The sequence below is a fragment of the Rhinolophus ferrumequinum genome, chromosome 4 (genome assembly GCF_004115265.2).
Source record: "Rhinolophus ferrumequinum isolate MPI-CBG mRhiFer1 chromosome 4, mRhiFer1_v1.p, whole genome shotgun sequence".
Lineage (NCBI taxonomy): Eukaryota > Metazoa > Chordata > Mammalia > Chiroptera > Rhinolophidae > Rhinolophus > Rhinolophus ferrumequinum.
The window spans coordinates 5,439,203-5,583,381 of NC_046287.1; the positions used below are offsets into that span (position 1 = coordinate 5,439,203).

General features: G+C 44.7%; 3 protein-coding genes across 3 annotated transcripts; 1 reads left to right on the forward strand and 2 right to left on the reverse strand.

Moving 5' to 3' along the window:
• Window positions 1-18,152: 18,152 nt before the first annotated feature.
• ERICH6B (glutamate rich 6B) lies at window positions 18,153-58,645 on the forward strand. Its single transcript, XM_033104834.1, has 13 exons — window positions 18,153-18,378; window positions 23,254-23,299; window positions 25,318-25,502; window positions 33,511-33,578; window positions 37,232-37,368; window positions 39,655-39,728; window positions 43,380-43,531; window positions 48,847-48,932; window positions 49,098-49,256; window positions 54,282-54,507; window positions 56,793-56,972; window positions 58,173-58,285; window positions 58,420-58,645. The coding sequence occupies exons 1-13, from the start codon at window positions 18,153-18,155 to the stop codon at window positions 58,643-58,645; spliced, it is 1,878 nt and encodes a 625-aa protein (XP_032960725.1).
• A 7,516-nt stretch (window positions 58,646-66,161) lies between these two features.
• COG3 (component of oligomeric golgi complex 3) lies at window positions 66,162-120,074 on the reverse strand. The gene is made up of 23 exons (XM_033104445.1): window positions 119,758-120,074; window positions 111,780-111,926; window positions 110,095-110,156; window positions 108,897-109,062; window positions 108,211-108,285; window positions 106,905-106,997; window positions 106,180-106,305; window positions 104,765-104,845; window positions 104,158-104,201; window positions 103,311-103,437; window positions 102,624-102,715; window positions 101,387-101,526; window positions 99,973-100,133; window positions 95,894-95,999; window positions 93,202-93,326; window positions 90,645-90,734; window positions 85,797-85,917; window positions 83,055-83,143; window positions 82,818-82,952; window positions 77,834-77,909; window positions 73,351-73,478; window positions 72,436-72,534; window positions 66,162-68,012 (listed from the first exon to the last, which is right to left on the reverse strand). Exons 1-23 carry the CDS (start codon window positions 119,926-119,928, stop codon window positions 67,983-67,985), a joined length of 2,484 nt encoding a protein of 827 aa, XP_032960336.1. The 5' UTR covers window positions 119,929-120,074; the 3' UTR covers window positions 66,162-67,982.
• A 7,406-nt stretch (window positions 120,075-127,480) lies between these two features.
• SLC25A30 (solute carrier family 25 member 30) lies at window positions 127,481-143,999 on the reverse strand. The gene is given in 9 exon segments (XM_033104688.1): window positions 127,481-129,996; window positions 130,925-131,005; window positions 133,540-133,678; window positions 135,523-135,647; window positions 136,475-136,672; window positions 138,340-138,425; window positions 139,316-139,410; window positions 142,473-142,620; window positions 143,877-143,999. Coding segments are annotated over 9 exon segments (984 nt in total). The 5' UTR covers window positions 143,947-143,999; the 3' UTR covers window positions 127,481-129,954.
• Between the last annotated feature and the right edge of the window lie 180 nt (window positions 144,000-144,179).

Sequence of the window (144,179 nt, forward strand, 5' to 3'; positions counted from 1 at the left end):
TTCAAATTCCTGGTAGTAGAACCAAAAAGTAAATTACAATGAATAACACCAGTCGTATTCCTTGCCTAAGGAAATAAACTTTGACACAAATATTGCTTTTCCTCCTGATACTGATTCTCATAGAATTTAATCATTCATTCAATACATATTTACTGAAGACCTACTACCTGGTTATTTTCAGTTTCCCTGAAAATAAGACCTACCCGGACCATCAACTCTAATATATCTTTTGGAACAAAAATTAATATAAGACCCAGTATTATATTATAGTAAAATATATTGTATTATATTATATTATATTATAAGACCCGGTCTTATATTACAGTAAAATAAGACCGGGTCTTACATTAACTTTTGCTCCAAAAGACACATTAGAGCTGATGGTCCGGCCAGGTCTTATTTTTGGGGAAACACGGTATATTCCAGGCAGTGTGCTAGGCAGTGGAATACACAAGTGAACAAAACAGAGCAGAGAAACCTCAGTCCCTGCCCTCAGGGAGCTGACATTGCATTACGGCGAGACAGATGACACATAAAATATATAGTGGGTCGGAGAATGCTAGTGTGATGGAGAAAAATGCAACTGGAACAGAGAGCTCAGAGAGGGCTCTGGTCTGCAGTTTTAATAGGGTGGCTGGGAAACCCGTCACGAGGTGACATTTTTGAGGAGACGTGTGACGGGGAGAAGGAGTAGTCATGTGCTTACCTGAGGAAGAATCTTCCCCACAGAGGCCCTGAGCTGGGGACGCATGAGACCGGTGTGGCTCACATGACGTGCCTCAGGAAGAGACGACGAAGACATCGGGTCAGAGATGGAAAGGGAGACACAGAAAGTGGATATCTTGAATTTTTTCCTTCCTCTAAGACAAAAAATCATGGGAAAATTTTGCCCATGACAATGAGAAGTGTCATGACCTGACCTGTTTGAAAGGATCATTCTGGATGCTGTGTCAGGCACAGGTGTAGGGGAACAAAACATAGAAGGAGAGAGGCCAGTGACAAAGCTTGTGAAGTTTTCCAGACAAGAGAAGGCGGTGAGAAATGACCAGACTCTGGATGTGTGTTCAAGGTAGAGGCCACAGGATTTGATGACAGGTTACACGTGAGGTGAGACAGAAAGAAAGTGGTCAGGATGGTTCTGAGGTGCCTGGCTAACCAGTGGACTGCTGTTTACCGAGATTACAAAGACCCAGAGGGGAACAGACGGTGGGGGTGAGGGGCGGTTGCTTTGGGCCAGGTAAAATGGGATACGCCTACAGGACACCCAGGTAGAAATGGGTGTCAGGTGAAGCAGGTGGTCAGAGGCGCCTGGGGCTCTCGGGAGTCCTTACACAAAGACATGGAATGGTAAGTGGACAAGGTCTTTAACAGTTATTTTTGCCAAAAGTCCACAAACATTTGTTTTGTGACCATTTTATATCCGTCTGCAATAACAGTCAAGGGCCTCTCCTCTGCAGTCGTAGCTGAGTGCAGGCACTTCCGGAAGCATCCAGGTTGGCGCAGTAATTGTTCTGGAAGATGCTGCCTCTGGAAACCTAGGACATGGAGAGAGCTGGCGGCAGCTGGAGGGATGGCGGCTCGCACGGCCAGAGCTCTGCCTGTCGCTCTCTTAGCTGTGATTTCAGCGTTGGCAAGCGTGAGCTCCTCGTACTTATTCTCTGGGGTAGATGGTCCGATCTCAGAGTTGACATTTGGCTATGAAAAGCCAAAGAACTTGACAAATTCTCACCCAGATCAAGGCCCATGTCACCTCTACTTGGAGGCAGGTCACCGGGATATCTGAGAGACTTTCCAGAATTTTTCTTTAAAAGGAGCTGTGAATTTCCTCAAACGGCAGCCACATCCCAAGCGGAGACCTCAGAAGGACAAGCTGGTGCTCAGCAAGTTTGCAATTATCCAAGTTCAGGTGTAATGTTTTCCTGGCAAAAGGGTGGGTCTCCCGTAGTGGCTTACACAGACGATACAAGTTAATCCTTTCCCCAGACCAATAGCAAAAATGCCTATTTTTCCTCCAGGCCATATCAATCTGGAGGGGGAAAAAAAGTGCAACTCTCAGAAATGTAGCACAACGATCAACATACACACCAGCAATGTAAACAGGGAAACTTATATCAGTTGAGTTTGCCTCTGAAAGTGTAAAAATCATAAATTTTTAAAAATCCTTGAAACCCGGAACTTTGTCTTCTTCAGTCATATCCTCAGCACTTAACAGAACAATACTAGCACGTAGGAACCATTCAACAAAATACTGACAAAGGAATGAATCAAACATAAAAAACAAAACAAAAAAAACCCACGAGCGCCATCTTGTGGATGGTCTGACCATGACCCATCCAAGACGCCAGTCACCAGGCTGGGGAATGGACACTAAAATTTCCGTGGGCCAGAGCTTAGGGGCCATGGACTGTTGGGAGCGGTGGGCTAGGAAACTTGTCTTGAAGCTGTGTTTGCAAACAAAGTACACTCGTGACTTAGATCCAGGTGAGGTTGATGGAGGTTACAGGGGGCCACAAAAGTTCGTCCAAGCGAGCCCTTGGCACTGCCTGAGTAAAACTGACAGGTGTAAATCTCAGAAGCAGTCTTTGACCAGTCCCAGGGAGCAAGAATTGTTGTAATAACCTAGCCTCAAAATCTTCCTTTGCGTTTCAAGAGGTCCTTGGGACCAAAGAGCTCTTGGGGCACCTGGGAGCATATTCCATCTTCCTGTGGCTCCGACAGTCCTCCCCACCCAGTGATACTGATATAAATTTGGCCTCTTCTGCTTTTCTCCAACCTCCACACTGGGGGAAGGAGGGAGAGGCAGTTATCAGGTCACTGACCACTTGCTTATCTCCTATGACACAACCAAGCAGAGATGGAACCACCAAGATCCACCAAGTTCTCGTGTCCCGTGCCTCTCCCACTGGAGTTCCATTTTCTGTCATTCCCACTCCCTTCCCAAGCACCTAGCACAGGCCACTGAGAGACTGTATGAAGACACCCAGAATACACACTCCTGCTATGCATGGGGCACTCACGTTTCTTCAGGTTTTGTGGGTACCTGGAGTTTACACAGTCTGGTGGATTCTCTTCGAGAAAAATTTTTTAAAAAATTATAAATACAAAGTTAGGTGGAAAAGTGCATATTGAGAATGGGAAAAGAAATCACAAAAATCTGCTGGCACCTCGGAGATCCAGGTCCTTTCCTTCTCTCTGTGACAACTGGCCAGAAATGCTTACACAGAAATGGACTGTGGCCTGGCGTCCTTGCCCGCCCTGAGCCGTCTGCCGCAGGCCTGCAAGTCCACCCAGAACACTCGGAGCGAGTGAATCTCGTTGGCTTCTTCCAGCCTCCATCCCAGATCAGATCCTTGCACCTGGACTCAGGGCAGCTCCTTTCAACCCACCCTACTCCCAGCAGTACTTAGAGCAAAGGGGTCATCCCCCCAGGCTGTTTTGGGGTCTCTGTCCCAGGCCAGCCCAAGAGAGTCACCTCAGGGTGCCTCAAAGGAATGCCACCCCACCAGCCCACCCTGCAGCTCAGGCCTGAGGAGCAGGCAGGCCTGTGGCACCATCTCAGCAGCCACCCACAAGCTCCGCACCAGGCCCAGGACTGGGGGGCTGGGAGAGGGGAGGAAGCTGACGCTGCATGATTTTATAGTTGGAAAAACAAAGCCATAAAAATTACATACCATTAAGTAAATAATAAAACTCCAGCCAGTCACTGGTGCCCGGGGCCCAGCATGGATTGGCAGTGTGGCCTGCCTCGTGCCGGCCGTCTCCGAATACTAACCGTCTACCCTCCACAGTACCCTCCAGGGAACACCTGAACACAGGTAGCCATGACGCGACAATGAGAAAACTTTCCGGCCAGACGCTGACGCTTGGCGCACGCATTTTCCCCACGAGGAGAAAGGCTGAGAAAAGAAAGCCGAGGGCAGGTGCAGAAGCTTGGAACCTTCGATGGGCGCCGGGCTGTGGAGGGGGAGGATGCCGTTGCCATGGTAACCGGGAGCCGAAACAGACGGGGCGCCCAGGACAGTGCGCTGGATCCGGCGGCGGTCTGGCTGGGGTAAGGCTTTCGTCATTAGCCGCCTGTGCTCAAGGAGCTCGTCTCACCCTCCTCCAAACCCCCGCCAGGCAGGAGGGGGCGGACAGCGGCGTCCAGGGTCTGGGAAACAAAGAAGCGTCAACAAGCAGCCTTCTCTGTTTCTCTCTCCCTTTTTCTGCCCCTCCCTCCGCTGACCTTCCTGCTTTATGCTGTGACCCCGCCTCTACCTTTTATAAAGGGTGGTGTCGGGTTGCACCTTTCACTCCAGAGAGCCGGGGGCCTTGAGTTTCAGTGAAAACTGGGTGTGGACAGCAGCCAGTGTTTCAGCCTGCACAGACCAGTCAACTGAGCAGGAGGAAAAATTGCCCACCTCCAAAATTCCAGCCTGGCACACAAACCAGCCCCTGCATCCTGAGCAAATCACAGTTTCCCCCTCACCTTAAAATGGGAGAGAAATAGATGCCCTCGCCTTCCCAGGAGATGGTGAGAAGTGGCCCCTACTGGTGCTCCCCAGGTGTTCTGTGATGGCTCAAGGTCACCCTCCTGGCAAGTTCAAACCTGAATACATTCGAAATTCTATTCATAAAAAAAACCTTAGGAAAGTATGTTTTCATGAGCGCACTGGGGTGTCTATACTGCTAGAAACTGCACACAGACTGGTCTAAGGGAAGTCAGCAGAGCTACGACCTCAGGGTCTCCACCTGGCATTCGCTCTGTGGATCGCAGTCAGCATGGGCGAGGCACCGGGGAACTCGCCAGACAGAACAGGCCACCAACTTCCCCAAGACGGAAGGAAGGCAGCTGCCTTCGGCCAAGAGTCCTGCCAGTCAGTTAGAAACAGCTGCCACGAATGATGACAGCACAAGGAGAAGGCCTTGTGTTTGCAGGATACCCGGATCCTTTACAGAACGGAGACCCCTCCCCCCCCCCCAGCGACACCCCGGGGTCCTGTGGCCCACCCCACTCTCCTCATCACCTGCATCGTTGCTGTCCAAGCGCTCAACTCATCTCTCGGCTGACCCTCCACAGCAGGAGGGGAAGTTAAGTGGATGGAGGGCCTGCAACGTTCCAACCAGAAACTTGATTTGCAGTCAGTCTCCTGGGTGCTTTTTCGTGCTATGGATCCTCCATTCATTCCACAAACTTCTGCTGAAGTCACGGTGCGGCAGACAGGTAAACGACCACGACCAGCGGATGAGAAAGCTGCGGGAAAACGAGGACACACTCTTTCTGGAAGAGCCTGCATGTCCTCACAGAGGGGGTGACTTTGAGTTGTCTTTTAAAGAATTAACAGACTTGATTTAAAGTGATAAGGAAATCCAAAAGCAACGCTGGGCCCCAAAAAAGAGCTGGCAAAATGTATACTGCATTCTCCAGAAAATAAAACAGGAATATGTTGGAGCCGAGAAGCAAGAGGAGATGGGGACGCGGGCCAGGATGCCCAGGCAGTAGGACCGCTCTGTCCAGGCTCTGAGAGGCCAGCAGTGCCCGTCTGACGAGAGCTAATCCAGGACCGGCCCCAAAGCCTCTTTCTAAACTGACTCTTCATGTTGAGTAATGAGAAAGTGTTAACACATCCTTCCGGGCACATCAAGGGCTGACAGGAATGATTTGAGTCCCACGGGTAGAGTTTTGAATAACTCCAGCTGGTCTGTCTGGAACCAAATTCCTCTCTAGCCTCCTATTGGAAGGAACATATACAACTATCGACCGAAGCCTGAGGCTGAGACGGCCCATCACTGCTGATGTGATTGGGGCTGAGGACGTGTGAAGCACGGCCGCGGCAGCCATTCCTCGCCCTCATGGTCCTCAGCCAACAATTGCCTCCACTAGTCCTCACCCCAGTACCTGCTGGTCTCCTCCTAGGTCTCAAAGCTTTACCTGGCCTCTTCACTTTTGGGTTGTGTAACTCAAAATTTTAGTCTAGAAAGGTTTGCCTGTGTTCACCCTGTCCTACCAAAAATAGTTTAATAACAGGGTTTACTCCAAACATCTGTGCCCCTTTACATGGATGTCTTAGCCTATTAGGAGGAAGGGATGCTTAGGCCTGCCTTCAGCTCCAAATCATGGAAGGTCCCCAGCCTGTTTTCACCAGTGCTTGGGATCACCTGCAGCTCTGTATTGGGTTCCAGCTCTGAGCCACGCTTTTGGAGCTGAGCTATGTGTGTGGTTGGTTGGCATCCAGCCATGACCACGCACTCACTGCCTCGGGAGCCTGACCACGCCTGACCACGTTCACGGACACACTCTCTAAGGAAGTAAGCACTACCAGTGCTCCTCACCTAGGTCTTAATTTTCTGATCTCCTGGCAACAGATATGGCTCAGCAGCCCTAACCAAATCAGTCTGTGCAACTGGCTTTCTGGAAGGTTTCAGGGATTCCAGGAAGCACAGAGGAGAGACTCAGGGACAGCTCTCAGCTGGCCCCTGGCTCTGGCCCAGAAACCACTAATTGCCAGGTCTCTGTGGCCTCTTCACTGCAGAGGTTTCTTTCCTTTGGAGGGGCTCGCTGCCTCATGGGAGAAGGACATCAGTCCTACATGGCATAATGGGACTACTGAGTCACCTATTCTCGCCCGCTCCAGTCCCCTCCTGGGCTCTGCGATGTGAGCAAACAAGCCGTTCTGCCTGGATTCCAGTCTTCCCATTGGGGACAGCCTCTAAGTGACTGGGTATCACGCTGGGAAGAACCCATAAGCAGTCATCACGAAAGTCCCTTTGCACTTCATCCTACCAAGGACTATCTGGGCATTTTCAGGTCACAAATAACTCTCTTCCCCCTGGCATGCTGCCCCTCCCTGGTCTCTAATTGACATCTAGAATGCCCCCTGCTTCTCCAAGACCCACTAGCCAAGGCAGCTGAGTTTGATTGTTTAGGGAGGTTCGGGGGGGCAGGGGAGCACCCTGCTTGTCCGATTGGTGAGAGGAGAAAAGGCTGTGACACTGGGCAGTAATAGCTTGGGCCTCTCCATAAATAAGTTCCCCTCACCTTCTTCCTCTACAATTAATTCTCTTTCCATTTTCTCATGGTGGCTAAAGCCTCCCCCACCCTGCCACCATCCCTGGGACGTCCTCTGGCTAGCTTTTAATTAAATGGGGACTGTCCATTTCCCTCATGGACCCCACACCCCGGAAGCCAGAGGTAATGCTGGCATTTTCCTAGCTCCCAATTCCCCCCCCTTACGGATAATTACTCTTACAACTCATGTTAAAATTCTCCCCCCCCCTTTTTTGTTAATGGCATGATTACACTGTGCTGTATTTCAGTTTATTTTCTGTCCCACTGCTTTAGCTGTCTGGAGGTCTACAGGTGTACCTTCTGCAGCCTTGCCCCCATGCCTGAGGATGTCAGGCCTGTAGAAAGTCCTCAATAAATGTTTGCCAAAAGAAAGAGGAAAATGAAAAAGGGAAAAGGCTAGGAGGGGGACTTGGAAGCTTGTCATTTCCAGTAGCATGTTTTCTAAGGTCCGGTTAATACACTGAATGATAGAATCTGATTCACAAATATTTAAGCAACCTGAAGGGTGAGGCAACGCCAGATCCATATAAATACCACCATCAGGTTCAAAAATCAAACAAGTTTAGCACGCACACACACACAAAAACCCACGGATGAAAAACATAAACGCTACTTTCAAATATTTGCAGCCCGTGGTAGAGCAGGTCTGTTGTGTGTAGTTCCAGAAAGCTCAGTTGGGAAGGCTGGTTGAAAGCCCAAGGGAGGAAGATTTAGTGGCAGAAGTCTGAGTAATTCGTTACATGCTAAAGACAGTGGCTGGCACGTAGAAATGGTGGCTGTGATCTTTCTTACGGTTGTAATTGCCAGCAAAATCGTCATTGTTTATTATTTGTAAGAGCTGTCCAACAGTCTGCCTCAGGAAACACTGCGCTCCCCTCCCTGGAAATCCAAGGTGATCACTGGTTGGCTACGTGTCTTGGGGGGGCTGTTGACCTGATTCCTAAACCCTGGTCTCCCTTCCTCCATAACCCTGTGATTCCGTCACGGCAACCTGTACGTTGTGGGTCACGAAAGCTACAGGTACAATTGTTGGCTGAGCAAACTGTCTGTTACATAAAGGAGGTCTCGTGCTCACGCGTTTGTTCAGTGGCCTGCTTCAAGCAAACCCCCCCGAAGCATCTCTTTGATGCTGAAAGATGAAATTGCTCAGTGGGAAAGTGCCTTTAAATCTTACACAGATACAAGTGCCTGGTATCTTTGGGGATTGCCAAACCGCTCATAGTTTTTCAGAATTAATCTTACTAGAAAGCTGTTTAATCCCTTCTGCTGTTTGACAGAAACGTTGAACAATTCCACAACGGACCCTATTGCCACTTTGTGCGCCCTTCCTGGGTTGCGTGTCATCCAAGAAAACCCATCAGCAAACTTGGGCTGGACAATGGCCCCCCCAGTTGGTTGCACGTTATAGTTCTAGAAATGTTCCTGTACATACCTTTATCTCAACTTCCTAATTAAAGAAAAGGAAATAAAAGGACGGGGTAGGAGGAGCTTGCCTGTTAGAAAGAATAACGAATGAAATGAGGAAGTTGCTTCATTAACTAACTATCCAACCCAATAGAATTACTGGTGATAAACCATTAGTGTTGCTGAGAAAAAATGGAGTTCATATACAGTAACTATGTCTCTATAGTGTCTCTTCCCAAAGAATATAGGAAACCCTTGATTATATTACCTAATTTGTAAAACAGTGTGTGTGTGTGTGTGTGTGTGTGTGTGTGTGTGCGTGTGTGTGATATCAATGAAACGACTGACCTCCTACCTCCCAAAATGCTTCTGGATCTTCTCCATTAGAAACCATCAGTAAAGGACTCAAATATGCAACCCTATGAAAGAATCACTTATTTATTCATTTCAACAAATATCAGTAATTGAACGTCTACTCTGTGCCAGGCATGACGCCAGGTGGCAGGACTACAACGACAAACATGAGAACAACATTCCTATTCTCCGATATACAGAACAGTGAACATGATACGAGGGTTGTGAAGAGAATCAAACACTATGACAAGACACAGGGGGCGAGGGCGGAGGCAGGGCTGATTTTAGGTCAGTGTGCTAGGCAGGTGACACTGGAGCTGAAACCGCAGGAGGAGGAGCCAGGCACTGGAATCTGGATGAAGAACTTTCCAGACAACGGGAAGGACTAAAGGCAGAACCCTGAGGTGGGATCCGGCTGTCATGGTGAGAAGGGAGAGGGGTGGGTTTCCAGGAGGGCTGGAAAGGAGCCAACCTGGGCCAGCGCTGGAGGCCTTTCAAAGTGAGAGGGAACCACGGGGGGTTTGAAGCAAGGGAGTGACATGATCTAAGAATGTATGTGCGCGAAAGATCACCTTTGAAAAGTAGATTATTGGAACTCCAGAGCCAAAGCAAGGAGGCTGTTGTAGAAAAGGCGGATTAAATGAGGGTGAGCTCGGTGGTGGTGGATAAAGAATGGATGCAGGACATTTTAGGGAAGATAGCACCAAGAGAACTTACCGATTCCTGAGCAGATCTGCAAGGATGAAAGACAGAAGAATCAAGGATGACAGGAGTCCATGTCTGAACAACTGTGAATCATGCCAGATTCCCAAACTTTCTCAGTTCACGGCACGCTTAGTGTCTCAGTGAATTGCTCACGGTGTCCCCCAAAGCAAAAAGAAATCCGTAACAGTGTTTGTTTATTAGATACATCCAAATAACCTAATAAATATTTGTGTCGCATCTTTATGTCACATATTTATGTCACAGCTTAACACACAGAAATGATCTCAACAACTGCCCAAAACCCAGCTTTGCAGAAGATGCCATCATGGAAGGAATACAGACTCTAAAGTCAGTAGTTCATACAATATCCAGCGGATGTCGAGTACTGCTGTTTTCCTCAAACATTTAGAACCTACCGCGGCATCCCTGCGAGTTCCCTGAGGAGCCGGGGCGCCTCAGAGCTCCGGTTGGTCGGGCCATTCAGTGACAGGGGTGGGGATGGCAGGAGACGTACTGTAAGTGAGGGCTGCTTAGGTTCGATTTCCATGGTGGGGGACATTCAAGGACAGCTTGGCTGACCAAGGAAGGTTAAGGAAGAAAACTGTCCTACAAAAATAAATTCTGTTCAAGGTCAACATAGGAAAAAAAGTCCATTACTTAGTATTCTTAGGAAATGAGGTGTTGTCTGGCTAATGTTCTGGGTAACTGAGAACTAACCAGAAAACATTTCTCTTTCAGATATCATTGTTGAAAACTCTCTTGGCTTGGACTCTCCACTCCCTGACATTGTAAGTACATGGGCTCTGGTTTCTGTTCTAGGCCATTTGCGTTAGAGAGCTCTTGACACACTACAGCCCAGCCAGAGGGCACCCAAAACGGTGAAGAAAGGCCTAGAAACCACACCATCCCCCACGCAGCTGAAGGAAATGCCAAAGAGAGGGGTCATGATCACACATTCATTCAACAAATATTATTACCTACTATGTGCTGGGCACGTTCTAGGCGTTTAGGCAAATCAGGGAATAAAATAAAGATACTTGCCCTCAGGGAACTTACTAGCAGAAGAGACAGACAATACACATAAGGAATGAATAAAGGATTTAGCATGTTAGAAGGTGATAAATGCTGGGGAAAAGTAGAGCAGGCTAAGGGAAATCAGAAGTGCCATGACTGGGCCGGTGGCAGTAAACAGGATAGTAGGGGCTGGCCTCGTTGCCATGGTGATGGGAAGGAGGTGATGGAGTGAGCCAGGTACCTGGGGAACAGACCCAGGGGACAGGTAGAGCAAAGGCCTCAGGTGGGACAGGGCCTGAATGTTGGGACCAGCCCTGAGACCAGTGTGGCAGGAGCCGAGGGAGGGAGGGAAGAAGGAAGCAGTAGGAAGGAGGTGGGACAGGTGATGGGGGCCGATCAGGAAGGACCTGCAGGCACTGGAAGGGTTTTGGCTTTTAATCTGTGCAATGGGAGCCTTCGCAGGGTTTGGTGCAGGGAAGGGAGGCGATGTGACTTACATTTTAAAAGCTGGCTGCCGTGGGAAGAGTAGACCTACTAGGTGTTGACTGCAGTCATCTAGGAAGATGTGGTGGTGGCTGAGAGCAGGGTGGCGACATGGAGGGGAATAAGGAGTGGTGAGACCCTCTGCAGGGGGAGGCAGCCTGATTTCCTGGCAGCTTTGATATCGGGTGAGGAAGAGAGAGAAGGGCCGACGATGACTCCCAGGGCTGTCATTGGCTGACAGGTCTGGGGAGGTAGAGGAGGGTCTCAGTTTGGACACAGTAGGGTTGAAATGTCTGTTAGACATCCCGAGCAGAGATGCTGAGAGGCAGGGCAGGGCCGAGAACGGTCTGACTGCTACCTTCAAACCCCGAAAGGCTGTCATGTGGAAGGCGAGTGAGAACTCTTCAGTGAGGCTCCCCGGGGATGGAAAGGCTGATGAAGGGGTGGAAGTCAAGGTGAGGAAGGCTCTGATTTAACCCGGGGGTTCTGAACCCCAGCTGAGTATTGAATGAGTGGCCACAAGGGCTGTCTTATGTTTGTACATGTCAACTTCCTGGAATGGGGGCTGCGAGTCAGAAAACAGCCTGACCCACGATGAGGGAGGTGCTCTGCCGACAAACAAAACATCACCGTGAAATTCCCTCGGGCCAGGCAGCCTTCCCCAGGAGGGGTTCCCGCCTCCTGAGAATAAGGCAGCTCACTTCTGGCACAAGCTGTGCATGGGCCATCATTTCCCCTGGGGCCCAGCCACCAGGACCCAGACTCAAGGACAGATGGACCTGAATCTCTGAAACTCTCAACTAAGCAGCAGCCAGGCCCAGGGAGCAAGGTCATTAGTCCCCATACCATGGACTAATGAAGGCCTCAGGACACACACACACACACACACTCACCTTGAGTGCTGCTTAGGAATAAGTGTGCAATAAAAACAACACAGCTCACACTGTGCCTGGCCCTCCTATGAGGATGGTATTGCCTCATTGAATCTTCCAGGAGGTCATGACTACTGTTCTCCCCATTTTACAATTAAGGAAATTAAGTCACAGGAGAGTTTAGAAACTCACCTAAAATCACACAGCTTGTAAGTGACCAAGCTGGGATTTAACCCCAGAAAACCTGGCCCAAGACCATAACCACATGCCATTCTGCTTTTTCGGAGGCCTATTTCTCATTCCTGCTTCAATTCTCTTATTCCTTTTTGACACAGACTCCTCTGCTGACTATCTAAAGCGGTGGTGTCAAGTTATTGATGGGACACAGCCAACGTGTAAAGCTGTGCCCCCTGCTGGAGCGCAGGGAAGTTGGCAGGGCTGGCAGGGTCCATCACTGGGTGCGTGCAGGTTGGGGGAGGTCAGGCACAGGAGCCCCAGCTGTGGCCACGAGCTGTGCGCTGGAACCAAGGCCCCTGGAGGGACCCTGCACAGGGCCCAGAGGGCATCCGGGATTGTTGGCACAGGACCTTCATCTTCCTCTCTCATCAAGAAGAAGCCAGAGCTTTCCTTTGTTTTCAGAATGTAAAGGTGATGATGGTGATGACAAAAAATTGCCCTTTGGTGCTAAGACACCTGGAGTCAAATGAGATCCTTAGGCTACTTCCTGGACACACACTAGTTATGATGGTCCACAGGGCGGACAGGGCAGGAAGAGGCGTGAAGGAAGGGTAGGTATGTAGGCTGCTGTCATGCGCGGACTCAGCTCCTGCTTCCCCCACAAGAACGCAGTATATGGTGAGACCAAAAAGGAACACCCAAGGAGCCATGGATAGCGGGTTCATACCACGATATTCTCGATGGCGGCTGGTCGAGACACAAAAGCAAACATCCACCAGTACCCAACAAGGGATCTTCCTGCACCCTAGTCTCGCTGGCGGCCGGGTGAGACACAGGAAGTAGGATCCACGCAATCCACAATCCGCCATCTACAATCTGCTGGCCGCTTCTCTGCCAACCAACCAACCCCCTTGCTAACTGCAATCCGCGCTTGCCAGCTCAGCCACAGCAGTTATATTAGTGGCCAATGGCTAACTGGTTACAGCTGATGGCCAACTAGTCACAGCTGATGGCCATCTACTACCGGAGCCAGCACCTTTCCACATGAGGCCGAGAGCCTGGAAACTGCTCTCTGGTACCCCACAGCTGGCCACGCTGGCAAATCATGTCCTGTATCTCTTTCCATCCCCTCTCTGCCCAGGGCCACCACCTAGAGCCACAGGGGTTGTACAGAGCAAACCTGCTCATCCTTACAGAGCAGCCTGGCTTCCTGCCCCAAGGACTGTCCCCACCCAACAGCAAGTCCCTTTGCATGCATATGGTTTCCAAAGCACGTAGCCTTTCTTAGGTCATTCATCTGGAAACAGGGGTTGTTATTATTATTCCTCTGTTCAATCTAGTCATTAAACCAGCCATTTACAGAGGCAGTGTTGGTTGCTTGTTCTAGTGACTTGTGTCTTCCTCATTAATTTCAACTAAGAACACTTCAGAGATCCTGGCCTCAACCCCTCAGAATGACAAATGGCATCCAAAGAAAACCTCACGGTAGGGCAATCAGTTGGCCTCTCACAGCGCAATGTGGAAGGGGTTAGTAGATATAAATCTACAAGACTGTGGCAGCATGTCAACTCTGATATAAAGCTTTACCTCTCTTCACTAAATAAGCATATGACATAATTAGTCAGCATACTCGGCAAAGCACACAGCACATTGTCAATGCTTTTCTTTGCTCATCCGTTTATTCATTCCGCAGTGTAAATCATTACTACTGAGTGCCTGTTATGTGCCAAACACCATGCTTCGTGCGGGCATTCAGTGGTGAGCTGTGTAAACACAGAACCTGCGGCCGCCTACCGCCCGGGGCAAAGGCCCCACCTCTCTATGGGGGCCCGAAAGAGAAAGTCAATGCGTAAGAGGCCAAGTGTGAGAAAGATCAGACCTCTTAGTGCATCTTTTGTTTTCCCACTTTTGGTAGAGACATGGCTCTATTTTTCGATCGAGACAGAGAACTATGACTCTACTATAAGAAAAACAACAGGACACCTGTGATGATAAGCCTGTCTGAGAACTGAGCGGGAGGTAGGGACAGAAGCAGAAACGGAAAGTGCTGTCGCATTCAAAGATGGCAGCCTTGGCTCAGCATCACTGTATCCACGTGGGAAGGCCAACCCACAATTGCCCCAAACTCCTGTTTCCAAGAGAAGCCAGACCCCTTGATTTTTTTTGCAAATTCTGCCAATTCTTAATATTCACTCTAATTAAACAATAAAAACATTATTTAAGTTGAATAAAATGTCGGCCAGCTCTCTTTGATTGAAGCAGCCATTTTGTGAAGCTAGCCTAGAAATGAATGAGCTATAAGCAGCAGGTTATAATCAGCTATTATAAAGTTGACATTTCCTGGTATGACTGCAAAAATTAACCTGCAAGCGGTCAGAAATCAGTCAAAATGAGTCAAGACCCAAAGCACAAGTCAACACGAGGATATCTGCCTCAGACACTGGGTACCTGGCAGCCATTAGTGCTGATTTCTGGCTGACTGGCTTTTCTTATACATTTCTAGGATAATTAAAGGGAGAATGTCTACAGCACAGTTTCTTTTCTAATCTTTGAAACAAGAATGCAGCTGACTGGAGCCTTTTTACAAGGCCTGGTGAGAAAATAGAAGGAAAAGACCCTTGTCCCTGAGTGGCAGCATGCATTGATAATTGCATTCTGGGCTGTCCATGGGACCAGACGATTTTGATCTTTTACCTTAAGCAGCTAAAACGTATAAAAGGTAGGCATCCCTGACTACTCTGGTGGAGTGGCTGGTGCTTCCAGGGTAGGGCTGGACAGATGCCCTCTCCCACAGCTCTGGCCATCCTCAGCCCCTTCCGTCTTGCTTGGGCTTATGGGGACGTCATCAGGAATGAGTGGGGTTAGAAATGGACAGCTGTGGTAGGTGGTGTGTTTAGGGGTTAAGTCAAAATAAAGTTGCAGGGGCTCCTTTAATATGGAAGAGGCTGCCACAGACATAGCTAAGGCCCCAAAGCTTTCCCACAGCTCACCTTTGGCTGCAAAGGCACCAGCCTCCACCCTCATCTCAGGTACGATTTACACCTCACCTCCTCCAAAATCCTTTTGAGGTAGCCTACAGGAAGAGATGTGCATACACCACCGAGCTGTAAAGGGACAGAGAAAAGAGGAAGTGAACTGCAGTTCCCAGCTCCCAGTCTCTGCTTTTCCTGACCATCTGGGAATGGCCAAAAGGATCCTCACTCCGGAGTAGCCCCCATCACACCACTTTCCCAGCCACCACCCAACACAAGGTGCTTACTGACAGGGGTTAGACCTCTCCACACCCTGGCTCTGCCTCTACTTTGACTTGTTGTCCTCTCTTTGCCAGGTCAGTTTTCCCTGCCACTGGCAGGTCTGGTTACTCCGCACCCTCCCAACCTTCTAAAGCATCAAACCATCCCTGAGGCCGTGCCCCTTCTCTTTCCCAAACTTGTGATCAGTTCTTCCCCAGATTTACATTCTGTGAAGTTGCCTGTCACAGGGTGGGTTCTCGGGAAATAGGCTCTAAGATGGTGCAACTGCGGAGATGCAAAATGTCCGTTAGGGACCAAGACCCAAGAAAGGAAGAGCAAAGACACAGGCCCGGCAGAGGGAGACAGTGCTGTGGTGTAGACGTGGCCAGTGTGGCTAGCCGGCTCCGAGCTCCAGGTGAACGCCTCCTCTCAGAGGTGTCCCGCCTGGGGTCAGCTGGGCCTTTACACCCCTACCTTGCTCAGTCACCAGTTGCAGGCTGCCCCGCGGAGGGAATGACGTCTGGAAGGAGGCTCTCTGCAGCTGAGCTGGTGGCTGGTGGCTAGCTGTCGACCACATTCCCTGTAGCTGTGCAGCAACTCCTTCTCAGAAAGGAGATCCGTGTTCACCACACCGCCCCAGGCTGATCCTACCGAAATCCAATCATCCAAGAGCTCTAGCAGGCCTGCAGGTAGACGAGTAGCCCTTCAGTCCGTCATGAACGTCTTTACACATCGCACGTCTCATCTTGGGCATCATGTTGCCCAAACGCTAGAAAGTGACCCTGGCTAGGCCCCTAGAACAGAGCTTCCCAGGCAGAAATCCAGAGAAAGCTAGGCCAAGATACTTACCTCTGAAGTCCTCGGAGCAAACGGGGATTCTGGGCAGGTGGCCTCCACAGTGAGCAGCTCTTCAACTTATGCCATTGCACAGAATAAATATTGTATTTTTAAAACTTTGGGATGGGGCAGGCACGGTGGCTCAGGTGGTTAGAGCTCTGTGCTCCTAACTCTGAAGACTGCCGGTTCGATTCCCACATGGGCCAGTGGGCTCTCAACCACAAGGTTGCCAGTTCAATTCCTCGAGTCCCACAAGGGATGGTGGGCAGCACCCCCTGCAACTAAAATTGAACACGGCACCTTGAGCTGAGCTGCCGCTGAGCTCCCGGATGGCTCAGTTGGTTGGAGCGTGTCCTCTCAACTACAAGGTTGCCGGTTCGACTCCCACAAGGGATGGTGGGCTGTGCCCCCTGCAACTAGCAATGGCATCTGGACCTGGAGCTGAGCTGCGCCCTCCACAACTAAGACTGAAAGGACAACAACTTGAAGCTGAACTAAGATTGAAAGGACAACAACTTGACTTGAAAAAAAAAAAAAGTCCTGGAAGTACACACTGTTCCCCAATAAAGTTCTGTTCTCCTTCCCCAATAAAATCTTTAAAAAAAAAAAAAAACACTTTGGGATGCACTGCTCTATAGCCATTTATTTGGGGCCCTTCATTCAGTCACTGATCACATATTTATTGGACATCTGCTCTGCGTCAGGCACCAAGCTACCACTGGTGATAGAATGGCGAACAGGTCACATAAGGTCACTGCCATTGAGACACAGTCTAGTGGACAAGAAAGAAAGAAAGATTGGACAAGTAAACGTAGAAACATAATTAGAAATAGTGACAACTGCTATAGGAGAGAGAAACAGGGTAGGAGAGTAGGGAAGGCATGGTAAGAGAGAAAGTCAGACGGACTGGTGGGCTCCAGACCTCACAGGGCCCTGGAAGGTGTGGAACAGTGTTTACATTTTATTCTTGGTACAAGGGAAAGCCACTGGGGGATTTTTAAGCAATGGAAATCACGATATGATTTATGTTTTCACGAGAACACTCTTAGTGGAGAACGACTAGCAGTGGTGACAGGGAGGCCATTTAAAGGTGCGTGGCACTAATCCAGACTATCCATGACATGGTTCACTGAAGATACAGTGGAGATGCAGAAGAGCAGAAGGATCCAGAATGGATTTTTAAGCAAGAATCACGCCTTCCTACTCTCAAGAAATTTATATCCTGTTGGAAAGACAGATGTGCAAATAAACTACTTAATATAGCAAAATAGTTATTTTAAGGAAAAGATCGAAGGCATAGATGGAACACAGCATGGAGCACAGAAGACTTCCTGAGGGAACCAAGGTGCTCACAGTTGTGTCGAAGCTGGGGATTCAGACATCAGCAAGCAAGTGTTTGCTGAGAGCACCTACAGAGGAGGTGCTGCCAACAGAGGTGACAGTGCGCGTGGTGGCCGTGATTCTGTGCCTCACAGACTCCACCTACAGGGGCCTTCACAGACCCAGGACCCAGTCACCACGCTATACCACCTTGTCTGTACCTCTTCCACTGTGCTTGTCTCTTTGTAAGTGGAAATCTGTTTGCATGACCGTTTTCCTCCCCAGATTTCAGGCTCCTGGGAGACAGTCTCTGTCTTGTTTATTGTGGCAATAAAAATATATCTTGATGAATGAGTAAGTCTTCTCTAATGTTTGCACCACTAAACACTGGTCACGCCTTCACTTTCCAGCCCTCCTCGCTTATTTCATATTGTGTGGGAAGTTCAAAGGCATTGCCTTCATGTCCTAGAGAGTACAACTCCAGTTCCCTCCTTTTGTGCCTTTTCCTGGGCTCCCAAGGACCAATCTGCATACTCTAAGGGCCATCCAATGACTAGAATAAAATGAGTGAACAAAAATGGATTTAAATCAATACGGAGTAGGCGATTACTGACTAACGGGCTTTTATTCTTTTCTTGGTTACCAGGATGATGAAGTGACATTTACCTGCCGCCAAAGGGCTTCACTGCTTAATGCTTCCCCACCATGTCTGCTGAAGCTAATCAGCCGTCAGGAGGCTCGTCACCTCTTCGCTCTCCCACCACTTCCCAGCAGTTCACACAGACCTTATCATCAGAGGAAAAGGGTTCTGAGGGAGAGGAGGAGAGTTCTCAGGAGGAATCTCCATTGTCGAAGGAGAAAGAGTATCTCCAGAAGGAAGAGAGTCCGGAAGGAAAAGATTACTTGACTGAAGAGGAGTGTCTGGAAAGGGGTGAGTGTCTGGAGGAAAGCCTCCCAAAAGATGGTGGCATTAGTTCACCACAGAGCCCAAGAAGAAAGAACAAACCTGAGATAGAGCCGACATTCCAACTATCAGCCTGACCCTTGGTGTGACCGGTAGGAAGCCGCCTGGCTGTCCGCGTTCTACTCCCAACTCCAACAAACACGCCCCAAGTCACCGCGCCAACACTGCACACAGGGACACTTGACCGTAAAGCACCGGTTCATAAATATATATATATATCTCCCATAATTTGTATTTTTTTCTTTTTCTTATTGCACAAGTAACACATGTTCATTGTGGATGTTTGAGAAACTAGGTATATAAGCAAAACAAAAGCAAAAATCACTCCAATTTAGAGATGGTAAGTTCTTTCACACCTGGGAAGGTTATATCCTTCCCAGACTTTATATAATGTTTGTTTTCTGCTTTTTAAGCTACATTTATTTAGATACTTATATATTGTAATTCTATGTAAATATTACATGCTTCTATGAATATTTCATTTATTAAATTTTCTACAAATCATTTGAATGGCCACACTGCATTGTACAGCATAATACAACTGTATAATACAAACCATATTTTAAATCGGTCCCCTATTATTAATCATTCACTGCTTCTGATTTTTTTGATGTTGTTACTTTTTGAAACAGCGCTCTGATAAACATCCTGATAGCTAAATTTTATCCATGACCTCTAATTATTTCCTGGAATCCATTCCCACAATCTATTTCTAGGCCAACAGGAACTAGCATGCTTCTCAGGGGGTCCATGCGGCCCCCGGAAGGCACCGCCTTACATTGCTGGTGTGTATTTCCCTTCAGAGTGATTTCTCTCTCCCTAGGGCTGACATGTTTCCAGTGCTGTTCCTGCAACCGGCAACTTCCCCTTGAGTTGCGTGGTTATTTGTCCGTGGTCCCCTTGTGCTGTTGTCAGAAGTGGTTGATACACGCTCACTCCTAGGCCCTCGTGGTGTGTTCACCTGATTTTGTGGCCACCTGGCCATATCCAACCAGGTGCAGAAAGTTAAAAATCCAGGTCATGTGCATCATCCTAACGCTGACCTAGAAGTAGAACTAAACTGTTTTTCTGGATCCTATTCTGCTAACCAGTGCAAGCATCTCAGGCAGCTTGACTTTTTAAATCTCCATCTGACTACATACAACCTACATCCTAAAAGCTGGGTGTTCTCAAGCAGCCACACAGGCGCTTTACGTTGACGTGCGTCTCCATCAAATCAGATGTATGGTCCTGACTCTTACTACCCTCATGGACACTTAGCTGGGGCATCGGAGAGGCCATTCCTGTATCACTGGGAAAGTGTTTTCTGTGCACATCTACCATGAAGCTCCTCTCAGCAGCATAACATCCCTCCTGTTAAGCACTACATGTAGTTTTAATACTGAGAACTAGCATTCAGACCATTTCTTTTACACAGTGTGAATCAATCATTCTTAACATGTCCCCGCTATATGCTGGACCTTTGTAAATATATTATCCACTAGAGTAGAACAAATACAAAGCTGTCAAGCATAGAACTGTGTATAAAGCAAGAGCTTTGAAAATAAATGTCCTGCTAGTGCAAATTGGAGAGGCACTGAACAAACTGTAGGGGAATGCTAAGATGCCTTTAAAGGTACATGAAAGAATGTCTTGGTCCACACACACCCATTGCACCAGAGGTTTACACGGAGATTCTTAACTTTTCAAAAGAGTTTACATCAAAATTTCTTTATGTGGAGTAATCTCCCAGTATCTTTAAGACGTAACTTTGTTTATTCCTTGTTTTAAACCTCAGCGCATAACAAGAGGGCATTCCTGACCCACAGCAGATGCTTAGTAACTGGAAATTGAATCAAGTTCAAATTCATTCACTACACAGTCAGGCATACACACACCCATGCACGCACACACCCACATTTATTTTTGAAAACAGCTTTGTAAATTAATCGGCGCCTGTAACATGAGCCCTAGAGATGACAGATGGGCTTCCATCTCTCGTGCTGAAGGATTAATTATGAGGGGTTAGTGGGGGACCACCGTTAGGAAGGATTCGGAGGCCCCATTTGGGCTCCGCAGGGAAGAGTGCCGTGATCAACTAGTGATGTCTGCCACCGGACAGTGCAGGGGGGGGGGGGGACCAAAAGTGCCACTTATTTGTCTATTTGGCAGCAGATGAGTCTGTTTTCTTCCCCTCTCAGGACTGTGACTGCCTGGTTTGTGTGCCAGCTCTCTCCCACTTACTAGTTGCACAGGCAGGGCAAGTCAGTTAAGCCTCTGTGTTTCGGTTTTCTTAAGTATAATTAGGAATTACAGCGGACCCACCTTATAGGATGTTTGCCAGGACTTAAGGGGTTAAATTACGTAAAGCATTCTGAGCAACGCCAGGCACACAGCTTTTTAAGCCTCTTTAAGTGTAAGCCGTTATTATTCCCCTCCCACTGACTAGTGGAGGGCAGTTTATACTCCCCTGGCTGTATTCGCCCCCTTTGTAAAATGGACATAAAAAAAAAAGGATAAGAGAAGATGCAGTGAACTAGTGTGTGGGAGGCCTCTGTGTCCCCCACCCACCCAAGGACCCTGCAGGCAGGTAAATTTCAGGGACTCCCATTGCACTGAACAAATAAATCAGGGTAGGGTAGACTAACAATTCCCAACCCCTCTCTTCTTCCAAGGGATGATTTTCCCCAGGGTTTGTGGGGAAACCCAGTAAAATTAGATGAGCAACTTGAATACAAATGCAGCATCGATTGCCACTGCATAATCAATAACCATATATGACCGATCTCCCAGGAGGTTCCAAATAGTTTTTGTAAAACATGTTTATAAACACTGTGGGGTCAGAGTCAGAAGGTCCCACACACGGTGGGGACTTTGACCTTAGCATGTATTCAGGTCCCCATGTGTAAAATTACCTTCCTTCACAGTGTGGTTGTACTGATTTAAAAAAAAAGGAAAAAAAGAGCATACCTGAAAAAGCTTTGAAAGCTCCCCCACACCATACAATTAGTTGTAAGGTGTAAAAACACTCTTCTGATCTCCCAAGGTGCAGGAAGGTGCTAGAAGGAAGAAGCACGACTACGTTACTGCCATGCTGTCACAGAACATGAAACCACCCTGTAATGAGGCCCCCTCTGTTTTTCTAGAACCCAAGAGCTTCCTAAACATGCACTCTGCTCTGTGGCAAAAAATGCCATGGAAATGTCACCTATATGGATTTTGAGTTGTCATGGTGTTTGCTTCATCCCCGTGACACACATAATCTGCTGGGTTTGCTTTTCCTTACCCTTGCTAGCTCCTCTTCAGCAGCTCCCAATGCTGTTGGCCCTAAATGCTATAACTCAGTTGCCGTTTCCAACTGAGAGTTGGTCTCCTGATGACCATTTCCAACAGAGAACCTGGAAAGCCTGTGTATTTAAGAAGAAAGGCACAAGATATACTGATAAGGCAAGGATAGGAGAGCCAGCCAGCTTGTCAAGCAGGAAAGTTCACAGATTGTGGCAGAGCTCCCTCACGAGTGTGCCTGAATCAGCAAGTGGCAGGGGAAGGGGGGTGACGTTGAACCCCGGGACCCGTCGTCCCCGTCACCCCCAGCCTCACTCTGTTCCTGTACAAACAGCCTCATTTCCTGTGCGTCTTTCTTGCCCCAAAGAAGGTCGGGAGCGCCGTCCAGTAGCGTAGGGTGTATATTTCACAACCTTTGTCTCCTTTAATGCTCCGGCCATTATTTAGCCCCCACTTCCCAAACGAGGAACCTGGAGTTAGACGGGGGAGGTGACTACTCCAAGGTCATGGAAAATAGAGGAGCCAGGACAGGTGTCCAAGCCTTCTCTTCTTTCTCTTCTGATCACTTCTCTTTCATTTCTTCTTCCCCCTCTCCTTTCATCCTTTGCTTCCTCTTTTTAACAAATGAGCAGACTTTAATTTTAGAAGACTGACATAAATAGAAATAAAATCTACTTTTGCTGATTTTTAGTGGAAAATTTGAACAGTAGAAAAATATCACCCAACCTGCCAACATCAAAATATAAATAAAGCTGAGTCACATGTTAGTGATTTTTAGTCTGTCCCTCCCACTCTTATTTTTGCATATTTGGTGGTAGTGGTCTTTGTTTTGTTGTTTTGTTTCATTTTTACTGTCTTAAACATACTGTCTATACAAGTTTATATTTTACTTTTTTAACTGTATTGTGACTTCAGTATTTGCCTATGTTATTTAATTTTTGCAGACATCATTTTAATAGCCAAATAATATTCCTCAATAATGTTCTGTCACATGGGTAAACTATGGATACGTCTAAGTGATGAACATTTAAATTTCCAATTCAAGTTTTCTGATTCTCATTTCTTTACTGTTTCCACTGTGCCATTCTCCTGTTACTAGAATTGATGGCATAGTTTATCCCAATCGTACGTGAAATTTTTGATGTCACCATTCGAAGCGAACAATCAAGTGGTTAAACAACACAAGTCGGTTCTTTACAATTAAAAATAACTGTTAAACTATTTCTATCTTCTGAACCTCAGTCAGCTCTCCTGTACAGACGTCCTTCATCCCGTGACACAGGGAGGCCACTGTGAGAACCCAGCAGATGAACACAGCACACTTGAATTTCCGAAATCATGATTTCATGAACATTATCTTCTTGAGTTCTCTTTAATTTTATAAAATTTCAACCTCATAATTTCTAAAGGAGACCATTTAGAGAGACAACGCTAGGGGAAGTAAATATAAAATAATTCTGTAAATTGGAGCCTCTCCACCCCAATGCCAGCATTGCATACCTAACAACACATCTTTAAACAGAAAGAAAGATGGTTTCTTTTTCCCCAATATTGTCTTTCTCTTCTTTTTCCGAACAGAATTCAAGGTGGCTTCTCCGAAAACTCCGCCTAATCCTCATGCAAGGTAACAGTTTTCTTTTGGGATAAATCAGGTAGAAACTCATGCTGAGGGATGACGCCTCGGGAGCCTTTAGATTTCCAAAGACGGGGCGTGGGGTGGGTAGGGAGGCAGGGATACCGGGAGCAGGTCCCCTGAGGAAGGAGGGGTTCCATCGGGGGGTCACACACAAAGGACATCCCAGTACTGCTCTGACACTCAGTCACTCACAGGGCAAGCGTCCGGTCCCAAGGTCAGAGTCCTGGCACCCAGAACTACAGAGAGGGAAGGGCAGGGGTGACTGAGTCTGGAGAGAGGGTCTGAACTGGGGACAGGGAGCAAAGGGCCCGCGGCAGTGCTCGTGCTGAGTGGATGAATGAAGCCCCAAAAGGAAGTTGGAGTCTTCCTGGCTCAGGCAATGTCCAAGGTCTAAATCATCATTCAGGGTATCCATTAAACGGCCACAGGGTGAGGCGCCAGCTAGCCGGTGAACGACGCAACTGTGGAATAAATCAGAAATGCCTTAGATGTGCTCAGCTCTGTAGAAACCAGTGTGGGGTACCCAGGACCTCTGCTCCACGGTCCTGTCATTGCACCTTGGCCCCTTGCAACCCCCACAAAGGATGATGGGGGAGGTGCTCATTTATCTCCAAGGGGGAGGGGGTTGACGCTAGATTCACAGAAAGCACAGGCGGTTTGGTTCAGTGGAAGCAGGAATGAAATCCCAGCTCTGCTGCATAGGGAAGCCATCGGTTACAACTTGCGGGATCAGGGCTCCATGCAGGGCTACCCCTCGACCCCGCAAGGCCGGCCCCCCACTCCTGCTCTCCACTGGCCCTTCCATTCCATGCTTCACACTTTCCAGACGCGCAGCAACATGAATCTGACAGCACTGGCCCCATTAAGGCAAGGCGTAAGAGGGAGTGGCTTCTCAGAGGTCCCCATCACCTCAATTACTGACACTCACAGAGTATAAGCAATGTGGCCGTGGACGGGCCTGACAGTGAGGTGACCATCGGAAATGCTGTGACTAAGAACAGGAACTCCGGAGCCAGACTGCCTGCGTTTGCATCTCAGCCAGCTGTGTGCTGTGGGGCAACCGCTTAATACCCACCCACCCTCGTCTTGTCCTCCCCTGTGGGGGAAGTAGGATTATCCACAAGGTGAAGAAACTGAGGCTCAGAGAGTAAATTACCGAAAGTCACTCCACTGTCATGCAAGAGCCAAGGTCTAAGCTCAGACCTGACACCAGAGTCTATGTTTTTCTACCAACCAGAGTGCCCGCTCATTATATGTTGGGCATTTTTCCTCACGACTGTCTCTAGCAGTTGGACCAGTTTACATGAGATGACTTCAAGGTCAAAACACCCCAAAGACCCCCTCATTCCTTTGAATGACAGTTTCTTGCCCCCAGTTAAAAGTCAGAGATTCCTGAGGCAGGACACAGTGGGGGTCGCTGTACTGCGGTCGTCCCTTTTCATCCTGAGCCACCACATGGCAGGGCTGGCACCTCACGGCCAACGCCCTGTCATCAGGCCCTGAGGAAACCTTTCTCCATGACGGTGATGTTTGTAGTGGGCAGACTAGAGGGGACAGACCTCAGTGCCTGATTTTAAGCTACTGTGACAACTACTTCGGTACTTTTTCCACTCTGCCTGAGGCGGCAGTGAGGCAGAAAGAGCAACTGGAATGATCAGGGTTATGAGCCAGAAAGGATGGGGAATGTTCCGGAACGTGGGACTGTCCGTTACGGAAGCCTGGCCTGTTGGCCTTGGAAGGCACCCACAGATTCTTTCACTCCAAGTGAAGCAGCAGTTGGCAGCATGGGAGTCTGCTGGCCCAAATGGCACACAGTCCTATGTGCCACAAGCCACAATCTGGTCCCTCTACCCTTGCAACGTCTACCATCTGGCATGGGCAGAAGTCTGCAGGAGCTGCAGGGCAGCCACCACCATGCGGCCCAACTTCTCAGCAGGCCATAGCACTGGGCTCCTCACCAGGCCCCTGTTTGGAAGGTGACTGACCCCTGTGCTCCCCTCTGACAGGAGCCCAGCTGCTGGCGTCTCTCAGATGAACACCTTCCTCCTGGCCCCTCCTCCCATCTCTGAACCAGCCAGCGAGCATCCTTACCATGACGGGACGCCTTCTACGTCCTTCATGAAGGACGATGGAGAATTTCTGGGCTGGCAAGACCACAGCACACAGACGGAATGGATCTATGAGACCAAGGGTAAGGGAAGTGCACCCGCTGCCTACCCACGGCTGGGCTCTCTCTGGGGTTGGGGGCAGAATGCACCCCATATACGGGAAATATCAGGGCCTAAGTATTGTCAATCATGCTAATTATGTATAAGGTCTGACAATTAAATTCGCAAACTCACCCTACAAAAAGTGCTCCATACCTCATTGCTGAATATCACTACGGTCACCTTCGAAGTACTCCCCTTGGGAAGCTCTGCACTGATGCCAGTGCCTAGTCCACCCTTCAAAGCAATTTTGGAACTCTTTTTCTGGAATGGCCATCAGAGCTGTCATCATATTACACTGATGTACAGACTGTCATCAAAATGTCTTCCTTTCAATATTTCCTTTATCTTTGGTAAAGAAAGAAGTCATTGGGGGCCCAGATCAGGTGAGTAGGGAGGGTGTTCCAATACAGTCATTTGTTTACTGGCTAAAAACTCCCTCAGTGCCCTGTGAGCTAGTGCATTGTCATGATGCAAGAGCCATGAATTGTTGGAGAAAAGTTCAGGGCGTCTAACTTTTTCATGCAGCCTTTTCAGCACTTCCAAATAGTAGACTTGGTTCACTGTTTGTCCAGTGGACACAAATTCATAATGAATAATCCCTCTGATATCAAAAAAGGTTAGCGACATCATTGCAACAAGTTCGCAAACTTAACTGTCAGGCCTTGTATACTGCTTCCTATGCCATTGGAAGTTATATTTTGGGTAAGACGTGAAACTCCTCTTGAATCCTGGTACCCTCTTCATCCACCCCAGACCTGCCTGAGAGAAAAAGCATCAGCAAAGTGCTGAAACAAATCCCTTCTTCAGTCTTTCCCTGTCTCTTCATTAGTCTTCCTGTCCTTGTTACACGTGAACACAGGCCCTATTTCCCTTGTGCCACAGGCCATTTCCTTCCCAGATTGTGGTGAATGCGACTCGGGCCCACCCCGGACTCTGTCAGCGTGCAAACCCAGCCCTGATTCAGCACCAGCCCAAAGCATCCCAGAGTGACCTTTGCTGGCTGCATCTGGGCAACACTCAAGAGAGAGTTGGGCAGGACAGCAGTGAGGGTCTGAATTCTCTAGCCAGTGAAGCCCACAGGCTTCACTGGGTCCTGGGGATGGAACACCAAGCAGCGCTTCTCACCACTATTAATTATGTAAATCCAGCCTCAGTAAGACTGACCCATCGTGGACTCACAGATTCGTTTCCCATCCGTAGTCATGGCAGCAGTAAATTAGACTTCCCCATCACCTCACCTCCCTGCCCCCATCTGTGCCTGCTAAACTTTGTAGCTCAAACATGGTTAAATGAAATTTGGAGCTGGAAACCCTAGGAGGGAGAATGGAGAGGCAAAGGGCAGCCCACACAAGCCGGGAGTTTGGTGGCACAGGTAACACACGTGACGACGAGTGTTTTCCAGGCTAAATCGGTTCACATGGGACTTTTCTCAGCATGAGTGCTCCAATGGAGCCCCAAGAACTGGAGCCATTTCAAAGTCAGTAAGCATGACAGCTGGGACCAATCTGAGCATTTATCTAAATATTCATAAGCAGGATTCTGAAAGTCATTTACTGGGTAATCGCCTGTAAAGGGCCAGTACTAAGCTTGAAAGGCTGCGGCAGAGGAGAAAGGAGGTAGGAGAAGGCCGAGGTGTGGAAAGGGGGCTCCAGAACCTGGAGGCCCACCTCCAGGTAGAAACCTTCCAGAAATGATTGTTTTGTTGGACCTGTTCATTCATGATCCTTTAGGTCGCTAAGCTTCATTTGCAGAGCTAGTCATGTCTGTATCTAATTTAAGTTTGCAGCACTCTGCATATTTGATCTGTAGGGGTATTTGGTCTGTTTTGCAGTTGTCTTTCCAGGACTGAGTTCCTTAAAGCCAAGGTGTGTTTTATGTTTAGTACAAGCCTAGCCGCCCACCGTAAATACTTAGATCAAAGGCTGCGACCTGAGTAGCCTAAACCAGGATCAGCGACACGCCCCAGATGGCCGCAGTTCTGTGAGGGGATGGTCATTACAGCAGAGGTTGAAACACAAAGAAAAGCAAGCAGTTCCCTACAATTCATGGAGGTTTCTCTTTTCCTTTTTGCCTATGGTTTACAATCTAACTCTCTGGAGCGCATTGGCAGTAAATTGGGCAAAACTCGCCAGTAATAGGTGCATGATTATATCTGGCCAATGGAATGGAACAAATCTATGCCAAAGGACTGAGACGATGAATAGTTATAAGAGGAAGTGATGGGAGGTTGCAGAAGGAAACCAGGAAGTATGGAGCTCCAGGAAGGTCGAAGAGCTCAAAACTATGTCCAGAGGAGGTAAGAGAAGCCAAGCCTTCTGCGGCTGGAATCCAGGACACTAAGGATTCCCCAGAGTGGCAGGCACAGAAAAGAATCTGCTTGTGGCGGCCGGTTGGCTCAGTTGGTTTGAGCGCGGTGCTCATAACACCAAGGTCGCCGGTTTGATTCCCACATGGGCCAGTGAGCTGCACCCTCCACCAATAGACTGAAAACTACAACTTGATTTGGAGCTGATGGGCCCTGGGAAAAAAATACTGTTCCCCAATAAAAATTAAAAAAAAAAAAAGAACCTGCTTTTGGTCCAGAGCAGAAGTGACCCATGCACTTGTTGGAGAAACTCAGACAATTAGGACAAAAGTAATCCAAAGCGCTGGGAGGGTGGGGCGGAGCCCAGCAGGAGGAAGCAGACAGGACAGGAGGCATCGTCACTGCTCCCCACAAGGCCCAGGACCACGCATCCAAATCGCTGGCTGCCTGTAAGGACGCATGCTCCCAGCCGTCCTTATCAGGACCCCTGCCTGCGTTTTTAACAAGCTCCCCAGAGGAGGCTCAGGCACGGTGCCTTGGAGAACCACCGAAGCTCAAGTTAGGATGAAGTTCCTTCTTTATCACGGGGTTGTTGAACCCCAGGGGGTCAGAAACGGCATTTTACATGGCAAATTAGACTTCTCGACAAACTAGACTTTGTGAAGGGAAAACAACCACAGAAAGCCTTGCAACCTGTGACTACAGAGAGTGCCAGGTGTGGCATGGAAGGGATGCTACAGGCACCAGAAATGCCTCATGACCCGTGTGAGGAAGCGCTCTGGATGGGTGCAGGAAGACTGTTTAGGGCCCCACGTGGCCCCTTTCTGCACGCAGCAGGGTCACACAGCTAGTACCCAGAAGTACTAGCAACACAGCAGGGGTCCATCTCGTAGAAATCCTCAAGACTCGGGGCCTGGCACCCTGGGAGCCCTACAAATATTTTTAAACACTTGTGAAATTGTTGAATCTTCGTGTGATTCAAGAGCAGATATGGTGATGCGAGGGTGAGCCCTACTCCCAAAAAGCAGTCTTGGGAGAAAGGGGACTATGTGGAGAAAAATGTGCACCTAGAGATACTGTATGGATAGAAATGTGGGTGAGGATAAACGGAAAAAGGGGACTGCTATCAGTGGAGTAATTTACTCCAAGGCACCTGGCCAGATGGAGAAGAGGGCTGGAAAGCTCCCCAAAGTAGTCCCCTGAGGGGACTCGGATTTTGAAACATCACATGCAGAGGTTAAAAAGACGAGAGTGTTGTCTACGAGAAATGCAGGAAAATGGTTGAACTCTAACTATAGTGTCAGCAGACCTGAAGCCCAGGACACACTTATTCTTACTAAAACGCAGTAGTAGTAGTAGTAACAGCAACAACAATACTGCAGGCAGCAACTAAAGAAGGGACTCTTTTAAAATATGATTGCAGCAAAAAGAAGATTAAGACAGACAGCCCACCGTTTAGTGCAAGAATGATTCACGGGATTTAGTGGACGAATGACTCAGAGAAATGCATGTCCTTCGATGGCTGTGTGATTTTGATTTCACCGTGAAGGAAAGTGATCTTCAGATTGACAAGTGTGCAACAAAATTAGGCAAGAAATAGCAGAAAGCAAACATTGGGGAGAAGATCGGAAGACACTGTTGTGTCCTGACCTAGAGAAAATACACCCCAGGATACAGAGAGAGAATAGCTTAGTCGTGTTTATGGTTCTTAAGGAATTATGGGAAACGGAGGAAATGAATCCGCATCCGATCTGGGGCAAACATCGCGAGAAACATGACCACACGACACCAGCCTAAGATCAAGAAGAATAAACAAGTAATAGTGGCTTTTAGGTCACTTTTTGGCAAAGTTATTGGATCTGGGAATGGTGCTGACGCAGCAGGCCCAAATTCCACCCTGTGTTTCATTTTCAAAGCCTTCCTGATGTCCCTGTGGATAAATGTCAGGTGGAAGCTCATGTGAGATGATGGAGTCGTAACTGGTGAATGACCACCCAGAGATCCTGCTTCAAGTTCAGAGCCAGCCCAGCTTCGGGCGGGGAGCCACAGGGCTCCGTCCAGCACAACATTTCATCATGAACTTGGATAGAGATATGGCAGGAAAGCTCTATTTGTAGATGACCTAAAGCTGGGTGATGGGAAGCATGTAATCAGATTCTAAAAGAGCTTGACAGGCAGAAACGCGGGACCAGACTAGCTGGATAAAACAGAACGGTGATTTACATTCGAGGCTGCTCCTCGGCCCGGAGAAGTACGTCGTGCGGAGGCTCTGCTTGTTGGCGGCGCTTTACTCAGCCACGAGCTCCGTAAGTCAGTGGCGCGGCGGATGTACTGCCAGCAGAGTTAATAGAACCACATATAATTAAAAGACGCGACGAAGGGGAAGATTAGTGCTACCCTGGCCTGCACTGGAGGCCAGCCCAGACCCAGCTGGTCAGTCTGAGAGCTACCACACTTGATGAGCGCTAGGAGCAGGCTGGCTGGGGCTTGGAGGAGAGGATGGTGGCAGGCAGACCTGGGGACTACATCATACAAAGAACTATGCAAGCAAAACGGATGTTAAGTCTGGAAGACATGTGACTCTGAGATAGGCTAACTGCCTTCGAATATCTGATGACCTGCCACACAAAACCAGACCTGACCTCTCCATCTGCATCGAAGGGCGAGCCTAGGACTAGCTTCGGGGAAATACGTTAAGAAAAAGAACTTATTCCTAACAGTCAGACCCATGCCACAGTGGAATGAGTTTCCTGAAAAGCTGGAGAGTTCCTTGTGTGCAGACGGCTCCGTCTTGGTGGAAGGAGCAGCAGGCTCCCCTGTCTGTGGAGGTTTCTGGTCCGGCAGCCCCGGTCCCATCCTGATGCTCCCGTGAGCCTGTGGGGCAGTTGGCCTGTGATTTTCCATCATGGGCTTGCTTCTCTCTGCTAGTAAGCATGGGAGGTGGTGTGTGCGTGTGCGTGTGTGTGTATGTACCCACGTGCACCCATGTATTTGGGAGTTGGAAGAGGGAGAGGTGGGGATGAGGGAGGCCAAAAGGAGTAGGGACTACAATGTTCCAGAAGACGTACAATACGGGTCGGGTCGACAAGCACTTATACACGTTCTCAAAAAAGACAGTAGCCTCCGGTTGTGCACCTCAGTGGATGTAACACGCCAGCCCCCATCATGCAGCTTTGGGGAGCAAGCACACTTCCTCCCGTGACAGGCACTCCCCACTATGTGTCTACATGGCCTTGGAACCACTTCGCTGTGTGCTTCTACAGCTATTCCTCCTACAGAAGGAAGAGTATCTCTAAGGCACCCCTTTGCCTCCGGTTATCCTATCTATCCTGAGGACCCCAATTGGCCCCATGGTGACCAGAGGAGAGGGCCAGAGAGGGGCTCCATTTCCTGACCACCGATTCATTGAGTCCTAGGGAAGAGGCGGGGCAGAGGGAACGTCCCATACACGCCAGCAGTGCCCTCCAGCCCGTTTTTCCCCTCTGTTGATTGGCCTTGGGTGCCAAGAAAGAACCTCAGACCCTAAATGTCCCATAGGAACCCACCAGAAGTGTGATGTTGAAGCCATGAATGGCTACCCTCTTCTGTCTTTCAACAGCAAAAAAAGCAAAACCAAAAGCAGAGAAAGAGAGCTCAACATCGATTATCTTAAATTCGGACTTAAAAGGTACCATTTTAATTCTAGAATTTTATGGTGATTTTAAACGACTTGCAGATGTTCCACATCCATCCAGGAGAAGGTAAGAAGCACAGAATTAGCTTGTGCCGACCAAAGAGAGCCCTCTCTGGGCCATTGTAGGCAAGGCAGCCTTAAGTAAGGCCGGCCAGTGGCTGAGGCATTATTTCTAGGGCTTGGTGTGAACCTCAAGGCTCTAAGAAAAGCCAAAGGGTAGAGTGCTTTTAAATTGCAATTAAAATTGGGTTTTGAAAGGGGAGGAAACAACATTGATCAGTGGAGTTGGCAGGGAAGGGAGCGGGCATCCACACTCCGTTCACTCCGTGCCACTTGCCGTACACCTGCGGTACACTGGGCACACCCATCACCCCCTCTCAGAACTGAAACTCCAGTGGGCAGGATGAAATATGAACAAAGGGGGAGGAATCAGTGCTGGCTGAGCGACAGACCGTAGGCCTCAGGGTGCTAAAGATCAAGGATGCTTCTTATCCCCGAACACGTGATCTCCACCCAGGTTTCCCCAGACATTTAGGAGGTGATTTTAAATCGATTCCCTCAGGGACCCAAAGGTCTGGACTAGTTCACCACACCACATTCCATTAATCATTTTTCCTGTTCTTTTTCAGACCATATTACCACTGGACTACAAGAGGAGGAGACGGGTGAGAATCCCACAGAATATATTCAAACACCCTTCCTCCCCACAGGGTCCAGGCCTGGGATGGTCCCCCGGGTGGCTGGGTGCCTCGGTGGTCCAGCCTGTACCAAGTCCAAAAAGAACCCAGGGGACATGCTGGGCACACAGCCCTGGAACCTGGAGAAGGGAGACAGAACAGGAAACAGAGAGAGGGTCTCTGGTGCAAGACAGCGTGACCTGGGACGGGACCACACGTCCATCTCTCTACCCTGGTACAGGGATGCCCAAATTGAAAGATGGTCCAGTGGGCAGCAGGACTTGACTGGGATGCCTGGGCCCCTCCAGAGAGCTCATCAGAGGGCACCTTGGTAGGGAATGATTGGAGCCCCTACAAATGGCGCCTTAAGGGCTTATTACATTTTTCTTAAGAAGGGGTTAGTTGGATCCTGTGGGGGGTGGGGCGGAGGACAAGGGGCCTTATGGTGGCAGAATCCTAACTCTCATACATCATTCCACCGAACAGAAGCCCTGCAATGAACCAGGCTCCTGCTAGTAGACAGTCATTTAGGGATTATGCTCTGTGGTCTGTCCCTCAGTTTGGTGGGGGCGGGGGCAGGATCAGGGCTTTCAAAGGCATTCGCTATCTCTGATAGGCTATTTTTAGCTCACTGTCTTGGGGATTCATCTCTTCCACTTTAATTAGCAATTATGAGCCATATGCAATTCTGGAAATTGGCAATTTTTGACAAAACTGGCAGGAGACAGGAATATTTCTCAGGATGTCTGCGAGAAAGTCACATTCAGAATAAATATCTCTCAGAATAAAACCTAAAGTCCTTTCCACAGCCTGCAAGGTCCTCAGAGAGCCGGCCCTACCCCTCCTTCTGCCCCCCTGCCACCCTCCTTCAGCTCGCTGGCTGGCTCCTCTGCAGGCATACTGTGCCTCTTGCAGGTTGTCACGCCCATCCCCCATGCTCCCTGGTCACTCTCACCTCCCTTTTCACCTCCCCACCTCCTGCCAGGCACGCTCTTCCCCAGCTACCAGCCTGCTTGCCCCCTTGCTTCTTTCAGGACGCACTGAAATGTCACTTTGTCAGATGAACCTTCACCATCCACCAGGAACAAACAGTCACTTTCTTAAGTCAGCCACTGAAACTTAACCTTTTATTCCTATTTTATGAACATCCCCTAGTCGGATATTAGGTAATTTCATGAATTTATTTAAAGTCTTATTGATGACATATGCATTTTTATTTAAAAGGGCCAGGGCAAATGCCGTCAATCTATTTCCTTTTTATTTTTTGTTTTGGTTCCTTTTCCAAATGCCTTCCCTTTTGCTGTGCTTTCCGAAATGGACGTTTGTCTCTCCAGACACCTTTTGGGATGGCATCTTAAATGAGCCTGTCGACATGCTGGGAGCTGAGGTCTTGGACGACAATGTAAGTTGGATAATAACTTGAGACCACCTTGCTCCGACTGTTGGGGCAGGTGGCCCGAGCCCAGCTGGCAACTGCCTCTCGAGCCCTGGGATTCCCAGCTTCACGCCGCTGTTAGCACAGCCCAAGTGAGCTTTCCTTGTAACAGGCATCAGTTTAAATGACACCCGTTCAATCAAAGAGGGTTGAAGGAGGCCCTGGTGGCACTCCAGGCCCTGGTTTTGGGGCGCCCTGCAGGGAATCTGAGCAAACACCCCCAGGGTTGCTTCTGAAGGTGGCAAAGCCGAAAACAAAACACGCACGTTATCTAGGTATCAAGGCAAATCATTCCTTGTAGGAACCCTGTGTAACAATGAAGTCCATTGTCTGGAAAGATGGACTTTTCCCACATAGTACAGCTTAAAACCCTAGACATTATATGGCAAACAAATAAGAAGCTTCTGTCAGACACAGAAAAAGGCCGTTCTGGGAACCTCAGGACCCCAGCAACGACGTGGCGGCCAGTTTCCTCAGTTTCCTTGTTGTCTCATATAACCCTGACTGGGTGCTAGAAAACACAGCAACCCAGAAACCCCAACTAGCACCGACAGCAAAAGCCCCAAGAAAAGCTTGCAGTTTCTAACCACAGGACCAAGAATGGGGCAGCCTAGCAAGACAGAAACTTTCGAAGAGGAACAGCAGTGAAGCAGCTGCCCACCTCTGCCATCCTGCTAACGCCACCCTTCAGAGGGGCAAGAGGCAGCCCCGACATGCACCTGGCATCTGTCCCCAGCTGCAGACAGTAACCAGCGATGGCATGGGGAGCCAGAATGTTTGACTAAAACTTACACCTACCCGTAGGTGAGGATCCTCACTGCCTGGGTTCTTTCCCCGGCTGGTACAGCCTGGGCTCTAATTCCCCGAGACTTACAACCCATGGTGGTGCCGGCGGAAGTGTTAGTTCGCATCCTCGTCGCTCCGTGAAGAAATGTTCTCCAGACTGGATGTAGGAACTAACACAGTCACAAGAATGAAGCCGTGTGTCTGCAGCTCAAAGTCAAGCAGGTGTATTTCTCTAAACTTACAAAAAAAAAAAAAAAGGCAAAAAAAGAAAAATAACTAGGTATTACTTTTTTTTTTTAATTGGGGAATTTTCTGGCCTCAGTTCCTAGTTAGCCCTAAATTCCTTCCTTTTCACACTTGTTTCTATACACACTATATTAATAGAATTGCTTTGCAAATGCTGAAATACCACATCGGAGGGAGAAAAAAGGGTTGCTTGAGCTTCGATTCACCGCATCGGGTTTACTGAGACAGGAAAGTACAGGTGGGCATTTCGGGAAGCTTTGTTCACCAAGAGCTGAAATTTAAAGGAATTGTTTTCATTAGAAACTGGAATTATTCAGAAACCTGCACTACACCTGTCAGTTGAGGTTTTGCTGAACTGGGCAGACCTGCTGTCACAGGCAGAGGTGACACCTCTGCCATGGGAGGTTCTGGAAGAACACGGCACATTGGGAGGGCTCCATGTGACAGGTGGGCTTCTCAGGTGAGCTCTGGTCACAAGCACCTTGCATCTCAAGGGCTTTGCCCAGGTGACAAAGTATGACACAGAGTTGGGGAATAGGGGCCCCCTGCTGTCTATACCACTCTTCCCCCAAGGACCAGAGGCTTAGGAGGACACTGAGTCAGCAGCCATGGACCAGAAACTCGCATTCTCGTGACAGGCAGGCAGCTCTACAGCTCAGCAGAGCAGTCCTTCTCCAAGCAATGTCGTAGGCAGCAGGTGCGGACAAGTGGGGCCCCAGCAGGACAGGGAAAACGGAATAAATGCCCTGGTACCGGTGGCTGAAAGATTTTTCAAGCCCCTTTTGGGGAAATACCAGAAACCACAAGGGTATGAACTAGGGAGAGGGAGCTGAAGCCCTCCCATGGAGCACGGCTATCTACTGAGACTGGTTATTCTGACAATTCGACTCCTTTGCTGCTTTTAGGTCACTAAACACACCTGTGTTGTTTCTGTGAGACACCCATGCATCACAAAGCCTGCTGTGCAAGCCCTTTTGGTTATAAGAACCAGAGAGTCACCCAGGAGGAGTGTCTGGGCATGGGAGAACTCATCCCTTCGGTGCCCATACACCTACCATGACGATCAGGGTAGTTCTACTCTGTAGAGTGGGGAAGCAAATGGGGTGAACCTCATAAGATGTCATGTGCGCTGACTACAGGAGTGGGCTGGCACGGCCGAGACGGGCGGCCGCCCAGTGGGTCCGTTGTCTGGTGGGCGCCGTATTTTCTGGCGAACAAAACACAGAATCCAAAGAGGAAGGTGCGAGATCCCTGACCCCGGCAAATAGGAAGGTGCTCCATCCCAAGGGAGGGCTTGTCAACACAGAAGTTTAGAGGCAGGACACCACCGGCCTTGATCTCAACCTGGTCTGAAACACGGATTGCAGTGTTAAAAGACAAACTGAAGCACATCACGCATTTTAAGAGTTTGTCTGAGCCTGTATCAACAAGAACTGGCCATCCCCAAGCCGGAAGTGCTTAGGAGCCCTCCACCAACAGGATCTGGGGAGGGTTTTACAGAGAAAAGGCAGAAGCAAAGCAAGGACATTATCGATTGGCCACAGCGTAAAGCTTGTTGGCTGTTTGGATTGGGTGCCCTTAGGTTTTGACGGTGTCACCCTGAGGCGTTGACAGACTTAGATTTTGGTTTGCTTGTGTAGGGCATCACAGCCCAGAGCCACATCCGTCTAATGGCCTCCTTGTTTAATAATTTAACACCAGCAATGGGCAAAGGAGCCGTGCAGAGGCTGGGAATCAAACAAACCAGGCCTGAGGCACCCCAGCTTTCCCCACGTCTTAGGAAAACTGGCCAACCACAAGCTTCATTCTCATATCTGTCCCAGGTCACACGTAACTTGGGATATGTTGCTCTTCTACTTACTATAGGAAACTCATACGTGAATGGCATACTATACATTATCAGATGTTGAACAGCATAATGGCAGCGTCCACCTGTAGGTGAGCAGGGCACCACCACAGATCCGTGGCTTTCCTCTACAGCAAGCCAACGTCCACCTTCCATCAAAAGAGATTCTTAGGAGGACCCACCGATGGGTCAGTCCTGCTTAGCATTGTGGACTTGGCGTAGAATGATCAATTTTACAAAACGAAAAAAGGCAGTTTTCAATGTCATTACTCTGGAAGAATCTTCAAACGCAGAATTGTCCCCTGCAATAACATGCTAGAGGCTACACTGCTTTCCCAACGACTGCCCTACTACACATTGAATAAATAAGTCACCGCTGGGAGGTTAGCCATTCCTGGAACTCAGAAAGCCTGTTATGCTCTTAAAGCATGGAAGCATTTTTACTTTCTATAGCCATCTCCACATTTGGAAAAAGAAGGTAATTTTATGCTCTCAAAAGATTTCTTAGTATGCTGCTATTTAAAAAAAATAAATCTTGAGGGAATTGGGGAGTAGAGGGGACGACGATAATGGAAATATTCTTTAAAACAAATCTTGCTAGCCACCCTACTCTTCCCACTGTTGTGGTTTTTTAATAATATGTTGAAATCTCACCTGGCACATCTGGGAGTCAGAAAAGTGATTAATTAGTAAAATGTTCATTCTCACTTTCTGGATATTTTATTCTGTGATCCCTCTGTAGCTTTTTCACAGCTCCTATCAGTCCATGTTTAGGACCATGATGGAAGAAATGGCTGCTCGCAATGAACCGGAAGAGCGTACCGACTTTCCCCGGACTGGCCATCTGGATAGTGAAACTAGAAAGAAACTAGGACTTCTGTAAGTGACCGGAGGATTGGGGGTACTGGCCAGTGGGTTCAGGTAGGCCAGAGGCAGCAGCAGGGAAAGTGGAAATTGGGCCACCAGAGAAAAGAGCAAGGCCAGGGCCGGCAGGTCCCCTGAGTCCGAGAGGCAGAAGCCAGGCACAAGGACAGGGTAAGATGAGGGGTCCGGGGGACAGAATGATCTGGCTGCCGAAACTCAAGAGCGAGGCGATCTGCACACGAGGGAGGTCCAGGATGGAGCCAGAGGCAGCAGTGACGAGGCTGGAAGGCCAGGGCAGGAGAAGTCTTGAAGGGACCATGGATTTGTACAAAAGTCTGGGGAGCAAGGCTCAGACCTCTGGGCCTTTGAAGAAAGGGGACCATGGGGGAGCAGTCCTGGGCATCCGCCCAACACATTGCCTAGCTTCCTCCTAGGCTAAGCTGACGCATCTCCATGCTCCCTGGAGGGGGGAAGCCATGAGCTCCGCTGACCTGGGAGGCACAGCCAGAGCCCCTCTTTGGACTGCGGAATGATAAGGTTATTGCCAACTAGGGCTGACACCAAGCCTTACGAGGTGGCCTGACTCCAGGTCACAAAATGTTCTGAACCCCATTTGTACATCCAGCCTGTGGTGCACGGAAGCCTGGATTTTCATTCATCCAGCTGTCAGAAACCTTAAAAAGCAAGGTGCGTTTTCAGGCCTCTCCCATGGATCTTTCGCAGAATCTCTGGCAAGGACACCAAGGAAGAGGCTGTGTGTGTGTGTGTGTGTGTGTGTGTGTGTGTGTGTGTGAGAGAGAGGGGGGTAGGGGGTGTGGGGGCAGGGGTGCCCTGCATACCTCCTGGATGAGTTGAGGCTTTCCCAAAAATCAGGAAGAGAGACTGGCTGCCAAAACTTCATCTTTGGGCTCAGCAGCGTCCCGGGGCCAGGGACCCTGAGGCTTCTCTAGGAAAGGGGAAGGCAAAATACACAATGCAAAACACCAAGAACCTCCAAGCTTTCAGATACTCACACAGCTGTGCAAACAAATGCCAAGTAACATCCCAGTACGGTATTCTGTCCCCCATGTGACATTTCCCCCATTCCTTCCCACTTAGCCTATAACCAGGGCTCGTTCTAACCTGATTACACTTGAGAAATATTTCCCTACTGTGTGCCATTCATTACAGTCATGTGTACCCAGAATCTCCACCATTGAGGAGCTGGCTGGTAAGGGTTCCACTAGCTTGCAAAGGTGCGCAAAGAACCACGGGAGAAAGCTTCCCAAAAGGGTGTGGGGTGCCCGTGGCTGGGTCCCCTCACTGGAGTTTATATCTGGCACCCTGCTCTTGCTTCACCCCACCCACTCCTCGGCAGGCTAGGTCACTCTTCCATTCCATTCACAGTGCTAGCAAACAAAACAAATAACATTTGGTGCAAATAGGCCGTGAAGAGCTCATTCTCAAGTCCCAGTATTGCTTCTAAAGGACAAACAGTAAACCTCAGCTCTCTGCCAGGTAAAATAGTTCAGTCCTTTCCCGCAAAGGTGTTTGCTTCCTGGCATTGCTTGGGGTTAAATTATCATGCTCTCTTCAAGACATCCGAACTGAGAACTTCAAACCTGCCATGTCAAAGGCCTTCGCATGTCTAAATAAGCCTGGGAAGCTCACGCCTGGCACAGCTCCCTCTGGAGACCATCTTTATCTGGAAACACAACTGTCCAAGCCATTGAAATGCCAGGATGACACGCTTTGTGTACTGACATGAGAGGGGGTTCAGGGCTTGATTATTTTGAAAGCTGTGCCTTTGTGTGGCTTCCAGGGGAAGTCCCTGTGAGTGAGACTATTGGAAATTATCCTTCTCAGTGCAGAGAGATTTTGAGTGCTTCTGTCCAGTTCACAGACAAGGCTGCCTTTCTAAGTTATTTCCACACGAAACCCTCCCTGGGACAGGCACAAGCCATAGAGAACTCAAGCGGCGTGAGCTGAACTCAGCGCCAGCCTTGCAATTGGACCTCCCCGTCCTGTCCCAGCCCCCAAGATGGCCCTCACTGGATTTATTTTGAAAGGTTTGGGGATCAGCCCAGGTGTCCAGATTGAAGGCCAGGTAGAGGCCAGCAGGAAAGCGCTGAGTCACTACCACGTGCTGTCCCTTTACTCCTGAGCACTGGCTGGAAGGAAAGCTGGGGCCAAATCCACCATCAGCCCAACTTTACACCATGGAAAAGACTCAGCAGGCTCTAGAACTGTCTACACTGTGTAGCATGGCAGGTAAACATGAACTGAGTCTCAGCTGTTAAAGGTAATTCACCTTCCTTTTAGGTTGAAGAAAGATTTTGAAAAATTCAAGAAAATAATCCTGTGGACTATGAAGAAACGTGAACGTAAGGACCGCTGTACCATGTTCCACCTGCGACTGGCTGTCCTGTGTGTGTCTCGCTGACTCTCACCCCTGCCATGTCCGTAAAGGAGGCAGAAATGCTTGCTCCCTCACTTGAACACCTACCGGCCTAGTAAGGTCCTAGCTGCCAGGGATAAAATAGGGAGCAAGACGACAGAGTCTGGGGTCTCAGCGGGATTATTGTTTGGTTGGGGGGGCAGGCGGAGGGGGTGGTGAGAACAGACAAAGCAGGAAATTCGCATGTAGACCGGTTAAGTGATGTGGTGGGGACGGGTGCTGTGGGAGCACCCAGGAAGGGACCTAACCTAGATTCCGGGGCTCCAAGAGGTCATTGTTAATGCGACGTCTGGGAAAGAACGGCCCCTTTACCAGATACTGAAGGCATCTGAGGTCCAGCTACCGTGTTTCCCCGAAAATAAGACCTAGCCAGACCCGGTATTATATTATATTATATTATATTATATTATATTATATTATATTATATTATATTATATTATATTATATAAGACCCAGTCTTTTTTGTATTAAAACAAGACTGGGTCTTATATTAATTTTTGCTCCAAAAGACACATTAGAGCTGATAGTCCAGCTAGGTCTTATTTTGGGGGAAACACGGTATTAAGATTCACCAATCATGGGGGTTGCCAGTTTTGGGGGTCCAAGTATGGAAGCCTTGAGCCAAGAGCCTAAGCCATCAGGCCACTTAATTCGGAAACTCAAAACTACCACATGGAATACTTTCCGATTACCAGATCCAAGTAACAGAGAAATGGCAACACCAACAATGGCAGACATAAGTAATCGATCATGGCGCTTTTTCTCACTGAATCAAGACACAGCCATAGGTTCCCTCTTGAGGACGTGCTCCTGTCCCCCGATACTAATTTATACCCCTGAGCTAACTCTTATGGAGTAATTGCTGTGAGCTAGGTACTTTCACATATGCTATCTGATCCAGAATAACTTTCATAATCGTGTGAAGTACCATAAAGGGAGGCTCAGAGAGGCTGGGTGACTTACCAGAGATCACCCAGCCACTGTGTGACACGAGCCAGACTCCTGCCCAGGCCCTCTCAGACCAAACCCAGGGCTCATCCGCTTGGCACATTCAATGAGCAGTAAAAGGCTAGTGTGTCTGAAGAAGAAACGGTGGGGCCTTCTCAGAGCAGGTCTCACGTCCCTCAGTGGGGTAAGGAAGCGGGAAGAAGGAACCGCCACCTTCTTTCCATAGTAGGGGGGCCCTGCCTCCCACCAAGACTCATAAAATGGGGTACCCCCAAACAAGACAAGGGCTCAGATGCTCAGCAACCAAAGGCAAAACCAATGTCTATTGCACTTAGCATGCTACACCTGTCTACTTCTCGTATTCTGTGCCCTCTGGCTGCACATACCTGTGACAACTGGCACTCCAGTACGTGTTTACTGATGAATGTGGGAATGCATGATTTGGGCTCCTTTTAGGAATTAAGGCCTTTTAGAACTCTGCTGTCACATAGCCAAGGTAAGACTTCCAATTGAAGGATGAACTTTGGTTTCATACAAATGGCCGCGTTCCCCACCCCACCCCCAACCCCTCCTGCCCACGTTCCTCCCTTGGCAGAGTATGCCCTCACCTTCCCTCTCCCTACACACTGGCTCTTCGTTAGTCATCAAATGGGCCAGGCGTCCCTGCCACAGAGCCTTTGGACTTGTGTCCCACTGCCCAGAGCACTCTTCCCTCCAATATCCCCATGACCTGCTCTGTCCCTTTATTCAGGTGTCTGCTTAAATGTCACCTCCTCAGAAATCGTTTCCTTGGCTACCCTAGATAACGCAGCGTGTGCATGAGCACACACACACACGCTCACCGTTTTCCCTCCGTCTCGCCGGAGCGCTCCTAGCCAGCTGGCACATTTCATTTTGATCTGTTCACTTTTTTAGCACCTGTCTCCGCTAGTAAATGGACAGCAGAGACTCCAGCATCCCTGACACTAGGACAGCTCTTGGCACACAGAGGCACGACACACCTTCGCTGAATGAGCGAACAAAGGAACGATCTAGCCCTGCCTGCCTCTCCTGAGCCACCCGCCACCACTACCTGCTCCCACTCCAGCCTGCAAACCACACAGTGCTTGTGCTAGGAATCCCCCCGCCCCCACGTCAGGGACTTAACTTCTACCGGAGTCTCCTCACCCTCAAGGCCAGGGTAAGGCTCCTCCAGGGAGCTCTGGTGGAGTCCTATGTGTTGGTTTGCAAACGCGGGAGCATCCCAGGTGAAATCAGAAGCTGGCCCCGCTGCACAGAGGGCAGGGACAGACTGAAGAAAGAGGCAGGCCACTCCGATGGGTAGATGGCAGGTGTCACAAACAAGAGAACTAACTTATAAGACTCGTCTTCGGTGACCGCAAGATGAGAGGATCGCCACAGCCGCCCATCAGAATCTTGAAGCTTATAGAGAGGCCTTACCCGGGTTCAGCCCTGTTCCCAGTCCAGATGGTCTCACAGCACCTGGCTCTGTCCAGGCTGCATCCTTGGAAACGGCTCCAGCTGTGGGAACGGGGGTGCAGAGAGGACATTCCTGGGACGGGTAGGGGGTGCCTCCCATTGCCCGGGTCCAGCTCCTGGATCAACCCACAGTCACGTCCCCTCAATGACCTCCTCCAACACTGTGTTGTCCCCAGTGGTGGGACAACTAAGCTCTCTTAACTGACAGCCCCCTAACCTGGTTGCCACAAGAACCGGGGCCACCGCTTCCAGTGGAGAGCTTCAGGGCTGATTCGTGCTGGAAGCTCCTCCCACTGCCGCTCCCGGATGTCAGGCATCCACCAAGGGTCACTTGGAGGGGAGATTGTTCCTCAGGTACCCTTAGTTCCAAAATCCAATTGTTAAAAAAATGGAAAAAAGAGAAGATAAAAAGAAACTGTTGCTGTTAAAAAAAAAGTAATGCTTTAAGAATTTAAATTATGCTTTGAATGCTTTAAGAAGACCCAATGAGAATGTAGTTTTTTAAAACACAATGCTTGAAACTAAATGTTCACCAAACATACATAAAAGATTGGGGAATATAGAGAGAAATTTTAAAACTGTAATTCTATGCCCAGACTATTTAGAAGTTGCCAAAATTGAAATTATAAGTAATAAATTATGAATGTGGTCTGAGCAAAAATTATCATCAGATCCACACACAAAGAAAAGACTTTGCCCTACATTTCATGTGGTGTGTGAAGACACATTTATGTTTCAAGTGAAAATAACATGTTTATGGGATGTTTCCTTTTTTAACGACTCCCCATTTTAGCCGATTTTTTCAATTACTTGAATTAGCAGCCACGCTCGTTACTGGCCTGTGGCTGGCGTGTCACCCCTGACCTCCCCCCGTCTGGGCTGGGTGGTCTCCACCGTGGTATCTCGCATCTAGCACCGGGCTGGCACATCATAGGCCTTTGGTAAATACGTGTTAAATGAATGAATGAAAAATGTGAGAGCTAGAAAGTCAACCCCCCCCCCCCCCGTTTCTCTCTTCAAAGGCTTACTGTTCCCTGGCAGCCTTCCTTCCTTAGGGGAACGAGGCCAATATCCCAAACCCCGAAACTCGGTTTGGTGCCTTGACAGAAATAGATCTAAGTTTTCTTTCTCTTTTCTACCCAAGGGTTACTCAACCACAAAGCTGCAGACACGTGTACGTTCACGTTTCAGTTAGAAAATCAATCTCCACAAGTCAAGGAGCCTAAGGCAGAAGAAGTCAAAGGACCGTGTCATGTTGTTCATCATGAGAAGAAATTAGAAATCGATACGAAATGGACGAAGAGCAAGGCTAAGGTAAGTGTGGCAGTGCATTGGCATTTTGACTTTGTGCTCAGGTGAGACACGTACCCGTGCACCATCAGGAAGTTGTCGGAACCAATACACATGTGCATCCAGACAAGAGAAACATGTCCCATATACAGAGGCAGCCCCAAGACTGACTGGGCTTCTGCTGGGGTTCATGGAGACACTTGTCCCTGCAGGGTTTGCATTTGGCAATTGCATGGCGTTGGGAGTACAGGAAGTGTGCATTTTAATATACACGTCCCACTCCTAATAAATTTAAAACCTACGTCAAAATCGATCACATGGTTGATGGAGAAATAAACTGTGATATGTCTGTACCACAGAATATTATTCAGTACTAGGAAGCGACGAGCTCTCAAGCCATGAAAAAACATGGAGGAGTCTTAGATTCGCATTACTAAGTTAAGGAAACCAACCTGAAAAGACTACATACTGTGTGAACACAGCTGATTGGGGCGCCAAGCCACCACGCGGTCAAAAATCAAGTATAACTTAAGTTGGCCCTCCACATACAAAAATTCACAATTGCAGGTCAAAAATACATTTGACCCGTGAACAACATGACTTTGAGCACGGGGTCTGCCTACGGTATATGCAGGTAAAGGGACCTACACAGTTCAAACCCGTGTCGTTCAAAGGACAACTGTATAACATCCAGGAAAAGGCAAAACGGTGGAGACACTAACAGGATCAGTGGTTGCCAGGGGCCTGTGGGGGAGGGAGGATGAGTATGGGGAGCACGGAGGAGTTTTAGGGCAGTGAAACTACTCTGAGTGATACTGTAAGTGAATGTATGTCATCATACATTTGTCCGCACCCATATGATGTACGGCGCCCAGGGTGAACCCTAGGACTCTGGGTGGTAACGACGTGCCCGTGGGGGTTCCCTGACTGTATGAACGTACACTGTGGATGTCAATACTGGATGTGCACATGTGTGGGGACAGGGGGTACAGGAAATCTCTGTGCTTTCTGCTCAAATTTGCTGTGACCTGCTCTAAACAATAAAGCTCTAAAAAGAATCAATCACAGTACTTGTACGAAAACGGATACTATAAAGTCAGAAATGAAAACTTGCCTCAGAATATTCGAGTCATCACATGAGTTGATAATCAGGTCTGAAGCTCAAAGAGGAGGCATTAAGTGGGAGTTAGAAAGACGTGATAGACGTCACACCTTCACGTCTCTGTAATACATATTGAGAATCTACTATGCCAGGTTCTCTTCTACGTGCTGGAGATACGAAGGTAAACAGGACTTGTGCCCACAGAACTTAGATTCCGGGTGAGGATACAGCCAATATACTAACACACTGATGGGTGCTAGGCCAGGGAGTGCTCGGTGCCCTGCGAGACAGGGCAGCATAATGGGCCCTTGGGTTGTGAGGTTGAGGGAGGAGCTGCTCTAATACACACCGGGCAACGGGGGAGATCCAGTGGGCCCAGGCGTGCATGAAAGGAGGAAGTGAGCCATGTAGATACCTGACAGGAGGGCCTTCTAACGGAGCAAACAAGTGCAAAGGCCCCGAGGCCTCTGTCTCAAGGGCAGCTGTGAGTGAGAGCAGAACAGGGCGTGAACGTGGGTGCCCGGGTCAGAAAAGCTTTGTGGGTCACTGGAAGGCTCTGGATCTTATCCTAAGGATAAAGTGAAGCCACTGGAGGGTCTAGAGCAGGAGAGGAACATCTGACACATGCTCTAGAAGAATCTTTCTAGCTGCTGTATGGAGAATAGGTTGACGGGGACAAGCAGAAAGGCAGCAAGTCCTGTTGGGCGCCAGCACATAAATTCAGGTGAGCGGTGCGGCGCATCTCCACTAAGTGTGGAAGCAGACGGGGTGCAAAGCAGTCTGATCTGGGATGTTTTTTGAAGGGAGAATGCAAAGGGCTTCCTGTTGAATTGGAAGTGGAGTGTGAAAGAAAGAGAAGTCAAAAGAATGAATCTAAGAATTTTGACAACTGAGTGACTGAGCAAATGCTATGCTATCATTAACTAAATTGGAGAACACAGGAGACGAATGCAAAGTAACATTTGTGTCACACCATGCAGGTTATAAAGCACTTCTACATATCACGGAAATGTAGCTCTTCCCAGCAAGTCCTACGGGATACATGTGGTATTATTAGATTGGTGCAAAACTAATTGCGGCTTTTGCAATTCCAGTAGTACCTCAGTTTTCGAACGTCTCCATTGACGAACATTTTGGTTTACGAACGCTGTAAACCCAGAAGTCAGTGCTTCGGTTTTCGAACACGACTCAGAAGTCAAACATGTCACACGGCTTCCGCTGAGTGCAGGCTCCTGAGGCCTGGCTGTCGGCTGTTTTTGAACGTTTCAGAACTCGTGGATTACGTTTGAAAACCGAGGTACCACTGTTTTTTTTAACCTTTTAAACCACAATTACTTTTGCACCAACCTAATATTATCCTCTCTCTGCAGCTGACGAAAGTGAGACCCAGAAAAACCTAAGTGACTATCTCAGGACACAGCCTGTATCAGTCACGTCAACCCTCATTAGCTGCTGAAACAAACGATTCCCAAAGCTAAGAGCTTGTTAACCAGATGTGAGTTCTTGGCCAACTCATGTCTGACTTGCGTCTTGTAGCTCTCTGAGTGGCTGTCTTACAGGGGGGCTCTCAGGCATTGGGGCTCTTTCATCATGGATCTCTACCATCTTGGAGAAGGGAAACCAAGGCTTAAATTCCATTAACCAAAATGAGTCAGGTGGCCCCACCTAGAAGCAAGAGGGCTGGGAAATATACTCCTGCTGTGTGTCCAGAGCCAAATGGAAAGTGTTTGCTCGAAGAAGAAAAGCAATCAAACATCTGCAAGTGAGGAGGGTGGCCTCACTTGTGGCAAAAATGTTAAGGGAACCAGAAATTGACACTGTCGACCGAGGTAGGGACTCTTCCGGCCTCCAGAGAAGGAACGGGCAGTTCAGTAGCCCTCCATCTCGTGGGCCTGAGGGTACAAGGGAAGGCAGTGGGACCAATCAGAACTCCTGGGGACAGAGGAACTAAGGGACAGCAGGGGGGTTGTAACAGACCGTGAATGGTGAGACCGTTGAAAGCCTAAGAGAAGGCCTCCAGCTTTCTCACCTCCCCGGCCTCTCCCCTAATCCACTAATGAAACCTTACTTGGTTTCTCGCTCCAACCAGGCTGGTGAACTGCGTGTTCTTCCCCATCTCCCTGCCCTGTCCGGCCTCGGAGCTTTTGCCCCTAAACCCCCCAGCGAATCTTAAACGTTCCCCCTGCCGCCAAGGGGAAGGTTCTCACCAGATCTCTGAGCAGAGGACCCTTCCTGACCCACCGTTCCCACCAGGCTGACAGACGGTCACAGGATCTTGTCACGTCGCGTACTGGTTTTCACCCAGACGCCCAGGTTCCTGGCTGTTGAAGCCTATGCCCCCAGCGGCTTCTCCTCCAACAGCTGCCTTTCTTTCTTTCTTTGTCTTAGATCTTGGCATTTTGTCATAAGGTTTCTTGAACAAAGCGTTCTTCTGACTGTTTACAATAATACTTAGAAAATCACTGGTCTGTCTGGCTTCTAGTCAGAGACATGTGGAATACTAGATGAACTGAAATGCCTGCTACAAACACCTGGGAAATTTAGATGACGTGTTAAAAAGCATCCCTTTAAATGCAGGGCCGCGTGTGTAAGAAAGTAAGAGAAATAATACCAGAAATAGAGAGAAACTGAAAAAGCAGAAGAGTGAGAGTGTAAATGAGTGTGGGTGAGCTGGGGGGAGGTGGTGGGGTGATGGGGAAGGGAGCAGGAAAAGTTGTCCTGATGACCCAGGAGCCTGGGTTTTAACACCGGAGAGGAATCAAAGACAACGGGACCATGTGCATCCTTTTTAAGCACATGCAAAATAGCTACAATAATTCATCACCCACTAAGCCACAAAACAAATCTCAGCAAACACTAAAGAGTTGATAGCATATAGACTGTGTCTCTTACCCCACTGCATGTTAATTAGTAATAATAAGGACATAACTAATAGCAACCGGTACACGGCAAATTTGAAAACACACTGGTAAACAACGTGTGTGTCAAAGAAGAAATCATACTGGAAATTGGAAAATATTTAGAATGGAATAACAGGTAAATAGCTACACTCACGGGAAACAGCTAAAACAGTATTTTAAGAGAAACGTTATAGCTTTAAATGCTTATATTAAAGAAGAGGGATCGAGAAAAAAGAAAGATGAAAACCAATGAGCTCAACGTCCAACTCAAAGAACTAGAAAAATAAAACAGAGCAGTAATAGGAAACCCACAGAAAGTAGCAGTGTATAAACGATAGTGATGAGACCAGAAATCGATGTCACAGAAAAAAAAAAAAAGAAATAAGAAACGAGCCAAAAGCTGGCTCTTTGAAAAGATTAATAAAACAGGCAAATCTTCAGGCAAGGTTGATCCGGAAAGGAAAAAAGAGACGGTATTAATAACAAAGAAGGGAGACAAGGACAGAACAACCACAAAGGCAGTAGAGGTATTTTTAAATGTTATATGAAAAACATTTTTGATACTAAACTTGAAAACTTACATAAAATAATTTCCTAGAAAAATACAATTCACTCAAACAGATTGAAGAAGAAATAGAAACCCTGAATTGTTTCCGCTCCACAAGGCATGTGTAGGTCCTCAGAGTGTGACCTGATTTGGAAAGTTGGTCTTGGAGGATGTAAGTACTTAAGATGAGGGCGTACAGGAGTAGGGTGGGCCCAACGCGATGACCGGCGTGCTTACAAGAAGAGGCCCCGTGAAGACACGCAGACACAGGCTGATGGGTGTGGAGACTGAAGTCATGCAGTGCGAGGCGAGGGGCAGACGGCCGCCCGCACCAGAAGCGGGGAGAGAGGCATGAAGACACTCTTTCTCGGGGCCTCCCCGCAGACCCCTTGATTTCGGACTGCTGGCCTCAACTGGGAGAGAATCAACTTCTGGAGTTTTAAATTGCCAAGTTTGTGGTACTTTGTTATGGCAGCCCTAGAAAACGAATACAATCCATAACCACTAGAGTGACTGAAATGATAGTTTAAAATCTGTGCGTGTGCGCGCACACACAGTGCGATCCATTTCGGCCTCCTTGTCACATAGACAGGTAAACTGAGGCCCTGAGAGGTTTCCTGTACAGAGTCCCCAGCAAGCTGGTGGTAGTGATGGGTGGGGTGGCTATGGGTGGCGTGGCACATGGGCATTCAGAGTAAGGAGATGGGTCCCAAGTACTCTAGTGACGACACCATGTTCTGACTTGGGACAGCCAACCCCACGCACTTTCATAGGCTTGTTTTCTTCCCAGGTGCCTCAAGGTGATGTAAAGTTAATTCTCTACCCCAATGAGAATATCTTCCAAATTCTCTTTCCTGATGGATCAGGCCAGATACAGTATCCACTGGAGCACAAGGACACTTACGATATGGACACAGATGGTGGCTAAAAAGTCTGTGATTTGGGGTGGGGCATGGGTTTTACAAAGCCCTGCATCTTCTGCAGGGCTCTGCCTTTCCGAGGGGACCCCAAGGGGCGGCTTGTGCCTTAACCATCTTCTAGTTATCCATCAGGACACCTGGCTATGCTCATCCTCAGCACGAAAGAGAGGAAGTTCACATACGAGTACATCGTTCTGGAAGACGGCAAAAAAGGGTGCGTCCGGGCTCTCATCAACAACACTGGCCATGCCACCTTCTACGACGAAAACGGAGAGATCCGGTAAGCTGAGTCAGGAGTCCCACTCTACCCCATGGAGAAGGTTTCTCTCTCTCTCTCTCTCTCTCTCTCTCTCTCTCTCTCCCGCTCCCCCCCACACACACACACATATTGACATGGGAAGATAAGATGAGAATCATGATGGACCAGTAAGACCGGCCCCTGGCACTGTCCTGTCATACTGAGGCTTTCCCCAGCAGTGAAATAGCAATCACGGACTCAACGCAGCCACGTCTATTGGCTCTGTCTCCTCTACACCTCTTGAACGTGAAACCTCATGACAATTATCCTAGAAAGGGCCAGGGCCTCTCTGTTCTGGGGGCTTCAGGGAGGACGGCGTGGTGAGTGTCTTGGAGACATGTGAGTCATATTAAAAAATGTAACTTCTAAATATTTCATCATAACTGAACTTAGTTCTTAAGGTCCCATTTCTGGTAATGGTGGAAAACTTCATCTTACCAATCCAAGGTATTCAATCACTTCAAAAATGTCCCCATCTCTTTGGGGAAAAGACTGTCTTTTCAGGATTTCCCGCTCCCCTTCCGTTCTCAGTGGACATGGAGTGGGAAGTGCATACGAGTATCACCACTAATCAGCATTACACTTCCTTTCCCCCTGACAGCCAAAGCCAAACTGTGTTTCTTTCTAATTCCAAAGAACAAACAAAAAAAGATTTTCACTCTCTAGGCCTTGGTTTTTAGGAATATTTTCTCTGCTATGGGTTTCTTCAACACCATTTCCTTGCTGACTATTTGTTCTTAAGAGGAGGGAGGTATCTACCCTCTTTGTATAAAAAAATGATGTCTGAAAGGTGGAAGAAGGTCCTGGATACAAGAAGCACCAAGTACCGTGTTTCCCCGAAAATAAGACCTAGCTGGACAATCAGCTCTAATGCATCTTTTGGAGCAAAAATTAATATAAGACCTGGTCTTATTTTACTATAAGACAGGTATAACAATATAATATAATATAATATAATATAATATAATATAATATAATATAATATAATACCAGGTCTTATATAAGACCTGGTCTATAATATAATATAATATAATATAATATAATACACCAGGTCTTTTATTAGTTTTTGTTCCAAAAGATACATTAGAGCTGATTGTCCCGGCTAGGTCTTATTTTCTGGGAAACATGGTAGTGAGGGCAGGAAGCTCAGTTAATTATCCCAAACAGCATCTGGCTACACACAGCTTAGCTTCTTGACACTTATTTTTAAGGCCAGAAGGGACCTTGGGGCAGTCTACTTTCATTTTCTTGATAAGAAAACTAAGGCTCAGAGAAGCTGGTAAGTTGCTTGCCCTGAGCCATACACACAATTACAGGCAAGAAGTCTACGGCATTTTAGCCTGAAATAAAGCATTGTTTAAGCATTATCAAATAAGATTTGCAAGAAAAACCATACCTTATCCCTGAATCGCAGCCCATCATAACCCGAGGGATCGGATGGTGCTCAGAGCTGGGGAGGGCCTGACCCCCACCCTCCAGCTTCTGTCAGTCTGGGGTGGGGCCTGGAGGTCCGCATTCTTTGAAATCTCCCCAGGTGGGTGGCAGGGCGGCCTGGTGTGGGACCCCAGGCAGCGTGCCCGCCACGGGCCTTCACAGCTTCAGAAAGCGCCCAGTGCCCAGTGAGCCGGCAGCAACTGCCCACCAGCTCCCCTTCTGCCAGGGCTGGGGCTCCCCTACAGACTGTGAAATAAAGACAGGGGACTCTGAAGGAAATACTTCCATTTCATCGAAATCGACAGCAAGCCGCCCCCAGTCTTCCCTCACGTCAGCAGCCAATGGCTGTTGTGCTGACAACCTAAACCATTGCCAGGACTCAGAGAAAGCCTCAGCTCCATGAGGAAATGGGCCCAACGTCCTGTCCGGGGAACAGCAGTGACCAGTGGTTCCATCTGTCTTCCCCAGGCCTCGGGCGCTAGCCTCGTTGCCAGCTCAGGGTCCAGGAGCCCCGAACTTCTCATCTCCCATCTTTCTCTCGGGACCTACCGTCTTCTTGCCTTGAAGTTTTCTGAAACCACTAACCACTTCACCATTCAGGGGTTCTCGAGAGCGGGAGACACCCTAGCAGCTTTCCCTTCTAACACTGAGCTCTTCTCCACTGCAGAAAACAGGAGGCTGCGTGGTGTAGAAAGCCAGTCAGGCTCAGACTGGGCCTCGTAAATCCCTGCAAAGGGCCGCAGGCCACGGCCAGGGACACCCCAAGGGCCTCCACCACGTACCCCACCTGGCCTGGCCCCTCTGCCCCGGCCAAGCAGCCCTTTCACGCTCAGCTGGACGCAGTCGCCCAGCCTTTCTGTCCTGTCCCCCCGAGGGCAGCTGCTGCTTAACCGGGTCGTGTTATAGTTTGGCTTCAACCAAAGCAAAGCCGCTGCTGTGGCATTTCAGGCATCAGAGACCCTGTGAGAGAAGCACTGTGCCTGCGTATCCCCCCACACTCCTCACTCCCAACGTTCATTCCACAGAGCAGGAGGAATGAATCATTCCCCACCCCCAAGTTGGATCCCCCCGCCCCGCCCGCCCAGGGACAGCAGCACCAAAGGACAATGTGATCCCCTAGCGGAAAGGCCCCTGAGGGAATTGGTCGTCAGAACCAAAGTCCCATTTCACGGGGAGGACGAGTTTGTGGAAGAGACCCTCCTAGTCATTGGGAACACAAAGCTGCTCAGCCAGGGCCCACTGACCCTAATCATTGCTAGAAATTTCCACAGCTGCTCCTGCTTCCAGCCCTGCCTCCACGCTGATGCAAACGAGAGCCCCCCATTGCGCCCCAGCACGGGGAAGGATTTAGAGCCAAGCTGTTGTTCTAAGGACTATTTCTTGGGTCATGTTTTGATTTCTACCTCCTCAGGGAAGGTAGATGGTGTGGTTGTCATTTGCCAGGTGTGTGGAAACTAGACCCCAGCATTGTCCCAACCTCCAGGCCCCGGACTCGGGGGGCCTCAGACCAGACCTCCCGCCAGGCTGCAGGGTCCCACACAGCGAGGGGTGTCAGACCTGCCTGAGTCAGGGTCCCTAGTGGGTGTGTCTCCTCACAGCGTGGGGTTTTTACACCCCTGAGGAGGGCCTCCAGATTCAGACATTCCTGGGTGTTCTGAACCCCCTTTTCCTGAGGAAGTCTTAGCCCAGAGCCAGGTAGCCCCCAGCAGGGTAGACCTCTGACCCCGGGGAGCAGGGAGGGCCTAGTACAAGAACCCTGATGGGAGCCACATAAAGGGTTAGAGCCAGAGGGATCTGCTCCCCCACAGGATGGAAGAACATCCCCTCTCTGCCCTCTTGTCCATCAGTGATAATAAGGAAATTCTACCAGTGACTGAGTTATTGCCGTGTGTAGGCATTTAATCCTCTCAACAAGCCTGTGAGTAGGCTGTCATTATCTGTATTTTGCAGTTGAAACTGAGACAGAGAGGTTAAGTAACTGGCCCAAGGTCACACAGCTTGCAGGTGGCAGAGCTGGGCTTTGAACCTGGAGACTCTGACTCCTGAGCCCACATTTTTAACTCATCCTGTGCATACAGCCTCTGGTCTAGGTAAAGAGGATGAGGTTGACTAGCTGGGCCCGATGGTGAGGTACTCAGGGGTGTGCATTTTGTTCGAGGGTCAATGGGAGCACAGGAGAATCCAGGGTTGGGAGTGACGAGGAGACGTTTTCTTGTTGGAGGTGAGCAAGGCTGCCCTTGGCCGGCCTCTCCCTCCGAGCTGACCTACAAGGCCCCCAGACAGCCCAGAGGAAGCCTGGCAGTCTCCCCAAAACCTACTTCCTTCTGATTAACCCGGGCCTCAGATTCTTTGCATTCAATGACCGACAGAAGTTACCACACAGATTCCAGGGACAGCCCTGGGGGCACTCCGAAAGCAGACGCCAGGGCCAGAGGGACATGCGGGGGTTTTAGATGCCAAGAAAGGGCTCAAAGGAGAGCAGGGGGAGGCCCGCCCAGCCCTCACTCACCTGACACCTACTGGTTTGGGTGCCAGGCAGGGCTGGGTGGCAGGAACTTACCAGGGCACCAGACAGACATGGGTCCTGCCCTCCGGGACCACATTTCACACTTACTTTTAGTGGCGGAGAACAGACAGTGAACAAGCACAGTGCATTCTCATTATTCACGACAGTTCTATAAAGCCTCCGTGAACACTGAATTAATGAGTAGTGAACTCACTGCTCCCAGGCGTGGAGAGAGAGAGAGAGAGAGAACCTTACACAGTGACAAACACGAGCAGAGTGGAGGAAACTGAGCCTCCTGACGCCTGACACACACATTCCCCGCTGAGGCTGAGCCGGGTAACTGCCCTTGTTCCGGCCCCTACAGACAGGCCCTGAGGTTGGAGGTGGGAGACCAGGCTGCTGTCATGCAGGACGTCCAGCTCTGGGGCCAGCAGGAACCTACCAGGATGGGTTGTTTCTAGGATTTAAGATTACCTGTGTGAGCTAGGTGCAGCTAAATACATATATTTTCTCCTAGGAACAATGGGTTCAGTGTTCACTAGACTATAAAACCTAACTACAGATCATGAATAACAAGAATCAACTGTACGTATTAGTAAATTACATGGAGGAAACTAACAAGGGGAGAAGGTGGTGACTCGTACAGGGAACCAGAGGGGCTGCTGAGAACAGAGCCTCTGTGAGGAGGTGATTCTTAAGCTGAGACCTAGAGGAGAAGCAAAAGCCGGCCATGCCAAGCAGGGTGAGAAGCCCGCCCAGGCAGAGGAAACAGCCTGGAAATGGCCTGAGGGGGTAAAGAGCAGGCAGGAACCCTGGCACTGAAAGGACAGTGTGAGTGAGGGGCCAGGGGCACTAAAGTTGGACCCCGGAGCTAAGGGGCCACACCTAGTCTTGGGCTCGCCTTCCTGTTTGGAACTGCTCCCACCTGCCAAGTCTGTGGGAGACTGTGGCTTGTTCGTGGGCAAAGGAGGAATGAGAAAGGGGAGGACAGAGGGCTGGGGAGCAGGGACTCGCCCTTCACCCCAGGGCCAACGGCGGTGTCTGCCTGACGCGACTTCTTGCTCTAGGTTGAGCCTGAGCCAGAACCTGGGCTACTACTTTGCCAAAGGCAAACCTCAGAAGGCCTGGAACTGGTGGGATCTGAACCTACACGTCCACGCGCCCCCGGTCCAATCCATCTCCTTAAATATCAACCAGTACATCGAGTTCCAAATCAGGAGACAGGATGAGATTACCTTCCGCTTCACCCACCAAACGAAATGCATTTGCTTAAACCTGGGCACCAAGTACAAGGTAAGTACAACTCCCCACACGCGGGCCACGGCTGGCTTGGACTGGTCCGTGCCCAGGCCCCGGGCTGGGTGGCGTGGGATTCCAGCCCATAGTAAAGCAAGGCCACCTCCACTGACCCGGTGCTTGAGCACATACAGAGGCATTTGTTTCTCTTCTAAGCTCTGTGAGACGTGGCTCTGAGGAAACTGACATCCTCCAATTACTCAGCCATGAGCCAGACACAAAAAACAAAACAAAAAGATGTCCACATGCGTTAGCTCGCCTGACAGAACTGCCCGGTCGGATGGCAGGGCCAGAAACAAAGGGGAAATCTGTGACCCCAGGCCTGTCGTTGGTGTCCTCTTCTCTCCTTCCCAAACATGTTCATCTCCAAACAAATGACCACCGAGGCCGGGCAACAAAGTCTGAAGGAGTGATCGTTTGCAGGGCCTGACAAATGGCTTCAAAGAGCAGAAATTTACTGTCTCACCGTCTGGAGAAGCCTAAAGTCAAGGTGTCAGTGGGACACACTCCCTTCCTCTGAAGGCCCTAAGGAAAGATCCTTCCTGCCTCTTCCAGCGTCCGGGAGCTCCTCCGCGCGTTCCTTGGCTTGTGGCCGCATCACTCTGATCAAGCCTCTGTGGTCAGGTGGCCATCTCCTCTGTGTCTCTCTCCTGTCTGTTATCAGGACACCAGGCATTGGATTTAGGCCCATCCTAAGTCCTCATCCTGAGAGCCTTAATGTAATTACACCTACACATACGGTTACACTCACTCACAGGATCCTGGGGAACAGGACGTGGCTTCTGGGGGCCACGGTTCCACCCACTACAAATGGCGAGCCTGGACCCTGGAGTTGTCACTGTGAGAGGGCAAGAAGGTGGGCGACGCCCAGCCGGCCCCAGAGTCAAGGAGAGGCGTAGGGTGTCCTTGGCCCCCCACTGAGATCCACACAAGGCCCTGCCCCCGCCCCAGCTCCCCTCCCTGTTCCACAGACCCGCCAGAGAGGCATCCAGGGCCTCTGGCAACGGGCCTGTCGGGGAGACGCACAGACGGACATGTGTCCTGGGCGGGGAGGCCGACAGGCAGGCAGGCTGATGGAGGAAGCAGCCACACACTGACTCAAGGAAAAGTAAGCTGCACTCAGAAGGAGAGGAGGGAGTGTGCAAGGCTTAGGGTGGCCAACCGCCCCAATTTGCCCAGGACGTGAGACTTTCTGTCCTAAAGCTGGGACAGTTCCAAACAGACCCAGACAGCTGGTCACTGTAGGTCCCCGTGCCTGGCAGGCCTGCTCTTTTACCGGCGGAATAACAAAGCCCAACCTCCTCACCTGCCCTGGATTTCCCGGAGAAGCCAACCTGGGGAAGAGGAGGCACATACGTACAGTGCACCCCGAGTTTCCCATTTGCCCCCTACACAGTGGTGACGAGCTACGCGGGGGCAGCCGGGGTAGAGACGTTGTGAGACCTGGGCCACCAGTCTTCGAATGACAGTGGGGTTCCACGGAGGGAGCAGGGCCAGGAAAGGCGGGTGAAGGGCTGACTTCGGGCCCCAAATGAAACAAATCAGCACAAATGTGACGAGTCAGTGGGGTTCTGCCAGGCCAGGATGCAGGGTGCCCTGAGAAGCACATACCAGCCCCTCCACTTCCTGGGTGACACCTGACAGGCCTCGATCTTTCTGCGCCCATTTCATTTACAAAACGGGACGCAGCGTATTGTAAGGTTTCCATAGTTACTATGTGTGGAAGCATTTCATAAGCTGATATCTCATAGAAATGGAATATGCTGGTATGATCCGCTATTATGCCCCCGCCCCCACCCCCAGGAGACGCACAGACGGACATGTGTGCTGGGCGGGGAGGCCGGGACAGCCGGCCTTCTGTAGGTTACAGACCAAGGCAGAGCTGAGGTAGAGGGGGCCTCCCTGGGGGGGGGGGCGACTCGTCCCAACAACACCCAGACGCCCTCCAGGGGAGCCGCGGTGGAGGTGGGGCTTGTAGGCAGACCCTGTGGACTGTCACCCCCACCGTAGTGAATCCATGGGGAGAAGCCGGACACCCCCAGGAGGGCACAGCCTTCGGAACCAGGCCATCCCGGGGCTCAGGGGCTCGCACCCTTCAGTTTGGGGTCAGGCTGGGATGTGGCCCCGTGAGTGCTTGGGCAGTAGCAGGAAGGATGCCGCTGGCAGGGCTGGGAGCCCAGATGGCCCTGGAGAGTGCCACTCCCAGGGAAGGCTCGGTGGCCACAGGGCCTAACCCTGGGGTGGGACCAGATGCTCACCTGGCCTTCCCTGAATGTCCACAGCTCGTAATCCCAGAGGTGCTGAGTGAAATGAAGAAGGTGGCCATCCTGGAGGTGCAGGTCGGCTCAACGGCTCGGAAGACACGCGTCCTCCTGGGGAAAATGAGTCAGGCCCTCAACTTCCTGGCCGTCTCCGATCTGGAAAACTTCTTAGAGGCCACCAAGATCTTCCTAGAGAACAACGTGAGTCTGAGGGAAAAGTGTTACTTCCTGTGCTAGGCAGTCGTCACTGGGCCCGGGGCTTCTCCAGCATCTGTGGAGTGTCTCTGGAAGATGGAGGTGTCAGGAGTGCCGTGGAAAACCCCGAAGTCCTGTCTATGTCTTTTGAATGTTGGTTTGTAATTTGGGACCTGTCACAGCAACTTGATCTGGAAAAAAAGTTTTGAGGGGTTCTGGCTGGCCACAGAAAAGACTTAACGGTGAGCCCTGACCTGACAGCATTGGAGACAAGGGATTTCCTTTCACAGGTAATACATGTCCAAACCTGTCCTGCTTGCTTTTACTAGTCACTGGAATGCACAAGTTCTTTTGCGGCCTTCCTGTACTTGGGTTGACTCAGGACACAGGTTGTCTCAAAGTCTAGTTCTGCTAGTGTTGGCTGTGTGACATTGAGCAAGGATCTTTATGCCTCAGTTTCCTCACCTGTGAAATGGGTCTAGAAACAGTAGACGAGGAGGCTCTCACTAACCCTGACCTCATCACAAACACCCACTCCAGGGCTGAGGGAAACCCAGAGAGCAAACCAACACCAGCCTACAGCAGGTCCCCAAAACCAGGAGCCAACTGAAGCCCTAAAAAGAACCCCACTTAACCCCTCTCCAATAGCTGGGACCCTTTTGGTTGCTGGCCAGCTCAAATAGGTAAAGCAAAATGGGCACCGTGTCACCTGGATGGACAATGCAGTGGGTCTCAGAAAGGGTGAAGGCTGGACGGTGGAGGCCTCCAGAAGCCTGGGGGACTTTCACTCTCGACTCTGACACTCGTCTTGGTATGAAGACATGTTTTCTATGCACCTCAGTTCACGGGACTGTCTCCCAATCGCTTTGAAAACACCCCAGTGGCCTCTGATTAGCCTGGCTTCATCAGGCCACTTTGGGGGCAATCAGGGAGGGTGGGGTTATGTCTTATAAACACAGCTCCTCGTGAATACTGAGCATGGGGAGGGGTGGTTGTTTCTAGAACAGGGGGACTCAGGAGCTGGCCAGTGTGTCCTTTATATATTCCTGGGACACAGCCAACCTCCCAGGATGGTCTCCACGGCAGCCTGCACCGAGACAGCTCAGGAACCCCCTTCTCCAGCTCCGCCTAAAATTAGCTGTTGCCTGCTAGAGCAGGGACCCGCAAGCCCCACGTTTCATGGCACTGCTCTCCTGCTGCTCACAGTGCCTGGCTCCACCTTCACCGAAGGTCTTGTCACCACCCCTAACCCCTGCCCAGAGGCTGAGCAGCCAAGGTGCGGCAGACGTGGTGAGGCTGGCAGGGGCTGGCGTGACACGGTACTGCCACTATCGGGCTCTCGCACCTTGCTGGCGAGTAGCGACATCAGCTGAAACACACGACAGTTACTACCATAACTGACACAGGTGACCGCCGTGGAACTGCACCTCTGCAGCAACCTGTGTCTTGTTAGGTCTGCGCCCCTGCTCGGTGGGCACAGAAGCCCCTTTCCTTACCTGGCACTAGACATAGAAGCACCTGACTTGCATGGGGCCACCGACACGTCCTGCCAAGCGTGTGGCCACGTCTCAGAGCTGGCCCGGATGTTTCTCCCGGGCCTGAAGGCCATGGAATTGAAGGCCCATGTGCCCTGGAATCAGAGAGCCCCGCACTGGAGTCTTGGCACCACCGCTTGCTAGCTGTGCCTCAGTTTCCTCGCCTGTAATAGGAGGGGCTACAGTGAAGACTGACGGAGAGGGCACCAGTAAGCCAGGCCGTGTGGTGTTTAAGAGATGTGGGCTCCTACTATCAGCCAGTTCCTCTCCCCGGGCTTTCTCCTGTCACAGAACCTGAAAGCATCATTCCATTAAGGCCGAGGTTGTCAACAGGCAGCTTTGGTCAGCTCCCCTTTTTAAAATATTTTGTTGCCAACATTTCATAGGCGGGAGCTTTCACATAGGATCTGATTTCCAGCTTCTCTTGTAACTGCTGCTCCGTGCCAATGTTACGAAAGGCTGGACAGAATAACAAATCAGGGGCTGTTTTCATAAGGGAGAGTGAATCACCGGGCAGACGGGGAAGGAAGCAATTAAAGCCGCCAGCCAGGTGGCCAGGGACCTATAAAATCTACACCGTGCACTCTCGGTCAGCTTGCTGCGACTGCTGCAACGAAGGGCAGCTTAAACAACCGAAATTGGTCGACTCACAGTTGTCTCACAGTCTGGATGCGAGAGTCCAAAATCAAGGGCTTCCCTCTGAAGGTGCGAAGGAAAGCTGTGTCGTTCCAGGCCCTTCTCCCAGCTTCTCCTGGTGCCTGGGCTCGTGGCAGCACATCTGCCATCTTCACATGCATTCTTCCTGTGTGTCTGTCCAATTTCCCCTTTCTATACGGACACCAGTCATATTGGTTCAGGCGCCCACCCTACTCCGGCCTCGTCTTAACTAGTAAGTACATCTGCAACAACCTATTTCCAAATAAGGTCACCAACATCTGCAGTGCTGGGGGTTAGGACTTCAATCTATGACTTTGGGGGACACAATTCAATCCTCAACACCCTGTCTGCCTCACACCCTCCCAGGCCCTCAACCTCCTGGGGGGACAAAGTCTCTGATCATTATCATTTTACCTTCAGTGACTTGGCAGGAAAAGGTGCTTCTAGAAATGAGAATAAACTAAATTGGGTTGTTTATCAATACTGACCTGTGGAGTTCCACACAAGGGGTCCCTGTTAGGTGACTTCATCAGTGAATGCCCTAAGGGAAACGGGGTCTCGTCTAGCACCCACAGAAATTATGAATTAAGTCAGTCATTAATTATGACATGCAACAAATATGAAGTTGGACAATTAAATTCATGAACTCATCCTAGAACAAGTGCTACATACCTCATTGCTGAATATCACTATGGTCACCTTCGAAGTACTCCCCTTGGGAAGCTGTGCACCAACACCAGCGCCTAGTCCACCCTTCAAAGCAATTTTGGAACTCTTTTTCTAGAATGGCCATCAGAGCTGTCGTCATGTTACCCTTGACACCCTGAATGTCATCCAAATGTCTTCCTTTCAATATTTCCTTTATCTTCGGGTAAAGAAAGAAATCATTGGTGGCCAGATCAGGTGAGCAGGGAGGGTGTTCCAATACAGTTATTTGTTTACTGGCTAAAAACTCCCTCACAGACAGTGCCGGGTGAGCTGGTGCATTGTCGTGATGCAAGAGCCATGAATTGTTGCCAAAAAGTTCTGGTCCTCTAACGTTTTCACGCAGCCTTTTCAGCACTTCCAAATAGTAAACTTGGTGAACTATTTGTCCAGTTGGTACAAATTCATCATGCATAACCCCTCTGATATCAAAAAAGGTTAGCAACATCATTGCAACAAGTTCGCGAACTTAATTGTCAGTCCTCGTATGCACTGTGTGCCTGCGTGTACCGAGGGTCTAGAGAGAGAAAACGGGTTGTTTGCTCTTGGGCATTAGTGTGGGGATCAGAGACAAGCGACAGCAAAACAAAGACATTGTGGCTTTGTGGAGAAGCGAAGTGGGAGCACAGGAGAAGAGTCCCCTGGGGGAGAGGGGACAGGTCATGGAAAGCCTCTCCAAGGAGGGGGCCATCGAGCCAGCCCAGAGCTGCAGAATGACAAGGAGTGGGTGAGGTGCATGCTGGGAGTCCCCAGGACCATCTGTGCCCAGGCACCGAGAATGGGCATGAAGGGCAGACAAAGGTTATGGCCTTTGGACACACACTGGCGAGTCTTTTCCTGGCTGCCGATCCCCAGTCCCCGTCCTTTAGGGGGCAAGTCACCTTGTGCGTACGTGTTAGTGGGCAACAGTGCCCTGCTTGCCCTGACAGAAACTAAGAAGGGTTGTCTGGGCCAGGGGCCCGTCAGAACCCAGAAACCTCAGCAGTAATTTCAACAGGGAAAATGTAACGTACTTCAGTTCAACAAGTTCCATTTATGATTACAACACTTAATAAAATAATAGGTATAGAAAGAAAATACCTTAACATAATAAAGGCCATATATGACAAACCCTCAGCTAATACCATAATTAACGGTGAAAAAGTGAAGCCCTTTGCTCTACGTTCAGGAACACGACAGGGCTGTCCCCTATCACCTCTGCTTTTCAACACAGTGTTGGAAGTCCTCGCCAGAGCAATCAGGCAAAACAAAGAAATAAAAGGCATCCAAATTGGGATGAAGAAGTTAAATTGTCACTCTTTGCAGATGACATGACACTATATATAGCAAACCCTAAAGATTCCACCAAAAAGCTATTAAAAACAATCAACAAATACAGTAAAGTTGCCAGCTACAAAATCAACGTACAAAAATCCATTGCATTCCTATATACTAACAATGAAATCACAGAAACAGAAATTTTAAAAAAATTTCTTTTCCAATTGCAACAAAAAGAATAAAATACCTGGGAATAAACTTAACTAAGGATGTGAAAGACCTATATCCTGAAAACTATAAGACATTTTTAAAAGAAACTGAAGAAGACACAAAAAAATGGAAAGACATTGCGTGCTCATGGATTGGAAGAATCAACATAGTTAAAATGGCCATATTACCCAGAGCAATATACAGATTTAATGCAACCCCCATCAAAATCCCAATGGCATTTTTTAAAGAAATAGAACAAAAAAATCATCAGATTTGTTTGGAACCACAAAAGACCCCGAATAGCCAAAGCAATCCTAAGATAAAAGAAAAAGGCTGGAGGTATCACACTCCCTGACTTTAGCTTGTACTACAGGGCAACAATAATCAAAACAGCATGGTATTGGCAGAAAAACAGACACACAGACCAACGGAATAGAACTGAGAACCCAGAAATAAACCCACATAAATATGGACAGATAATTTTTGACAAAGAAGCAAAAAACATACAATGGAGAAAAGACAGCCTGTTTGATACATGGTGTTGGGAGAATTGGATAGCCACGTGCAAAAGAATGAAACTGGACTGCTATCTGTCACCATGTACCAAAATTAATTCAAAATGGATCAAAGACCTGGACATAAGACCTGACACAATAAACTGCATAGAAGAAAACATAGGTACTAAACTTAATGGACCTTGGGTTCAAAGAGCATTTTATGAATTTGACTCCAAAGGCAAGGGAAGTAAAGGCTAAAATAAATGAATGGGACTATATCAAACTTAAAAGCTTCTGCACAGCAAAAGAAACCATCGACAAAGAGGCAACCAACTGAATGGAAGATTTTTACAAACATTGCCGATAAGGGGCTAATATCCAAAATATACAAGGAACTCATACAACTCAACAACAACCAAAAAACAACCCAGTTGGAAAATGGACAGAGGACCTGAACAGACATTTCTCCAACGAGGACATACAAATGGCAAACATACATATGAAAAAATGTTCAACATCACTAATCATCAGAGAAATGCAAATAAAAACCACCATAAGATATCACCTCACCCCAGTCAGAATGGCTATCATCAACAACACAAATAGTAACAAGTGGTGGAGAGGCTGTGGAGAAAAGTAACCCTCATACACTGTTGGTGGGAATGCAGACTGGTGCAGCCGTTATGGAAGGCAGTGTGGAGGTTCCTCAAAAAATTACGAATAGCATTACCATATGACCCAGCAATTCCTCTCCTGGGTATCTACCCAAAAAATCTGAAGACATTTATCCATAAAGATATGTGTGCTCCAGTGTTCATTGCAGCTTTGTTTACAGTGGCCAAGACATGGAAACAACCAAAATGTCCTTCGATAGATGAACGGATAAAGAAGTTGTGGTATATATACACAATGGAATACTATTCGGCGGTAAGAAAAGATGAAATAGGAACATTTGTGACAACATGGATGGATCTCGACATTATAATGCTAAGTGAAATAAGTCAGACAGAAAAAGCAGAGAACCATATGATTTCACTGATATGTGGTGTATATAAACCAAAAACAACAAAAGAACAAGATAAATGAAGGAACAAAAACTCATAGACACAGACAATAGTTTAGTGGTTACCAGAGGGTAAGGGGGTGGGGGGTGGGAGATGAGGGTAAAGGGGGATCAAATATATGGTGATGGAAGGAGAACTGACTCCGGGTGGTGAACACACAATGGGATTTATAGATGATGTGATACAGAATTGTACACCTGAAATCTATGTAACTTTACTAACCATTGTCACCCCAATAAACTTTAATTAAAAAAAAAAATACTGAGAGAGAGAGAGCTCTGAGCAAAACCAGAACAGCCCAATGCAAGGTACAGCACTAGCCTGCGCTCTCCCTCCTCTCTTTAGAGAGTACCCAAGAAGGGATCTAAGAACCTACAAGTGCTGACACACCTTGCTGGGCAGATGTAACCAGCCCCCCAGCTGGTGGGGAAGTTCACTGGGGGGCCAGGGAGCTGGAGCTGGTTCACAGGGAGTGGCCAGGAAGGTGCTGGTCCTCCAGAAGCTTCTGCTGGGACACCAGGAAAACTCACTGGACAGTGACACCAGACCTACTACACTCTGCTGACAGCCGCAATGCAGAGGGAAAACCAGACACAGCAGAAAAGAGTCCCTCCCCCATGCCCTGCAGTGTGCCTCCAGCACCCTACAAAGCCTAACGCCACAACAGCTGGCAACTGCTGGCAGCACTGACACATCGTCAGGGCCCAGCTCCAGCATCTCAGAGCAGGACAAAGGGGTGGGTCTGGAGGGGCACTGAACGGTACCCGGCACAGCTTGCGCTCCTCCTTGCTCCAGCACTGTCTTGAAGCGTGGAAAATCACACGCATGCACACACTCCATGGAGCGTGAGCTTGGCCAAGATAAAAGCAGTTGCAGTGACAGCGAGTCCAGGACTCACATGGCAGTGGAGACGGGGCCGCATCTTTCTGCTTTGAAACAAAAATGCATCTGTGATGCTTCCTGCTCTCACCCCTCTGCTCCAGCCGGGTCTGTCCTTCCAATCAGGCCCTTTCCTGCTCATGTTAGACAGTGACGTCTTCAAGGACCCTGAGACACAGAGGATGGGGAGTGAGGCCACGAGGCTGGACTGACAGCCCCGTGAGCCCCAGCAGGTGTCTTATATTCGGGACCAAAGGAGAGAGAGGGTGTTCGTAACACAGGGCTCTTGTCGTCAAGATGTTTCAATATTCCAAGCAAGGACATTGAAAAGGAGGGCCTTGACCCAGGCAGAGGGCCCGGGGGAGGGAGGAGAGAGCTGGGGGGACAGGAAGCAGACAGGACACGAGGCAACAGGATGGGGTCGGGAAAGTGCCATGACTTGAGCAATAGAATGGGTTCTTTCTTTCATTCAGCAAATACTTACTGAGCACCTACTGTGCGCACTGTTCTGAGTACTAGGTATACAGCAGTAAACAGAACAAAGCCCCGTCCCCCAAGCAGTTTCCAGTGTGGGTTTGGGGAAGATAGACAAAAAACAAATAAGCAAAACATCTCGTGTGTCGTATGAAGCCAGGTGAGGGGACAGCAGGTGCTGGGGGTAGGGGTGGGAGGTCCCTCAAGTGCACGGCAGGTTTTGCGCTGGGTGACTGCTTGCTGGGGTGGGGGGGTGCTGTCCTGTGCATTGTCAGATGCTCAGCGGTCCTAGCTGACATCTACCAACTAGAAGCCGGTAAGGGACCCCCACAGCAGTCACCGCGATCCAAAGTGTCCAAGCGCTGACAGACGCGATCCAAAGTGTCCAAGCGCTGACAGACGTCCTGGGGGGGCAGGGGTCCCCCCCTTGTTGAGAACCTCTGCTGTAGATCGTGTTGGGGTTGCTTGTTTTACGACCCAGCACAAGTCTACAAATGTTCCCCGCACTTGAAGCGAATGTGTTCTGTAATTGTTAGGGATTCTGAACTTAGTGGGGAAACTCAGGCACATCCAGACTGTAATTCATTCAATATCCAGCCTACACTTTAAAAAAAAAAAAAAAAAAAAAGTCAGTGCCATGAAAACAAGCAAACAAAAACCTTCAGAGTTGTTGTCAAAATTAAAAGGGAGAAAAAAGACTCAACAACCAAGTAAACAGTATGAACCTGGGTTAAGAAAGAGCTGACACATTTTGGGGACAACTGAGGAAACGGACATACGGACTACGTAGGAGGCAGTACTGAGTTATTTTAGGTATGATAATGGTATTACGGTTAAGTCCGAGAACGTCCTTAGTGTTTGGAGATGGATGCTGAAGAATTTCGGGGTGAAATGACATATGCAACATCCTTTCAAATCGTTCACGTGTGTATGTGTACAGACTGATAATTAAAACCCACTTGGTTAAAAATGTGCTGAAGTGCCCAATCTTGTAAGAAAAATTATTTTAGAATACACATAGAAAAGTCCAAAAGCTATATGGCAAACATTTAACAGCAGTTTACCTTTCAGGGTTCATTTATGCAAGACTTTCACATTTTATGTTAAGGTCCAAACACCATAGAAATGTCTAACAGCAAACATATTTTTATAATAAGAAACAAAGTTTTAAAACCCCTTTATGTCCCAAAAGACAAAATATATGTATTTATCAGATAACTACTTAATGGCTACCACTATTCCAAGTTTCCAGCAGCGCCTTCTTTTTATGGGGCTTGGGAAAGGGAAGACGTACATTACGGAAAGAACCGCCAGAAGAACGTTCCAGAAAGGCAGCAATCAAGTTCCTCTTTTCTGAGGAGTAAGGTTCGCTCATGCTCGTCCCCAGGTTCCTTTAACGAATGGCCCCTGGTGACAAACTAAGGCTGACTATTCTTTCTTACTTGTAAGATAATAGCAGAAAAGAATTCAAAGATATGGATTGTTAAACTAGGGGAAAACCACACATTTGTTTTCATTGCTACTTCAATAATACTAAATTTCAACACAACTATTTGTGCTGACAGCACTCAGGAAAGCAGTCTGTAAACAAAGAAAAAATTAAATTCTTTCAACTAATGAAGCAGTAAGATGCTTCCGAAACGTCTCCCCACAATAATTGTCTTGCCAGAAGAACCCCCACAGTACAGGTAAAACTGGGGCGAGCGGGGTAAGATTGGCACCAGGGTCAACATCCTGCTCATGGTAACGTTACAGGTTTGCAAGAGCTCACCACTGGGGAAACTGAGTAAAGGCACACGGCATGCCTCCATGTTTTCTTACGACTGCATATGAATCGACAAGTTAGCTCAATAAACACTTCAATTAAAAAAAACTTTAAAAAGAATCTGCATAAATAACAGACATGTGAGGACAAAGTAGGAAGCAAAAATCTTTATTTTTAAAAAAATTCACATTTATTAAAAACAGCAATTTCTAGCCAAATAATATAAAGCATTTTAAATTATTTGAAAGTATGTACACTCTTTATATAAGTCAACACTTGAAACTGTACAGATTTAAACAAATGTTTATTTCACAAACAAGGTGGATCACTGTCACGCACTCAGCCTTTGCGAGGTGTCTGTTTCAGAAATAAAAGATTCAACACAAGAACGAGTGTTGTCAAATATTTTTATCCTTAAGAACACACTCTGCTCTGTACATCAAATAAATCAGTCACAGTATGTACAATAACCATGCCCTCATTTCTTTGGAAAAGGCTTTTTAAAAATCAAATGTACATATAATACACAAAACCGGATATTTTACAGTTAATTTCATTAAATGTACTTAAATAATAAGCGGAAGTAAATACAATCTTCCTAATTCATTCATTTCATGTCAAAGAATGACTATGGACCCTCTTTACCGTCTATCTTCCCAAAATATAGAGTATTAAGCTCGATCAAGCAACACCCATCACCAATTTAAACTGAGTTGAAAAACAAGTGACCTGTTGAAAATGACAGGTGTCAGACTACGGTCGTGACCCATCTGTACGCTGGGGGTCTGCTTGAAGGGGATGAGAAATGCTGCCAGTCACGCCGAATGGGGTCTGCTGCTATATTCCAGAACCCTCATCGGTGTTCCACCTCTAGGCTAGTGTTCAAATAATTCAAAATTCCTTTGGAACCAAAAAGCAGGCTACTTTTACTGTAACGTCAGAGGCAAAACCAATCCCATCAGGAAATCGGTATTTGCAGGAAAAGTCATAGACATGTGATTTACGTGAGCATCCCTGACGTAGTGGGGTGGTTTTGGGGGCGGGGAGCATCTTCACCCAGCTCGGCTGTCGCAGGGACACAGCACAGCCCCCGAACACACAGGCCGCGAGCACGCTGGCTTCTCGGAGGACTGACCCGAGGGCGGTGGCCAGCAGGCTGGTCATCTCCCCGCGTGCGTGAGGCACACTCTTCGTGGGGTTTCCTCCCCTCCTTCACGTGCCAGCTGTACACGCCCCACTGTACTTCCCACTCAAAAACATTGACGACTGTTCCATGGCAGTTCATTAAAGACACTGCATTTATCTATTGCGAGCCGGCAGCCGCTCCCTGTTCCTGAACGTTCTGTACCTCAGCAATTCAGGGAGTCTAGGTCCTGCGACCGTCCAGGAGGTCCCTGCACACGGAAATGACCTCACCCCAAACCCACGGGCAGAGAACAGCCTGAATTCCCAGAGGCATCCAATCTGCTCCAAACTTAACTTCAAAGTGACAGGAGAAATGTTACGCTAAATCAAGGGTAGAAATAGCAGTTCCGGAAGTAAAAGAGTCACTGTGGAGTGCTCAGTGGTGAGCGTCGCAGTGTTTCACACTTTAACAAGCCTTACTTTAGACGCTTTCTATTTAGCGCTATTCCCACAAAGTTCTCTGCCCTACGTGCTGCAACCTCTTCTCATTGCACACTTTTGCTAAGAACCATCTCACTGCGTGCCCACCATAACTACCTCTTAAAAACTTACATTTCCTGCGATCATTTAAATGAGGCCGTTACCACTGCTCGTGGCTTAATCTTTGGCATTTTGATGTGTGGAGAAGGGAAACACCAATCTTTTCACGCCGCAGTCAGCACCGAGTGGCACGCCTGTGTGGTTCTGGGGACAGTCCCACATCTAATTTCTCAGCGTCCTGCAGGCCGCCTGACTCTCAGACACTCGTACCAGCCAGACTGTTTACGCACACAGCCCGACTGGCCTGCTTATTTAGAGATTGACAGCAGGAGGTTCAGCTGAAAAGCAAAGCGAAAGGCTAGTTAGTCAGTTCTGCAGTGGAATTCCGTAGAAAAGGGGTTCAGACCCTCCAAACAGAATGAGAGGGAAAGTCTACGATTTTTAAGAGACCAGTAAACATGGCTAGAAGGTATAAACTGGACCCACATTGATGGTCTGGTTTCTGAAGCTGCCACCGGGCACTAAGTTTGTGAGGCCTGCGGGGAGCTACACTCCGCCCCCCCAATCTAGGCCCTCACGCATTTAGAGTCCAATGAGGATGACAGAAAAAACTCCATACCAGCACTGACAACGGACAGAAATGCATCTAGACAATCAATTTCACCCTTTTCTACACAGAGCGTGTTTTGGGAAGACCTGTGTGTAAGTTCCATTCTTTCGGTGACTTTTAAATGCATCAGAACAGGCACAACACATGAATCTCAGCCCCACACTAACTCTGACTGAACCCAGGAAAACCAGACAACTCCGCCATGGCGAGCGCGGGAAATGGCAGCCTGCACACCGCTAATCTGTCACCCAGGCTCTGGTGAGATGGGCAGTTAAATGAAGACGGCAGTGAACCCTTCTGTAAAGTACAAACTTCTATAACGTATAAATGCACAATTTTGTTACCCGAATCATCACCCCATATCCTCTTCAAAAATCTGTACTTCAGTGACAGGAACACAAAAACACCTCTGTTTTTCCTGGCCAAAGTACAAAACCTGGATCATGAGAAAAAAAGACAACTCCAAATTGAGGGACATTCTACAAAATAACTGGCCTGCCAAGGTCAAGACAGCCCAAAAAAGGCTGTGGACCTGCTCCCGCTTAAACGAAACTAGAGATGTGGCATGTGACACAGTACTTGGACTGGGGAAACTATAAAGGACACTGTCAGGACAACTGAGGAAATCTGAATATGGACTGCAGGTTAGATAATAGCATCAGTGTTCCAGCTCCTGTTTTGATCATTGTATGTGTGGGGGGGGGAGAATTCCTTGTTCTTAGGAAATACGCTGACGCATTTCCAAGCAGTGTCTCCTAGCTTCCTCTCAAACGACTTAAGAGGGGTGGGGACGCAGACGAAAGGGAGAAATCAACAACGATAAAGCAAACGGGGCCAACTGTAAACAACAAGGTAAAAGTCCTTACTTATTACCATTCTTGCATTTTTTTGGAAGTTTGAAATTGTAACGAAATCAAGTTACAAAATATGTGCAGATGCTCCTAGACTTTGACAAGCGTACTGCAGGCTGAAAACACCATGAGTGGAAAACGCATTTGATACACCTAAGCTACCGACATCCCAGCCTCGCCTCGCCCAGCTTGAACGTGCCCCGTCGGACAGGATCACGTTGCACACTGTGGAATATCGGCTGTTGGCCTTCACGACGCATGGCCGGCTGGGAGTGGCTTGCTGCCCGACCCACACCACGAAAGAATCGTGCCGCACGGCACTGGCCCAGGAAAAGATCCTATTCAAAATTCCAAGTACAGTTTCTACTCCCACACCACTGTTAAGTTGAACCATCGTAAGCCGGGGACGGTCTGTACTATCACGTACTGGATTTTAAGAAAATGGGTCACAGCTTTTCCCGCCATTGTGGGGCCCGTGGAGGCCTGCTGGGAACGGGATTAACAAATACATCCCAAGGCTGTGGTCGAGGCCATTGTGTGGGCGGTCAGCGCGGTCTCCGGAACCAGAGAGCACACAGCATTTCTTAAAACTGCAAGTATTTACGGCCGAGATGAAACTGGGTTCTGTCTCGGCAGGAGATGGGCTTATGTGTACAAGCCCAAGATCAACACAGTGACTTCTGGTGGCAGAGCGGACACAACTAGAGTAACCTGGGGAAAGGGAACTCGTGCTCATGCAACAGCGGCGTGGTTCGAGCCCAATTGCGAAGCAGCCTCCCTGCTAGGTCACAGGACACAGAATCCGTGTAATGCTGTAGCCTTCAAGGATTTAAACTTACCGAAAAGAAAACAAAATGGATTTGTTCTCTTGAAAAAAAGAAAAAGAAAAAAAGACAATGGGTCACAAACATCAATTCCCAGGGCAACTGAGAATGGGAGAGAAAGTGAGAGGGAGCCAGAGGGTCCCTCTGGAACAATCCGTGGAATCTGAACACAACGCTCTGTTTCCCGCCCTGCAGCTCTCGGCCAAGTGACTCAACCAACTCTCAGGGCCACAGCTCTGTCATCGGTGAAACGGGGCAAGTACAGGGGACTCCAGGGAAGACGAAACAAGGGGGTACACATCAAATACTTAGCACGGGCCTTGGCAGCGGGCTGCAGTAACATCAGCTATTACTATGACCTAGAAAATGGAGCAGTTCTGAGAAGGTCAAGTCACAAAGAGGAGGATGGTCTCCACTAGTGTTTTCAAACTGGAGGCTGCAACCCACCGGTACATCAAGAGGCTCATTAGTGGAGCCTCAGTAGAAGAGGAGGGAGAAGCCAAGCGACGGAGCTGCACAGAATGTGGGCGGTAATTTACTGTCAACCTCCTAAGTGACTCGAGACACACCGACACACACTAACACACTGCAGCCTGCAGGCAGGAGTCAGTGCGGGCGCAGGACCCCTGCGCGCCCTTGGAAAGCCCCGCGCTCCACATTCCGTTCATGCAACTGACTACGACCGGAGCAAAGCAAGAGACAACTCGGAAGCACTGGAGTCTGGCTCCCCGGTATATGTCATCAGTTTGGCTCAAATAAACTCGCATAAAAATTCTCAAAAAAAAAAAAAAAAAAAATCCGGCCACTTTGTCGGGTGGCTTCTCTTGGACCTGTAACCAGTGAGCTCAGCGCAGCCTCCTCTCGTACCCTTAGCACCCCAGTCTCCGGGAGCACCCCGCTTCCTGTCTCACTCACACACGTGACGCAGGCAGAGGACGGCTTCCGTGAGCCATCTCATCCCACATGTGCCCAGCCTTCTTGCCTTTTCCACGCCTGAGCCCCACGCGCCGCACAAAGGCGCCACCCTCCAACCCTCCTGAGACTCCACGCCCCTCTCCTCTCAAGGACGTTTCTCAGGGTCAATTTTCCCCCTCTTTGCTCTTCCCCCATCTTTAAAAATAAAGAAGAAGGTTAACGGCAACAACGAGTAAAAAGTTATCTGTGGTAAGGGAGGAGAGGCTGGGGGACTGGAAGGGAAGCAGGACTTCTCCCTACTTACCTGTCCCGTACTTCTGACTTGGGAATCATGCAAGTATTTACATAATTAAAAAACAAAATCAAATAAAAATAGGGGAAAAAATCTCTAAATGCTGAAAACAAACCTAACTATGTATCAAGTTAGTAGTATAATCACAGAATTACTTCAAATGCCTTATAAAAAAGTATTTTAACTGCACAACCCTAGACCTGCAGACACATGTCTTTACAATACAACCCATGTATCAGTACAAAGGCATACATACAGCCATGACAAAGAATGGAGTTCTGATACCTGCTACAACAAGGCGCCTTGAAAACACTACGACAGGAGAAAACGCCAGTCATAAAAGGCCACGTATTACAGGGTTCCACTTGATGAAACATGTAGAACAGGCCAATCCCCAGGGACAAAAAGTAGATTAGAAGAAGGGGAAGGGGGGTCTGCTTATGGGGATGGGACTTCTTTTAGGGCAGGAAAATGCTCTGGAATTAGGTAGTGATGATAGTTGCACAACTCTGTGAACATACTAGACCTTACACGGGTGACTTTTATGGCACATGAATTACATCTCAATAAAAACATGACCCATTTCTCCTCCAGCTCACCCGTCTTTTCTCTCTCCATGTACAAAAATTCCTCAAAAGACTCAGCCACACTCACACTCTCTGCCTCCAGTCTCTCTCACCCCAGTCTCCACCCATTCCAATTAGGCTCTCAACAACCTTACCAGTCTCCCCAAAGTTCTCTAGTCCTTACCATACACCAAACTCCTAAAGTGTACAAAACTTAAAGTATCCATAACACCAGCCTACTCCTGGTATATAATAGATGCTCAGTAAAAACTTTCTGACTGAATTGAATAAATCAAGGATAGTCAACACAGACTGAGCTCTATATTGGTTTTTAAACTGAGGGAGAAAGAAAACAAACACTTCTAACATCTATTCTAATCCCTAAAATAACTTTCATTTTTTTTCATTTGAAATATGGGCCTTTTATCATGCATACTGCAAACAAAATTATTCAGCAACCTAAATCTTTCACAAACAGTTCATTTATCTTAAACACAACAACTTTCAAGACCAGAAAGGATTAAAAAGCAACTGAAAATTCTAAAACCATCACCAAAAATCTGAGGGAGCAATTCAACGTTTGAAACCTTGCTCACCAAAATACTGTACAATTTTTAAAATTAAAACTAAAAACACAGCTACTCAGAGACCTTCCTCAAGTAAGAGGTTCTGAAAGTGACAAGGGCCTGCACACTAAGGTTACCTGCTCCACAGAAGGACAAGCAATGATCTGGACATCTTCAGGGCTGAACTCTTCCTTTAACAAGACATGGAACTTCTGGAAGACTTGCTGAATATTATTCTTAGAAAGAAAAGAGGCAATCATATTAAACGAGTCACTCAAAACATATGCAGTCGTCTTAGCCATGAAGCACTAAAGATGGTAAATTGTAAGGACAGTTGCCGAAACAAGTGGCGGAAACGTATCTTTCATGGGATTACCAAAGAAACACAATTTGTACTTAACATTCCACATGCTAGCACCACCCGACTAAGACTGAGCAGGTAACATGTTCTTGAAAAATCTTCTGGAAAAACCAAACCCTAGCAAGGCCTGTGCCCCCAGAGAATAATAAGAGTCTTCAGCAGCAATTTCTTACACAAAAGATAATAAAGTTCCCAAACACATAAAATGTATTTTAAAAATCAACCAACGCCTTGGGTGAAGATGTGAGCTCAACACAGAGCTGGAAGTTACGAGAACTAAATCTGCTCTGACATTTAATCCCTTGGCGGCTGCTGCAAGCCATTTGTTTCCACCACTCACCAGTAACACGGGGCCTAATTCCTGAAACGCTGCTCTCTCAAGTGCTGGGCTATATGCAGTGCGAGGGTCTGATTTGTTATTTATTAATTTACTAATTTCTACTTTTAGATAGAAATTACCTTAGTGCCAAAGGTAACATAAAGAACTGAAGACAAAAGGAGGGTAGGGGGATAAAGATACAGACAGATGTAGGCTTTGCAAGCCTGTCAAGAATCACAGTGATTACTGGTCAACTTCACTAGAATAGTACACCAACGTTGTGAAATGTCTGCAGGAAGAGGAAAATGGCAGACAACGCAAGAACTCTTGAAGCGATTGGCCAACATTCAAATAAATTATCACGATACTCACCCTAACAGGTTTAAACAAGATGAACTCCGTATCTTTATTGGAGAGATACAATGACATACTTCTCAATGTCAGAGGCAGCTTTGATTTTATTGTCTTGTAGACACTTGCCACAAGGTCACCAACCTTTGCTGGAAAGAAATTAACCCCGTGAGTGTCACAGAGAAAAAGAGAAGAAACATTTCCATTTTCATTCAGAGGGGAATAAACGGAGAGAAAAATATCCAAGACTCTTTATTTCCCCAAAGAACTTCTTTCACTTTTCTTGTTTATTTACCAAGTTTAATTTACAAGCCCTATAAACATTAAGTATCTACTAAACACAAAATTCTAATCCCCAAGGCAATGGCAGCGAAAAGAACCCCCCCCCCCCCATGCCTCGGGATATTCAGAGGGGCCTTTGGGATCTGGAGATAAGAGCTAAGGTAAACTAAACACCAAGCTGCCTCATTTGCAGAGCTGACGCAGAGTGCGAGATGCTCTCTGCCTTGCAAAATCATTCAGAAAATATCCGCAGATATTTAATGGGAATTAAAAATTCATCTGTTACATTCTTACAGTGTATTATCAGAAAGGGAACAGAATTCCAGAAAATTGTTAACTGAAATAATTATGTAGCCTAGGTGCATTGTCTGAAAAGAAGTTAAAATGGAAGAGTAGTAATATGTATGAAGTACTTAAAAGAGGAAATTACCTAGAAAGTTACAAAGGAAAAAGACTGATTAATAATTTCAAAGATACTCAACCTCACTCATGATTAAAGAAATGTGTATTAAAACTGAAATTTTCATATTGGTAAAAATTACGGGGGCGGTCGGTTAGCTAAGTTGGTTAGAGCACGGTGCTCTTAACAGCAAACTTGTTGGTTTGATCCCCACATGGGCCACTGTGAGCTGTGCCCTCCACAACTAGATTGAAACAACTACTTGACTTGGAGGTGATGGGTCCTGGAAAAACACACTTGAAATAGGTAAAAGTTAAAAAAAAAAAATGACGAAGACTGTGAATACAGGTTGGCAGAGGTGTCGGGGAGCAGGCACCCTCATCCACTGCTGATGGGAGTATAAGCTGGTTCAGCCGCTTTGGATGGGTACCAGGCAAAGCCCAGCAAAACTGAAAATACACATACTCGTTCACTTAACATTTCTACTGCTAGAAATTTACTTTGGATATACTCACGACATACCCCAATGTATATGTACATGAATGTTTGTTAAAGAGTGTATGGAAAAACAAAACAACTAAAAATAATTTAAATACCACTAATAAAATTATGAAAGAAATTGTGCTATATTGATGTATTTTATGTATCCATTAAACAGAATGCGTGGAGCTGGACAGGCTGATACAGAAAGGGCTCCAAAATACAGAATAAGTTAAAAAAAAGCGAGGGATACAGTATCATCTTATTTGTGTACCATGTTTTAAGTCTGTATATACATAAATAATTTGGGGAAAGAAACCATTAGTCGTGGTTACCCTTGAGAGGATCAGTTTGGACGCAGAGAATAGAATTACTTTTCATTTTACATCACAATTCAAATTTTATACCATGTTAAAAACCACTTTTTAATTGAGGAGGGTTCTGTACAGCAGGGTTAAGAAAGTGCCAATTCTGTGAAGAAGAACAAATAATCCAGGAATCGCTCCTTTTTCATAAAGAGGATGACGGCTCCTTTAAGACAGTTCATTGCGCAGGCTCTGGTTCTATCACCACTAACACACTGAGACACTTGTCAGAGCCCCCATCACCAAAAGGTATGTGCGGAGCCTCGTAAATAAAGTACAGTCGTCCTCCCTTAGCTACGGTTTCACTTCCCATGGTTTCAGCTACCCTCAGTCAACCATGGTTCAAAACTATTACATGGAAATTTCCAGAAATAAATAATTCATAAGTTTTAAACTGCGTACCATCCAGAGTATTGTGATGAAATCTCGCCATCCCTCTCTGCCCCGCCTAGCACGTGATCACCCCTTTGTCCAGTGTCTCCAGGCTGTGCAGGCTCCCTGCCCATTTTTCACTTAGCGGCTGTCTATTATCAGATTGGCTGTCGGGTAATGCAGTGCTTGTGCTCAAGTCGTCCTGGTTTTAACGTAACGATGGCCCCAAAGCGCAGGAGCACGGCGCTGGCAATTCAGACTTGCCTCAGAGAAGCCGTAAAGTGCATGGATGCACAGGAAAAAGCATAGTTTGTGTAGGGCTCAGTACCACCCTCGGTTTCAGGCATCCACTGGGGGTCCTGGACAGTAACCCCTGTGGATAACTGGGGCTACTGTATCGCCCAATTCCTAAAAAGATGTATTTCCCAGAGTAGATTAACAAAATGGTATCCTAATTTATAACTCGATCTCCTATGAGTTTATCATGAAATGACCCCTGGGAACCTGATCAAGTCTGCATGAACCAGTAACCCTGGGTTTCCAGAGGCCCAAGAAAAGGCCCTCAGCTCTTTCTGATTTGGGGGTCAGAGGCCCCCAAATCTCTCTTTGACATGTATGTATGGACTTCCTGTATGACAGATCAAGAAACAGCAACTCCACAGCTGTGTGTGGCTAAATGGGGCAGAAGAAACGACGATGTAAACGGAAGTGCCCTGGCTGGATTCACCAAGACCTCCTCACTCAGAAACAACGGGGGTCAAATGACAAAACAGCAAAGCCTGTTTCAACCGGGCTTGTCAGTTTCCTTCCATCTTCTCTACTGACAATTCTAGTAATGCTGAGAGCACAATACACCCAACACTCGGGGTTCTACCAGGGCTCCACTTGAGAAAATGACAGCCCCCACTGTGAGTGAACAAGGACCTTTCCATGGGCCTGTGCATGAAGCCCCTGGGCTTGGCGGTGCTAATATGCCTCTGCCTATTTACTGTTTGCACCTAGTTTAAGAAAGATTACACCCAAGAGTTTCATTTACATAAACATTCAAAATAAAATCAGTTCCTATTTCTAAACAGGCTCTGTAAGTCGCCGAAACCTTAAGCCCAAGGCCCAGAGAATCCAAAGATGATCAGAATTCTTTCTAGAACGTACTGAGTTATGGACCAACAAGGCTGCTCCTGCCTGTGGGGGTGGGGGGTGGTCAGAAGGTGGTCACCACCAGGCCCACCATGGTTAGAATTTCCAGTGTTGTCAGTAAAAGGTTTTCTTTCTTCTGACAGAACGTACTACAGCCATCAAGTATGCTCTCTGTCCTTTAGCAGGAGGGCAAAGACTTCAATCTCACACACAATAAAAAGGTCTAAAAGAATAAAGACGGCCTAACACTCACTGTCTCCCTCACACAGTACACAAAAGGCCTAAACCATGTCACAAACTTTATTTTCAATAAAGCAAATCAATGCAAACCTATACTGACATCAACACAGTTCACATGACCAATTTTTGACATAAAATCCTGCCTTCCCTTCAAATACAACAGCTAATTCTCTACATTACAAATCTTCCTAAGAGATACATAGCTAGTCTTTCAACTTCTTAGTTCTAGTTCAACTTCAAATTAACCTGAGGCATTAAATAATAATAAATGAAATGAAAATGAAAATTTTAGAATGGCCTCAATTCTTTTTCCCAAAAGAAATGAATACCTGACAGACATAGTCAATTCGCATATGGAAAACCAATCATATTAAAAACCTACTTCCCGAGTACATGCCCTAGACAGTCAATTCTTTGTGGTCGCTAACACAGAATCACTCTCTGAGTCTCTCACTCTGAGGAAAAAGCTTCCCTACCGACTTGGACACAGCTCACCCAAGATGAAAACACTGATTCTTTCGCCTTTTTGCCTTTTTAGTTTCAAAGGGTCTCTATCATAATATGGACCAGGGGATGGCCAGAAATATCAATCTAAAAACATTATTTATTCTGGTTTAATGTCATAATATGTACCAAAAATACCCCACAAAGTTAGTCAAGGGAAATAAAACCTTTTGGTACAAAAAGAAATTTCCATTTAGGAAAGAACAAGACTGGGACGATCTCAAGCATACCTGCCAATCAGAGAATGACATGGCCTGCTGACCCTTGACTGACACCAGGAGTTTTATAATTGTTTTCAAACACTCTAAAATGTGAAACAGAGGGTGTAACTTGCATAAAATGTGGAACAAAACGATGTCCAACATTTCTTCATCTAATGCTTGAAAATACTTGCATTCTTCCCCTCACTTCTTACTATCAAATACAGCATTTTCATCAAAGCTGTAACACAATGAAAAGTAAACGCACAGACCAACAGACTCAGTGTTTCCATCTAAACCACGTTTGATTTCTAACTCTGTGTGTGTGTGTGTGTGTGTGTGTGTGTGTGTGTGTACACTTTTGGTGAATTAAGACCTGTGAGCTCCAAACTGCGTTTTGTACTAACCCAAACCACTGTAAGAGCAAGAAACTAACTCTAAGCCTTCAGAGCAAGGACTATATAAATGCAAATTAATCGATATCCTAAAACAAAAAATCCCTAACAGTAAAGTATGAATGATACCTGGCTGTGCCCACGGCTGCTGTGACAGGGTGTACTTGGGTCCTCCTTGACTGGCCATTGTTTTTAATGCTGAAACCTAGTAGAGAAAAAAAGAAAAACATTTCATTTCATTCATGACAAATTAAACTAGTACTTCTCTTGGAGGATACATACCACCATTTGAACCTATTAAAACATAATGATAATCAAATGTGCAACCCTAAAAGAAAATGCATCATTCCAAAACCTCTTTTGTGATTCCAAGGCAAAAAACCATACCAATGGTCGTGCAAAAAAAAAACAAAAAAAAAAAACGAAAACAAACAAAAAAAACAAACCATACCAATGACAGCAGGCATTCTGCCTGCAACATTTGGGGGTGTAAGGACACCAAAATGAGGACCTAGAGAAAAATCAGTCAACACCAAACAGAACTCTAAGAGGACAGTTACGTTAACATTAAATTATTGTATGTTATTAGAAAAATGGCAACAGCTGGACAAAATCTCCTTTATAGAGGATCCTTTCGGTACATCACAGGCAGACAGAATGTTATTTAAAAAAACCCAGACTTTCAAAAAGCACCAAGAGGCACAGGGGACTCAGTGCTGCACATACCCTGGGACACCCACCTCCCAATCATCTTTTTATTTCTCAGCTTCAGCACAGAGAACCAAACCAAGAAAGTACAGTGAGGTTCTCAGACAAGACATTCTTCAGGGGGCCAATTACAGTGCAGCCAAGGTGTAGCTGGGGAGGGTGAAGGGCAGAAACTGCATAGACATTTCTTACAAACAGACAGTTAGGTGCCAAAGGGCCAGGCCAGGCCATGACCGTGGCCTCACCCGAAAGCCCATTAGAAAAATGGGAGCACCAACTCTTTAGATTTCTCATAAAGAAGGACACACAAATATGGCTTAAAACAAACTCTTAAGTAATGTTTGGACTGGTCGTGGGTGTTCTAGAAAGAGCACAGCATTTTGAGTGAGGAAAGCTGAGCTCTAGACACCCCCTGCGTCTCCTGACGGAAATGGTGGCAAGTCACTGAGCTTTTAGCACTGCTCCCAAATATTTTCCAACATAAATATATAGAGATACTAATGTGTCTACGCTTACAAAATAGGAACACGGTGCTCTGAAAACTGTTCTCCCCACTCAAATGGGAATTCTGGACACTTTTCTGAATCCAACAGTTATGTTTCAATAGTAATGGCTGTCTATCACTGCACTGATAATTCCAGAATTTAACCAATTTCATAATGACATATACTTAGGCTGTACATAATTATCTGTGTATTGAAAACAAATACAAACTTGCATATTCGTCTCTATTTACTGCCTAGATAATATAGTTGGAGTTAAACCTCAAGGAGCATTTTCCTCACAGGTTTTCCCCAGTTAGCCCTCTTTTTTTAAAACCCTATAGGACGAACACAGGCCCACCTGTCTCATAATGACAGTGCTGGAGACATCTTAATTTCACGTATTTCCTATCTTGATTTCCCATTAGGTTCTAACTCCTTGAGAACAGAAATTAAATTTATAGGTCAAATTCTATTAAACATACCTCATCAAGAAAAAATGTTTTCATTTATAGTGTTGCTGAGGAAATTAATAACACTTCAGAGGAAATGCTAAGAATAAACTTGCAACACTTTAGCAAATTGCTTGAAAGAAAATGAATATTGCTAGTAGAAACCTGAGTTTTTAGCACAAAGTGGTCCCACCAGGGGAAACTTTTAGCTTAGCTATACCTTTTGGCTTAGCTATAAACTTGAAATTGTACTTCCTATAACATACTGTCATTCAGATTTTTTGCTAAAGCAAACTCAACACTTCGAATCTGCAGCTTATAGTTACAAAGCACTTTTATGTATGTGACGTTGTTTGGGTCCTCATAATAACTTAAGAAACGGGGAGGGAGGCAGCAGCTGGCTGCACTGTAGAGAGTAGAAAATTGAGGCTTGGAAAAAGTCAGTGACTTGCCTGACATTTCAGTCAGGAGGTGCAGAGGGGCCCTGGAGCTCAGCTTTCCTGACTTGAAATGGTATAGTCTTTCTAGAATACCCACGGCCAATTCAAGTTGTACTTAGGAGCTTATTTTAAGCAATATTCGGTACAATGAAATTCCAGAACAATTAAAAATATGTATCAACGGTTTTTGAGTTTGACAGACAATATCTGACCCAAATGTTTTCCTACGAACCTCTACCCCCAACACTTAGAACAGTATTCCATTCCCTAGGGCCATTCAAATACTTGGAGAAAAGGTTCTTCTCCAAGGAGCAGGAAATAAGGCAATAGAGCATGCATGTTCTTCTAGCACTTTTTACTTTTCTCAAGAAATTTCATGAATTATACCAAAAAAATCAGGATGTTTACACTAGACCATTAAGATGTAGAAATGTTTAAGTCACTCTGCAAAACTTGATGTTCTCAATCTGGGAAGTGAAGTTGTTTTCCTTACTCCAGGGCCCAGGGATGTAATGGGAATTAAGGAAAAGGAAGCATTTCAACATGAAGAGGCCAGGGAAGGAGCTACTTAAAAAAGCCAACTTAGAGGAGAAGACAGGGGTAGGGGATCGGAGATCAGAATCAAACCTTGAGTCTTTAGGCTCAAAAATGAGTCTTCTGACAACCTCAGAATGCCCTCTACTTGCTCCCCCAGTTTGCTGCATTATGCAAACCCAGATGTGTTTATAAAATCAGTCCACACTTAGAAGCAAGCTGAGGACATTTGGTTGACGAGACCTACATCCAAACTGTAAATACAGGACCGACAAGCACACAGCCAAATGAAAGGTGAAATACTGTTTCCTTTGTGTGCCTGTGGGTGCTGTTTTTCTTACAATCATTTATCCAGGTGCCAGCACTGGCTGCGCTATAAAATGCCAACTACAATAAAAGAGCCAAAGATTCTGCACTTGCAGATTTACCTTTAAAAAAAATTATTTCAAAGTTTTTAAATCTGTCTGTCTCTGCTATCCAAAACAATAGTAACAGTCACCAGGAAAAGGTGAAAATGTTTGGTCCACAGATTCTAAGAAGCCATGTCTGAAATGATCGCTATACCCGTGTGAACTCCAGTGCTTACGTGGTACGCCTACGCAGGTGTGTGCACACGCGTGTGATGTGTGTATCTTTGCCTCTGACTCACTCTATGCCCAACAGGACAGGGAAGGCACCTGAATTTGGAATAAGATAACATAAAAGGGATGCTCCGTTCTCTACTAAATATTGTGACTGGAAACTCAGCGAGGACCCAGGGTTTTAAGGACAAATGAGGCGACTGTGAATGATGTGAGCAAGGGGACCACAGACTGAGAAAGGGGGGGTTGGCTTCTCAGTGCCCCTCAGGGGAGGGCCTGCCCCGCACCAGTCAGTCCACAGCGAGGGGAGTAAAAAAAGATGCTTGGACAGCCGCTCAGAGGTCCCCACTAAGTCAGGCGCATGTCCATGGAGAACCAGGATGAAACTCACACGTGGAATATGTCTTTTCTATATAAACCTCTAATTTTAAAAACAATGTTTGCAGTGTTCTCAGTCTTGCAAAATGCCCAACTGCACGGTGGAAACAGGTTTACCAAACTTCTACTAAGGTCAGCTTAAACATATCAGCAACTGTTCATTCTCTTGATTTCAGAGAAACTGTGCTTTTCTTACAAAAACAAAAACCCTCTGATCCTAGATTTCATTATAATCAACTTGCTTCTACAGGAAGTTTCACTCTGCTGATGACGGCAAAGTATTCACCTGTAGCATTTCCCACCAGTGATAATGTGGGTGCTCTCCCCAAAACACACACTCTGATCTATAAGCTGGTTTCCACCAGGACGATCTCAGTAAAAAGTATGAAAACTTATCTGTAAATTACAAAGTATCGATACTTGTACCACTTTTTAAAATTAATACCTGGATGAAAACATTTCTACCACCACCCTCTTTTTTAATTTATGTGGTTGGAGAAAAAACACACACATGTACTCCAAATACTTGACAGAAGAGGACTAAAATCCACTAAACAATTAGTACATGCCAATGATAAACAAGAGTAGTCTGACTAGTGTAACATTTCTATTTGCTTTGTGGGTTATTTATTATTTTTTTAAAACTAGCCTGGTCTGTTTTTATCAGAGGCTTCAGGCAAGTTAGTGTCGGTGGACCCAGCAGCAGCCACCGATGAACAGTTAGCTTGGCTGGGCCCTGGCCATTTCGTACATACATCTTATCTCCCCAGTTACAACTTAGAGAAGAAAATTTAAGAGAAAGGGCTGTGATATTTTTATTCTTTTTATGATGTCTTCTAATACAAATCTGGACAAGCAGTAGAGGCTAATAATGTTAATTTCAAGAGTTTTTAAACATCTTTAGGAGAAAAATTCTTAGTAACAAAACTTAAATTTTTTTTCTTAATGATTAGGTTGAAACAGGAAAGTTAAAACAGCCATGATCTAAAGTTTTTATTGCTGACATTAGCCAGCTGATGGATTTTAGCGAGGAGACAGAGATAGATGATTATAAACTCATATACACCTGGTAATTAACAATGCAATGATGTAAAATCTTCAATTCTCAATTGTCCATGCAAAATGGAAGGGAGAAACAGCATGGAAAACAAAGAGGGAAATAATTCACCCAGTTAAGAACTAGGAAACCCTGACAGGCAGGACTGTGCCGCTGCCACAGAGGTCCTAACCCAGGAAAAGTGAGTCGCAGGCCACGTGCAGATACCCTCAAGGTGGATAAACAGAACACAGCTAACCAGAGATCTGCTATAAATAGCTTTGCAATATTAGCACTCTTTCACTTAAAAACCAAAAACTCTACAAGCAGTTTTTATCTAAAAGTCCAACATAAAAAGCTTCCATAGCAAGCTTCCATAGGCGATTTCCTAGACAGAATCATTAAGCCTTGGGCTTACTATCTCCTTCTGGCAGAGTTTTCACAAGAGAAACGCAGGGTCGAGTCCAAAGTCACTTTACAGAAAATGCAGCCAGGCCCATACCTTCGTCATGAACTCCTCCAGCTGCTCTACGAACTGCTTGGTCTGCTGCTGAATAAACTGCTCGCAGGCCGACTTCAGGTGATGGTCTACGTCTTTTTTAGAGTCGAGGTAATGTTCTCTTATCTCAGGAGTCCCCTTAAAAAGAAGATGACACGTTCCTCCTGCGTTTACATGCCTGGACACTACCAGGCGTGCAGGACGCTTCTCTCCCCACCCGTCAGACAGACTCCCTCTCACCTCCAGCAAGAACTCTATCAAGGCGTTGTTGCTATTCAGCCGAAAAAATCTTGGAACAGTCATGGGATTCAGGATTTTAAATGCTGCATCTGCGAAACAAAATCACTCATCCAGTGAACATGTGGTTTCCACAGAAAAGCTGTTACTATTTCAGTGTGTTAACGTACTCTAGCTCTGTTATCACAAAGCAGGGGGGCTCATTCTCACCAACTCCCCTCCAGGATGAGAGTGAGGTTCATGCCAACAATGGCTACAGTACCCACATCCAGTTATTTTCTAGAAGTCCGACCTGCGAAATGACTGTTCGACTTAATTATTCATTTATAGAAAATAAGAAAAATGATAAATGACTGCTATAAAGTATGTTCACTACATTTAATCAAAATCTTTAAAAAAAATGAAAAATGGTAACTGATACCTTAAAATTTCATCACTTACTTTTATGATGTTAAATAGGTTTTTTAAAAAAATATTCATATACTTACCCAGCTTCTTTTGTTAGGATCCTGGCTGGCACAGAAATTTATTCATTTGAAGCAGAGTGAATAAACTAATGTGTCAGCCAGAAAGAAAACACCAAAAGGACATATTCACCCCTTAACCTCCAGACTAACTAGAATCTATGCAAAGTATTAACTGAGGTCTCATTGATGTTCAAATGCAATAAGATATGACATTAGTCGTGAGAGGTTAGAGGCTTGAAAGACAGTAAGTATTATTAAGTGATAGTCAGAAAAGACCATTTCTTTGCTTTGCTTTGCCAGACTGGAGAAAGCAAAGCATGAAATGCTTCCAACCCTGTTTTACCACAATAGTTCTTACTGCCCTGACCCCGATCTTACTGCAAAAGAACCTCTATCAGATTCAGTGATCAGAGGAAAGCTTTAGTAAATGGCTCTCTGTTTCTGCAAAATACCTGAAAGAGGGCCTGCAATAAATAATCAAATCACCTAGGGTAGAACTGAATAAGCTTCGAGATGTTTTAGGGCAAACATACTTTAAACCAATACTTGCCAAATTATAGGTTATTGCATTTTTTCACAACTCAGTTGATCTAAACTGGAACCCAGCAGCAACAAATTACGAATTTTTAAAACATGAAAGAGATCAGCTTTGCTTTATCCCATCACTTGAATAAAGTAAGGACTACAGTGCCTGGTGTTCTTCAAGGTTAAGAGAGCTTCCTACACCTCACACTGAAAGGAAAGAAGGAAATCAACTCGAATGGCTAAGAGATGGAAGCCTCTGATGATAATAAACTTTAAAAAAATTATGCATTCCCTGAGGGCAAAAACCAGGAGATCTGGCTGCTGTTTTAAAAAAAAAAAAATCACAAAGCACATGAAGAACACACAGGCTTACAATCCAAATTCCAACAGAACCAAACGGTGTTCTCTGTAGTAGAAAAGGAGAGAGCATGAGGAAAAGAAAAGGAGTGCACTGTGTTATAACTCAGGACGAGTCCACTGGCGCTCAGGTGAGCAGCCGCTGTAACTCAGCAGGCCCAGTTACAGGCCCAGTGTTAGGGAACTAGCAACCTGCAACCTCGGAAATCCTATTTTTGGAGTTCCACTGAACCACAGAATACAGAAAATAATTTGAGTGACTACGACTTTTCTCAATTCCCCTAACACATATGAGAGAAATTCATTCATTACATAAATGAATGGCTCAAGTCTTTGGAGATTAATTCTCTTGAAAATGGTTAAGAAAAGAGAGTTGAGGTAAGTTTGTAAGTAATTAAGGGAAATGAGAGATATCTTTGGTGTTCTCTTCACTGGTTAACATCAATGCCTTAGAAAGTAACTACAGTGGTACCTCGGTTTTCGAACGTCTCCATTGACGAACATTTTGGTTTATGAACGCCATAAACCCGGAAGTCAATGTTTCGGTTTTCAAACATGTCACGCGGCTTCCGCTGTGCAAGATCCTGAGGCCTAGCTGGTGGCTATTTTCGAACGTTTCAGAACTCGTGGATTACGTTTGAAAACCGAGGTACCACTGTATTTTGACCTTTTAGAAATCATCGCTTGTTAATTCAGTCATTAGGCTGGAGGAAGAACCTTTCCCAAGACGAGCCATGTCCACTACCAACTCCAAGACCCTAGATCCATGATTACTGAACCAGCTGATTCAACCATAATAACCACTTACGCTTATATAAGCACCTTAAGCTTACGAAGTAACTTAACATACATCGTCATTCTCAACGATGTCGCCTGAGCCTGACCACCTGGGGAAGGTGATTACCCGCACTTTACCTGGACACACAAGCGAGAACACCCATCCAAGACCACACAGAGCCAGGAAATGACGGGCCAGGAACAGAACCGGACTCTTTCAGACTCCGGTTACGTATTCTTCCCCCTTTACCCAGCTGGCTCCTGAACTTTCATGAACTGAGCAACTCAACTCAATGTTTAAAATCATCCCAATGAGCTGACATTGTAAGCAGCTGTTCACAATTTTTCATTGTGCACTGGTTATGGGAACACGAGGCAGAGTCGAAGAGAGGGAACGCTGTATGACAGACTGGATGCTCGGATCAGCTCCCCTCCGAAAACATTGCAAGTCAGATGAGATTAGGATGTGGGCAGTCCCGCGTAGCATGAACAAGGAACATGCTCAGGAGGCACAGCATGCAACAAAATTGCAGATGAACATAAAATAAACCTATACTCTGTGCTGACACATTTGGACAGGTGGGACACATCCAACTGCGCAGCCCAGACAACGAAGTACCTCTAGTTCTCTTGAGGTCCAGGGAAATTTCCTTAATGGTGAATTCAGTGTGAAACGGAGCGATTTGTTCACGAAGAATCAAAAGATGCTTTATTAAGAAAAGCTGTCCATCAATCTGAGTCTAAATTGTAAGACAGAAAAATGGCCATTATCACAGATTAAATAAAAATGAGCATATAAAACACACACATTATTAATCAACATTAAGTTTATGGTGCTTGACCTAACTTTTTGACTCTTAACCTACCTTTATGGCACCAACACTTCTTAACTGTGCAATGAACTCCCCATATTATCCAGTTTAGAACTATCTGGAAAAACCTTTCCCAGATTCCCTTGCTTCAGATTCTTACTAACACTGTCACTGGCTCTACTTAGTAAATCCAAGACAGTAAATCAGAAAAATGGTTGTAAAGCAACACAGGAAGAGAAGTCAAATCTATTTAACTTGATGCAACAGAAGTGTAGCCAGACCGCAGCACAGAGCCGGCAGTAAAAGAAAAGCTCCAAATCTGAGCATGAGTCTGACTCTCCTCTCTAGTTTCCTTTCAGTAATGTGGCTTTCACTATTTGGTCAAAGTGGTTTCAAAATCCAGAATATCAGAAATACTCGTATTTAGGCAAAAGTACAAAAGGAGCCCCCAAATGGATGATGAATCGGGGTTACCATTTTGAGTCATCCTGCCAGCAACAGAGCCCTGACGCCCATCACCCTGACAGAGTCTGCATTTCCTTCTGCCCTCTCTGGACCCATCCACAAGAGTCTTGTGATTCAAGCTTAGTTCTGAAGGCTCTGACCCAATCCCCAAATAGTGAAGAACCAGAGTGCTCGTTTCAGAAGAGAGTCTGTGTATTAAAAGAGCAAAGCTGCATTTAGTCCTTCCTGCTGCTACTCCAGATAGAACTCGACCCGGAAAATATTTCTAATGAAATTATACTACATTAGGGAAAGAATAAAGGGGCTATGGAAAAATGATTCCTCTCTGGTCTCTCTCTCCCCACCTTCTAAATAAACCCACAATCAATATGTAAGTGTGACTTATATGATGGAAAATCACTTTGCACTCTGGAACACAGCATTAGATTAAGTAGGAAATGCTACATATTTTGTATATTTGCTCTATTTTTTAAAGAACTAGCAACTTCAATGGGCAAAAATAGTATAATATAGGTTTAATCTACTTTATTAAAGCTGCTGTGATCCAGCAAATAGTATCATGTTAGTTTACTGATATACTAGATAATTTACTTATTTATTTTTATATACTGCAATTTTATTTCAATCACACAAACGAGTTAGCATGTAGGAAATTTAAATGAAACAGTACAACAAAAATAGCAGAGAACCGAAAACGCTAAACAAGGAAGTACAGCTAAAGCATGAGAATTCAACATTCGTTAGTTTCACCTTCAGTTTGTTTTGTTTTGTTTTAAGGAGTGGGGATCGAACCGGCAACCTTGGTGTTATTAGCACCATGTTCTAACCAACTGAGCGAACCGGCTACCACTCATCTTCAGTTTTGATTGACACTTGATGTTTGCAAATTTTAAAACAAATTTTGAAATCAGGATGACTCTTCTGATGAGAGGTCAGCACCAACACTAACATATGTACATCCAGTTGGTTTGTAACTGACCTGTTGGCCATCTACACAGTGTATAGTACAGATTTGTCACAGGTCATATCGCAGTGTTAAGGAAAGAAGTACTTTCCTGGAATTAGAAAGGGTCCCCTAAAGGGCTTAAGACATCCAGTGTTACAAGAGCATGAAAACCATCAGAATAACGTCGTTCCAACATAGTTTTGATAAGGGAAATAATGCAGGCTTCTGTTGACCAGTTTGGTTACTGGAATCTCTAACAATGACAAAACTGTCACATGAGACAGTATTAGGTTGGTGCAAAAGTAATTGCGATTTTTGCAATCATTTTTAACCTTTTAAACCGCAATTACTTTTGCACCAACCTAATAAATGTATACAGTAATTCAACCAAGCTTCCCACATTTAACAATCTGGGATAACACAAAATGATGGAAAATATAACACGATTCAACACTGGTTCTTTCTGTCATTTGACACAGACATCATGTTAATATTAAACCAAGGCACGAAAACCTCTAGTGCATAAACTAGTTTTTTAAAAAAAGCTAACATTTTATTGTAGTCTATCTTATTTTGGATCACTTGTACCCAGAGTACTCTATCCTACTGTAGACTAACTTAACCAACAAAATAAAAAAGTTATTTCTGACCAGATTTACAGGGGACATAAACGTTCCTATCAGCAAAGTAGTCACATAACCAAAAGTACAATAATGAAGATGAAGATGTCTCCTATTTCTTTTAAAAAACAGTACTTTATAAGCTTGTTGCATCTTTAATACCTTTACTACTTTGCATGATGATTTTTGATAGAAAACAAGAACTGTATACTTGAATTATGATAGCTCATCCATCACAGATTAATCTAAAAATGAAGTTTCTACAGAAACAGGAACTATTTTAACAAGGAAAAAAAACTCCCTCATCTAAACCTCTTTGAAGTGATAATGGCTGCAAATGTGCAGTGTTTAGAAAACTAAGATATCAACAGCCCTGTCTTTATGAATCGAGATGTAAACCGAGAAAACAGATGAAAATGGATTATCTCTTCAAAAACTTCTGAAAATCAAAGGTTTCAAAACAAACATGGCACATTAACAAATATGGCACACCAAGCATAAATCAAGATGGAGAGCTTGGAGAATTTCTGATTTCCTGAATTTTCAAAAAAAAAAACCAAAACACTATCATTGCAAGATATAGGATTTCTCCCCCAGTTTAATCTTACAAATTTCAAAGGGAGTGGATTACATACACACGCATGTGCTTGCATAAATATGCCTGCACACACACAGTGGTGTGTAAGTAGAGTATCTAATTCCTTGTTCCCACCACCCAAGTCTCTCTTTATTTATTAAAACTCCTTGCAGAACTCATTGGTGTCCCCTTACCTAATGCTTTCTGCGACCTTCACTGCTGCCACCATTGTCACTTCTTGTAATTCAACATAACAAAATTCAAAAGCAGCTTCGTAGCCAGGAATATGTACCTGAACCCTGAATAACTATTAAGTGCCCAACATATAAGAACAATGCCTAGCCTTAGAAAACTTTCGAAGACATTAAGTGATCATTTTTCACTGATCACTTTTTTAAAAAGTTAAGGGAGCATTTGAGATCTGGCTCCCAGGCATATGTCATCAGTGTGGCTCAAATAAACTTTTATTAAAAAATTAAAAGTTGAAAGGCAAAAGGATGCAAATTCGGCCATGAAAATAAACTTGCTATTGCTTCCTAAGTTGAGGGCTTCCTCTTCCTACTTAGATCCCTTAGAATATGTAGGACACAGAATTAGAAACCAGAGCCAATGAGACCCTTAAAAAGGGGGACGGTGGAACAAGAGGACATTAGCTTGTGAACATTTTTTTAATTAGGACATTTTTTTTCCTCCTGATGATCTAAGAAATACATGCTCACTGTAGAAAATCTGGAAAATTAAAAAAGTGTATACAGGGAAGAGGGAAACTCTTCCATAGTCACTCAAAAGCTTTCAATGTTACATTTTTTTCATGGATGTTTTCATTATATAAAGTTATCATGTATATTTTACCTATTATAAAAAATATGAGAGCTCAGACTTAGAAAAACTTTTTAAAACTTAAATCTGCCTGTCTATAACTTTCCATTCTCTTACAGTCCCCATATCAAAATTTCATTTTAGGGGCAGCCGGTTAGTTCAGCATAGCGTGGGGCTCTTAATAACAAGGTTGCTGGTTCGATCCCCGCATGGGCCCACTGTGAGCTGCGCCCTCCACAACTAGATTGAAACAACTACTTGACTTGGAGCTGATGGGTCCTGGAAAAGCACACTTAAATAAATAAAAGTTTAAAAAAAAAATTTCATTTTAACTCTCCATTCCACAAACAGGAGAATATAATCACAAAGGTAGTAGAACTTTTCCAGCAACAGGATCCCGAATTCTTTTGTGAGATTAAAAAAATAAAAAAATAAATGTATCTAAAGCCTTAGAGTTAGAAATCATTAGAAATCAAGTCTATAAATCTGGACGTCCAGAAAGGTTCACAACGTCTGCACAGTCCATGCAGCAAAGAAATTCTGGCTGGAAACAGCCCTGTAGCTCCCTCCCTGCAGGTGGCCAGCACTTGAAGTGGAGAGTTAGGAGAGCAACACTTTCAACCATGCTGGACTTCCTAAAAAAAAAACCTTAGTGGCCACGGGGGAAGCATATGCAGATTTCTTCTTTATTAAAAAACTGCAAGTCACAAAGTCACAGCCACTACTTCCGGTCACACAACCCATGGGCCACAATTGCCCGTCTTCTGAACTGACTGGCTGTACTTTTGACTGGCTGATTTTCTCCACGCGAGGCCATTGTTATTTAAAACAGCACTGTAAATAAATAACTAAATAAAACATCGTTGTAGGGATTATTATAAATTGCTACATTTCCTTAAAAACTCTGATTTGGTATTCCAGGGAAATAAATAGCAGTCCACGACCTCCCCAGTTGCTAAGGCTATAACAATAAACCTCGATCCTATAGAATTTATAACCTAATTACCATTTTCGGTACATTAGGAAAGCAGGCCCTCTCTCTCAGTACAGTCTTTATTTAGCACTAGAGTGAATTAAATACGAGCTTCTCTCTAAGGGCCTCAAAATTAAATCATATTAAACAAATATCCTACTGCCGAAATGGCTTTAAGTTTATGTGCCTATAAATAAATGCTACATTCCCCAACATTATTATGGTAACAAGATTTCACCGGACACTTCATCAAACCTTGTTTTTGCTGATAGACTCGGACGCTCCCAGTAAGGACTGAATACAGGCAGATAAGGCTTCCTGTGATAGTCCCTGGAACACCGCCCTCTGGTGGGAGAAAAGAGAAACGTCACCCTGAGCGATCCACAAACAGAAAGGACCATCCTGGGCCACCGCTGACCGCGGGCCCTCATCCACTTACTAGTTTATATTCCTGGCAATATTCCTCCTGGAGTTTCCTATTCCCGTGCAACCCTTCTAGACTAACACACAGATTCGTAATTTGCATCTCTCGAAATATTCGTGACCCTTCCCAGTATTTCCTGAGAAGCTATTTCTCGCCAGGCTCTGTGCTAGATGCTGGAGGCACAGGGGTGGGTGGGCAAGGCTGGCATGGTTCCGACCTCCTAGCGCTCTCTCTCCAATGTGATCTCCAATATGGTGCAGGCTGTTTCCGAAATATATAAAACCAACTTTAAAACAAGCCCTCAGTAAATCCACTTCTAAATGTGTATCCCAGGTAACAAATCGGCATTGTAGGATAAAATTCATGCACGTAGTTCATCATCAGTGTTATTTAAAACAGCAAAAAACTGGAAATAACTTAAATGTTCAGTGACGAAGGGGCTGACAAATAGAATCCTAGTAAATCTAAATTATAGAACACTGTGCACGAAATCAAAAAATGCCAGAGGTGGTGAAATTCTTATAAAATATAATTAAGTAAAAAAAATCAGGTTACGAAATAGTACGTGAAGTACAGTTCTTAATTGAATTCTGTCGCTCCCACGTCGCCTAGAGGGTGGCACGGTGGTCTGGGCAGGGAGTCCTGCCGGTCGCCTGGCTGCCCTCGCTGTGTCCATTCCACCCCCCATGAAATCGATCTGGATGAGTATGAGCAAAATGTCTATTATCAGGCCACAGTCCAGGGCCCCGGCCTCATACTTGATGCTAGTCTCTTTTTGTACTGCTTTCCTCTTTGCTTCCCATGATGCGACTGCAGTAAGAAGAGATTCTGGCTGCCACCTGGTGTCACTGTCCCTGCCTCAGGAAGACTGAAGATGAGAAGCTTCGACTAAGACCCTCTTTCTCCAGCTCAGCCTTACTGAGGTTTTCACGGGGTTTGTCTTTCCTCACCTTCGTTGGGTAGGAAAGGGATAAGATTTAAGCATAAACTAAGTGAAAAAATAATAGGCAGGCCTAGGGCATAAACTAAAAACAGGCCCAGTCACATGCGCAGGCCTACCTAGTGTTTGGCTACAGACCTTGTAAGCACCTAAGAGGCTTCACTAGGGTCTGTGGTGACAATGGGTTCTGTATGGAATGTGCCCCCTGGATATTTCCCTCGGGATCCTGGTTCCACTGTAGGAAGTTTCTGAATCGCAGCCTAACACCACAATTCAATACACCAACTGGGGAACCTGGAGGTAAAGTCAAGTCACTGTCCAAAGTCCCTCTGGAAGAGATCTCATCAACTGGGCAAAAAGGCCGACACATCTAACTGCCAAAAAGTCCCAGAACTGGGCAAAAGGCACTTTCTGGTTGAATTACAAAATCTTCAAGCACAAAAGCCAGTAACTAGATACCAAGCAGTGTGAACTGCACTGAGCCAATGAAACCACTGTGCCCCCTCGTGCAGGCCCTAGGAGTCTCCGTACAAGCGTCTCCACGGTGACAGGGGTCACACTTACCCCTTTTGAACCATATTCTTAAGAAACAGTGGCATCTGGAGAATTAATTACATGACTGTGTATTTAATCACTTCTCTCTTCTATATGCTATTTGGGTTGTTAACAAATTAATTTTTAAAAAGTAAATTAAAACCACTGAAATTTATAAACTATTTTGGTTCAGCAGTAAACCATAACAGTAAATAATGTGGACAAATCTGATCTTTCATGGATTGATAATCAATCATATCATTAAATGGGAATGCTTAAAATAAGTGTTACCCGAAATCAATGGGCAGTATAAGCTGGTGCTAAAAATAAATTAATTAATTAAAAGGTACTGCTGATTTCAGCAAATAAATCAGTTCATAGTTAGAAACACATGTAATCTTAATACTACTTGTTAGGGAAGCTGATTTAAATTGAGTGCAAAACTGAAGTAGTTGCATCTAATACTAAAGTTAATACTAAATGTATATTATACCAATGTTACATTGGACATATCACTTAACCTTTCTGCATCTCTTTTTCTTCATCTATAAACTAAGACAGATGAATTAATCAGTAGTTTTCAGTTTATTTGTGGTCGCAGACTCAATGAGAATCAACGAAAGCTACAGCCCTTCTCCTCAGAAAGACACAAACAGAAGCACACAGATAACTGTACCCACAACACAAGTGTTCAGACTCCCCAAAGCCCGGTAGTGGGTCTAAGGGTCTCCAGAACACTCCGGTTCAGAATCCCTAAATGAGACTGACCTTCAAATTACGTCTATATTGAAAAATTATGATTCTGATCTAATACCAAACAAAACATTATACCAAAATCTTAAAATTAAAAAAATATTTACTCAAGTGAAAGAGCAAGCAATTTACAGTAAAGGTACAAGATCTTACATACGTACATCTATGCATCTGTACAATTTGGAGAGACAGACAAGTGTCCGTCGAACTGTAGGATACCACATTCCATGAAGATCTGCCGGAGAAATTGTAGCCTGTGGCCTAGGATTGAGAGATTCTGCTGAACCTACAACCCAAATGGAAAAGATGACACATTTCACACACATGGAGGTCGGTGTTATTTGCACAGCAACTATAAGCAGTTTGTTCTCATTAACCACCATTAGCTGGAGGCACCCATATTCTCTGGCCTTACCTTAAATCAAGAATGCCAAAGAAACCTCAATGAGTGACAGGTGAGGTTTAACACAAGAGGTATATATGTATTCATGTGTGTTCTCACATACTCGACCCAACTGTTTTTCCCAAACTGTGATCAGTAATCTTTATGGACTAAATCAACAGTATACACGTTATAGAATAACTACTATGCAGCCATTAAAAAGGAGGCAGATCATTATGTGGTCCCGTGGAAGCAAGTGGGAGCCAGTGGAGGTGCGGGAGCGACAGGCAAGCAAAGCAATATTACACAGGACGATTACCTGAAGCGGGTGTGCCTGACAGCCTGCCTTCCGTGTTCTAAGCTGAATCATTTACAGACCTTCTCAACCCAAAGACTGCACTTCCATCCCTCACCACCTACCCCCCAGACGGGTTTTCTTAGGACTTTCTTTCAGAACCACTTTCTTATTACTTTCAACAGGCTTCTTTATTACTGCAAACCATCCCACCTCTCAATGACTGCATCTTAACTTCCCAGTCTCTGACCACGGGACCCTCGTGATTTCCTGTTTCTCCCCTTTTTACTCAAAATACACTCTGCATCCCACTGCATCCCCCCTCTCCTGACTTCAGTCACACCCTCACCCCTGCCTGCTGACAGCCCCTGCTGCTCTTCCCCAGTCGCCCCGACACTCCTCTGCTTCCATCTGCTCAGACTCTCCCCTGATTTCTGCTCTGATGGCTCCACTCCGTCCGGGTGTGATCTCATGCATAAGCCCAAAACATCAACTCTCCTCGGCCGTCACCTCTAAACCAGTCCTCCTCTGGAGAGCTCCAGAGCAGTGCCGACCAATAGAGGCACAATGTGAGCCATAAATGTGACACATTCAAATGCCACATTAAAAGAAGTAAAAAGAAACAGGTGGAATTTTAATCAATCCAATATATCCAAAACATCATTTTAACATGAAGCAATACAGAAACTGCTTCTCAGGTACTTTCCATTCTTCATGTCATATTAAGTCTTGGGCATCTGGTGTGTATGTCACATACTCGTGGCACTTGCAGACTAGCCACATGTCACCTCCTGAGTGGCAGGTGGCTGCCAACGGACAGCACAGCTCTGGGGCCCTATAATACAGAGTTCTCTGTTGTTCCACAGGGACCTCAGCCCTCATGTCTCGTGTGCCATCAAATTCTCGATTCAAACTGCAACCATGTCCTTCACCTGTACACTTCTCCCCATCCGCCAGCACACCCCATTCAAACAACCTTTCTTTCAAAAGAGACAATCTCCTAACGAGTCTCCACAGTTCTGCCAACAATACATTTTTGTAAAGCCAGGAATGAGTTAAAGACTGGGCTTTTGGGGGAAAAGGGAAAATGTACAAGGCCAGGGCTGGCAACACAGAAATGTATTCTAGTTTCTCCAACAAGTCTGGAAAAGCCTTTCTAGCTTACGGTACATACTGGGACCAAGAGGTATACTACCATGTGGCATGAATTCTATTTCAGAAGAGAACATTTCACCTCCTGTGGGTCCCTCTTCCTAGCAAGCGTGACAGAATGGCTTTGTCAGATGGGGATGCCCAGGGGGCTTGGCACTCTGGACTTGGGGTGCCAACCATTTATAGAGTGGACTCAGAATACTTGATGTGCCCTAAACCCAGGGATTTGGGGGCACTGGGGCTAGTTCAAGTCCATGGCATTTCAGTGCTCCCCGACTCCCAGCCAGTCCCATGGGACCTGAGCCCTAGTGTCATCTTTACAGCTGGGGGTTGGGGAGAAGGGATGCCTCCTTTCCATCTAGCTTGTTGTCTAGGTAACTCAGGAGTACCTAGGGTTATTCTTATACAATTTTTCTCCTCGCATAACATGCAACCTAGTCTAAGCCTCCCATACATTTGCTTATTTTTTTTACCCCCGTCCCAGGCATTCAATACTTTTACAAAATGCAAACCTGATGGTGTAGTTACCCTGATACACTATTACTAGCTAGCAGTTCAAAGTCCAAGAGACTATATATCACCTGACACCTATCACAATCTGGCCTGCTGCACCTGCTCCTCCTACAAACAACCTATGCCCAAACACACCAAAGCATGTGACTTCCCCAAAGCAGCCAGTCTTGCAATCCTCCATGCTATTCTACCTTAAACAACCTTACCGCATCGAACGCTCTCACGTCACCTTTATAATAAACACTACAGCTTTCAGACATCATACCTCTCACTAAACCTACCTTCCTGCACTCAAAGCTCATGTCCCTTCATAATTCTGACGCCATGCTTCCAGATCCCAGGCTGCCCTTTCGCACATCATCACGGAATTACGTCTGTGGCCCGTCAATCTCCCCCCACTAAAGTGTGGGCTCCTTAAAAGCACAAGCTGTTTCTCATGCCTGGAATATGACAAGTCCTCAATGAAAGTTTATAAAGGAATAAATAAAAGGTGCAAGTTAAAACATCATACCAGATTTTGTTACATTATTAGACTCTGTTTCTTCTAACCGAACATCTGAAAACGAAGCTTCTGAAGGTACCTTCTTCTGTTCGTCTTTTATACTCTGTGCAATTTGCTGTATAGAGAAATCAGAAGGAACATTAAACTGTAGTTTGCAGCTGTGTTTGGCAAAATGAACATGTCCTTTCTATGAAGTAAAATATAATACTAATTAATAAATAAATGGACTAAGAAAGAGAACTATGCCAAAACAACACAAGGAAATGAAAAGGTTAAATTAGTACAGAGTGTTCTATTCTCAACACATGCAGACTCTTTTCTGAAGCACTCATTTCAGAACTCATTCCTGGTGGATATGACCAGGTATCCACTGAAACCTCAAATACACAAGACTCATATAAGCAGCACCATTTTCAACTCTAAGTTTGGAAACAAAGTATTCAAACGTCAGATTTCATAAAGAAAACAAGGAAGGGATGGGACGAATGAGGAGCACATAGTTTCCTAGATCGGGGTGCAAACAGATCTAGCCCTCATCACACCCACTTTGTGGCCTTCAGGGTCAGGGAAATTCCTGCAAATGGACCAGTCATCTGCTCTCTGGAGTTATTATTAGCAATACCCAGACACCAAAAGATAGTTCCTACTACGAGCCTGCAGAATAATAAAAGCAGCGCAAAAACCAAACAGCCCCAATATTATACACCCTAACCTACCATATCCCTGTAAGGCTGATAGTACATTATAAAAAAAGTAATACACAAATAATTAATATAACTACCTAAAATATAATAAATATAAATAGAAGTCAGGAGAAAGAATGAAAGTTTAGGAAAACAGTCTTAAAACAACAGGTAAGGGCACTAAACAGGCTGGCGTAGTTCAAGCCTGTTAGCGTTAAGACAATCGTACCTATTATGACACACTTATCAGTCTGGGCACTGAAACAGGTGAAGTTAAAATGCTGGTGAGGATGTGGAGCAACAGGAATGAGCCAGTTCACACACACAGGTTCCCCTGCTCTCCCAGCTGAAAAGTCCCAGAAGCAACCATACTCACAGCAGCAAGTACACTCAGCACCACTCTCCAACAAAGGAGCCAGTACCCCCCTGAAGAAATGGCTGATTCGAGGGCTGAGACAGGAAACATAAAGATGAGCCTGAAGATTCTTGCAGCGCCAGGAAATAACAAAGTGCTCAACAGGAAAACAAACACTACACTGAGGGGACAGGTCAAAGAGACACAGGAACCAACTGAAAGAGCAAACAAAGACCAAAAGTGGAACTATCTGAGCAACAAAATAAAGTAGCAGTGGACTACAATCCAAAATATAAAATAAATATTCATGAGTCCATACTGGTATTAGTAAGTGACTGAATAAAGACAAACCTCCCTTGCAGAAAAATTCCAAATAATTTATGCAGATCCTTTGCCCAAGGAAGTAGAGCATAACTTCCACTCTTTAACAGAGGCTGCACATGCTGTCCAAAGAGGACAGTATGGAAAAGTAGAAGAGTAACTTTCCAGTGGCACCTGGCAACACTGTCTCAGCTAGGTGATCAAGGTCAATACCGTGTTTCCCCAAAAATACGACCTTTCCTGAAAATAAGCCCGTTAAGATCGTCGGCTAGACGGACGCATTTAGTACCTTATGACAATGTTCCAGAAGAAGATGACATGACTGTATTTGAATAAATGTAGACTGTTGTACATGAAATAATAAGACATCCCCTGAAAACACGCCCTAATGTGTCTTTTGGAGCAAAAATTAATATAAGACCCAGTCTTATTTTCGGGGAAACACGGTATCAACAGCGATAAGTCAGTATTTACCCTTGATATGCTGTGTTGAAAATGGCACTTGACCTCTATGGTTTTCCTCTCAGAACCCCGTAATACCAGTCTAATCATGAGGAAAACATGAAAAAAATTCCAACAGAGGGGCACCTACAAAATGCTTGACTAGTTCTCCTCAAAACTATTAAAATCATCAAAAACAAGGAAAGTCTGAGAAACTGTCACAGCCAAGGGCAGCCTAAGAAGGTATGAAAAATAAATGTCATATGGTACTGGAAATGGGATTCTGGAACAGAAAACAACATTAGATGAAAACTAAGGAAATCTGAATAAACAATGGACTTTAGTTAATTCTGATGTGTCATCACTGGTTCATTAACTGTGTCAAATGAACCAGACTAACGTAAGATGTTAATGAACAGAGGAGCCTAGGTGCTGGTATATTGGAGCTCTCTGTAGTATCTTCTCAATTTTTCTGTAAATCTAAAGCGATTCTAAAACATAAAATCTATTTTAAAAAAGAAAAAATCAAGAGAAGCAGTCTAAACAGAAACAAGATAATATCCAAGCCTCATGTGACAATTAATAACAGAGACCACCACTTGGTAACAAAAGTGATCAAGTTGATAAATATGGGATCAACTTGGTAAAAGGAACGGAATTTAATGTACTTCTCACAGACAATTAGATTTAAGTCTATCAGCACTCTTGCTATAAACCAACGGTCATTTAGAAAGAATAGTTCAAAAAAACTGGCAAACTTAGATCACATCTTTTAAAATATGTTAAAAACATGATGACAGCAAAATTATTTCAAGGGTACGTTTTTAAATTGACTAGCACCAAAATTTCCTTTGGAACTTTTCAAATAAAACAACCAGGCTATTGATAATCTTTATTCTATGGCTTTTAAAAACGTATTTGTATTTTAAATATTTTTTTCAAAGTAGATCAAGTAATTTATTTTAATCAGTTAAGAAATAATCATATTCTTGTAAGTTAAGGGACCCTGAAAAGACAACCCCTTCATATTAAAATTTAATACAGAAAAGCAGACAATAAAAACTCACCTTTACTAACAAGCCAAACGTCTTATTTTTTTTAAATAACTCAAAATCACAGAAACAGGAGGCTGCCAGGGGTGGGGGATGGGGATGGGGAAAAGGAGGAAAGATAGTCAAAGGGTACAAACTTCCAGTTATAAGATAAGTAAGTTCTGGGGATCTAATGGACAGCATGGTGACTGTAGTTAATAACACTGTACTGTATATTTGGACGTTGCTAAGACAGATTTTAAAAAGCTCTCACCACACACACACAAATTTCGATGCTACGTGAGGTGATGGATCTGTTAACTTTATCATGGTAAACATTTCACAATATACATATACATCAAATAATTACACTGTAGACCTTAAACTTTTACAATGCAACATGTCAATTATATCCCAATGAAGCTGGAAAAAATTAAAGTTAAAAACAAAATTTTAACTGACGGGTTGGATATTTCACTTGTCGATTTTCAGTCAATTTTGTGTTTTTAAGTACTTCAAAGGTTAAACAAACAGCCACTGTCTACTGCACGACCACTAAGGTAAACGCTTTCTAGTCATTTTCTCGTCTCACAACCCTCCATGGTCAGTATTGTTATGCTTATTTTACAAATAACGACACATCTTCATGGAAGTTAAGTAACGGCTACTAATTGATGGAGCTGGAACTTGAACCTAGTTCTGTCTGATGCTATACTTAGCTCCAGCTCCACCCCCACCCCGGCCCCCGCCCTCACCCCATGCCATGCACAAGGCAACCTTATATGGGCAAAACCTCTACAGAGATTAGCTCTTAAATTTAAAATCTTCAGATCTATAGTTGATAATAATCTGACTGTATATCTTAGTAGGATATATTCTAAGGACAGAAAGTACAAAAATCTTGAATTTAGTAAGCTTGTTGTTAGCCACAGTGTTGGTGTAATTCTGAAACTAATTTTGTGTATGTTGTAACTTGGAGCAAATGGAGAAACATATAGAAGGTGCTGGAAGCCAGGGTTTCTTTTGTGAGAGAAGAGAAAGACCAATATGGAACGGGGGAAGATGAGGAAGAACTCTATGGAAATAGATCTGATTTGGCGGTTTCAGTATGAACTCGTAATATTTAAAAATATTCTATGGCACGTTTATCTTGATTTTCCATTTTGAGTGAGAATTAACAAGAAAAATCCTATCTGAACTATTCTAAAACATCCCGAAGTTTTGGGGGGTGAGAGGGGACCAGTCAGCAGAACCCACCTCCATCATCGCCAGCTTATCGGGGTACGCCAGATCGCCGGGAGCCGGCTTGTAGCCAATGATGTCTGTCTGAATGTAGATGTGGGTTCGGTAGACCAGCCGCTCTTGCACGTCTTCCAGCATCTGCTTGACGCCAGCTGCAAAGGCCCCCAGCTGTTCGGCTGGTAAAAAAAAGTGCAGTCATTCATTCGTTCCTTTAGAGTCAGAAAAATACTTTCCTTAAACAGGCAAAAATATTACTAAATTGTCTAGTAACAGAATGACTCACATTTGTTCCAGGGACTGTGGTTGTATGTATTTCAGCATGACTCAATGACGTCAGAAAAATTTAACAAATGTCTTTCAATTTCCTCAAATTTAAAACTGGGAAATAGATTTGCCCTTACACCTTCTTCCCAGGAAGGGAAATTATTTGTTATTAATATGAATAATAAGATCTGACTTAAAGCATACAGCTTCAGACCAACCCTGAGAGATAGCTAGGGCAGCTTATTAATTAGGGTACCATCCCCATTTTACAAATAAATTGAATCCCACAGATACTAATAACTTGTTAATGTTTTCACAAAGAAAAATGACTAAAAAAAAAAAAAAGAGACATGAGTTTATACAGAATTTCTAAGATGCCATCAATGTTGAGACACGTCTCAGTAATTCAGTACTAGTTTCCCCCAAGGGCTGAGGAGTTGAAGACTCTACAGTCATATACATGTTCACATTAATTTTAAAAAAGCATCTTTAATTCAGAAGCATGAAAATGTACATCTTAGAATGAACTAAAGAACAAGAAACTTTGGAAGAGTAACAGACCCATAGTATCTCCTAAGAAAAGTCAAATAATTTCTGCCAGTAAAATAATTACTTGAGGTATTTTTTAAAGGTACCTAAGTTTCATTAGGAAAAGCATGTTTTCTATGACAAATCAAATATTGAACGTATCACATAGATAAAGTAAAACTGTTTCAGAGAATTGCTTTTCTTTATTTGTAATTTCAAAAAGATGAATCATTACTATGTACGTATGCTAAAATAATTCCTGTTTTTTAATCAAGAGTATACAATATAGTCAATTACTTTACATATTCTAGTAACAGGTACTAGAAATGCCTAACACAAAACTGGTGGTCCGTTCTCTCTGGATTTCAGATGCCAGAAAGAAAAGTAACTATAATTATTTTATTACTAACTTTGCCCAGATTTTAAAATTCTTTCCCCACTTAATTTGTATGTTTAGTCACAGAATAAGGTACATGTAGATTCAAAGAGGGACAAGGCATCAACCCAGGCTTCAAAAATATTAGATTTATATAGGTGGTGGGGTAGGGGGGAGAAAGAGCTCATCTTTTTCAAATTCACTGAGCCACAGATATAATTCAAAAGACCTTCAAAATTATCACTTCTACTTATCATTTACCATTGTTCTGTACATGATCTTCAAGCACCTCATTTTTAAGAATCCCACAAAGTTCCGAAAGAGTCTCTAAGTGAATAACATGAATGATCAATGGCCTGAAGACATCATACAATGACATACACAGTTTCTCCAAAAGTTCACTAAAATAAAGGAATAAAACATGGTTTAGTAGTAATCTTTTCAGGATTTTCCAATAGTTTAAAAGACATCATTGATTCCTTCCAGCCAATAACAATAGTAAAAACCTACTGGAAAATAGTATGGGGAATATTACACAATGTAAGTGAATGGCTGAAAGTAATTCTGTAAAGTATTTTTGCTTTAAAACCTCAGAATCAATAAGCAATCAGCAGTCAATTCAAATTAGCTTCCCCCCCCCGCCCCCCGGCAAATGTCAATTTACTACAACTTTTACTTATTTCAGCAATAATTTTGTATATGTCCTTTCAAAAACAATAAAAAATATTTCAGTAGACTAAATTATCCTTTTATATTCTACATCACTGTGAATCAAATGGTAATATTTTCCCCAGGAAAGACAGGTTCAAAATTCTTGAATACTTACAGATTTAGATAAACAAAACTCAATGTACTCTAGATATACAATATTTTGACAAAAAACATTTGCAAAGAAAAAATTTGTGTTCTTTGTATTCTTCCTATTGTCAGTAGTATTCATCTATATGTATTTCATCAAAAGTCATCAACCCAATCAAAACCATAAGAGACATTTGTCTCTTCCCCATTGCAAAGGTCTTAGAATCTTTGTAATAGTCAGAATCGCCAATATGAAGAAACCAAAAGTGACTAACAGTGGATCTGAAAGACACTGAGAAAAAAATTTTTAAAGGCTATTAAGTAGTGTCTGTATTTTTAAGTGTCTTTCATTCGTTACAATCACAGGATTTTTTAACAACAAGGATTTATTATACTTAGTGGAGATAAAGGGCTCTAGATTCCAAGACTTACTTAGTTCACTATACGGGATTCGTACTGTCACACCACACTGTCTCCATAATTAGGTTATGAACAATGCAAATGCATGTGGCCTTGAAACTGCACACTTACTTTAAAACAAATAACCACTATCCCCACCCAACAATATTCTGTTCACACATTCACAAAAGTTAAAATACTCTGCAGTTCATTTAAGGTGACTCGCAAAATATACTAAGCTATTATGGTCATTAGCAAATGAAATCACAAAAAGAAGAGTTCAAGTCTGGGTACCACCTACTCTAATTTTGACGTTGGTTTTGTGAAGAATTCATTGTAAAGTTGGTGTTCATCCTGGCACACATGGACCATAAAGGCACAGCCACTGCGAATCTGTGGGAAACAAACACACCACCTACAGTTAAGACACACAATTCCAGTGTTTACGACATAAAGCAAACATGTCATGTGCAAAGAGATTCTGCATATATATTCATAAAACAACCTATTGAAGCACAGGAAATGGTTGGTTTTCAATGGTTTACTGCATAATGTAAATATGGGTGATTTTTATTTTCTTTTTATGCATTATTTTCTAAACTTTTGACAGTGAAAATAAACTGCTTTTCTAGTTGAATGGGGGTATTTAAAAGTAGAATCTTTACGTATTTTTCTACAGTATGAATTGAAATCACAGTAAAAAAAAAAAAAGCACTTCTGCAGCAAAAGCTAAGAATAAATTGTCCATGTAAACCCAAACTTCAGAACTTCATCTTTCAAGTAATAACACTTATTTGTGAATCTTCATACCTCAAAAAAAAAAAAAAAAGAAAGAAAATGCTACTTGCTAAACTAGATTTGTCATAACTGAAGGAAAAATTATTTAAGTTTGTTGAGATGGGAACCAAACCTCAGCCAAGTGTAGCTTCAGGGTATCATAGTATTTCAGAGAAGCTTTAACGTTAAACCAAAACAAACAGAAACTCACCAAGGCACAATGATCTCTGTTATTCTGGCTGGTTAACTCTGTGACGGTACAGGTAATACTAGGGCCCAAAAGGAGCTCCCTCTGCTCAAGGTAACACTGGTGGATGTCATTTAGCAGCTGCTGGTATCTGATCAAAAGCAAGTCACATTGGAGTATAAATGTTTGATTTCAGAGACGTAAATTAAATCTGATCATAAATCCCAGAATAGGGTGCCAAACCTCTCCAGCCCACATTAAATACTAGAAATATTTATGAATTATATATACAGATATAAACACACACACACACACACACACACACACATAATGAACTGTGGTGCCATTACCTTTATCTTTTAAAGAAAAATTTCTGTTCCAAGAGTAGAGATCTTACACAGACCCAAATAAAAAGGAAATCCTGCTATGGGAAATTCCTGCTATGCAGAAATGTACAGCGTGGTGACTGTAGTTAATAACACTGTATTGCATATTTGAAAGTTGCTGAGAGTAAATCTTTAACGTTCTCAACACAAGAAAAAAAAAATGTGTAACCATGTGTGGTGATGGATGTTAACTGGACTTACAGTGGTGATTGTTTCCCAACATATACAAATACTAAATCATTATGCTGTGTGTCTGAATCTAATAAGTTGCATGTCAATTATACCTCAATAAAAATAAACAGAGAGATGCACACTCATCAAGTCAGGTCCACGACCCTGCTCCCTGAAGTAAGTTATGTGCTACAAGAAACAGCGTGAATAGTATGCAAGGCAATGCTCAGAAATGATCTGGGACATGACAGATTGGGAAAATAGTACTTTAAGCGGAAGGTAATGTGGAAACCGAAGAACTTCTAGGTACTCACTCAGGTATTCTTTCAGATCGCTGTTCTATTTGTTCAATAAGGGTCTGCAGAATTAAAAAAAACACATCTAAAATCCAACTGTTTCAGTCCACTTTTAAATTATTTTCTGATTATAACACGTTAATGTTAGAAAATCTGTAAATACAAAGACGTTGAAACATAAACATCACCTACGATACCACAAAATCACCACAGTTACATGATGTGCACACCCCCTGGTGAGGTGCTCTCTGACATTGCTCCGGTCTTTTCCCATCATACCCTACTCGTGTCCGGTCAGAACAAGCTACATGATTCTCCCAAAGTCCCTGTCTTTTATGTCTCTACAATCTTCCCTATGCATGCAGTTCTCTCAGTATAAAGTGCCCTTATATCCCCTCAAGTCCACTGTAAACCTGAGCTGTTTAAGCTCAAGTATCACCTTCCTCTGGGCACCTTCCCTGAGCCTCTGCGCTCTGTGCTCCTAAGGCCGCGCTGAGATACCGTGATGTGATGTGGAAGGACAAAGCCTCCCTGGGCTGAGCAAAGGGCCTCACACAGGCACTCCTGCAAAAGGGCTGGCCACATCCATTTCACAGCAATAGCCTACTGAAGTCAATACACTTACTCTGACTTTGGGGGCAGCAGCTCGAAATTTCACGTAAAACAGTGTGAAGGCGTTGTCTGCATGAGGTACAGAGGAAGGATCCTAAGGAAACGGGGGAGGATGGGGAAGGAAGACAATTAGCAAACAAGTAAGTATTGAGAAAATGTGATGCAAACTATTTCAAATGGCTACTGCTTGGCCTATACACCAACCAAAAGCTTAGAGAGAAAAATCTCATAGATTAAATATTACCATTGCTTCAAATGAGAAATAATTATGAGGAACTGTCATCTCCCTCCTCTTTATAACTACAACTTACCCTTGTTACATGAATTTTAGTGGTAAATAGACCTGAATTCAGATTCATACTCAGTCATTTACTGAGAGGAGGACACTGGCCAAACGACTTACCCTCAGATTCAGGGCATCCACCCAACGGTGATCACATATACTCATCAAGACTACGCAGCTCCACAGTAAAGCACGTTACACACTACGTATTGTACCTATTAGGTATTAGTTTCCTAAACTTACTAAAATTTTACACAATAGAAGAATTATACAGTCTCGCTGATATGTCAGCTAAAAGCAATGTGAATGGGAAAATGCAACCCAAAAATCAGTGGCTTAGAACTGAAAGCTTGATATATTCCATGTTCCTTAGAAACTAAACTTAAAAAGTAAGATGCCCAATATTTACGGTTTTATTTTCTTAGGAAAGAAATGTGCTCAGTGAGTGTCCCACACACCTCACCAGTTAACCCTTATCTTCTAACTTAACACTCTGCTCATTTTCCACCTGGCATCCACTACAATCTGCAACTGATTAATCTGTTTTCTTCTTTACTGATTATTTCTCCAGAATATAAGCTCCATGAAGCCAGGGACCTTGCTAGCTCCTTTTCACTACTGTATAATTCCTAATACAATATCAAGCATTTAGTGCATGCACAATAAAGATACATTTGCTAAATATAGAAAAATTAATTGTCCATCATATGTAAAGAAAAAAGTTCAAATTATCCACCATATGTACTCCCACCATTCAGACAAAACCACTTTTATTATTTTGGTATATTTCCTTCCAGTATTTTCATGAAAAAGATATGACAATGTTTGAAGTACAAATAGTTTGAATCTTATTTTAATATTTCTCATCTAGTACTGAATACTTCTCACACTATTGTATATTCTTTGATAATAAGACTATAATGGACAGACACAATATAGCCATTTTTCCTATTATAAACAAAACTGTAACACATATTCTTATGTAACAAAAAGTAAAAAAGCTTTCGGAGTTACAAGTAACTGCTCTCAGACTAAGATTCCAGAAGCTATTTTACTAACAATTGTCGCCCCAATAAATTAAAAAAAAAAAAAAAAAAAAGATTCCAGAAGCTAAATGGCTCAAAGCCCCCGAGCAGTTCACTCACCCTTTTCAGTAAGTGACTTGTGAGGCTCTGTAGTGTGTTCACAGTGTACGTCTTCATGAGGTGCAAAGCTTTAGAAAGACATTGCTTGAACTTCAGTAAATAGACAGGGTAATCTTTAAAATTCGGCTACAAAGGAAAGGGAGAAATTTACAAAGAGGAAACCAACGCTGACAAAGCCAACTTTGAATGAAAACCAGCATGTCCCTCATGTGAAGCTCCACAGAGAATTCAGAAGGAGGCCGTGTACAGAGTCTAAGTTCCATCAGGACGAATATCATGGCTGCCGTGGTCACAAGCCCCTGTGCCTGGCACAAAGTGGGGGCTCAACAAACATTTGCAGTGCTTAACAAAACATATTTTCAGTATTCCACAGACATCCAGTAATATGTCAGGCCCAACTAGGAAAATAATGAGTAGGGGGGAATAAACACAGCACTAAATCCTTGGGGGATACCATGCAGCATGACAGCAAGAATCGCTCAGCCTTAGAGATGGGACAACGCTGTGTGTGTCAGCCGGGACCTCCTCCCCTCCAGGGGCGGCCTCAGCAGCTCAAAGTACTTTCTACACCACTGCTGACGATGACTAGGAATTCACCAGTTTTCTCCAAGTACATTAGAGATAGACATTCTCCCTCCAGTCAAAATAACGACTTGGCAGCATGAGAAGCAGTATCATAGGGATGTTCAGATTTCTTAAAACTATACAGAAATGCCATGACTTACATGAGATGAGATATATGTTATACAATCGTCTAACTTGGCCAGCATGGGTATAAATCCTTCACTATTCACAGACAACGTAGGAGAATTCAATTTCTTTAAGAGAAAAAGAAAAATCAGCCTTAATTCACACACACAAAAAAACATAGAGGTAAAAGTTGACACTTACGTATTAGAATTAGCCTATTTCCCTTTAGCATGTAACAAGTTATACTAACGTCTTTACATTTTGAGTAGACAAAATATCCTCAAATGTAGCCCATGTGTAACAATAAAGAAAGAACAACTGAAAAAGAATACTGATTTAATTCAGGTTATTCTTAATGAGCTTTTTAATGGGGCTCTTCATGAATTAGCAAATACTGTCTACCACTCCACTGTACAATGTTACATTAAAATAACATATCAAGTACCTAGACTTCCCACTTACTAGTACTTTATAACATACATAAATTTTTTACTTTCAAATGCTGGCATTTTCTCAAGGTTAAAGGATTAACTAATTAGCAGTCACACTACAGGTTTAGCAGTCATATTATGAAAGCAATATACATATAAATAAATATATAAGTAATACTAATAATTAAGTATAAATATAAGGAACATAAGTGTGATTGAACACTTGATATAAAAAATCATATATTAAAACATAAGACAATATACATTTAACATAAGTAGTATATATAAAACATAAGCAAAACCAGCCAACTATTTCTTACCTTGATATACAAATAGCTTGGCAATGAACTATTTCCCATAGAAGTACTAGCTTTACACTTTTAAGTCTTGAGTAAACTATAATTATGATTAATTTAACATTTTAATAACACAATTTACATATAGTTATTATGATTAATCATTAATCAGAAATATCATTAACACAGCAGCCTTATTGAGACTATTACTTTGGAATACAAGTAAGCATTATGAGGCCTACACTTTTCCTCACTCACACTAAAGGAAATTAGTTTTAAAAATGTTTTAATTATTATAGTAGCAAGATTTAAAAGTTAGCATTCCTTCTTACAAACTTCTTCAGAGCTTACAAATAACATATTGTAAGAGGTAACCAACAAAGACATTTTTAATAACAATATCACAATTTAAGCAGAACTACTACTTAAATCATATTTGAAAAAATCTGAACTGGTAATATGTCCATTGATCACAAATTGCAACACTTTCAGAAAGCAAATTATTAAGTTAAAAAATATCACTCAAGCCAATTTATAGGTTTACAGATTATACTCAGAAAGGGAGATATAAAATAAAGTCACTAATTTTACAAAAAGTAAAAAAACATGCTTACTGTGTTAATAGTCTCCAATTCATTAAAATAGGAAAGCTTTTGTTGAATGTTTTCAGCCAAATCAACAAGTTCCGACTTGAGTTTTTAAAAGAGAAAAATCAATTATTATAAGAACATAAGAATCCACAAAATTACATTGAACTGATTTATATTAGACATGTAGATTTATAATAGACATAAGATTTCAGAATAATGCTCAAAGATTTTTGCATTCATGGACTACAATAAGCAATGATGATTACAGTAAATTATATATAATCTTATAAAATAAATGATTGCCTTTTACAAACAGAATATACATGAGGTAATGATAATAACTTAAATATTCTATCTTTAAGTCACAATTTAAGTGCACGCTAGATCAGGTCATCTTTTCTTAAACTCCCAGGCCACTACAATCCCTGTGCTTGTCTGAAAAAGATCAATATTAACGAGTGGACAGAGCAAACTTACATGTGCTCTTCACTCTGCAACTGTACTGAGACCTAACAGCTCAAAACGCAGGAAAGCGTGCCCTTGCCCTGTTTGCGTAAGCTTATTGAGAATAAAACGTCAAGAGCCTCATACTAAGCAGGGTTCAATATCCAGTTAGAGAAATTAAGGAAACGAGAACTAAATTGTATTCATCGATGTAAAACTAAAATATTAAATACGATCACCGGCCCTTCTCTCCTACTGCAAGTTACCTGTTCCTTTAGGAGCTGTTCACAGGCTTCGTGTAGAGCTCCTGTCTTATTGGACACGAAAAGATACTGTTTCTGCAAGGACTCCAGATGCTGAAGAGCACTGTTTACATCATTCAATATAGCATCACACTGCTCCTGAAACCCAGACAAGTAATCCCTCATCTGTCTAGAAAACAGAACCAAAAGGGGATTGGCAATAATATTTTCCCCCAATAAGCATAATCAATAAACAACAAAGTCTCATTTTCCCCAAATGCTTGTATGTCAGGAGAGTCAGACCTAGTCACTAAGTTCAGTATATTCAGAAATGTACCAAAAGCTGTTACAAACCGTGTCAATACTTAAGGAAAATTCCTGAAATGCAAAGGAGCAACCAAAGGAATCAGCCTTGAAGCCATAAACTGGCTTTTTACATGTAAAGCTGTAAATCACCAGTTCGACTTTCAAAGGCTGGGACACCAGGGCCATCCCAAGGGATTAATTAGGTCAATCTTTCCTGTCACTTCCACTGTTGAGATAGTGAGATGGCATGGGAAGAATTTTGGACTCGGATTAGAAGACCTAAGTCCAAATCCCAGCTTTGCCCAAGTCTCCATGACATTAATCAAGTTATTTAATATGTTCAGGCCTCAGTTTGTTCATTTGTAAAGTGGAAATATTACCTTTCCTCACAGAGCTGCTATGAACACTGAATGGAATCATACATCAAAGAGCCTGACACAATGCTTAGCAGTTACAGTCAATCAACATGCGAGGAATGCAAGCGCTCCACCCCAGTCCCCAGATCAGCTAGAACCACCCCATCGCTTCCCGCACGTTCTCAGTACACACAAACAGAACAACTCGGTCACATCGAGTCGAGCTGGCCGTGCTCGAAGTCTGGTGGTCTCGTCTTCTAAGAAAGGCAACAAACACCTCTTAGAGTTCCTGTAAAATTCCCACTTGAACCCAAACCTTTCTAGACTTACCTAAAAAAATCTGCCCCTCCTAACCTATTAATTACAATGTAACTTAAAAAACAAAAACTGTACAACTTCCAATACCGGTTGACCCAAATCCTCTCTGGCTATTTTTAAAGAAAATGCTGCTGTTGCAGTTTTCTTTGTACCTTAATTTTGTTTAAAGATACAGATTACAAAACGCTTCAGATGACTGTGATCTAAAAATTAGGATGAATAACAATGCAAGAGCCACATACCTATATTTAGTTTCTTCATCCTGATCCATCTGAGTTTGTAGTTTTGCAAACCATGAAAAAAACTGCAAAAATAAAGAGTATTATACTGTCAACAAAACTAAAACAGACAAAATGAAAAGTGGCTAAATGCTAACCAGCAAGTCAAAAGAGTAACCCTAAGTCTTACTGTTTGGGGTTCAGACATTAAGAATTCGGTTTAACCAGGAGACGATCATTTAATTGCATATCAGTGTCTACATGCTAGGAAAAGCAAAGGATATTAAAAACAATGGCGATTTCCAGAATTAATTAAAGAAGAGCATTAAAGATATAATACATAAGAAGTACTATTTCTTCCTTGAGAGGCTAAAACCCACTTGCTAATTGGCCAAATTTGAGAAGGAAACATCAGGCTTTGGGTAAATATTATTATCTAATAAGAATTGAGAATGTAAACTCATAAATAACAGACTGGTTTGAGAACATGGACTTTTGCATCAGCTAAACCTGGGTATGGATTCTGGCCCTACCACCAAGGTTATGAAAATATCTATTATTAAAAAGAGATGGGGCAGGCTGACCTTAAACAAGCACGAGGGAACTTTTTGGGTGACGGAAATGTTTTACATCTTGATCACATGGTAGTTACAAAGGCATATACGCTTGTCAAAACTCATCGAGCTGTACGCTTAAAATGATTACATTTTATTGTATGTAAATTGTACCTCAATATATTAGATTTTTCTAAATTTGAAAAGAGATGTGCATGTAGTTTTTTTCCAAATAGTCCAAATAAGGTCACAGACATGGTGCAAAATTATCTTCTAAAATTGGGATTCGAAGTCAATGCCACGCTTTATTCTCTCAGGACACTAAGCTGGGAAAGTTCTCTGACTCTCGCCTTCTGAAGCCCGGCTGCGAGCCTGCCACACGCTGCACTGACAGGCATTCCCTTACTGTATTCACACAAGAACCCTATGGCACAGGTATATAATCACCATTGCTTTACTCGTATGGAAACTAACTTATCTAAGAAGGTAAGTAACTTGCCTAAGCTCACAAAGATGGGGAGCGAGCTACGCTCTTAATCGCTTCGCCGCACTGCCTCTCTCGACTTCCCCTATGTTCACGTCCACACATCTGCTTAACATTTTACTCGGTAAGTGTCTCAGCTTTGATTCTTCACAAGACAGAAACACGAGGAGAGGAAGTGGCAAAAGACACTATTGTACACTTAGGTTTATGATCAGGAATAAGCAAAAACGAAGAGAAAGCCATACACACTACATTACTAAAAGTAACCATCAGGGCTCTTCTACAGAGGATATTTAGGTTTTTAAAAAAGAAATTATCTAGCAACAGGCAAAGGGGTGTGCGCGCCCATGCAAGCTGGGGGTGGGGGCGGGGGGGGGCTGTTAACATAGTTATACACTGGGGAGAGTCAAAATACATAAAATATTACAGCATCATAATCTATCAACATCCAAACTTGGAATACACATTTTCACCTGTACTGCAAATATACCTGGGCAATAGGTTTAAAATACTTAATAGCCACAAGTAACAGAAAATCAAGAACGTTCTAGAAAGATTTGATGTTAACTGCAGTTTGAAATATTTAGAACTTTTAATTAGGACCTTTTTCATTAACCCTGTCTTGAGACATTTAAATAATCAAGCATCCTTAGAAACAATACTGCACTTACCTGCTGTGCAGTTTCGATTCTTTCTTCTCCCATTTCTAAGGAAGTAAAACCCTTCAAGAGGATGTCTTCTGTAGATTCAGGTACCACTGCCGTCTGCGTGATGGGCAGCGACAGGGATGTTAAACTGCACAAGTCTTCAATTGGGAGCTTGGAAAAAAAAGAGCCACAAAGACATTTAAATATCTTGAAAATTCTCTGAACTTAACTCAAGATTGATATTACATCTCAGTTGTTTTGAAAAGGAAAGGAACGTTTTCTATTAAACCATTTGAGGTTAATAAATGCCTTGTAATACTAATACTTATAACTAGGCTCTCTGTATTCAATACTGGTCTCAAAATGTAAACATGACACTGATACCCCACCATTAGTGCGTATGGTTTTTGAGTTACCTTTGTAATACTGGTCGTGAACCTGTGCTAATCCACACACATTTTCTTACTTGAACCTCTAGTGAAATAGCACCAAAGGCAAAACCTGTGCGCTGCTAAAGTAGCTTGCCCTCCCCATTATCTAACACAAAGGCTGGACGGCATTAAAACCAATCAACAGAAAACAAATCACACCCAAGAATCAAGTACCAACAGACATCACCTCCTTATACCACATCCACTGCTGGCACATTCCACCCACACCTTCTTGCTGACAAATGCTGAAATCACAACCCAACAGAAAGAACTTCAGTTTCCCTTCCGTTTCAGAAGAGCCTCGGGGACAAGGCCTCTCACCTCCATGCCATCAGACCTACAATACTTCCTAGTTCTCCGCTGCTGAAGACAGCCCAGGTGTTAACTCACCTGTCATCGCACAGACAGGCTCTTTTAGACCTAAAGGGAGTGTGGATGCTGCAGAAGGTAAAAGGGCCCAATTGTTTTGTTTCAACCCCATTTCCAGTCCTTAGGACATCTAAGGTCCAGCAACAGAAGACTTCTTACAAGGCCTGAGAAAACCACCTCCTCGGCTTGTTTTCTAGATACAGAAATTTCATCTGAAGACAGTCCGTATTCTCTCTTTAAAGTTAAAATAGGATAGATACAAAATACACCACCACTAATTTAGAAATACGTGTTTCCCCTAAAATAAGACCGGGTCTTATACTAATTTTTGCTCCAAAAGACACATTAGGGCTTATGTTCAGGGGATGTCATCCTGAAAAATCCTGCTAGGGCTTATTTTCTGGTTACATCTTATTTTCGGTGAAACACGGTACAACCCTTTAAATATAGGGGTTTTGTACCTGGGTTCAAGTGGGGCTACACCTTCTGGCTCGGAGACTAACATTATAATGGGGCCTGGTTTGAACCCTGCTCCTGCTCACCTAACAGCTGTGTGACAACGCAAACTACTTTATGCTTCTAACGCTCAATTTCTTTGCTGGAAAATAGGAATTACGTGATCTGTATCAGAGGCCACTGTGAAAAGAAGACCCAGGTATGGGAAAACAGGCTCTGATCAGGCTGCCGGGGAGAGGCAGAACCACAGAAGTGTTGGGAGAAGGTCCTCGATCGGCTCTCTCCCCTCGACAAGTCTGACTCGAGAGCCAGGAGGGCTAGATGCCATTCGCCGTAATAAGGGCATCACTGTTCACGTCAGCTCTCGCTGAATGGGGACGTAACCCGAGTATAAAAGGACTGTGGCCCAGTACGAATGAAGTTTCTCAAATCCGGTGAGAATCCATCTTAAGTTCAAAGTGTCACCAGGAACTGCGTGCTGCCGCCCAGGGTTCTGGAGGACAGCGGAAGCTGTGCTGGGATGGTCGCCTGCTCACGCTCTGCGCACCGACCCCAATCACCACCAAGTTGTCCCGCCGGAGAGGGGGAGGCGACGCATCAGAGACAGTGCTCCGCGTACTTAGCATAACGCCCGCCATATGGTAAACACCCAATAAATCTGAGCTACAGCTGTGTATCGTATTATTATGATTCCCATTCATTAGCAGCAACAGAGTAAGTAAATTTATAAATCAGAATCTCTGCTGCGTCTTGGGAACAGAATCGTCCATAAGCTAGCTTTACAAAGTTTTATTTTAGTAATAGTGAAATCTAGTTTTATATGAGGAGATCATGACAAAATTCAAACATACAATTCTATCAGCACTGTTTACACAATATCCAAGGGGCAAAGGGGAGGGAGACGGTGGTTAGGCTCCAATTTGAAAAGTACCCCGGAAAGCACATGGAGGCTAGGCTAAGATAAAGAAAGCTGGACAGAGCACTGCTTGCACCCTAAAAAGAAAAAGATAAATACTATATGAAATCACAACTATTCTTAAATCCATCAGAGAGCTGAGGCTGCAGAGTAACCAAGTAGCTTAAACTCTATGTAAGACGGGAACCTCCAGGCAGAGAGAATGCGAGCACATCACCTGTGGCACATCAGGTCATGGAAAAAGAGAGAATAAGCACCGTACAAGGAGGCGCGAACTCAGCATCCATTTCCCCACGTTGCAAAGGCTAGGGGGTGAGTACAGAATGCCTGGAAGCCACAGACACACGGGGAGTTTGCACCCCCTCACCTGGTTTTCTCCACAGACCTCCCCCCGGTTTTCATTAGAGAACAAAGTGGAGCAGGCCCAGAAAAGGAGACGCCGGGGAAAGCAGAGCACAAAGCCCCATCCAGACCCTCCTCCCCGTGGAACCGAAGTCTTAAGAAGGGCAGCAAATCCATCATCCCTCAGGCACACAGGAAAATCCTCTACAGATGGGGAAAGGGAAAAAAACAGCACTGCGCCTGGAGGAAAGGCAAGAAACAATGGACGACCTAGAACAGCAGGTCTCCTACTGCCGGGGGAGGGCAGAACCCCGGGGGAGGGCAGAACCCGTGAGCCGGCTCCACCTTCCAGCCCCAGGAGCAAACGGCGCACCCAAGACTGAGGCTAGACTTGGGAGACACAACTCCCACCTACCACTGTCGCCAGGCTGTAACGCCCCTGCCATCTGCTGCTATGGGAAGGCCAAAGCACAGTCGCAGAGCATATAGAAGGCGGAGGGAGAGGAGGAATGGTAAGGAAACCCTGCAGCAACACAGTCCCGATGCTAAGCAAAAAGTAACACCAGAGAAATTTGAAGCCAGAGGTAAACTAAAGATAACCAGAGCAACAACAAAACCTAAACCAAGCTCAACTCCTGACTAGACTAATTCAACTCTCCACACTCACAACTTAACAGAAGAGGTATTCTTATTTCCAGGCATTAATACTATTTTCCTCATTCTCTACTGGCCTGCACACAATATCCAGTATTTATTCAAAATTACATTAAAAGCAAGGAAAAAAACAACTCATTGTCAAGAGACAAAGCACTCCACAGAGCCAGACTCAGAGATGACCTGCATATTGAAACTATCAGATAATTAATTTAAAATAACTGAGGCTCTCGTATAAAATACAAATAAATGAACAGATACAGAATTTCGGCAGAAAAATTAAAACCGTAAGCCTCAAAAGGAAATGCTAGAAATACAACATCATGGTAACAGATGAAGAATACCTGCAATGGACTCACTCAACATAGCTACAGGTAAATCAAGAATCAGTGAACTGGGCGAGAGGTCCATAAAAATAACCCATGGAGAGGAAACTGAGTGGGAAAATTAAAACTGAATGAAACATCCAAGGACTGTGGGATGGTGTCAAATGATCATGTACAAAGGAAGTGCACCTGTTTTTCAACCCAAATAACGGTACACTATACACACCTTGCTTTTTCATTTAATATGTAGCATTTTCAATTATCTTTCAACAGAGTATAAGGAAAAGATGGAATTTATTCTTTTTAAATTCGTAACTCTCTAATTGTTATTAAGCTGTATCGGGCCGGGAGTACAGAATGATTATTTAAGTAAACAGCAGTCTCTCTTCCTTCCCATCTTCTCTGCCCTTACAATTCTTCTTCTCTGAGGCAATACCAATGTTTATAATTTAAGAATTAATTTTTAAGGAATTTGAGGGTAGAATGAAGAACTTTAAAAGGAGAAGGAACCAAAGAGATAATCTGCAATTTTTATCAATCTTCTTTTATAGAAATTATTCAAAACACATGAACGTAATATTTTTTATTCCTTATCATCAGAACAGGTCAAATGAAAAGTAAAATTCTCCCCTACCCCCAACTTTAACTAATTTAACCGCATTCAATATTTTTGATGGTTACTCTGTATCTCTAACACAGATTTACAGTATTGTGTTTGAGTTCGTCAATTTGACGTCCTATCTATTGACTCCCCACTACATAAAATGAAAAAATGAATACCCCTAATATTTTCTTCCGTACATATTCTCAAATTCTGTCACCTACCATCTCTTTTTTAGACTGTCAAAATTTATATTTACAACTTGTTCTGATTGATTTTTTTAAATGATAGTACGTTTCCTGACTCCCACAAATTTACCCAAATTGCAGGGTCACTGATACCATCTTTGTTTTTGGGGCGCCACACATTTATCACTGTCATGTCAAAAGGATTCCAGCGTGTCACACACATGTGCTCAGTTCATCTTGAACCAAAAAAGATTTACCTTCTAATTTACTTGAGAAGTTACTATAGATATTCCAGAAAAAATCCGTAATCTATATGTTGTGAGTGAATCTAATCACTTGAATGTATGAAATAGCATTCTGTTTGCTGACTTCCTGCACAAATACTAACTACTTTTCAATCATAAGGACTTTGAAACACCAGACACAGAAGGCAGCTTCCTGGCCTGGTTCCTTGTTCTCACTAATACAAAACATTTTCTCTCAAACCAAGCAACAGACAAGCCACACTTGTAACCAATTCTAAGAAAATTGTTAAAGTAACAAAACAAGCTGCACTTTAACAGCATATGAAAAAATCTCCCATTAGGTACATCTGCCAAGCTGTCTTCTTTTCTCAAAGCACCTGGAATAGACGGGCAAAGCAAGAATGGTGTGGTGGTATCACGAAGTTTCCTAGCCTGACCTCTCATTCACTCCTGAAGTGGCGATGACTGAATGCCTGATTCACTTGCTTCCAGATGGAACAGACATTTACCTCTAGAGAGAAGAGCACAGATCTAGGTTCCTGATTGTTGTTCTCCTCTAGCGAGTTATTGTACAGTTTATGAACATAGGGACACTAACACGTTAAATACTAATTACACAGGGACCAGCTGAACAGGTCCAGGAAAAATCAAACAAATACTACACCTTTTTCTCCCAAACTTTACCTCTTGCACAGTTCTGGGTTGGAGATAATCACTTTTATAATCAATCTACTCCATCCACTCCCTAAATGAAACCTGATGTTACTTTCTCTGGAGCAAATCATTGAAGAGGTACAGATGAAGTCTTGGAAACTTCCAAAAGCACCTAATCTCTTTTGTTTTTTACCTTTGGTCTGAGTGACACCTACTCCCGCTGAGGATCATCAGATTCTAATCTTATTCTTTTAAGATGCTAATCACGTGGGAGGGGAAAGCACGTGAAAAATAGAGGTAGCCAGTCATGTGCATTTTCCATACGTGATTTAAGTCTCACAACTCCCCATAGACCAGAACTATTATAATCCCTATTTTATAATGACAAAACAGGATGAGAAAAGTTAAATATCACATGTAATGTCACAGTCTTTAGGAAACAACTGTAACAGTAAATTACATGTAAATTTCAGAGCCAATTATTTTAGCATTTTATCAAGAATTACTAGGTCCAGTTGAAAGAAAATGGCCCTCACTACTAAAATATTTGCCCTGGCTACAAAACCAGTCCACCTAATACGCTACTGCAAATATTCTACCACCATTTCTCTTAGCTAGCTAACACCAAATAAAAAGGTATAATCTCCTTTCCAAGATAAGACTATAGTTCTCCTTCATAACAGAGAAAGCTATTTCCTAAAGAAGTTAACAGCTGTATGAAATTTGTTAAGACTTAGCTGGACTCTTGCTATTCAACTAACTTGCCCAGTTCCAGCTGCTCAGGAAGTAATTTATCTCATGAAAACTGTGAAACTACAGAAAATCCCTTACAGATATACTGGTTGGACAAAATAAAAATTAAGGCATTCTTTTGTTAAATGCACCCATGTTAAAAGAATGGTAACGGGAAAAAGGACAAAAAAACATTCAATTCCAAAGTCTTCCCACAAGACATATAAACACTTTAGTAAAGGGGAAATGAGGGCTGAAGAGCAAAGAAAATTTCCCCAGTGAAGATTCCAGCAGGGATAAATAACAGGTTATTCCATTCTCACAGAATCCACCGCCAAGGCTGTGTGTACCAGGAGACCCTCCCTGAATCCTTGAACTTGTCAAGCTCATCCCCTACCCATGACTTTGCACTGCTTTTCTCCTCCAGCTAGAATGTTATTTCTGGCTTCTTGTTTTCCACCATGAGTTCTCACCTTAGACTTACTTTCTTAGAAAAGCCTTCCGTCCTTGTCTAAAGGGCACGCCTCCTCCCATTGTGTCACACCATCCTGTTTTATCTTCCTTAGAGCGCGGATCACTGTCTGAACTTCCCTTCTTTGCTCTTTTTTTCATGCTCATGATCCTCACAATTATGTCAGCTACGTGAGGCTAGAGATCTGGTCTTTCTCACTTATTCTACCCTCAATTTCTAGCCCAGAGTAGGCACATGACACATTAAAATGACTGCATGAGGCTACTGATAGGTACCGTATTATATAAATATGAAAGAATGGGGTGCAAATGAAAAGATTCAATTTACCTGACTCCAAACCCTTTCCTTTAAGCTCAGTGAGAATAAGAAACAATGGTTTATGACCCATGACAAAGAAACAAATTGGACTGCATTTCTTGTGGAATATGTTCTCCGCAGATGCTGTGATGTCCAAACATCCTGCTTCAGTAACAGGCCGAATCAGTTACAGAAGGACTGGAATATTTATAGAGCAAACAACTTCTATTATCCAGCGCATAAAAGACTGACAGCCACGCCAAAAAAAATTCCCACCTACTTCCTCGTTTGTTTCGGATCCACTTCCAGCATGGCATCCTAGGGAAGGACCGAGACACCCAAGAAAGAATACCTGTATTTTATAGCAAAGCATCCAACTGTAAAAAAGGGAAAGAACTTTCACATCAGAGTTCTTAACCTCTGCTGTTTGAGGGGGGAAAAACTAAGTCTCTACCCTTAAATCTGCCTTTGGACACAACTCCAAATCGAGTAAAAAGAACGCTTCCAACATGAAAAGTAACCGTCCCCCTTAATAAAACAATCCCCCTACACCTGGCCCTCACCACCAGAAAAAGGGTGCCAAACGCCCGACAGTTCCTAAAACGTATGTCCTGCTGTGGTAACTACTGCAGTGAATCACACAAGCAGCAGTGGGCATAAAACCCCAACGGTAACTAGGATCGGAGACGCTGACACTGAAACCCAAAGCCAGCCTTACCCAATCACGCACTGACCCAGCTTTCACAAAACTTCATTTTTATTGCTTTGCAACAGGCCAAACACATGGAATCTCCCATGACCTGAACTTGATCGAGGTCACTGCTCCATGTGCGATGAATGAAACTGTCGCTCAAGACCAACTTCTGGTCGGCCCAACCGCCCCCGCGGGAAAGGACGCGGGGTCCTCACGCAGGTGCTGAACGCCCACCCGACGGGGGGGCTGCCCCGAAGCGAAGAGCACTGGGGCTCAGTGCCCCCTTGTGGGAGACGGTGGGCAGCAGGTCTGTGCCCCGCTGACACCAGGGCCGCCGGGCAGGCTCCGAGGCCACGGCTCCCGGCCAACCGTCCCCCGCCGCAGGGGGGTCGGGTGGACACGGGCCATCGGAGGCCCTCGCAGCCGTCCCCGGGCGGTCGCCGCCAGTGTGAGGCCCGACAGCCCGCAGAGGCGAGGGGCCTCGCCCACCGGAGCCGCCGCGGGACGAGGGAGGCGTGAAGCGAGACCCTGGACCGGGGTCCGCAAGGCCAAGGTCCGCCCGCGCGTCCGAGGAAAACAGCCCCGCCTCCCCGGCGCCCCAGCCGGTTCCCGCCCGTCACCTCACCTCGGCCGGCACCGGCAGGTTCTCTGCCGCCGCCTTCAGCTCCAGCACCGAGTCCATCTGCCTGTCGGTCAGCGGCGCCGTGGTGTCGGGTCTCCGATCCCAGAGAGCCAGCTTCTCCCGAGCGTCCCGCTCCGCCGCCGCCTCAGGCAGCAGCAGCGCCGCCTCCGCCATCGCCGCCGACCCCGCGGCCCTCAGCAGCGGCGGGGTGGTGGCGACCCCGACAGACAGGCTCGGGCCACTTCCGGGAGAGCCGGAGTTTCCAGCGAGGCACCGGCGGCGGGGCGGGGCGGGCCGGAATCACCCGACCCCGGAAGTGCTTCTGCGAGTATGTGGGCGGGACTGAGGTCAGGGCGGACGTGGCTTTAAACGGGGTACAGATATTTCCGGTTGTAATGTAGACTGAGAGGGCGAAGAATATAGACCCTGGCGGAAATAGAAATGCCCCTACCGGAAGTCTCTTTCTCAACAGCAATAACTTTATTGTTCCGTGTTGTTCATGACAATTGAGCTAAGTGACCCTGCCGGCAGGGGCCTTCGTGAGCTCCGAATCTGCTGCCTCTGCTCATAGCTGGGTAGTCTCGGTGGAGTGTGTGGACTATGTGATTTCCTTGTTTATATGATGGCAGTTTCTGCTAGCTCGGTCACAACCACGAGCACAAACTTTTCCAACGTCCAGTAACTCCGCTGTTAGAAAACTAGTTTATGAAAACATAAAAATTCAAAGATTTATGTGCTTCAGACATCACGAATAGTACTATCAAATAACTGGAAACCTAAACGTCCAACATTGAAGAATTCGATCAATAATTCATGACACAGACATGTAATTGGAATACTATTCTGCCATTTAAATCATGTTGTAGACTTGAGTGACAAAACAAATAATGACAGTATTGCATCATCTTATAAATACTCGTGAGCCCATACTGATATAAATAAATGAATTAATCAATGGGGGAGAAGGGACAGCTCTACCTTACAGAAGAATTCCAATCAATAAATGTTTCAAGAATGAGGGAAATAGTAATAATAGTAGCAGGCAAGATCTAAGGAAGGGTGCTACAATTAGCGAAAGCTTGAAGAGAAACAGAATTTGCCACTGTATCCAATGATCTCCCCAAGATGTGTATTAATAGCAATTTTACAGTGAAAAACCCAGCAGACATCACTGTAGCCAAGTGCTTGAAGTCATATCATGAAACTCCTGATAGATCGAGGACACATTATCACTTCTGTGGTATTGACAAAAATGCAAAACTACATTCTAACCATGAGAAAACATGAGACAAATTCAAATGGATGGATGTCCCACAAAACAACTCAACAGCATTCTTCAAAAGTGTCAAGGTCATAAAAGACAAGGAAAGCCAGAGGAACTGTTTACATACTGGAGGAGATGAGAGAGACATGACAACTAGATGTAATGTCAGAACCTGGATTGGATCCTGGGATAGAAAAAGGGGAAACTATCGCATAAAATACAGATATTTGAATAAGGTCTGTAGTTTAGATTACAGTATTATACCAATGTTAATTTCCCAGTTTTGAGTGTTGTTCATAGTTATGTCAGATAATATCGGGGGAAGCCGGATGATGGACATACTCCGCACTAATTTTGCAACTTTTCTGAAGTCTAAAATTATCTCAAAGTCAAGAGATAGGAATGTTGTAGGAGTATGTATCTCTTTGGGAAAATGGTTGTGATATAACTAAGACGAATGATACAGTATATTATCCTATTGACCAAAAAAAATTCCCAAAATATTTACAGATGATTGGGGTTACTAATACATAATTTCCCCCTCTCCCTCCCCGTCTCTTTTTTCGTTCTTCTTTCTTTTCCATCTCTTCCTTTTCCCTCTTCTTTTTTCTTCTCCTTTTAAAATGAATTTTGCATTTCAGAGCAAGGTCTTTGTTTAATTATTCAACCCAGCTTCAGAGATTTGTTTCTCTATCACATCCACCAGTTATTTCCTAACGAGAGTCATCTTGTAGTTGTGTACTGATATGCAGATCTAAGTACCTAAATAAAACATTCCTTCCTTCTCTTCTTCAGGTTAGACTGATCTCCAGTTCCAAAAATCTTAGAAATAAAGTTAATCCTGTTGAGTTTTGTGATGACAATTCTTCACCAAACATTCTTCCTTCAAGGGCCAAATATAAGAATCTTCTCTCTTCCAAATGCATTTCTATTGCAGATTTTCCTAAATGTATGATCACTCTACTTTCTTCTGAACATTATGTTTAATTCCTTAAAATATTTTTATCAACTGGTGATTTATGACACTAAAGGGTTGCAATGCGGGTCATGGTACCCATGGAAAAGATCTGGGCCAAGACTGAATGTTTAATCAGCTGCTGTGAGATCAAATGAGGTAAGAGGAAGGTAAATATGCAACACAATAATGCATGGATTATTCTGGAATTGAGGGAGCTAAAGGAGGACAGCTGTGTCTGGTTACCCGATGGCTCTGTTAGGGTGAGGGAGAGACAAGGGCAGTGAAACAGAGTAACAGTTTTTACGGGGTATTTTAATTTTGCAGGACACTAGCAGAGAAGTATATATATTTGAACGATGCAGTGGTTGCTCACAATATGGTAGAAAGTGTGGTCTACAATAACTGAATTCTGCTTCAGACTCTACTGCTCTTTCCTGTATGGACAAATATTATCTGTCCCTCCCCAAAGAAGTATAAATTTCCTGTAATGGATCCACTTTTATACTCTGTATTACAAGTCAAAATTTCTTCCTGTTTCCACCTGGTGATTTGATTATTCCCAGAAGCACAAGACAATGTAAAAAACAGAACTGCAGTTTCAATTTTCTACTATAATTCTTACAATATATTTATTTGATTCAAGTTGTGGTAATTGTTCCCATAAAATAATTCAAACTGATATATATATCTGTACATATAAGATATATGCTTATATCTGTACATATAAGATACATACATTAGGTTGGTGCAAAAGCAATTGCAGTTTAAAAGGTTAAAAATTGCAAAAACTGCAATTACTTTTGCACCAACATAATACATATCTGTATCGCGCGCGTGCATGTGTGTGTTTGTGTGTGTGTGAGAGAGAGAGAGAGAGAGAGAGAGAGAGAGAGAGGATGAGAAGACAGGATAGCATAGGCTATCTTAGAAAAAGGACAAACATGAGGTCAGAGTTGTCTCATCCATAAATAATCAAGGTCCCCATATCACAATAGATGACATTTTGTTTGTAAGGTGTTATTTGGATTTCACATTTGATCTCTAGATTGCAACCCTATAAGGCAAGATAGGGGTTGTTCTCTTTCATTTAGACATAGGTAAATGAAACACAGGAAGACGAAGTGAGTGTCAAAGACATTTGGGACGATGAAGAAAAAAGACCACCTCTATATGCTCTTTCTAGAGGGAAACTTGCCAATACTTACCAAAACAGAGGCTGGAGAAATAAAAAGAAAAAACAGGCCTATAATCCAGCAGTACTATCTCTGAGAATCTATCCTAGAGAAATTCTTGAATATGCAAAAAAACATCCATGTACAGGATAATTTGTACTGGAGAAAAATGGACACAACCTAAATATTTTTCAATAGGGAAATTGTTTTGTTCCTGTTATCTATTGCTACATACCTAACAAACTAACCCAAGTAGTTTAGATTTGAATCCCTCTGGAATTCTCCAGGCTGACCTCCCAAAGCCCCTAAGACTTGGTAGCAGCTGTACCTCTGCCTGTGGGAATCGTCCAGAAATACACTGAGCACAGTGTCCATTCCAAGGACGACCTCCTCAAATGCTTTCCAACCAGTTTTTGTGCCACACCCCAGAGGGATCTGATCCAGTCTCAACAGCAACAGGGTCTTTTTCAACCTGGTTCTCAAATGGCGTGGGGCTCCAGACAGGGAAGTTCACTGGACTGAGAAGCCCAAATCTGATGACCACCCACGGCCCCTTCTCCATACCCCATAAAGAACCACTACCATACACCTTAATGCCAAGACTAAAACAATAAAACTCCTAAAATAATAGGACAAACACTGAATTGGGTAATGATTTCTTGGATATGACATCAAAGACACAGGTAACAAAGGAAAAAAAGACAGATTGCACATCATAACATTTAAAATTTTTGTGCATCAATATACTACCAGCAGAGTAAAAGAGCAACCCACAGAATGGGAGAAAATGTTTGTAAATCATGTATCCATTAAGGGATTAATATCCAGAATATATAGGGAACTGCTAAAACTCAACAGCAAAAAACCAAACAACCCAATTCAAAAATTGACAAATGACTTGAACAGACATTTCTCCAAAGAAGGTACACAAATGGCCAATGAGCACATGCAAACATGGTCAGCATCAATTAGGGAAATGCAAAGCAAAATTACAATGAGATACTACGTCATACCCATTAGCTACTATCCAAGAAACAGAAAACAAATGTTGGCAAGGTGTGAAGAGAGCGGAACCCTTACACACTGTTGGTATGAAACAGCATGCAGTTCTTCAAAACCTAAAAATGAAATTGCCACATGATCTAGCAATTCTCCTTATGGGTATATACCCAAAAGAATTAAAAGCAGGATCTCAAACAGATATTTGTACACCCATGTTCATTACTCACAGTAGCTGAAATGTGTAAGCAACCCAAGTGTCCACCGACGGATGAATGGATAAGCAAAATGTGGTTATACACACAATGGAACATTACTCAGCCTTAGAAAGGCAAGAAATTCTGTAACATGCTGCAACCTGGATGAACCTTAAAGGTATTCTGCTAAGTAAAATAAGCCAGTCACAAAAGGACCAATACTGAATGATTCCACTTAGATGAGGTACCTAAATTAGTCAAAATCATACAAACAGAAAGTGTAAGGGTGGTTGCCAGGAGCTCGGGGAGAGAATGAAGAGTTCCTCTTTACTGCATAGAGGGTGACAGGTCTACAAAATGAAGAGTTCTGGGGATGGATGGTGGTGATGGTTGTACAACAACGTGAATGTACTTAAGGCTGCAGAACTGTACACATAAATATGTTTTAAATGATCAATTAATTTTACGTATACTTTACCACAATTGGAAAAAATGAAGCTCAGCCTGAACTGAACATAGGCTGACAGAGGTTTTTTCTTTGAGTGTCACAGCAGAAATCTGGTGAATAAAGCAATCACTAGGAAATGCTCCATGTCCTAATTCTCGGACTCCATGGGGACCTTACGATAATACCACATAAGTATCCCAGAAGTAGTGAGCCAACCTTAGCAAGCTTCTTCCATTTAATGCAACAAGTACTTATTGCATTACCTACTATGGTATGCACAAAGGATTATGTTAAAAAAGCACAAATAATACAGCAAATGAGAGCAGTGATGCAGTTCAAGATGGAGTCCGGCAGTGGCCTTATGCAGCTCTTGATACTTGTAAGCCTGGATCTAACATGTGGATTCCTTGAGTCTAGAATCATCAGAACTCTGACAGATACATTCAGTGGAGATAGGCAATAGCTCATATTTAGTCAGCTTCTCTTTCTATAAAGTATCGTGAGGTGTTTCAGAAATACCTTTAAAGATTACAATTAATGAGGAAAACCTGTAAGAGACAATGTAGCTCTATCATATAATGCAATGAAACAGTGTGATTTGAAAGTAGGTATGTCAGAGGGAGACAAAGAATTGTGTAAAACACTCCAGGAATTTAGAGGGTAGGTACATGTCTACATAATACACTCTATCTAGGTTTCCCCCAATGCCAAAAAAAAAAAAAAAAAAAAAATAGGTTCAAAAATTTTTAATTATAAAATATTACATTCATTGAATAAAAAGAAAATAGTTAAAAACTGAAACAGCAAAAGCTTCCTATTTATTCTCTCAGCTCAATTTCCAGTTTGATAGACACTTAGCATACTTTTAGAAACATTGTATCATTAAAATGTAAATACTATATTTACTGTAACTCCCATTTTCCCCACTTATGTATAACATGGATGTCTGCATTCCAAGCTAGTGCTTTTGTATTCAAGATTTTGTTTTCAATTATAAAATATAGGCTTGTAGAACAATATAAAATTATGCATAAACAAAATTGTAATAATTCTTTCCACCCTGTGATGGTTAAATTTTATGTCAACGTGGCCAAGCTCCGGTGCCTGCTGTATGGCAAACTCTTCTAGATGGCACTGTGAGGGTATCTATGAATAACACGTACAATCAGCTGATTTGAAGACTGCACTCCTTCACAGGGGTGGGCCACGTTCCGTTAAAGGCCTTGGGGTTTCCTGGAGAAGGAATTCTGCCTCGAGACTGTAACACGGAAATCCTGCCTGCGTTTCCAGCCTGCTGACCTGACCTACTGCCCTACAGACCTTATATTTACCTGTTCCCCACCATCACGAGTCTCTTCCTTAAATCATGTACAAACACACACACACACACACATACACACACTCACACAGTCCTACTGGTTCTGTTTCTCTAGAGAACCCTTAGACACACCCCTCACATAAGTTTATGCTTTTTTCCTGAAGAAATGAGTTCATGGTATACATGAGTCTGCATCTCAACTCCTGCTTAATGACACATCACGCACATCCTTCCAGGTCAGCAGCAGACCTAACTCGTTCTTCTCAGGGGCCACACAGTAGCCAGGGTATGGATGGACCAGAGCTGAGTTACGCAGGACACGTATAGGTAGAGGTTTCCAGTTTTTTGCTCTTGGTGCTTTTGGTTCCATTATTTCCATCAAGGTTTCAAGAAACAGATTTAGACGCTGCTCTTATATTTTTTATTCCCATGCTTTGCTTCCGAGTGGATTTATTTATAATCCACCAAAAATGTACCCTATCAGATTTTCCCAGCTGCCACTTTAACAATAAATAGCCCGATTTAAAGCCAAATGTGCCTAACAGGTGCCATGATCCAAGTGGAAGCTCGACTGTTCACAGGCATTTGAGACTCAGCCAGCTGTTCTCACCGACCACAAGTCAGTCACTTAGGGATGTGTCATTTCCTCTTAGGCAGGAGACTGAAACAAAAAGTCTCCCTCTTTTCCCCCAACTCTATTTTTTTCAATAAACTACTATGCTTAATTCCAATGTTAAGACAGGCATCTGGAAAATGCTTTTAAGCAAAGTAACTAGGGGGGGTGGCCAGTTAGCTCAGTTGATTAGAGTGGGGTGCTAATAACACCAAAGTTGCCGGTTTGATCCCCACATGGGCCACTGGGAGCTGCGCCCTCCTTAAAAATAAATAAATAAACAGATAAAAATAAAAATCAGTAAGTACAGTAAATAATGAACCACATTTGCATTTCATCTACTGGTTATTTTACACCAACCAGAGGTGTAAAATTACTGCCTGGTCCACAGTTAGCCAGGGACCCCAGCTCTTGCCTTGAGCCATCAAATGCTGGAAGGACTGAGGGAACGTGCAAGTTCAGGCCACTGCTGTCATCACATTGGTGTCCTCAGTCTCCAGGGTGGCTTGTCAACCCAGCCCACGAAGCATATTCACTGGCCTCTGCTGAGCTGTAGAATATTTCAGATAATGGGAGGTCACACAGGTGTCCAGGCAATTAGTGACGTGACCCCAACAGCTCTCTGGGCAGAGGGAAATGCCTGCAGCCACTTTCACAAATGCTATTTCTATTCCAGCCTTCTGGACTCCTTGGAGCTTGTCTTTGGTTAAATGTTTCTCTTCATCTGAAATAACCACAATCACTTTTATAATTATATATTACTCCAGTTTATTAAATAATGACACAAGGTTGATGCCTCCTACTCCAACAATGTTTAAATAAAGAGCTTGAAATATAAAGGCGTATGAAAACTTTATAATCTTTATATAATATATACTATTTCAGGGCAAGAACAAACATGGAGAACAAGCCACATTTTTTTCTATCGCATCAGCAACATTTAGCATCAGTGATTACACAAATCCACAAGCCAACAAAAACAATCCACTTTTTTCATTTTGGTTATAAAAGCTACAAATCCTTTGGGCACATTTGAGCAATATCCAAGGGGGCGGGGGCAGTTACAGCCACATCCCGGAAAACAAGGGGACCAAGTCTCCCAAATCCTTAAGTTCTTTCTTGGTCAGAAGCGTCAACTGCATAACTCTTTCAGAAAGCAGAAAAACCAACAACTTAAGAGCCTGTTCTATAAAGTGTTTAATAAATCTACATTGAAGAAACATTGTATTGTTGTCTTCAAAACACGCTTAAGTTTTACAGTGAGGTTTGAATTCCTTTTCATTCTGGTATGGACATGTACGTGATTTTAATAATTCGCTATAATGAATACTGCATGACACTGACTCTTAGAAAGCATATGTACACTTAACAAATAAAATGTTTTCTACATTAAAAACTAAAGAGTGGTTCATTAAAAGGAATCCTTTCAGCTCAACGAGCTCAAAAGTGAGAGCCTTTCTACAGGAAGCCTTTACCACATCCACGGATGTTTTGGTAAAATGTCTCCTGTGTATAAAGATGCGGGTGGTACCAGGAGTGACCCCCAATGAGCTCAGCTCTCCAGGGTCACATCTAAAGCGAGCTCAGAGATCTAGACCTTCATCTTAATCTGCAAGCAATTAACACCTACTTGCCACCCGCCACCCTTCTTTCTTCCCTTCTCTTTTTAATGACAGTTGTCATAGCTCTTACTTTTGGAAATAAAATTCTGCTTGACAAAACTTATTTCAAATTCATCATTCATAAGGAAGGCAAAATGAAAGAAGAGACTGATGGGGAGGAAAGCTGCCAAGTCCCCAAGGAAACCCTGCGTTCTTGCAGCTTCAGGGAAGAAGCTGCCCAGGGGCCACGGTGGGAATCTGTCAGGCAACCCCTGCAGAAGGGTCACCTTAGAGGACACAGTATGTATTTAATACTCCCCCAGGGTACAACCGGAGGTACTAAAGGACATACATTGCGTTTCCCGGGGCTGTCTTCTACAAGTGTGAAGTTCTTGGGGCTCTCAGAGCCACTTTTTATTTTGGAAAGAATAAGATGAAGACAAGAAACAAGAGGGAGAATGATTTCTTTTGTCTTTAGAAGAAAAGGAGGAAGTTACGATAAACCTCTTATGAGAAACTAGATAAACAAGTGCAATATTAAAGAAATAGTTTCTAAAATTACAAGCAAGTATTTTCCATCCAAGTCAATTAGGAAGTCTGAAACAGGAAGTATTTTAACAAACATGACCAGACTAAAGTAAAAACCGGGAAATCTGGAAAAACCTTGCTAATGAACATAATGAAACTTTTCTTTCCCAGGATCGTTCACAAAGGGCTAGCCTCCGAATGACAAGGACCAGCCCATGACCAAATGCCTCTCTTCCATATACTCAGACCGTTTACTGTGGGATTACAGCTGTAGGATGTGAACACACTAATCCTAAGAGTCAGCAGTTGCAACTATTTCCTTCATTTGATCCTCAACATCAACAGACGTTACTGTCTCCTCTGACAGACTGGGAAGTAAACGTTGGGAAAAATCACAGAGCAAGTTGCTGAATGACCTACAGACAGAGCCTCCCACCCACACGACCTTGCCTCCCTCACAGCCAACACATCACAGGTCTTGAGTTCAGACATTAATATTTTGTAACAAGTCCTCACAAAGGTCAAGTCTGCAAAGGCTTAAAATCACTTATTATAAGTGAGAGATCCTGCCAGAATAGAAAACTATAAAGCAGTGCAATATTCCAGGGATCTATTTCCTGCACTATGTGTACCTGGAGTTGCAAGGTCCAGGTCTCCACGTGTGAAACTGCTTCAGCTGACAAGAAGCCAAAGCCCCCCGGAAACTCAGGAACATGACACCCTCCGGGAGGCTCTAGTCCACGGTTCGGGGGAGCAGCGATGCGTCACGTGCTCTGCTCCCCTGAAGAAAACAGTACATAGTTCCTGATCTTCTTGCGAGTTTTCTTCAGCCAGAAACACGCGTGTCATGTCATCTTTGATGTTGAAGGGCACTTTGATGGTAAGGACTAGCGTTTGGATGCTAAAGTTGATGCCATTAAACATTCGACGCAGCATGTTCCGCGCCCACACACAGCGGTCTGAACTCACCTGGTCTTCATCTGATGCTCAGACCTCAGAATCTGTGACGAGCCAAGCAGTGAGAAGCGGTGTGAATCACAGGAAGCTTTACTGGTTTGGAAGGTAACATTTTCAGAGGCGTGTCTCAAGCAGCCTTGACTTGTCATAAATCCAATTTCTTCAACTGCTCATATGTCACGAAGAACTATAGTTATTGGTCAAGGCTGACAAAGAAAATGCCACCTTAACCCCAACACATAAAAACAGACCCACAAGTGGCACATTGACTAACAAATACATTTGGACAGACCACACACCATGGACGTGATGAAATAAGAGGGGCTGCATCCTAACCATCCTGAAAGGTCTACCCACTACCCTTCCCAAGGTCAGCGTGGAACAGAAAGGTCACAGCTGAGATGTGTAAATGTCCTAGCAGCAGCTCTCAGACTACACCCTCACTGCTTGGCTTTTGTGATTTTACTGCGGTGGGAAGACTGCACAACAGTACTTCTGTGTGAAAGAGAAACAGTGAGCCCCTGGGAAGGTCTCCTCGAGGGTTTCTTCTCTGCAGGCTTCCACGGGAGGGAGGCACAGATAGAGGAACCGGAGGATAGTGAACCCAACGTTCCCTACCTCGTACATCTGCCCTTTCCTTTCCTGTCTAATAAACCGCCACTTCTTTCCTACCTCCCACTTTGGCAATCAGGAAATAGTACTGACTGGCCGACTAATTGTAGAATTAATTACTCTTTATCCTTAGGCACTCTCTAAAATAAACATTCTAGAACACTGTTGCCAAACCACACCCTTCCCCAGGGTGGTTGGGGATATAAAATCAATCCTGCCGTTCTCTGAAATCATAAATACTCTCAGCTTTTAGAACAGTCTAAATAAAAATGTGTATTGATATCATTACCTTTCAATTACACCATCTTTAAACCAAGACGCACAATGCCTACCACAGACTTTAAACCTCCTGAAAAAGAAACTGAATAGTTATTTCGTGGATCAGAAGAACTTGAAAGAATAAAATCCTACTTCTAAATTATAATTAATAACATGATAGTTTATACAAACAATATTCTTTTAGTTATATCTTTTTTCAGATCTACTGCAACAGAAAAGGATACAATGATATTCCAAGGACCCAGTCTCAACCAATTTGGCCAAAACCCTTTATATAGGGCAAAAAAACCTTCATTCTTCCATGTCTGTTTTAAGGGGGGAAAAAAAGTTAACTTCTAACTTTCCAAATATGTCAAATGCATTAGTAATAGTGTCCAAATTAAACTCAGTTTTTTAAACAATAAATTTATTTGGAAGGACTACCGTGTTTCCCTGAAAATAAGAACTACCAGGACCATCAGCTCTAATGCGTCTTTTGGAGCAAAAATTAATATAAGACCCGGTCTTATATAAGACCCAATATTATATTTTATTATATTACATTATATTATATAAGACCCGGTCTTATATAAGCCCTAGTATATTATATTATAATTATATTATATTATAGCCAGTTTATATTATACTAAATATTATATTATATTATATTATATTATATTATATTATATTATATTATACCCGGTTTTACATTATAGTAAAATAACACCGGATCTTATATTAATTTTTGATCCAAAAGATGCATTAGATCTGATGGTCCAGCTAGGTCTTATTTTCGGGGAAACACAATAGTTGAGAAATCACTGCCCTCTGTCTCTGCTTGGTCTTTAAAAGCTTCTGCATAGGTGAAGACTTAGGCTCCAGGCCAAACCACCCCACACCCAAAGCAGATAAACAGCAGCAGAATGGATAAGCAACGAGATTTCATTCCAGCCAGTCTTTTGCCTGCTTGTCACTTGGGCCCACAAATGGCTCAGAAATAAAGTGAAGCAATGGTGGTAAAGATAGAATTCAGAGGCCGTCCTGGTGGCTCAGGTGGTTGGAGCGCAGTGCTCCTAAGGCCGAGGTCGCTGGTTCGATTCCCACATGGGCCAGTGAGCTGCGCCCTCTACAGCTAAGATTGTGAACAACAGCTCTCCAAGGAGCTGGGCTGCAGTGAGTAAGCTGGAGGTTGGCATAAGCTAGGGTAGCTGCTGTGAGCAGCTGACCCATGACTAGTGACCGACTGCCTCAGCAGGGGGGAGCGCAAGGCTCCTAATACCAGCTGGGCCAGGGAGCTGTGTCCTACACAACTAGACTGAGCAACGGCTTGAACCAGAGTGGGGGGGAGGCAGAAGAAAGGGGGTGGGGAAAGACAGAATTCACAGCACCACTATTTCATGTTGTTGGATGGATAAAAATGAGTATCTTTGCTTCATTAAATCAACACTTGAAGTCTAGGATGCACCAGCATCACCCTGGAAAATGGCAACCACAAATGGCAACCACAAAAGTGGCCCCTCATCTTTGGTTGTGGGCAATCTGGTCGAAGAGACAGTCGCAAACTCTTGTCCACTCGTGAACAGTAGGCCTATTTAAACTGAGAATCACAGTACAAACTGGGAGTTAAAAAAGTCACGGGGATGTAAAGTACAGCACAGGGGATATAGTCAGGACTGTTGTAATAACTGTACAGTGCCAGTGTACAAGACTTATCAGGCGGACCACTTATGCTGTACACCTGAAACTAATATAAAATAATATTGAATGTCAACTGTAATTGGAAAATAAAATAAAATTTGTTAATTCTTTGCTGAAAAAAATAAAAATAAACAAACTGAGAATTACAGTACAATTGATGTGTTCCTTTGAGAGATGTCTGAATGAAGGATACTCATTCCAGTTTGACTCAACAGGAAGGAGGTATCTTTTGCAAGGAGACACAATTCTCTGATCACAGAAAATATGACTATTTTCTCACCTTTCACAGCAGAGCAAAGATGTAAAGAAAATGAGCTTTCATTTCTAAATATTCATCTAGATTTTGTATTTATAAAACTTAGCCCCAATGTGGCAAAAACTGTACCATCTCAGGGCTTTAGAACATCACTCACTCATCTTAGTTATAATAGCCCTCAAAATTTAGTTACTTCTTAGGTTAAATAAAGAAGTAAATAATACATAATATATACATACAGGGGGTGCCAAAAAAATGTATACACATTTTAAGAGACGAAAACTGTATCAAAATTGTAATACTCAATATATACCAAAAACAAAAGATGAATACAAATCACGTTTGACTTCTGCAATGACAAGAGGTGCTCAAAGTGGTTCCCATCAGCGTCCAGACACTTCTGATTATGGCGAACTACTGCTTGAGCAATGGAGACCAAAGTGTCCATCTGTATACATTTTTTTGGCACCGTGTGTGTCTGTGTGTGTGTGTGTGTGTGTGTGTGTATGTATGGGAGGCAGTTTCATGGATTGAAGTTATCTATTAGAATGCTGAAGATGAAATAAATTTGTTTATTTGACAACAATGTCCCTTCTTATTAATGACACTAACAAGGCTTACCACATTATTCCTGGCACTATGCTGTTTTGTAGGCATTATCGCAATTATTTTTACAATAACCCGATAGTATAGGTGCTATTACTGTCCCATTTCACTTATGAGGAAACTGAAGTACAGCGTCTGCACCTTGACTAAAGTCACACAATTACAAGTGACAGATCCACAGGTCTGCTTTTCTCTGAACCCTATGTTTTTAAATCATAAGAAATTCCTAAGAGGGTACCAGGGAAGCTAATGAGCTGGGAAGGAAGTCCCAGCCCTGCAGAGATGGACATTCTTTCTCACCTGTAGCAGGCAATCCAGGGTACCCGTGTAGCCATAGCACCTGCCGTCACGGAGGGCTCTCTGGTTCATCGCACGAGTTCTCACAACATCCACAGGGTTGGAGGCCAGGGCGCCCGCCAGACCGCAGGCGAAGCTCGAGCTGTGAAGATGATACCATTGGACAAACGTTCAGCACCCCAGTCAAAGGCAGGACCAGCCTCCCCCCACACTAGGTGTGAGGAATGCGCAACAGACGAACTGGATCAAACATGATCCACATCTCCCGGCTGCACCACCTTCCCAAACACCAGCACTCAGGACGCTGACTTAGAAATTCCAGCCTCAGCTTAGAGTAGTAGCCTAGAGGTTCTGGAATGCCAAAGCCTCATAGAAACATGAAGGGACGTCCTCCCAGGATGGTCTATTCACCTATAAGCAGACATCAGAGGAATTTGGAAAATGTCATAACCACATTTTCCTTCGCAATTAGAGAAAGATTTCCTCCGTGTAAATGCCCACCAGGGTCTCAGGTTCTACGAAACCTTCAGTCTCACAAGTCTGGCCACAGACCACAGTTGGTATCAGTGAACTCAGAGCAGCACTGCTCAGCTTCAGCACCACTGACATCAGCCACACAAGTCTTCGCTGTGGAGGCGTGTCCTGTCCTCAGATGCGAGCAGCTGCCTGGCCTCTACGTACTCAGAACAATAGCGACAGTCTGCAGAAACTGCCAAATGTCCCCAGGGGCAAAATCACCCCACAATGGATTCAAGTATGATACACCCACACTAACCTGTAGCTATCAAAAATAAATAAAGTCTGTATATATATTATTAAGTTTTGAAAAGCAGGTAAGAAAGACAAATACTGTATGGTATGACTTATAAGGGACTCTAAAAAAAAAAAAAAAAACCAAAAAAACCCTGGCCAAACTCATAGAAACAGAGTAGAAAAGTGGTTGCCAGGGTGTAGGCGGTGGGTGAAATCAGGAGAGGTTGGTAAAATGTACAAAATCTCAGTTATAAGATGGACAAGACCTGAGGCGCTAATGTATAACACGCGACAATAGTTGATGACACTGCATTTTATCACTGAAATCTGCTAGGAGCAGAGAACCTAAATGTTTTCAGACACATGACAAAAAGGGTAAATAGGGAAGGAGATGGATGTGTAAATTCATTGTACGGGAGGGTCCTTTCAGTGTATGTATATTAAATCATCATGTTGTATACTTTAAATGTTTCCATTTTACTTGTCAATTATACCCCAATAAAGCTGAAAAAAATTAAAATAAAAATAAAAAGCAAGTAAGGGAATTCAAAGCATGATCTTACTTGTGTAATAAAGTACATGTAATATACTTTTGCAGACATATTTGCATCTGCATAGAAAATACCTGGAAGGTACTTATGAAACTGTTAACCACAGTGACCTATGTAAAGGGACGAAGACTTTCACTTTCTCCGGGTTCACATCTGTATTGTCTTTTTCCAAATATGAGAATATATTTTTATAATAAGCTTTCTTTAAAATTGCTATAGATCTGGAGCAAATTTCCACCCTAAACTCATGCATACCTAAAATATTAATTTAGGGAGGCCTGATGGCTCAGCTGGTGAGAGCATGAGCTCTGAACAGGGTTGCCGGTTCGATTCCCACATGGGCCAGTGAGCTGCGCCCTCCACAACTAGATTGAAGACAGCCGGCTGCCGCTGAGCTTCCGGAGGGGCGGCCGGATGGCTCACGTGGTTAGAGCACGAGGTCTCAACAACAAGGTTGCCGGTTCAATTCCCGCATGGGATGGTGGGCTGCGACCCCCTGCAACTAAAGATTGAAAACGGCGACTGGACTCGGAGCTGAACTGCGCCCTCCACAACTAGACTGAAGGACAACGACTTGGAGCTGATGAGCCCTAGAGAAACACACTGTTCCCCAATATTCCACAATAAAAATTAAAAACAAAAAAGAAAAGTAAAATATTAATTTAAAAATCCAGAAACATACAGGAAGTGGGTATACACAGTGTCCCCCATCAGGCCTGAGAGAATCAGGTGCTTCTTCGTGAGGTCGTAGACCGGCAGCTCCACGCCTACAACGATAGCAGCCCTCTGGGCAGTGAGGGACACGCCCTGGGGAAACATTCAGAATGAAGAGTCAGACAGCTCTCCACAGAACAAGCCCTGCATACGTGCAAAGGTTCTACTGCACAAACTATGGCCAATTTTTATTTTCCTGCTGGTAGCAGAAATACAGAGTGACAGAAGACCAGTGTGAGAAGTCAGAAGCTCCAAACCCGAGTTCTGATTCTGTCACTAACTGTATGACCCTGGCCAGACCCTGGCCTGGGGAAGTCACTTCTCAGAGCTTCCAGTTTCCTTGTACTACAGAGAGGATTGTACTGGATGACCTTTAGGGTCTATTCTATGAACTGATGAGTCATTTGAAGAACAAAAAATAGCACTCCATATCAGTGCTGGCCTAATAACAGTCTTAACAGTCTTCACTTAAAAACCGTGAATCCACATAGATCAAAAAATCCAACGGGGCAGCCGGTTGGCTCAGCAGTTAGAGCGCAGTGCTCATAACACCAAGGTCGCTGGTTCGATTCCCACAGGAGCCAGTGAGCTGCACCCTCCACAACTAGATTGAAGACGATGACTTGAGATAGAGCTGATGGGTCCTGGAAAAACATACTGTTCCCCAATATTCCCAATAAAAAAATTAAAATAAAATAAAATCCAATGGAACTGTGACCTAGAAACCTCTTCTCCATTTAAAAAAAAAAAGCAATCAACAAACAAAAAAGTGCTCAACCTTCAGAGTTTCTTACATTTACATATGAATTATTCAAAAGGTAATTTTAAATCATGACATATTCCTTAGATCCCCATTTTACAGGTAAGGAAGTTAAGGAAGAAGATTCCTTCAAGGGCACATGTCGCTCTTCTTCACTTACTCCATTGGGACTAAATAAAATGATGGAAATAGGAAAAATAAATTCAAAGAAGGAAGAAAGGGAAGAAGCACCAGGTCAGCTGAACGCATTTTGGGAGCTCACCTTCCAGAGTCCTCTGGTTCCCTCCTGCTGGTAAATGTTGATGAAGTTGCCGATCATTCCTCCTTGAATGGTGCTGCTCTGGGCTTGCATCCGAATCTGCAGGTTATTTTAAAGACGAACATGAGAAGGAGAGCAGCACATTTCTCCTTCAGTGCAGATCTCTGTAAACCATTCAATCTGCTGTTTAATAACCATTAAAAGAAAAGAACTATAATACAAATACCACCATAACGCTAGTTTAAAATATCGGTAGACTGAAAATGTATAAGGACTGGTTCTTAGTCACTTTGGTTGTAACAAAAAGCATCTGGTGGAGTCTAGAAAGTCTTGCACATAGTAAGTGTCAAAAAGAAAATATTTTTAAATAGTCTTGGGCAAAGGAAAGAAACTGGCCTACTTCCCGATAGGTTACTAGGTAGGAAAGAGAGAAACTGATGGTAATTCTAAAGATTTAACATCCTGTATAAGAATATCCAGTGTACTTGGCAGCACTAAGCACCGACAAGCATTTCTTGAACTAGCTACTCCAAGCCTCTGTTATTTCCAACCAGCTGAACCAGAAAGTATGCAAGTGAGCCAGCCACAGGACGGCCACATGACGCCCGTCACAGTCTGTTACACTTGAACTTACAAACGGACTTTACAACGGCCATGGAATGCACATGACCAAGATTCCAACATAAAAATGTTTGTTGTAGCTCTCTGCATTTTTAAGAATGGAAAGAATTTTTCACTAAAAAACTCGGTACCTTATTTTGCTTTAAGGGGCAAATACATTACTTCTAACTTCTTACAGAGAACTGTTACTGCCATGTTAGCAGGGCAAAATGAGCCCAAACACAGGAGCTGCCTTTCTGTAGCCTTAATATTCGTTTAAGAGATTAATAGTATGGATATTTTTCTCTAGCAATCTTATCCCAACATGGGGTAAAATTACGGCCAAGGCACTTTCACTCGTGTTGTACCTTCACCATGCAGAAATGTAGTGTACTCAGCATGCTGGGGCATAAAATTCTGGTGCTTATCAGAATGTGCTAGCTTGAAGGCTCTGAGGGCAGGATTCTTGTCTTACTCATGTTGGAATTCTATACACCAACTAGCACAAGGAGGAAAGAAACATAGTCAATTCTGGTTAAATAAGGGGAGAGAAAGGAGAGGGAGGAAGAAAGAGGAATATGTGAAAGGATTCAAAAATCTAATCCTTTATAAGGATTCAAATGCCTAATTTTTATTTTATTTAGTTAGTTTATTCCCTGCCTTATTCCAAAAAGAATTTAAGAAGGTTATATCCCTGGTATTGTCAACAAGGTCATCTAATATGCTATGTGTAATTGTGATAACTAAATATTTCCATTAGTATTTCCTGAAATCAAATTAACAGGTAACATAGTGCATTCAGAAATGGTCATTACTGAGCAGACCTCTGTAAAACCTGAAACCCATATATTTTTAATGAAATAATAAAACAAGGGAGATTTTCAACGAAAATTAAAATTCACATGCCCCCAAGCCTAAATTGTTTTTTTCTGCCTAATCACCCAAAACCTCATATCTAAAACAAGATCTACTTTTGAGTTCATCTCTCTATCAGTGGGAAATCCACCTGGAGGATATTTACAAGTTAGCGTCTTCACGGCACTTAAATCATACATAGATTCACACATACAGCGTGTATGCTACATTCGCAGATTTTCATTAGCTGAACACTGTTCTCAATAAGAAAGTGTGGAGTGTACTTAGAAGGTACAGATGGCACTGCTTACTTTCAAAACATCAGTGGGATTGGCAATGGCTGAGGATATGACTCCAGAGAGAACTCCACAGACCACATTGACCAGAAGGGTTTCATCTGCAAACAAAGACATATGATTTGACTTTTCAGATATACAGAGCTCTTCATGTGAGTAACTCAAAGACAGGTGAAACTCATTTACATTTACCACTGTTCCTCTTAAGAGAATGAAGAAATGAACCAACTAATTTTAAAGGATGAGGACTTTTGCTGGCTAAAGGGATTCCGCTTAGCAAAATGTCTTGCAATCTAGAAAGGAATGTAAACCATCACACAAAGTGAGTAGCCATCTACCACTTCTGTGTGTAAATGCAAAGCACTGCAGTAATTAAGAGGAGCGATATCTGGTAGGAGAATAAAAAAGATATACTCCTATGAGATAATGTGGAGATAAAGTTTCAAAGCACTTTAAGTTGCATATATTTAATTTGAAGTATAATGAAGCACTTTCAAATCATCTTAGCTCCTGTTTACCACTCTCACATAGCAGTTGGCTGGTGCACGTCCAGTTGTAAAAAAAGACAAAGTTAAAAGAAAAGAAAGACAAAGTTCTATGGATTAAAGGAAGGTCATACAGTCAACCAGCAGCAGAGTATCAGAACTCAGTTTTAATACTAAGAAATGCGTTCACTGCTTTCCTGAAATACAGGTGACAAGTCCTATGATTTTAGAAAATTTTATGTTGGCTAGAACTACATGTCCTCTACTCTAGGCACTTTAAAGATGAGGTTAACTAATTAAAATGATTGCTCCTTTTGACGGTTACTCCCCAGAATTCAGCTGATAACTCACTTGTTTTAAGCACAATTGATTTAGACTTTATACCCAGAGTTCCTCTCAGCAGCAGTGGAGTCACAAATAAGCTGCAGAAAGTCTGATACAAAACCACTTGAATAAAAAGACAACCCACCTCCTGTCCGCAAGTGGGACAGGGATTCCCCACTCACCTTCCGGGCGCTCGACAAACAATCGCTTCAGGCTCTGGTAAGTGCCTATCTTGATGGTGCCATAGGAAGCCTGGCGTAACATCGCAGGGGCAATGCTGTAGAACCAATGGACAGGGACACAAAAGGCTCAAAGTCACTGAGAATCCTCTGAAGAGCTGTACACAGAAATACAATCACACACGAGCCTTCCACAATCAAACTGCACTAAGCAGATTTCTTAAAACGGAATATCCAACAACCAAAAAATTGTTTTTTTTAAATATAGGTACAATCCAAAAAAGATATAAATACTTGAGCAAATTGTCAGTTCACTAAGTGAAAGCTCAGCCCCTCATATTTATTCTCAATGCAAATGTAAGTGAACCTGTGGTTCTACTTGCCCGTTGATGTTAAAACGACAGGGCTTTCCTGTCTAAAACAGCCCTGGTGACACGGGGCCTCTGACAGCATCTACCGTTGTGGCACTGCTGCTCTGGTGCCCCCTCCTGCCTCCTTGGAGGCCCTGTTCTAGTTATGTCCTCTCCCTGCCATCACTCTGCCTGACCCCAGAACCACCTGCGACATTTATACACCCCAGCTCTCTTTCTGCACTCTGCACTTCCTTCTCGAATTACGGTCTGGCTTCCCTCCTCCTCCTCCATCAAAACAGGTGGCCAACTGACATCTTTGTTGCTAAATTAGATGATGCTTTTCAATGAGCATCTTACATAACACCTTGCAGCGTCTGCTACTGCCCACGCTTTGTCCTACTTGCAGCTGTCTCCTCCCTCGGCTGCCGAAACACCACCGTCCCTTTTCTTTCCTCCGCAGCATCCTACCTGTCCTCAGGGGATGGCTCCCCAGGGCTGTCCTACGCTTTCTTCTCTCCTCGCTCCACACTGCCGGGGTGAGCTCCTCTACTCCGATGGCTTCAACTACTGTCTAAAGACTGAAGACTCCTAAATTCATGTTTCCAACACCAATCCAAAGATACATTTGCAACTGCTTCCGAGATTTCTCAGTTCACATGTCCTGCACCTACTTCCAGACCAAGTGACCACTGAATGAGTCTGAACTAGTTATTTTCCCTGGCCAAACAATCCCCTCTCCCTTGTGTCCCACACCAGGGAATGGAACCTCCATCTACAAACTGGCCAAAACCAGAAATCGAGACATCAGGCATGTTTCCTCCTCCCCCACCATCCCCGTCCTACATTAGGTCAAATAATGTGTCAACCCTATGCCCCAAGGAGCTTTCTAGATAGTCTTTCCTCTCCATCGCCAAGGCAATCCCCCACATCAGGTCCTGGGGACTCTGCTTGCTACGCGAGGGCCTCATTCCAGGGTGACCAGCCTCCAATCCTTTCTCCCCGGGGCAGGCAGGTGTCTTTTTACAGTGGAACCTAAACCATGTGTCAGTCCTGCTACTCAAAACCCTTCCATGGCTTCTGTCTGCCGCAGGCATAACAAAATCAGGTGCTTACAGGTCCAGAGGAGGCCCAGTGAGTGAAGCGGCCTGATCTAACAGCACATCACACTCTGCGAGAGGCAGGGGTTGTGATAAATCAGAGAAAGCTTCCTTAGCTTCAGTAGCTGTGCTCACACGAGTACGTGAATGAATGTGGGCCCAGATGTTGATTTCTCTGGAGAAGATGGAAGCCCAGGCTTTTATGTGCAATTTCTCATATTTAAAGTATTAGCTCATTGAAAAACAAACTCCTTCCAGGACTGGTGGGTGGAAGGGCTGAGGCTCCAGGTGGGGCCTGTGGTGTACGGAACCAAGGTGCTCACGTGGCCTCAGGCTGTCCTGTGCTAACCCCACGACCACTCCCGCTCCCTACTCCGCTTTTCTCCAGCTCCCGCGCTGTATCCATGCTGAATCACTCACTCTTTCTAGAATGCACCATGCTCTCTAGCACATACTACTGGATCTGTATGAGCATAGTTCCACTCTAACCACCTGGCTAACTCTTCTTGATCCTTCAAGGTCAGAGCCGGCTCCCGGATCAAGCGGTCCTCCTGAAAGCCCGCCTCTGCCCCCTCCCCAGTCTGGGGCTGATGCCTCTTCCAGACTCCAGCACTTACCAGGCTGCATTGCCATCCCCTGTGTACTCATCTGCGGCCCTCAGTTATCAACAGTTCCCTCGGGACAATATGCTGCTGCTGTCCCCCATGTGACCCCCAAAGCCATCCTCACCCTTCTGCTCTGCTGTGCCCTGACAGGCCGGTGCTAACGACCAAGGCTCCCAGTCTCCCCTGCTGCTGACTTTCAGGTGGATTCAGCCAGTAGAGGATGGGAAAGAGAGAGGGAAGGAGGGAGAAAGGAGGGAGGGAAAAAGAGAGGGGAGAGGGAGAGAGGGAAGAAAGGAAGGGAGAAGGTGAAGGAAGGAGGGAAGAAGGGAGGGGAAAAGAGAAGGGAGGAAAGAGGGGGAGATGGTAGGGGGGAAGGAGGGAGGGAAGGACGGAAAGAGGGGGGAAGGGGAAGGAGAGAGGAGGGAGGGGGATGGGGGAGGGTGCAGGGGAACGAAGCAGGTATTTCTTCGGCTCCCCGGACACCACCAAAGCATCCCTCGACAACTACTGTCTGCTCCCTCCTGGCTCCAGCTGCTCTGCTAAACTATTCCTGTGCTTTGGCTGGCAATGATTTCTCCTTTGCGAGTTTCTAGGTACCTCATCTGTTCCCTTAACCCTTCAGTCGCCCCTTCATTAATGTCTCTTCAATCAAAGCACCCTGCTGAACCGTGTCCGGCAGGGACTCTGAGGACATAGGCAGGGCCCTGTGTTAGCCACGAGTCTCCCAGAGCCTACAGCACACTGTTTATTCAATATCGGACTAACGAAAAGTAGTTCACTGCAACTCTTCCCCATGGAGAGATACTCCATGGTTTTCATTATGGCAAAAGCCTTGGTAATCAGAATAGCCAGGGGAAGGGCTATTTTCAGAGACGAAAACCAAACTACGGTTTAAACCGAGTGTAATTTTGTATTATTATTTGTATTTGATTACAATAGAAAGTTTCACCACATTTGCTACATAAAATGCTTATGTAGAAAATAAAGTTGACATATTACTCGTTCTTTTCAAATGCACCTCAAGCTTTCACTTTTTCTCGACGAAGTCTCAGCCTGAAGTCTATTCTGAAAGGTCAGCAGCGAAGGAGACAGCCAGGTCACTTACCCCGAGTACAAGGCTTTCAGGCCCTCCTCCCGGCCGATCCGCAGCAGCGCGTGCAGCATGCCTCGGTACCGAATCTCCGTGAACTGGGCATCGTGCTTCTGCCCTTGAATCTGCAGCCGGGTCTTGGTTAAATCAATCGGAAACGTACCTGGACATTTTAAAGAAAGAAATATCTCACTTAATAAAAAGGAATTCCACTAAATAAAGGCTACGTAGGGACAGATTACTGAAGAAACATTTAGACTATAATGTAAACTAGGAAACAATTAAGAAATGGCAGATACTTCTCAATCTGCCATTTCTTAATTGTTTCCTTTTTTCTATTTAGAAAAATTGGGAACCAAAAGATCTTTTTTATAAGGCATAAATACATTTTCCTCTCTTTGCATTTTTATTTATGTTTATCTTAGTCTACATAAGGAAGCTGCATTGCTATAGAAAGCAAATACATGAAATGATTTAGGCAACTAAGAAAAATACATTTTAAAATATGTTGTTTTTTACATATGTGAAGGCTAAAACTGGGTTCCATATGAATGACGAAAGAAAAGTTCATTTTCTAAGGAGTTTCTCACTTTGTGTTCTACAGTCTAAAAGTAAATCTTTTAACGCAGGTGAAATATTTAATACAGAGCCTAACAGTTCACTCAAGTCTACAAAGCTCATACTCAGTAAACATGATTTGTCGTGTCAGCAGGAGGACCCACGGGCACAGGGAACATGGCGGGAACATGGCAGGGCGGGGGGGGGGGGATGAACGCGCCTCAAACCCTGGGCCCCGGTCCCCATGGGCAGCCTCCATCCCAGGACAGCAGTGACTGAGCCCTGGCAGCAAATTAAGTGACCAGCCCAGCATCTGGCACTCGGCAGCTGCTCAAACAGTGCTTCTTGAATGAATGATTCCAGGGAGTAAACAAAGGAATAAACAGGATCTGATGGGGACCTCAGCTGACGAGGAAGTCACACAGGAGACACGGGTCACAGTGCACAGGCAGGAAGTGATTGCATGCCAGCCAATCGGATCTGGGCAGGGAAGACCTTGGAGCACCGCCAGCTTCTTTACAGCCACATGTGCTAAAGGTGGGGGCAAAGTGGAGGAAAGGACCAGGAAAACTGGGACTGATGCAACCAGAACTGATTCATAAACTTATGTCTGGTCAACAGGTTCACCTTTCTCCCCAGTAAACTTTGACCCTAAAACTGCAAGTAGCCAAAATGACTCTTTTGTCTTAAAAGCATATCAAAAGAAGGAAATTTTGAATTCTGAGATTAGCTTCCCAATCGCACATTCGGTGCTTGAACTCCATTCCCATCAAACTCCATTCCCGTGACCTTGGGTTTTAACCATCAGCACACGCAGCAGGAAAATGGACCTGACTCTGCTCCGGGCTCGGGGCTGCTTACCACACTCCGCCGTGATGGAGGCCAGTCCCCCGTATACAAACGGCTTCCAGTTGAGGGCTGACATGGTCATCGCTGTCCCGTCTCCTCTGATTCACAAAAACACAGCCTCCAACATGGTTTTTCCTGGACATAAAAGTAAGACGTTTCGAAGTCGGAACTTCTGACATAGACAGTTTCTTCTGTCTCATTTGGAGAGCGCTATCAGACGCTACCACTGCAAGCCCCTGCAACAAATGCCGGGAGCCTGGGAGAGCAGCCCTGCCTTCACAAAGCACAGCACCCGTCTCCTGAGCCCGTCGGCAC

Coding starts and splice junctions, on each gene's coding strand:
- ERICH6B (XM_033104834.1), top strand. CDS start 18,153: ATGTCTGCTGAAGCTAATCAGCCGTCAGGAGGCTCGTCACCTCTTCGC. Junction 18,379..23,253: donor AGAGGAGTGTCTGGAAAGGG/GTGAGTGTCTGG, acceptor TTTTCCGAACAG/AATTCAAGGTGGCTTCTCCG. Junction 37,369..39,654: donor AGAAAGAAACTAGGACTTCT/GTAAGTGACCGG, acceptor CCTTCCTTTTAG/GTTGAAGAAAGATTTTGAAA.
- COG3 (XM_033104445.1), bottom strand. CDS start 119,928: ATGGCGGAGGCGGCGCTGCTGCTGCCTGAGGCGGCGGCGGAGCGGGAC. Junction 100,134..101,386: donor AGATCATGTACAGAACAATG/GTAAATGATAAG, acceptor TTTTTTTACCAG/CCGAACAGCTGGGGGCCTTT. Junction 90,735..93,201: donor AATTGTACAGATGCATAGAT/GTACGTATGTAA, acceptor TTCTCCCACCAG/AGGGCGGTGTTCCAGGGACT.